General features: G+C 39.3%; 3 protein-coding genes and 1 pseudogene across 5 annotated transcripts in view; 1 reads left to right on the forward strand and 3 right to left on the reverse strand.

Annotated features, from left to right (window-relative positions):
• Nucleotides 1–5,034: 5,034 nt before the first annotated feature.
• On the reverse strand, nt 5,035–84,318 carry GTF2E2 (general transcription factor IIE subunit 2). 3 transcript variants are annotated; one of them, XM_043560873.1, is made up of 9 exons: nt 84,077–84,318; nt 75,213–75,382; nt 54,594–54,685; nt 40,815–40,922; nt 39,054–39,236; nt 30,946–31,039; nt 6,997–7,112; nt 5,618–5,749; nt 5,035–5,197 (listed from the first exon to the last, which is right to left on the reverse strand). In XM_043560873.1, the coding sequence occupies exons 2-8, from the start codon at nt 75,376–75,378 to the stop codon at nt 5,633–5,635; spliced, it is 876 nt and encodes a 291-aa protein (XP_043416808.1). In that variant the 5' UTR covers nt 75,379–75,382; nt 84,077–84,318; the 3' UTR covers nt 5,035–5,197; nt 5,618–5,632. The 3 variants fall into 3 exon arrangements, with proteins under 3 accessions (XP_043416808.1, XP_043416799.1, XP_043416817.1); XM_043560864.1 differs by having other exon boundaries at nt 5,035–5,749; nt 83,580–84,315; XM_043560882.1 differs by lacking the exons at nt 5,035–5,197; nt 5,618–5,749 and adding an exon at nt 24,461–24,542 and having other exon boundaries at nt 7,007–7,112; nt 84,077–84,317.
• On the reverse strand, nt 14,106–15,991 carry LOC122471808 (annotated as a pseudogene).
• On the forward strand, nt 58,928–67,469 carry SMIM18 (small integral membrane protein 18). The gene is made up of 2 exons (XM_043560906.1): nt 58,928–59,297; nt 66,937–67,469. Exon 2 carries the CDS (start codon nt 66,975–66,977, stop codon nt 67,269–67,271), a length of 297 nt encoding a protein of 98 aa, XP_043416841.1. The 5' UTR covers nt 58,928–59,297; nt 66,937–66,974; the 3' UTR covers nt 67,272–67,469.
• Nucleotides 84,319–98,764: 14,446 nt separating the features above from the next.
• The window catches only part of GSR (glutathione-disulfide reductase), a 45,426-nt gene continuing 11 nt past the window's right edge, over nt 98,765–144,179 (reverse strand). The window contains exons 1-13 of the mRNA XM_043560921.1: nt 143,703–144,179; nt 128,761–128,787; nt 125,730–125,818; nt 124,495–124,564; nt 122,014–122,161; nt 119,065–119,119; nt 115,182–115,281; nt 111,556–111,642; nt 110,113–110,271; nt 106,376–106,487; nt 103,507–103,638; nt 101,711–101,844; nt 98,765–99,863 (exon numbers count right to left, since the gene is read on the reverse strand). The exon at nt 143,703–144,179 is cut by the window's right edge and continues 11 nt beyond it. Coding sequence (XP_043416856.1) covers nt 99,714–99,863; nt 101,711–101,844; nt 103,507–103,638; nt 106,376–106,487; nt 110,113–110,271; nt 111,556–111,642; nt 115,182–115,281; nt 119,065–119,119; nt 122,014–122,161; nt 124,495–124,564; nt 125,730–125,818; nt 128,761–128,787; nt 143,703–144,002 — 1,563 coding nt within the window. The 5' untranslated portion in view covers nt 144,003–144,179 and the 3' untranslated portion in view covers nt 98,765–99,713. The remainder of the gene's footprint in view (nt 99,864–101,710; nt 101,845–103,506; nt 103,639–106,375; nt 106,488–110,112; nt 110,272–111,555; nt 111,643–115,181; nt 115,282–119,064; nt 119,120–122,013; nt 122,162–124,494; nt 124,565–125,729; nt 125,819–128,760; nt 128,788–143,702) is intronic.

Consider the following 144,179-nt stretch of genomic DNA (forward strand, 5'->3'; position numbering starts at 1 on the left):
TGATTGAGATTCTCTCTCTCTCAAAATAAATAAATAAAATTTTCTTAAATGATAAAAAGATACAAAGATCATCATATATTGATAAGAGGGTCAATTCTTCAAGAAGATCTGACAGTTATAAATACTTATGCACCAATATCAGAATATCTAAATATATAGAGCAAAAACTAACAGAGCTAAAAGGAAAAATAAACAGTGAAACATTAGTAGCTGGGGGCTTTAATACCCCACTCAACATGGATGGATCATCCAAAGAACCAGCAGGAAACAGCAGATCTGAACAATACTTACAGACCAAATTGGCCTAACAAACATATACAGAACATTCTCAGGCACGCATGAACATTTTCTAGGATAACCCATATGGTAAGCCAAAAATTAAGTCTCAGGACATTTCATTTAACAAGGTTAAAATCATGCCAAGTATGTTCTCTGACCACAATGGTATGAAACCAGAAATTAATAAAAGAAGGAAAACTGGAAAATTCACAAATATATAGAAATTAAACACTCTCCTGAACCACCAATGGATCAAAGAAGAAATTAAACAGGAAATTAAAAAGTATCTTGAGACAAAAATGCAAACACAATCTACCAAAACTTGAGATGAAGCAAAAGCAGTTCTTAAACAAAGTTCACAGCAATAAACACCTTTAGACAAAACGTAAGACTGCAAATAACTCCAAGCATTAAGGAACTAGAAGAAGAACTCAGCCAAAAGTGAACAGGAGGAAAGATATAATAAAGATTAGAGCAAAAAGAAATATGATACAGAACAGATAAACAATAAAAAAGAGGAGTCAAAGAGATGGTTCTTTGAAAAGATAAAATTGACATTTTGCTAGACTAACCAAGAAAAAGAGAGGATCCAAATCAACATAATTATAAATGAGAAAGGAAACATTACAACAAATACCACAGAAATACAGAGGATAAGAGGCTCTTATGAACTGTATACCAACAAACTAGACAACCTAGAAGAAATGGAAAATAAGTTTTTGTTTAAGTAAGCTCTATGCTCAACATGGGGCTTGAACTCACTACCTCAAGATCAAGAGTCACATGTTCCACTGAGCCAGCCAGGTACCCCAAAATGGAAAACTTAAAAAAAAATTTTTTTTATTAAAATGTTTTTATTATTTATTTTTGAGAGAGCACAAGTGGGAGAGGGGCAGAAAGAGAGGGAGACACAAAATCAGAAGCAGGCTCCAAGCTCAGAGCTGTCAGTACAGAGCCCAACGCAGGGCTTGAACTTGTGAACTGTGAGATCATGACCTGAGCCAAAGTCGGACGCTCAATAGACTGAGCCACCCAGGTGCCCCAGGAATACAACCTACCAACAGAATACAACCTACCAAGTCTAAATCTGGAATAAGCAGAAAATCTAAACAGACTAATTACTAGTAGGAAACTGAATAAGCAATCAAAAATCCCCCAACAAAGAAAACCCAGGACCCAGGATGGCTTCAAGTTGAATTTCACCAAACATTTAAAGAATTAATGCCAATGCTTCTCAAACTTCCAAAAACTCAAAGAGAACATCCCAAAATCATTTTACAAGGCTAGCATTTCAATGGTACCAAAGCCAAAAAGAACACTACTAGAAATAACTGCAGGCCAATATCCCTGATGAACACAAATGCAAAAAAATCTCAATAAAATACTGGCAAACCAAATTTGACAACACATTAAATAGACCTTTCATAACGATCAAGTGGGATTTATCCTTAGGATGCCACAACACTTTAATGTATGCAAATCAATCAATGTGATATACCATATCAACAGAATGATATAAAAAATACCGATACAGAAAAAGCATTTAACAAAATTCAACATCCATTTATGATAAAAACTCAACAAATCAGATACAGAAGGAACATACCAACATGATAAAGGCCATATACGACAAGCCTACAGCTAACATCATATTTAATAGTGAAAGGTTAAAAGCTTTTCCTTGAAGACCAGGAACAAGACAAGGGTGCCCAATCTCACCACTCCTACTCAACATAGTACTGGCAGTGCTAGCCAGAGCAATCAGGCAAGAAAAATAAAAGGCATCAGAACTGGAAAGGAAGTAAAACTGTCTCTATTTGCAGATGACATGATTTTAAATAGAGAAAATCCTAAAGACTCCACCAAAAAACTGCTGGATCTAATCAACAAATTCAGTAAAGTTGCAGGATACAAAATTAACATGCGAAAATCAGCAGCTTTCCTATACACTAACAGATTCGATGCAATCGTTATCAAGATTCCAATGGCATTTTCTACTAAGGCAGAAAAAACACTCCTAAAATTTATATGGAGCCACAAAAGACCCCAAATAGCTAGAGCAATCCTGAGAAAAAACAACAAAGTCAGAGGCATCACACTTCCTGATTTCAAGCTACACTATAATGCTATAGTAATTAAAACAGTATCAAATAGTATCAACTAGTATTTGACAAGGGAGCCAAGAACAGTCAATAAAGCGTCTCTTCAGAAAATGGTGCTGGAAAAATTGGACATTCATACATATAAGAATGAAACTAGACCTCAATATTATACCACTCCCAGAAATTAACTCAAAATGGATTAAAGACTTAAATATAAGAGTGGAAACCATAAAACTCCTAGAAGAAAAGATAGGAAAAAAGCTCCTTGACATGGGTAGATGATGATCTTTTGAATACTACACACAAGCAACAAAATTAGAAATAAACAAATGGGACTATATATATATATATATATATATATATATATATATATATAACCAAAAAGCCTTTACACAGCAAAGAAACAATCTACAAATTGAAAAAAAAACCTACAAATTGGGGAAAAAATATTTGTAAACCATGTATCTGATAAGAGGTTAATATTCAAAAATACAAAAAAACTCATACAAGAAAAAAAAATCAAACTAAAAAGTGGGCAACAGACCACATAGACATTCTTTTAAAGAAAATATACAAATGACCAACAGGCACATGAACAGGTGTTCAACATCACTAATAATTAGGGGAATGGAAATTAAAACCACAGTGAGGCATTTTAATGCTATTAAAATGGCTACCATCAAAAAGACAAGAAATAACAAATGCTGACATGTAGAGAACAGGGAACCCTTGTGCACTACTGGTGAGACTATAAACTGATACAGCCACTAGAGAAAATATTGAGGTTCCTCAAAAAAAGTAAAAAATAGAATTACCATGTAATCTAGCAATCCCACTTCTGGGAATACATCCAAAGTAAAACAAACAAACAAACAAAAAACTATATGGAAGAGCTGTCTGCATCTCCATGGAAACAACCTAAGTTTCTATCAACAGAGAAGTGAATAAAAATTGTGGATGGAATGAAATAATATTAATGGAATACTATTCAGCCGTAATAAGGATGAAATCTGCCATTTGAAACATCGATGAACCTTGACAGCATTATGCTAAGTGAAGTATGACAGATAAACAAAGGCAAATTCTATGTGATCTCACTTATATGTGAAACCAAACGAATAAAATCTCAAAGGCCAAGAGATCAGTCTTGTGGTTATCACAGGCAGGAGTCAGGCAGAGGAAATTGGATGGAGGTGGTGAAAAGGTACAAACTTCCAGTTTCAAGATAAGTAAGTATTGGGATGTAATATACTACAGTTAACACTGCTGTATGGTATATATGAAAGGTATATGATATATATTAAGAGTAAATCTAAGAGTTCTCACCACAAGGAAAAATAATTTGTTTCTATTTTTTTGTATCTATATGAGATGGTGGATATTATCTCTTGTGGTTATTTCATAATATATGTAAGTCAAATCATTATACTGTACACCTTAAACTCATGCTTTATGTCAGTTACATCTCAATAAGACTAGAAAATAAAACTGGCTGATGCATATAGACTACAAAAAAGTAGGTATACTTGGAGATAAGCTTGCACCAGAATTTTCACAAGAAAACTAGTTTTGTGTCATAAGACATTTAATGTTTGAAAAGTTTCTCCTTACTGGCAAAACCACCCATGCACCCCCCCGCCCCCAAAAAAAGAACTGAAACAAAGGCATGTTGAGTTTCCCATGTTCTAAATTACCGTGGGGAGGGGCACCTGGGTGGTTCAGTTGGGTAAGCGTCCAACTCTTGATTTCAGCTCAGGTCATGATCTCAGTGTCAGGCTCTGCGTTGACAGTGCAAAGCCTGCTGGGGGTCCCCTCTCTCTCTCTCTCTCTCTCTCTCACCTTCTCCTGCGTGCTCTTTCTCAAAAATAAAAAAATAAGCTTTTAAATAAACAAGTAAATTACCATGGGGAGCCTTAGTTTTACATCTCCTGGGGCCATGTTTTGGGGCTGGCACGTAAGAAAGACGTAAGCAGTAAGAGGACTATGTAAATGGATGAGAAATAAATAGAAAGGATAAAAACTAAAACAGAAAAAAAACCCTCATCATCTGCACAGAGTTCTTGCCACTCTGGGTTTGCCATCACACCTTTTTTGAGAGCACTGAACCTGATTTTTATAATCTACTGCAATTTCAATTTATGATATGCGGACTGTATGGATCAACCCTAAGGACTCCCACACCATATAACAAGCAGAGGGAAGGAAACAGGTAGTCCGCCACTGAAGGCTGGAACAACCACACAGACTTCCTATAAATTACCATAACTGTTACGAACCCACGGATTAGATAACGGCTTTCATGAGCTCGGCCAGTTGACAGGGAGAGGAGATAGAGGGAGCCTCCCCCGGAAAAACATCACGGTCAGATCCGATGAGGAGGAGCGGGACAGGGTAAAGGTGATGTTTAGGTTGGCCAGAAGACTCGATCCACCTTCGATGGAGATGGCATGAGCCCATGACTTGCAAAATCCAAGAAGCTAAATACTGACTTATGCCGGCTCTGCAATTACAGTGCGGGGCCTGCTTGCAATTCTCTGTCCTTCTCCCTCTGCCCCTCCCCCACTCTTACACACGCATGCGTGTTCTCTCTCAAAATAAACTTTAAAAAAAGCAAATAATACTGACTTATGCTTATAAAAGAAAACATTAAAAATCACATGCAGTGTATCTTTATTGTCACATTTGCTAACAAAGGGGACACGGTGTGTTCCAATTGTGAAATCCGTGTGTTCAGCACCACAGCACAGATGACAGCGTCCGACAAGGTCCCAAACAGGCATCCTGTGGGAGTGAAAGGCCGGAGCTGCCGTCTGCCACTGCCAAGAACAGAAAGAATACAAACTGAATCCACGAACATCTTCGAGTTCCTTCTACAGTGATTTTATTATAAATATGTCCTTTCGGAACAAACAAAATTGCATTCAAGACTATCTGCAAACTTGTTCGAAAGGAAGAAAGGAAGAAAAATGGAACCAGGAACCACTTAGAAAGAGAGATAAGTAGCAAAGACACTTGCATGCCATGCTAAGCGCCTTTCCCCGGAAGTAACAGAAGGTTAACAGGGAATATCACATTAGCCCATTCAATTAAAATACGCTTGGAGTTTGGTAATTTGCTCTTGTTCTGTAAACTGAACTGCTCCTCTCCTCAGTCCTAAGAAATAGAATGGGAAGACAGTCTTCAGAGCCCAGCATCAACAAGAAAGACCTTGACATGGTACTGAACTCTTTGCTCACAAATAAAACTGTTGGCTATTTGCTAGGAGCAATGTCCGAGTAGTCCTTCAGCACTCCAGCCAGATGTTCATTGTGGGTCTTAAACCGTCGCTTTTTCTGTGAAGCAGGTTTTTTCCTTCTCTGAATAGGGGCCTACAAGAAAAGTAAAAACAGATACAGATATTCAGAGTGGCAGAATGGTGAGGATTTACTAACGACACTCAAACCAGCAGCAAAGAAACCTTTTTCCTGCTCAGTTGGCCCAGCCTCCCATACCAATCCCCAGCACAACGGAGCACGTGTTATGGTGCCGTGCACACCCCCATTGAGACTACCTTACCACAACTATTCTCCACACTAAGTGGATTAAAAAAGAGACAGTAAAGCTCTTTGTTTTTCATCTCTATCATTAGGTTTAAGTATATCCAATAAAAAAAGGATCTGAAATATGGCAAAATTGGGGAGTGGACGGGCACACAAAGAATTGTTAAATATTATTCTCCTTTTCTGTACATTTGAAATTTAAAATCACACGATTAAAAAAAAACCCACAAAGCAATGATAGGAAAAAATACCTCATAAAGTGCTGCAACCACACTAATTCATGGAGATCACTGGGCAGTAAATCCTGCCTTTTAAGGAGTCTTAAAAACTCACTGCATAAAACATACACACAATCACAAAGAAGGCGAGCTACAAAGACTGACGGTACACCTGGGAAAGAGGCGGAGCAGAGCAGCTACAGTCTAGGGTGTTGGTAAATTATTCCCCCGACTGGGTTTGTCCTTGGACTACAGACAACTGGTTAGCTGGTACAAGGCAATTAGATCACAAGTCATCTTTCAATTACAAATCCCTCCTCTGATCAAGCTTTGAGACTAAGAGATAGTATCTGGTTCCTAAGGAATCTGAAAGTCAGCAAGGACAATTCAATGTGATCAGGGCTAAGGCAGAGCCAGGTGCCAAGACCACGGGGCTCATGGAGCAAGGGGAGGGGAGCACAATTAAGGTCTTAAAGGCCAAGATGACGAAGCAAGCTCCTTTTAGAAACTGAGAGGGCAACACGTGGGCACTAGAAAACATTCAGTATGACTTGACTTACGAGCAGTCACTGCTAGCACAAGGGCTGGAGGCGTAATGAGGAAAGCTCTCACATGGCTGGGTAGCAGCACCAGGGGGCAGATGTGGGGGCACCAGAGGGCAGAGAGCACCTGTGGCCCTCAATACACCAGACATAATCGGGCTTGCATCTAAGATCACTGATTAGGACGCTGAGAAAAAACTGGAAGGGAGAACTGATTACCAGTTCTTCAGAGAGAACAGAAAGCAGGCTCACAGTTCAAAGAACAGAGGATTATGTTTTCAGGTTTTTGTTTTTTTTTTCCCAGGAGACTACTTACCACTTTCTTTGGTCCAGATTCCTGCATGGAAGAAATACCCTGTCGCTTCAGATATTCTTCAATTTTCTCCTCATCCATTGAATCTACGGTGACACTCCTCCAAAGTTTCTGAAACTCTGCCAACAAGATAGTAGTTATTTTACAGCAGATATTTACAAGCTATAGCATCTGTGATAGAAAGCCAGGCCTAGATAGGATCTCCTCTGGTCTAAATTAGCACATCTAAGATTTCATTATAAAAACAAAGGAAGTGAGGGGGCCTGGGTGGCTCAGTCCAGTTAAGGACTTAATCTCAGGGTCCTGAGTTTGAGCCCCCAAGTCGGGCTCCACGCTGGGTGTGGAGCCTACTTAAAACAACAACAAAGGAAGTAAGACAAAAACACTCAAGTGCTGGACAGTGAGTAGCAGACTGGGAACACAGACTGGCCAGAATAGTAGTGTTCTATTCTTAGTCTAGTAAATGAACGGCCATGTCATTGAGAATTCCCTGCTTTCCTGAGGAAGAGCAGTTGACAGTCCAAAAATCAGTTTTCTCCAGTGAAATAATTCAAAATTCCGGATCATTCTCTGAGCTCCGTATACTCCATTTCCTTTCCCTCTCAGTAAAAACAAACAAGAAGGGAGATAGGGAACCAAAGTTTTATATGGGAATAAGGAGTTATAAAAGTGTATTAACAGAAGAAATTTTTGAAACTAAATACCTAGAGATGGGTGACTAAGAGGTCATAAAGACTTAACAGAGTTTGGGGCAGTTATTTTATAGAATGGCCCTCAATTGGGGGTTGTCTGATCTTTCTTCACGATTAAATTGAGGTAGTGCATTTTTGGCAAGAATATCACAGAAATGATGCTGTGCCCTTCTCAGTGCAAAGCGTCCATGATGTCAGTGTCTATTACTGAGGCTGAAACTGATCGCTGGTTAAGCTGGTATTGTCAGAGTTCTCCACCATGAAGCTATTATTTTTCCTTTTGTAATTAATAAGGACCTTATGGGGAAATCTACTGAGACTAAGCAAATATTCTGTTTCTCATCATAGTTTTTGCTAACTTTAGCATCCACGGACAGCTCCTGCCTACAATTATTACTTGTGGGTTTGCCTAATGGCAAATTATTTCCATCATTCCTTCCAGATGTGTAAATTAGGATTCTACTATAAGGAAGGACTATTTTTCCTCCATTTGTCCAGTTGTTTATTTGATGTAGTATGGACTCATGGATACTTATTTCATGGATTACAATTGATTACTATCATTTTGTTGTTCAAACATGCTGGCTTTGGTCATTGAGATCCCCTTCAAATTGTTCCTGTATCTTTTTTACTTCACTTTTTATTCTTTGGTATTTTTGTTTGTTTTGTTGAGCACTTATTTTCAGGTACCAAAAGATGTTCCAAGCTCATCTTGTATTTCCCCAAATTTGAAATCAAAAAATTCATCAAGGAGTCCTGACTGCCTTTATTGGAGAATGCTGTTTAGAAACCAAAATCTGGGGGCGGGCCTAGGTGGCTCAGTTGGTTAGGTATCTGACTCTTGATTTTGGTTCAGGTCATGCTCTCACGGTCCATGGGATCAAGCCCCATATCACGCTCTGTACTCAAAGTGCAGAGCCTACTTGGGATTCTCTGTCTCTTCCTCTCTCTCTGCCACTCCCCCACTCACGTGCACATATGCACTCTCTCTCAAAATAAACATTATTTTTAAATCCTTAATAATAAAAAAAAAAAAAAACCAAAATCTGGGCACTGTTTTCTTTTTCGGTCAGGATTTTCTTCTCTTTTTTCCCTCAATAATAGCAAATGATTAGGGGATTCTGAATTTAAAGGCAGATGATGGGTTTCAGCAGAGGACCTCCAAGTATCATGAAAGTCAGGCATGCTCTAACTATAAAGGTAAATAAAACAGGAACAGATTTAGAAATCTTGTAACAAGGAAAAAAACAGGCTAGAATTTATAAACTCAGATTGGAGCTTCTGAACTGAAGAAATCCCTGTCCCACTCGAACTAAGAATGAAAACTGTGTAACAGAAAGTACGCCAGGGAAGGAAAGGAAATAAGCAAACTCGTTAAAGAGGTTTTACCAAATAATGCATTCACATTTGGGCTATACCCAGACCTTCCCTGTGAAATGCAAACTCAGCATAACTGTACAGCACACAGCCTGGGAGCCAGACAGCCTGAATGTGAATCCAGTCATTCCATTTACTACGTAACACGGGGCAAGTCACTTAACCTCTCTGCCTCAGTTTCCTGATCTGCAAACAGGGATGATAATAATACCTGTCTCACAGAGTTGTGCATATTAAATGAGCTAATGTATGTATTACCTGCAAAGAAAAAAGCACTATCTATACCTGTTACAGTTATCATCATCCAACATCTATCATCTCTTATTTCTAGGTGCTAACACCACTAAATGAAAGTGGTATAAAATACCTAAGAAAAGGACGGGCTAACAGATATGGGATGATCTCATTTACATAAAATAGAAAAAACTAAAATTCTAAAAATTTATTTAAAGACAAAGTACACACATATGAAATGAATCATAAAGGTCTGGAAAAACACACACCAATGTATATCCCCAGGCAGGAACAAATAGTTTGCTTGGTGGATTTCCACTTTTGTGCTATACTACTGTTGAAAAAAAAATTTTAATATGCTGACGTACTTACATATTACTAGTAAATTTTCTTAAATACGTCACAACCTAAGAATAAGGAGGATTATGCTTACTATAATTAAAACACATTGCTTTTTCTTACATCCAAATTAGACCTCAGGCTCTAAGAGTACTTGAGTTAAGGTGTGCCGTTGCCATTAAAAAATGGAGCAGAGGGGTACCTGAGTAACTCGGTTGAGTGTCCGACTTCGGCTCAGGTCATGATCTCGTGGTCTGTGAGTTCAAGCCCCACATCAGGCTCTGTGCTGACAGCCTAGAGCCTCGATCCTGCTTCAGATTCTGTGTCTCCTCCTCTCTCTCTCTGCCCCTCCCCTGCTCGCACTGTGTCTCCCTCTCTCTCTCAAAAATAAATACACATTAAAAAAAATAAAAATTAAAAAAAATTTTAAAAGGAACAGATTCTCATATAGCAATGTACTACATCTTCCTGCATTTTCCTTGTATATTAAGGTGCTTCCTTTTTCCTCACAAGTATTATTATCCATTTTGCACCTCTAAATACAAGGACATTTCTCAATTCACCTCACCCTCTAAAGTACTAATCCTAAATTTTTGACATTATCAAATGATTTCTCTTGTGTGTGACAGAAAAATGCTTCCCCTCAAAATGTCTACATCTCAAACCCCAGAACCTGTGAATGTATTACCTTATATAGCAAAAGGGACTTTGAAGATAGGATTAAAAATCTGGACATGGGGAGATTACCCGGTATTATCTTGGTGGGCCCAATGTAATCAAAGGATCCGTATCAGGGAAAGAGAGAAGTAGGAGAGTCAGTGGAGATGTGACAGTAGGAGACACCAGAAGGACTAAGGGCCGTGAGCCAAGAAATCCAGGCTCCTCTACAAGTTGGAAAAGGGGATGAAACAAATTCTCCCTGAGACTCTCCAGAAGGAAGACAGCCTTTGCTGACCCAGTTTAGACATCAAACTTCCAGAACAGAAAGTAAATGAATAACTTTGTGTTGTTTTAAGCCACCAAATTCATGGTAATTTGTCACAGCAGCAATAGAAAACTAATATACACAGCTTTAGATTCTTCTTCTTTAAAAAGTATGATTTAAAGGGCGCATGGGTGGCTCAGTCAGTCAAAGAGTCCAACTCTTGATCTCGGCTCTGGTCATGATTTCAGGGTTCGTAAGATGGAGCCCCGAATCGGATGCTGCACTGACAGCGCACGGCCTGCTTGGGATCCTCTTTCTTTCTCTCTGCCCTTCCTCCTGCTCTCACGCGTGTGCATGCGTGCACGCTATCTCTCTCAAAATAAGCATTTTTTAAAGTATAATTTAAGCAGATGAGGTTATACAAACAATTAATATTTCCTTCTCAGCACTCCAACAAATACTTGTTGAGAACTGTCACTAACATGGTGTTACATGCTGGACATCTGTAAAGAATACACACGGTTTGTGTGGCAGTGCGACGGGGCAGAAAAGGCAGACTGTGGTTGGGAAGGATGAAAAAAACTTGGCAGTAGTTCATGTTCTTAGTGATCCTACACAAATACAACCCTGAACAATGGCACTTTTTACTCAGGGTAAAGTGACACCAGCGCAAACAGCAAAGAAAAGAAGCCCTGAGGTAACTCTGAAAACTGCTTTGCAATGGGAGAAACACCACCCTCAAAGGGAAACATACTTTTGAGTAACTACTTTTTAATCTTCCTTTTATTAAGGTATAATTTATACAGAACCAAATTTACACGTTTTGGTGTACAGTTCCTGAAGTTTTAGCAAACATACAAGGCATGTGAACACCATCACAGAAACAATATAGAACAATTCCATGAGTGCAAAAAACATCCCTGTGCTCCAAAGTCAACCCCTCTACCCACCCTAAGCTCCTGGCAACCACGATTATCTGTTCCTATAGTTTTATTTCCCAAGAATATCATAAACATGTCATATAACTACAATAAGACAATATGTAGCCTTTTGAATTCTGACTTCCTTCCCTAAGCATGACACTGAGATTTATCCACACTACTGGGCATGTCAATACCTTTGTTCCTTTTTGTTGCTGAGCTGTATTCCACTGCAAGCATGTACCACACTTGGAGGCAATTAAGGGACAGTTGAAGGCCATCTGAGTTATTTCCAGGTTTGGGCACTTAAGAATAGAGTTGATATTTATAAATGCATATGGATTTTGAGTGAATGTGGGTAAAAATCTAAGAGTAGGATGGCTGAGTCCCACCATAATATATATTACAATGTAGTAATAAACATTTAACTTTCCAAAGAATATATTTGGAACCACACTACACATTATGCAAAAATTAATTCAAATCATCCAAGACCTAAATGTAAGAGTTAAAACTGTAACCCTTAGAAATAAAAACAGGAGCATACATCTTTGTGATTAGGCAGTGTATTCTTAGGATGCCAAAAGCACAAGCAACAAAAGACAAACAGATAAACTATACTTCATCCAAATTAAAAACTTTTATACCTCAAAGGACACTATCAAGGAAGTGAAAAGACAACCCACAGAATGGAAGAAAATATTCAGAAAGCATGTATCTTATTAGAGACTTGTATCCAGAATAAAGAGCTCTATAAAGAAAAAAATTTTTAAAAACCATCTAACCTTTAAAATGGACAAAGAAATTTGAATAAACATTTCTCAAAAGGAAATAGGTAAATGACCACTAAGCACATGAAAAGATGCTCAACACCATTAGTCACTAGGGAAACGGAAATCAAAACCACAATAAGATACCACTCATTTCACACCAGAAAGATAGCTAAAATCAAAGTGTTGGCATGGATGTGGGGAAGCTGGAACCCCCAAACATTGGTGAATATAAAGCGATGTGGCCAACTCTGCAAAAGCAGCCTGGCAATTCTTCAAAAAGTTAAAGAATTACCACATCCCACTCCTAGGTATAGATTTAAGAGAAATGAAAACAAGTCCACACAAAAACTTGGACACAAATGTTCATAGTACCATTGTTCATAAAAGCCAAAAAGTAGAAACAATTCAACTGTCCATCAGCAGAGGAAAGGATAAATGAATGTGGTATATCCATACAAAGTAATTTTTTTTTTTTTTTTTAGTTTATTTACTTTTAAAGAAACAGAGTGCAAGTAGGGGAGGGACAGAGAGAGAATCCCAAGCAGCCTCTGCACTGCCAGTTGTGAAGACAGACATGGGGCTCAAACCCATGAAACACAAGATCATGACTTGAGCCAAAACCAAGAGTTGGATGCTCGACCGGCTGAGCTATCCAGGTGCCCCAAAGTAATATTCTTTTCTAGCATAAGCATTTAGTGCTTTATATTTCCCTTTAACCACTGCGGTAGCTGCAGCCCAGAATTTTGATATTCTTTCACTTATTTCAACATTTTTTTCCGCTTTCCTTGTGATTTCCTCCTTGAACCATGAACTATTTCAACGTGTTATTTAATGTCCAAATAGTTTGGAGAATTTCCAAATATATCCCAAATTTCCAGTATAATTCCATAATGGTCCAAGCACATCCTTTGTATGCTTTCAGTTCTTTTAAGTTCATTAAGGTTTTGTGGCTCAGAATACCATCTGTTTTGGTGACTATCTCAAGTGCACTGGAAAGTGTATGTATTCTACTGTTTATTGGATAGTCTGTTCATAAATGTCAATTAGGTCAAGTTGGTTGACAGTGTTAAGACTTTCATATCCATACTAATTTGCCATTTACTTGTTTAATTACTGAGAAGTGTTGTGGACTTCAATCTTAATTGTGAATTTGTCTTTCTCCTTTCAGTTTTATCTATTTGTAACTTTGGAAGCTCTGTTGTTAGGTATATATTTAGGACTTATTCTTGGAGAATTAAATCCTTAATCATTACATAATATTCCTCTTTATCCTTGGTAATTTGCTCTCAAGTCTACTTTGATTCTAGCTTTCCTTTGATTAGTATTTGTATGGCTATCATTTTATACCCTTTTAGTTTTTTCAAGGGAGAGAGAATTTTATGTGTACAAGTTTTTTGAGTTTTTTTAGTTTATTTTTGAGAGTGCGCACATTGCGCAATTGGGGGAGAGGCAGAGAGAGAATCCCAAGCAGGCTCCACGCAGCATGGAGCCCAATGGAAGGCTCAATCTCACAACTGCAAGATTATGACCTGCGCCAAAATCAAGAGATACTTAACAAGTGAGCCGCTCAGGTGCTCCACAAGTTTATTTTTAACATGAAGTGTTATATTAGTTTCAGGTGTACAATACAGTGATTCAACAATTCCATACATCACCTGGTAGTCATCATGACAAGTGCACCCCTTAAGCCCCATCACCTATTTAAGCCATCCCACCACCCTACCTCCCCTCTGGTAAACATCAGTTTGTTGTCAGTAACTGTGTTTCTTAACTTGTCTTCCCACCCCGCCCTTTGCTCATTTGTCTTGTTTCTTAAATTCCACAAGTGAAATCATACGGTACTTGTCTTCCTTTTACTTATTTAGCTTAGCATTATACTCTCCAGCTCCATCCATGTTGTTAAAAAGATTTCATTCTTTTTTATGGCTGAATAATATTGCATATTGCGTGTGTGACACACACATAAGTATATTACATCTTTGGGCGGGGGGGGGGGGAGGGGGACAGTTCAAGGTTTTGTTTATTTGAGTAGTCTGTAGCCATTGTAGCCATCATCATGTTTGATCCTGAAAGCAGGGAGAGAAAATTTTTGGACACATTTTGGAGTCTGAGACACTAAGGCCAAAGTGGGCTCCTGGCAGGGTCATGGTCACAGCCAGTAGAGAAGACAGCTCTGAAGCTGTGTGAGGCTGTGTCCCAGGCAACAGCAAGCCATAAGCCTGCCCTAGAGAGTCATATGCACAGAAATGTGTACCGGCCTGGGTGGGGACACGGCAGACCCCTCCCACCCCACCTGGCCTGCACCCTCTTAAGCTATGCCTTTCCCAGTCTCCTTGAGAGCCCACCACCCAACAGCAGTCGAGATGGTGGCTCCCTGTGCACATTCACACAAACACACCTACCCTCCATGCGTACAGCTCCAGGACAGGCAGCCCAGGCAGAGGCACACAGCTTCCTTCATGAGCACACAATACACCCACACTCAAGCTCCATATGAAGCTCAGGTCCAAGCAGAAGCACCTGCAGCCTTGCCCATCACAGGCACAGTGGCAGGGGGTGATCCCTGGGTAGGCAAGTAGGGTGGCCATACCCAGTGTCACAGCCTCTCCAGTTGGCCTTTGACTCCTTGATGTCATTCACAAGGTTCTGGGCCAGGAAGATACCAGAGATCTGGAGGAGGGCAATGCCCACAAAGACCCTAGCAACAATGATCAGGTTGTCCTGCAGCCACTTCTCAAACTGGCCCATGCAGCCCTTGGTGTGGATGGAGTCCTGCTGCTCCAGCCCTAGTTTGAGCCAGCAATCATAGTCACACTGGGTGTTGAGGACATCTACTGGGTCCCTGACAAAGCAGAAGGGTACCCCACAGTGCTCCTGGCACAGGTTCAAGTTGGGGCAGTTGAAATAGATACTGAGGTTCCAACCATTAGGCCCTCAGGCTTTGCAGCAAAACCAATATTCCTGAACAAAGACAATGAGGTTCTGGAGGTCAATGTCATCCTGGCAATCCTTGACATTATTGTTGATGGAAGAAATTGAACTGGTCTTAAATCCAGTCATTGAGTATGAAGGCTCGGATCCTTTTTGCAGCTCCAGGAAGAAGACAAGGCTGAGAAACAAGGAGAAAACCTTGAGGGGTTAAGTGTTCTCCCAGAGAGCCCCAATGCAGCCAGCAAAGTCCAGTGCCAACACGACACCTCCAACCACTACAAACAGCCACATGGGGTGGAGGACTCCCAGGTCTGTCAACATGGAGATTGTGGAAAGAACTCCCTTCTCACCCCAGGCCCATAAGCCAATGGCCAGGAACAGAGATCCCAGCGCCCAAAAGACAATGTTGAAGCCAAATAGGAAATATCTTCTGCAGTAATCAACTTTGGGTTCCTGGAAGTGCTGGTGTTTGCCCAGCATGGTCAGCTGGCCCAGAAACTGGAGCTGTGGCCAGGCTAGCCGTCCACAGGCCACCCTGGGCTAGAGCAGCCCGGGTTATACCACATCTTCTTTATCCATTCATCAGTCAACAGACACTTGGGATGCTTCCATATCTTGGCTGTTGTAAATAATGCTACTATAAACATAGGGGTGCAGGTTTCCCTTTGAGTTAGTGTTCTTGTACTCTGGGTAAACACCCACTAGTGCAAATGAATGGTAGAACAGTTCTTTCTTTCTTTTACTTTTATTTTTTAAAATTTACATCCACATTAGCATATAGTACAACAATGATTTCAGGAATAGATTCCTTAGTGCCCCTTACCCATTTAGCTCATTCCCCCTCCCACAACCCCTTCAGTAACCCTCAGTTTGTTCTCCATATTTATGCATCTCTTCTGTTTTGTCCCCCTCCCTATTTTTATATTATTTTTCCCTTCCCTTCTGTTCATCTGTTTTGTCTCTTAAAGTCCTATGAGTGAAGTCATATGATTTCTCTCTTTCTCTAATTTCACTGAGCAGAATACCCTCCAGTTCCATCCACATAGTTGCAAATGGCAAGATTTCATTCTGTTTGATTGCCAAGTAATACTCCATTGTATATATACACCACTTCTTCTTTATCCATTCATCCATCGATGGACATTTGGGCTCTTTCCATACTTTGGCTATTGTTGATGGTGCTGCTATAAACATGGGGGTGCTGGTGTCCCTTCAAAAGAGCACACCTGTATCCCTTGGATAAATACCTAGTAGTGCAATTGCTGGGTCGTAGGGTAGTTCTATTTTTAGCTTTTTGAGGAACCTCCACATTGTTTTCCAGAGTGGCTGCACCAGTTTGCATTCCCACCAGCAGTGAAAAGATACCCTCTTTCTCTGCATCCTTGCCAACATCTGTCCTTGCCTGAGTTGTTAATTTTAGCCATTCTGACAGGTGTGAGGTGGTATCTCATTGTGGTTTTGATTTGTATTTCCCTGATGATGAGTGCTGTTGAGCATTTTTTCATGTGTCTGTTTGCCATCTGGATGTCTTCTTTGGAGAAGTATCTATTCGTGTCTTTTGCCCACTTCTTCACTGGGTTATTTGTTATTTGGGTGTTGAGTTTGATAAGTTCTTTATAGATTTTGGATAGTAACCCTTTATCTAATATGTCATTTGCAAATCTTCTCCCATTCTGTTGGTTGCCTTTTAGCTTTGATGATTGTTTCCTTCACTGTGCAGCTTTTTATTTTGATGAGGTCCCAGTAGTTTATTTTTGCTTTTGCTTCCCTTGCCTCAGGAGACGTGTTGAGTAAGAAGTTGCTGCGGCCAAGATCAAAGAGGTTTTTGCCTGCTTTCTCCTCAAGGATTTTGATGGCTTCCTGTCTCACATTTAGGTCTTTCATCCGTTTTGAGTTTATTTTTGTGTATGGTGTAAGAAAGTGGCCCAGGTTCATTCTTCTGCATGTCGCTGTCCAGTTTTCCCAGCACCACTTACTGAAGAGACTGTCTTTATTCCATTGGATACTCTTTCCTGCTTTGTCAAAGATGAGTTGGCCATACGTTTGTGGGTCCATTTCTGGGTTCTCTATTCTGTTCCATTGATCTGAGTGTCTGTTCTTGTGCCAGTACCACTGTCTTGATGATTACAGCTTTGTAGTATAGCTTGAAGTCTGGGATTGTGATGCCTCCTGCTTTGGTTTTCTTTTTCAAGATTGCTTTGGCTATTTGGGGTCTTTTCTGATTTCTATTTTTAACTTTCTGAGGAACAACCATACTGTTTTCCACAGTGGCTGCACCAGTACATCTTTTTACTTTTAACCCATGTCTTCATATTTAAAGTGAGTTTCTTATAGACAGCATATACCAAGGTCTTGCTTTTGTATCTAATCTCAAAATCTGTCTTAATTATCATCTGTAGACAATTTACATCTGCCTTAATTATTATGTTTGAACAGTTTAACAGTGAAAAGTATGTTAGATGATTTTGGATGTTTAAACAGATGAAAATCTGTCTTAATTCGTATATTTACATGATTTACATTTAACATAATTATTAATATGGTTGGAATAAAATCTATCACCTTACTGTTTCTATTTGTTCCGTGTACTCCTTGTTTTTTCCTTCTGTTTCTGTGTTCATGTAGATTAACTGAATGTATTTTTTCTGATTACATTTTATATCTGCTATTAGCACCTTATTTATGCATTTTTTTTTTAATTTTTTTTTTTTTCAACGTTTATTTATTTTTGGGACAGAGAGAGACAGAGCATGAACAGGGGAGGGGCAGAGAGAGAGGGAGACACAGAATCGGAAACAGGCTCCAGGCTCCAAGCCATCAGCCCAGAGCCCGACGCGGGGCTCGAACTCACGGACCGTGAGATCGTGACCTGGCTGAAGTCGGCCGCTTAACCGACTGCGCCACCCAGGCGCCCCTATGCATTTTTTTATTGAGTACTTAACTGACACTTAAAACTGTATTAAGTTTAGGTATAGAACACAATGATTTGATATGTGCAAAATGACTGCCACAGTAATTAAACACCCATCACCACACAATTTTTTTCCCTTGTGATGACAACTTTTAAGATCTACTCTCTTAACTTTCAAATGTACAATACAGTATTTTTAACTGTGGTTACTTATTTTTTGAAAACAATGGTTTTAGTGGTTGTCCTAAGATTTATAATACATGTCTAATTAATCCCAGTGTAGCTGCAAGTAAATTATACCAGTTCACATGTAATGTAAAGATGTTATAATAGTCTTCCCTCTACTTTGAGCTGTCATAACCTTTACTTTTATATTTGCTGTAAACATAAAATGGATTTCTATTACTTTTGCTTTATAGTCAGCTATCTTTCAAAGCAATTACTAAAATATTTTTAATTTTTTTAAAATGTTTATTTTTGAGAGAAAGAGAGCACAAGCAGGGAAGAGGCACAGAGAGAGGGAGACACAGAATCCAAAGTAGGCTCCAGGCTCTGAGCTGTCCACACAGAGCCTAACGCAGGGCTTGAACTCATGAACTGTGAGATTGTGACCTGAGCTGCAGTTGAATGCTTAACTGACTGAGCCACCCAGGCACCCCAAGAATGAATTTTTATTAGACATTTTTAAATGTAATTTAAAAATAATTTCCTTACCAGAAATTATTATATGTTAATGCAGGTCTAATGACAATGACTTATCTCAGTTTCTGTGATACTGACAGAATATTACTCTGAAAGACCAGTTCTCCTTCATTTTTAAAAGACCGTTTTTGGGGTGCCTGGGGGGCTCAGTCGGTTAACTGTCAGACTTTGGGTCAGGTCATGATCTCACAGCTTGTGAGTTCAAGCCCTGTGTCAGGCTCTGTGCTGACAGCTCAGAGCCTGGAGCTAGCTTCAGACTCTGTGTCTCCTTCTCTCTCCGCCCCCCCACACCCCCGCTTGCACTCTTGACACTCTCTCTCTCAAAAATAAAACATTTTTAAACAAACAAACAAATAAATAAATACATGGGCAGACTTTCTGCTGGGTACAGAATTCTAGGTTGAAATTTTTTTCCCTTTTGATTTCTTTAGAGATGTGATTGCGTTGTTTTCGGGTTTCCATAGATTCAAATGACAATTCTTTCTTCTGTAAAGAGCTTCCTCCTCTAACTCCCATCAGTATTTTGTCATCATCTTCAACTTTCAGCAGTTTGAATATAAATGTCTGGCTGTTTTTCTGTCATTTGTTTTGGGGGATTATCTTGCCTTAAATTCTCTGCGCTTCTTCAATCTTTGGTGTCTATCATTAGTTTTTCAAAATCCTTGGCCATTATTTCTTTTGTCCTATTTTCCTTCTGAGATTTAAATTACATATTCAGGGGCGCCTGGGTGGCGCAGTCGGTTAAGCGTCCGACTTCAGCCAGGTCACGATCTCGCGGTCCGTGAGTTCGAGCCCCGCGTCAGGCTCTGGGCTGATGGCTCAGAGCCTGGAGCCTGTTTCCGATTCTGTGTCTCCCTCTCTCTCTGCCCCTCCCCCGTTCATGCTCTGTCTCTCTCTGTCCCAAAAATAAATAAATGTTGAAAAAAAAATTGTTTTAAATAAATTACATATTCAAACCACTTGATATTATCTCATAGCTAATGGGTGTTCTATTTTTTCAGTTTTCTGTTTGTATTTTAGTTTAGATAATTCATATGGGTCTATGTTCAAGTTTACAGATTCTTCCTTTGGTTATGCCAAATTTACTGATGAGTTCTTTGGTCTGTTACTGTGTTTTTCACTTCTAAACTTTTCATTTGATTTTCTTATCATGCCTCTGAAATATCCTACTTCATCTTTTTTTATTTTTTTTTAACATTTATTCATTTTTGAGAGATGGAGAGAGACAAAGCATGAGAGGGGAAGGGGCAGAGAAAGGGGGAGACACAGAATCCGAAGCAGGCTCCAGGCTCTCAGCTGTCAGCAGAGCCTGACACAGGGCTCAAACCCATGGACTGCGAGATCATGACCTGAGCCAAAGTCGGACACATAACCGACCCAGGCGCCCCAATATCCTACCGGACCGTACACATTGCCTGCCTTTTCAAAACCAGAGGCCTTAACATATAAATCATAGTTATCTTAAATTCCATGTCTAACAATTTCCAGTACTTGTGTCCTAAGAAGTTTAATTCCCTGTCTCAATACTGTATTCCTCTCCTTGTTTTTATTACATATATATATATATATATATATATATATATATATATATATACATACATATATATATGTAATGAAAACAGGGTATCTTCTGTAGGAAATCTGAGACTGAGACAACTAGTTTTTGTGTCTGGATAGGACCGTGACCTTGCTTCTGCTAGGCCTTTAATGCGTCAAGGTAGAGTCATTTTATTGTCAGAACATGAGCTTGGTTTGGAATCTGTTGCTGCTATAGATACCCATAACACACCACAGGCTTCAAATTGCTCTAGGCACACCTTGTGTTTAGGGTAGAGGCTTGTTTGCCAAAGTTTTTCTCAGCGTCTACTCAATCTGCAGTTCTAGGTCTTCTGTTTAGGCTGTATCTCATTATGGTCTGTCTGCCTCCAAGCTCTTGCAACTCTCACAGAATTCCACTGTTATCCATTACTCTACATCTCTTAGCCTGGTACGGGGTGGTAGCTCTCTGAAATTCTGATTAAGCCTTGGTCGTAGCCAAGTACTATGTTCTAGTAGCTGGCCAGAGGCCTTCTCAATGTTCCTGCCCATCCCTCTCTGCTAAAGTTCTGGGCCCAGGACATATTCCTGCCCCTTCCTTAGGGGTGGAAGGTTTTCTTTCTGCTCTATTCAAACCACAGTTAAGTCTTTGGTCACACAGTAGAGAGGCAGGAAGGACTAAGACAGGGCTTCATGTCTTTCCTGAAGCATCTACAGTTCCCCCCCACCCCCCAGACATGATCATTCCTGTTAGCATCCAGTGAAGTCTGTGGAAAAGAACCTGCAAGTAGCTGTGAATTCCCATGCGTTCACGGCCCCCAAGGATTCTACATCTTCCCACCAGTCCAATTTAAGCCAGCAGCAATTCATTAAAATGTTTAACTGAATTCTTCTGATTGGTGTTCATTCTGTATCTGTCTCAGGTAAACAAGTGTTTGCATCCCTTCTTTTCTTGGAGGTGCCCATTTTTCCTTAGATTTCAGGTTAAGTGGTTGCCCTGGAACCTCAGCTCTCTGATGGATTCAGGTATAAATCTGCAGTTGTCTAGGGCTTATTATTATTGCTATAGGGGTGGAACAGTACTTTGACCAGCTTTCTCCATTTTAAGTGGAAGCCAGAAGTCCCCAACTATCCACTTTTTCTGCAATGAACAATGTGATTAATGCAACTAGCTGTGCTCACTACAGGATTATGTGAGAGAAAACAGCTTCAGGTCAGACTTCCAAGTCAGCAATAAAAACATCACTCTAATTCCAAGAAAGCACACAATACTGTTTTAAAATCTATACCAAACCAGAATTTTATATGTCTAATTTACCACAACTGCTGAAGGAAGTATGCCACCCACAAAGTAGTTCAGGCGTTTTAACCCATAACTTGTTAAATTCTAGCTACCAATGTGTAAAAATTGTATTCATTTATTTAGAGTAAGTATTACAGAATATAAATGCATAACAATTAAACTGTATACTTTTCTCTTGTAGAAGAAAAAAAGATAAAGAGAATAAAAGTGTAGATGAGAAAAACCTCTTTTACTCAATGGTAAATTTCAGTCAATTCACTTTTTACCAAGCATCTATGTTACCAGCATTGTAAAGGTTCAGTTCTTTGAAAGACAAACTACTGTGATGTTCTACCTTGATTTGTACAGAGCCCATATACTTCAGGCCTCTTCAGACACAATTACACAGGTAATAATACCTATTAAAAGGAACAGCAATGGTCTAGAAAGCTAATATATATATATTAATGTACCACCAAAAAGAATATACAATATAAATTTTAATGGCACAATGGAATTGAAAGTACATTAAAACAAAATTTACTTTCTTTTGCTAGAAAAGTGATGCTTGAGCTATTTTCAGAGGAAAATCCCTGAATAAAAAAATTCTTCAATGTCTTTGTTATTTTTCAATAAAACATTTCTACATTAATCCCTGCCTTTCCTTAGCTTAGTGCTGTTGCAGTATTTAAGTATTACATGTACTATATAAATGTATCACAGCTGCACAAATACTTAAGATGAACACTGGAAAGCAGGGCCAAATTTTAGAGGCAGGATTCCACAGGATCCGAAATTTAATTACATTTTAATGTATGGGGGGGACAGAAAATGTATAGTTACAGAGGTACAAAGAGAAATAATCTTGTTTTTCTTAATTTTATAAAGTCATTGCAAGAAAAATACATTCAAGATAATCTTTATTTTCTATGAGCCTGGCAAAGACAACTAAAAACATCTGGTACTGGTGAGGGTAAAGAAATGGATACTTTTCCATATACTGCTGTGAAGGGGTAATTTGGTCCCAAAATATTGGTGCAAACTTTACAAAAGGCACTAGGCAAAGTATTGAAAATTTTTTAGGGGTGCCTGGGTGGCTCAGTCAGTTGAGTGTCTGACTTCGGCTCAGGTCATGATCTCACAGTTGGTGGGTTAGAGTTCTGCATCAGGCTCTGTGCTGTCAGCCTGGAGCCTAGCGCCTGCTTTGGATTCTGCATGTCTGTCTGTCTGTCTGTCTGTCTGTCTCTCTCTCTCTCTCTCTTAAAAATAAACATTAAAAAAATTTTTTTAAGGAAAAGAAATTTTTTTAAATATCCCTTACCTGCTGATCTCACAATTCTATTTCAAGAAAACTACAATATGGAAATAATGAGGCAAGTGCACATATATTTATGTGTAAGTATTAAACATTATTTATAATAGCATATAGGAAAACAAAAATTAAATTTCCATCTGTGGAGCATCGGAAAAACTGTTTTAAAGCACATCCATAAAATGGAATACCATATAGCCATTAAAAAATAATGAACTAAATAAAACAGCACCAGAGCTCTAAGAGTTTCTGAGAGAAGTCCTATATTGGAAGGATAAAGTTTAAATTGTTTAAGCTTCCAGGTAGGAAAGAAAATAGCAGCAATGAAAGAAAAATTAGCGTTGTCACTGGACTGGTCACCAAGAACACCAATTAACGTTATGTTTCCGCAAAAGATCAGCACAAATGTGGCTTCAGACTGCTAAACCGGCTCTGGCTCTCTGCTATGTAACAAAACACAAAACTACAGATCCACTTAGTCAATCAGCCAGAGAGCTAAGGAAATGTGAATAAATAATCAGGTAAGATTTAAACACCTAATATTTTGGTACTATTTAGTATTTCTAATTCTACTAATAATAGCTAATATTACTGTTACTACTATTCTTACTATGTGCCAGGCTCTGTTCCAAGCTCTAAGAACTTTCATATTAACTCATTTAATTCTCATAAGGACAAGACAGATACCGTTACTCCTACTTTATAGATAAGGAATCTCAGAAGTATCTTGTCTAAGCAAACAAGGAGCAAAGCTAAGATATAAACCAACAGTTAACTACTCAAACCATCCTCTTAACCACTGCATTTATACTGCCTCTAAATGAATACGATCCTGATATAAGGAAACACTTTTGTGAAATAAGACATATACCTAAGTTCAGCTACGCTGTGTTCACTTACCTATTTGACTTTTTTAAATTACTACAAACAAACTCTCTCCTTACTTGTTTGCTACATCTCATTTTAGGACATTTGCTTCTACTTACAGATAAAATGAAGGGTAATCTTAAGCATGACTGAAAGCGTCCTCACTCAAGATTTCATCTCTACCCATGACTGCCACCTACTGGGCTAAAACAAAAATCTTCATCAATACAATCAGGACAAACCATTTTGAGTAAAATATGAAAAAAGAGTAAGGAAGATAAATATTACGACATGCATCAACTTTCAGGGAGCATTCTCTTTTTATACCATTAGCAAAGACTCAGTTTTTTTTTTAATTAGTGATTTATGCCATACTGACAATTTCAACTAAAAGAACACTGTCCCACCTCTGAAGTTCCTGTGGATGACATTCCCCCAGGGTCTCTACACCACTGTATGAACATCACAATGACAGTATGCAAGAGCTACTATATGAGTTCCTATGTCAATCTTCCCTCTGTCTTAGGTGAGCTCACGAACAGAAACCTTATTCACTTGGACATCCGTTGTATCAGTGAATGTGCTGAATCAAAAAATTCATGAAAAGAAGCTTGAAGACAACGTATCTTAATTAACTGTTGTCTATTTTATAAACATAAATCATACCTTCAACAGAATTCTCAACCCAAGTAGTTTTGCCTCCTGGGGGAACATTTGGTAATATCTGGGTACATTTTTAGTCGTCGCGCTGTAAGGAAAGGTATGGCAGTGACATCTAAAGCAGCCAGGGATTCTACAAAACATCTACAATACAGAATAACAATTCTAACACCAAAAAAAAAAGATCACCCAGCTCCAAATATCAATACTGCCCTTGTTGAAAAACCTTTCTTCCTCCAGCCATCCTTCTTTGAAAGTATAAAGATTAATGAAAAACATCAGTTTATGATAACTTAGCCTACAACCAAATTCTATATACGTATATAAAGTACTTTTTATAGTGGTTTAATATACACATGATTTCCTAGCAACATACAAGATATATTATACAGAGAATACAGTATGATTAACCTTTGCAAGTCACAGAAAAACTTCACTTTGTATTTTGCAGACCTTTGCCAAGAGTTCTTTACCGCTTAAGGAAAACACTGATCATGGTATATAGGTTGCTACTGCATCATGACATTTGTACTGATCCATCTGTAGCCATCGCATCCCATAGTGACTCTACACATAAAGGTCAACAACTATATTATTTATATTCTTTTTATATTCCAATATGTGCTTGAACAGATTAAATATTAAAAATATTGAAATAAATTTTTTATAAAATATAAATCAATTCCTTTTATTTCTCCTTTATGTTACAGTTAGGGTATTATAGTTTTTTGTTTTGTTTTGTTTTTTAAAGAAGTTCTATGCCCAATGTGGGGCTCACAACCCCGAGGTTAAGAGTCACATGCTCTACCAACTGAGCCAGCCAGGCGTCCCAGTATTATACTGACTTCTAAGAAATTATGTCTAAAAGTAGGTTGTATCATCTTGAAATTCCATTTTGTAAGAGCAAAGAAGATGTTACAAAGTATTTGTTACTCAAGGCCCACTGAATCTGATGAATAAAGGATTAAAAATCACTAGTCTGTAGGGGCGCCTGGGTGGCGCAGTCGGTTAAGCGTCCGACTTCAGCCAGGTCACGATCTCGCGGTCCGTGAGTTCGAGCCCTGCGTCGGGCTCTGGGCTGATGGCTCCGAGCCTGGAGCCTGTTTCCGATTCTGTGTCTCCCTCTCTCTCTGCCCCTCCCCCGTTCATGCTCTGTCTCTCTCTGTCTCAAAAATAAATAAATGTTAAAAAAAAAAAAATCACTAGTCTGTGAAAAAAATCAAAGTCTTTACTAAACCTTTGCTTTCACTATTCTCTGCTTGAACCCCACTTCCCCCACAACAGCACACACATGGGCACCATTCCGGTACTTTGCAAGGCTGGCTCCACCTCATTCCATGGCTCCTCCATCCATGGCGGTCTTCTCTGAGCTCTATCATCCCCCATGCCTTTACTGGCTTGCACATACTACATTTGTCTCTTTCCTAGAATTTGATACAATCTGTAATCATTTTTATTTTTTGTATTGTCTACTTTATCCTTTAGAAAATAACTCCACAAAGGCAGAGAATGGTCTACCTTGTTCACTACTGTATCCCTATATTTAACAAAATGACTGGGGCATATAACAGGACATCAGTAAATATTTGTTGAGTAAATGAATTCATGAATACACTATAATAGACCATTACCAAAATTTCAAAAAGTGTCAATTAGAAAATAAAAACAAAAGAACGAAGTTGATAAAATGATACCAATAAGTTTAAGCAAATTACTTAGAGATATAAAGAGAATCACTTTATATACACAAAAGAGCCCCCCCCCAAATTATATAATTTCCAAACAAATAATGGGGCGAATATATCATGTATTAAAGATAATAAATATAAAATGACATTTCAAAAGGTTAAAACCGACTGTATGTCAACTACAAAGGAAATATATACACAAAAGACAGGGTACAAAAAAATGGGCAAAAATATATCAGTCAAAAAAAAAGGGCAAGGGATTAAAAGAATAATGAGATAAAGTCAGACTTTAAAAAAAATATGAACTACAACCAAGAGAGGATGCTTTATAATGTTTATGGATACAGTCCTTAAACTAGGATTGTCAAGAATGTTTATAAGCTAAAAACTCTGCAGGAAAACATACAGGAAGTACTGGCAAAATTAACAACCAAAAGGCAATGGCAGATTTTAATGTTTGCTCAGTCACTGCTCATATGAAGTAGTCAATCAAAATTTAGTATGTAAAAGGTGATCTGATTGTATTTTCCCTTAAAACAAAAACACAACAACAAAAGTAAAATAGATAAACCAATAGCATAATACAGAAATAAGGGAGAATGCCCAAATACAAAAAGTTAACAATAAAAAGGGAAAATTACACAAAAAAATTAAACACGTTCTAGGGCCACACTCTGCAAAAGCATATGCTATTAAATTTGAAAATTAAAAGTGATTTTAGGAAAGAACAGATTGCCAAAAATTCACAAGGTAGGAAACTTTATGAAGGACATAACCAAAGAAGATATGAAGAATGCTGTCAAAGCAGCCACAGCCAGACACATGCATCCATGAGTTTTCGTGTTCAAATCCTCAAGGAATTGAATATTCTCACAAGGAAAGAATGGGAAAGGGAAGGAAAAGGACAGGAATGATGGAAGGAAGGGAAAACAGTACTTCTGTTTGGATGTATCCAGCATCACACCCAAAACAAATCCTGAGAAAGTAAACAAAAAAGAGAACACTGAATACTGAAGCAAAAATCCTTAATATACAGGAAAAGAATCCAGAAATATAGAACATAAAAAAAGGGTTATTTTAGGAGTGTAAGGACAGTTCACTATTAGGAAATCTAGTCATATATTTCAACATATATTAAGTCAGAAACAACAAAGATCTTAATAGATGCATAATCTGTCAATTTACCTTCCCAATATCTCCAGATATATACAGCTATTTCATAACATAAAAAATATATACACAGGGGCGCCTGGGTGGCGCAGTCGGTAAAGCGTCCGACTTCAGCCAGGTCACGATCTCGCGGTCCGTGAGTTCGAGCCCCGCGTCAGGCTCTGGGCTGATGGCTCAGAGCCTGGAGCCTGTTTCCGATTCTGTGTCTCCCTCTCTCTCTGCCCCTCCCCCGTTCATGCTCTGTCTCTCTCTGTCCCAAAAATAAATAAACGTTGAAAAAAAAAATTTTTTAAAAAAAAATATATATATATACACATATCCAACATGTAAGGTGTGTAAGAATATTTGCTGCAGCATTATTAAATACTTAAAAATCCATTTATCAGGTACACTTATATAATGGAACACTAAATAGCCACATGGCATTATAGAATATCTCCAACAGAGAAAAAGCAAATTAGAAAATTAGAAAAATAAACATCAAACAATTTACACAACTTACTTCTAAATGTGTAGGGTTTTACGAACAAGCATATATGGTTACTTTTATAATCTGGGTAAAAAAAGTGAAAATCCTCATCTTGTCCTTATAAACCAAGTAATAAGGAGATGGGAAGAGTTTAAGCCAACAAAGGCCATATAAAACAGCAAATGAAAATAGGGATAATATTAAAGAATAGAACTTTAGAAAAAGATAACGCAAACAGGAAAAGGCTGAACAAAGTTAAAACAGTGATATCCACAGAAAAATCGCAACAGGGGACAGAAAATAATGGCTTGGTATAATGTTTAGTGTGAGGATTACAGCGGAAATTAAGTATACTCCTAAAATTTCTCCAATGAAATTTTACCAAGAAAACCTAGAGGTCCATACTATTCTTAGCGAGCTACTGCAACCTCAACATTTGCCTCAAATTACACATCTACATAACACAACAGATATGCTACACCATGCTGCCATCTGCAGAGCAGACTTAATACTAAAAATTCCCAGAGAATGTTCAATTATTTTGATTGATAAAGGTATCAAGAAAAATGGTAGGGGGAACTAAAACTAGTGCTATACTATATTAGAAAGTGAAGAAGAGAGACAGCAGGTGGAATCAGCAACATGGTAAGAAAAAGTCATTATAATACTTCAAGCTGAAAAATCAAGAAATAAAAATATAAGCATATTATAAGGGGAAAACCACTCAAAGAATTAAAATAAATCCAGTTAGGGGCGCCTGGGTGGCTCAGTTGGTAAGCGTCCGACTTCAGCTCAGGTCACAATCTCACGGTTTGTGAGTTCGAGCCCCTCACTGGGCTCTGTGCTGATAGCTCAGAGCCTGAAGCCTGCTTCAGATTCTGTATCTCCCTCTCTCTCTCTCTGCTCCTCCCCGACTCACACTCTGTCTCTCTCTCAAAAATAAACAAACACTAAAAACAAAAAAATTTTAAGTAAATCCAGTTAAGTATGGCCACAAATGAAAGGGCCTCCAATTAGTGAAAGGAAAAATGTATCTGCTTTTCATTGTAAGATCTTCCTATTGGAACACGTGATACTTATGATTTTTTTTTTAATTTTTTTTTTCAACGTTTATTTATTTTTGGGACAGAGAGAGACAGAGCATGAACAGGGGAGGGGCAGAGAGAGAGGGAGACACAGAATCGGAAACAGGCTCCAGGCTCTCAGCCATCAGCCCAGAGCCCGACGCGGGGCTCGAACTCACGGACCGCGAGATCGTGACCTGGCTGAAGTCGGACGCTCAACCGACTGCGCCACCCAGGCGCCCCTGATTTTTTTTTAATACTGCAAATTGCTTTCAAATGGATTAGCTATGCTAAAGAATAAAGGAATCAGATATTTTTTTTAAACTTGTAAATATCTTAAGGATCAAGTCCACCGCTATGTTTTTTCAAAGTGTCAAATCAGTATGACAAGTATAAAAGTTTTCAAAAAGCAACTCAAGCAATACGAAAACTGCTAAGCCAAACTTTCTTAAATGAGTATCACTACAGTGTATAGAAGGTCACTACTACCTTATTGACATACAGAAAGCTTACTTTATTTATTAGAAAGTGCAATACAGAATAACTGGAATGCTTTGAAATTTTTTATTTACAGTAAAAAACATTTATTGAGAACCAACTATATACAAGGTACTCTCAATCATGATTTTCCAACAAAACACAACATTCTACTTCCTAAAACAAATCATGGTCATCTGCGTAACTTCAGGTTGACTAAACTCTTATCTACAAGCACCACAAGCCTAATATCTGCAGCCAGATAACAAATAAAAGAAAAACTTAAGAGCTATTGCAAAAATTGCAAAATCATAAGACATGTATGGGCTACTAAAGGGACAAGAATTACATGTGCATTTTTATACAAAATTATTCCTTCAATAGAAACTCTTTTATTTAATACAATAAACGAAAGTCACTGGGACTACCAGGCATGAATAACAATAGTTTCACTATTTGGAATTTAATATTACTTTTTTATTTTATGTAATTCTATAATGTTAAGATATTCTGGTGTAAGTTTGTATTACTTTTCAAATTTTATAATTAAAATGGTGTTTAATTCTTTTCATGCCTTTTCAGTTCAAAATTAATACAAATTTACAGTACAGTCTCACACTTGTTTAAATGAGAATTTTTATTTATTTATTTATTTATTTTTGAGAGAGAAACAGAGCACAAGCAGGGGAGGGTCAAAGAGAGACAGGAGACACAGAATCCGAAGCAGGCTCCAGGTTCTGAGCTGTCAGCACAGAGCCCAACGTGGGGCTCCAAATCACAAACTGCGAGATTATGACCTGAGCTGAAATCAGTCGCTTAACCGACTGAGACACCCAGTGTCCCTAAGTGAGAATTTCTACTTATATAGGTATAGATTTCCCATGACTAAACCCTTGTTTAACTATTTTACCTGACAAGTATTAATGAAGTATTTTTAATTAAAATCCAAACACAGGCATCACACATTTAGTATAAGATTCACCATAAGCTTATTAGCATCTGACTCTACAAGAGTCAGAGAAAAAAGTCATTTTCCCTATCCAATCTGATAATCAACTCATAAATTACTTAATATTAGTCACCAATAGAATTTTGTTCTTTTTCCCATCCTGCATCAAGCTTTCATATCAAGATATGTAGTATTTGTAAAATAACAGAAATAAAGAAATAAACTGGTACCGCTGACATATAAGCATAAAATATCTAACCTACTATATGATTACAAGTACAAATAACCTAAAATCTTTCAAATTCCATATTTCAAATTGCATTCTCAGAAACAATATGTTAGAAGATTAGTTGTGTTCTAAAAGATAAGGCTAAAAAAGCACTACTACAAAATTTGTTAACATAGAATTATAATGTTACTTTTGAGAAAGAGAAAGAGCAAGGAGCAGGGGAAGGGCAGAGAGAGAAGGAGACACAGAATCACAGGCTCCAGGCTCTGAGCTCTCACCACAGAGACGGACATGGGGCTCGAACTCATGAACAATGAGATCATGACCTGAGCAGAAGTAGGACGCTTAACTGACTGAGCCACCCAGGCACACCTATAATAGGATTATAAATATAAATTTGTCACCCTGTATTTGTAATATTTGAAAACTAAACAGAAAGGCTCACCTTCATCCACAGAAAACTGACAGCTCTTATCATTGAAGAAAAGAATTTTCTTTTTATCAGGACGATTTACAAATAGTATCTGGTCCCCCAAAGCCTTAAAAGACAAAAAAACAATTTTTTTTCAGTTAACTTCCAAATTACCTCCCCCCAACAAAATACTCTTTTTAATAAAAAAAAAAAAAGTAGTAGTCCTTGTAAGTCTATTTGACAGAGAGAGAGAGAGAGAGAGAGAGAGAGAGAGAGAGAGAGAGAACACGAACGCGTGTGCACCAGGGAGGGGCAAAGAGAGAGGAGAGAGAACCCTAAGCAGGCTCAGCGCTGTCAGCATGCACCCCAATGCAATGCTTGAAACCATGACCGTGAGATCATGACCTGAGCCAAAACCAAGAGTTGGACACTTAACTGACTGAGCCACCCAGGTGTCCCAGGACTCCTATTTCTTTTAACCTTCAGTATACCATTAGGGTCTACTATACCCAATTTTAATTCTCAAATTTCTTTCAATGAGCAATTCTCACTACTTTTATGTATTGATATATCAAGAGTTTTATTCTTAGAGATTTCCAAAGTACAAAAAGAAACCTTACTTATTTTTGAAAAAATCCAACCTATGTTGCAATTTAATGTAGGTCCATTGGAGCCTTTTATTAATCTAAGAAAAACTGTGTGATCATAGTGTTCTTACTTTCCCTCTACTTTAAAATATTTTGCCACTTATTTACCATTAGCAATTATTTCCAATTATGCTTTAAAAAGCTAAAATTGTGGGGCACCTGGCTGGCTCAGTCAGTTTAAGTGTCTGACTCTTGATTTCAGCTCATCATCTCATGGTTCATGGTTTTGAGCCCCACATTGGGCTCTTTGCTGACAGCATGGAGCCTGCTTGGGTTTCTCTCTCCCCGCCACCCCCCACCCCCGCCCTCCCCAGCTTTCTCTCCCCCTCTCAATAAATAAATAAACATTATAAATAAATAGTAAAAAGTTTTTTTTTAAAAAGGAAAGAAAGGTTATATCACCTACAAGTGTAATATAATAGTGAAACAGTGAAATTCTATCACTTAGAAGTGTGATTCAATTTGTGTTATTGCACTGCCCAAACTATTGCATTATCTTTCAGAAGATATAAAAGACTACAGAGTGGTCTTTGTTGTCTTTTAGCTTTCATTAAATATTTGACAGTTCAGAATTTTTTATTTTCTGCTCCTTAGAGCAATGACAAGAAAACTGACGGAAGATACTTCACCATTATTAATGAATGAGAACAAGAATACAGAAAGCCTGATAGTAGCACTCACTCTAGACTCTGATGATGGTGAAATTCATTACAGAAATAAAATCTAAACCTGTAAGTCTTTGGACGACAATACCATAGATGAATCACCTCAAGCTTAAGAATCAATGATTGAATGACATATTGCTAAGGACTTAAATATATAAGGTATTTTCCTTCAGTTAGTTTTTCAACAAGAAGGAATTCACTGTACAATACTATGTGATATGAACCTTTGCCATTTCACTTTGCTAAAAAGACGTATAATAGTATTCTTTCATCTTTCTGATGTGTTTGCCAAAATACACTTGATACAGAAGTTTGCTATGTTAAAATCTTATAAAAATTTCCAGTAAAGTTGTTTTTCACCATCCTTTCATTCTTATTTATATAAATTATTCATGACATAAAATACTTTGAAAAATAGTTCAGATAAAAAGTTCAAAGTAATGGTCATAAAAATGCTCACCAAACTCAGGAGAAAAACAGGTGAACACGGTGAGAACTTCAACAAAGAGAAAATGTAAAAAGAGAGCTGAAAAATCAGAGCTGAAGAATACAATAACTGAAATGAAAAATACAGTACAGGGAATCAACTGCAGATCAAATGACACAGAAAAAATGGATCAGTGATTTGTAAGACAGGGTAGTGGAAATCACCCAATCAGAACAGCAAAAAAAAAAGACAATTTTTAAAAATGAGGATAGTTTAAGGGACTTCTGGGACAACATCAAGCATACTAATATTCAAATTATAGGGATCCCAGAAGGAGAAGAGAAAAAGGAAAGAAGCCTACTTAAAAAAATAACGGCTGGAAACTCCTCTGACTTGGCAAAGGAAACAGCCATCCAAGTCCAGGAAATACAGAAAGTCCCCAATAAGATGAACAAAAGAGACCTATACCAAAAAAGATCTATGCCAAGATACACTAGAATACAATTATCAACAATTTAAAAAGTTGATTTTTTTTTTTTAGGTTTATTTATTTTGAGAGAGAGAGAGAGAGCATAAGCAGGGGAGGGGCAGAGAGAGAGAATCCCAAGCAGGCTCTGCACTGTCAGCATAAAACCCAAAGCGGGGTTCGATCTCACAAACCATGAGATCATGACCTGAGCTGAAATCAAGAGTCAGATGCTTAACCAACTAAGCCACCCAGGCACCCCAAGAGGTAGAGTGATTCTTAAAATCAAAAACAACTATTTACAACCTACAGAACCCCTCTAAGACTAGAAGTTGATTTTTCAGACAAAAATTCAAAGGCCAGAAGAGAATGGTACGACATATTCAAAGCAATGACAGTAAAAAACCTAAAACCAAGAACTTACTCTACCCAGCAAGATTATCACTCAGACGTGAAGGAAAGAGAAGAGTTTCCCGTACAAGCAAAAGCTAAAGGAGTTCAACAACCAACCAACCTTATAAGAAATGTTAAAGGGACTTCTATAAATGAAAAGACTGTAACTAGAAGAAAATTATGAAAGAAGGCATTTTAGTGGTAAAGGTAAACATATAGTGAAGGTAGTAGATCAACCACCTATATAGTGTGATGGTTAAAAGACAAAAGTAATAAAATCATCTACACCTACAATAATTGGTCGAAGAACACAAAAAAATAAGATATAAAATATGACATGAAAAACAAAACGGGGTGGGGCAGTAAAAATGTAGGGCTTTTAGAACATATCTGAATTTACACGACCATCAACATCGATAGATCACTATATACATAGGATGCTATGTATGAACCTCATGATAAACACAAGCCAAATACCTATAAGAGATACACTAAAAAATAAAGAGAAAGGAAAACAAAACACTAAGGAAAAGTATAACAAGGGAACAAAGCCAAAAAATAAGAAAAAAACAGAACAAAAACAAAAAAGAAAACAACAAATTAAATGGCAATGAGTACATACCTACCAATTACTACTTCAAATATAAATGGACTGAATGCTCCAATCAAAAGACATAGGGTGGCTGAAAGGATAAAACAAAACAAGATGAAAACAAGACCCAGGTATATGCTGTCTACAAGAGACTCACTTAAGATCTAAAGACACACAGAGACTCAAAGTGAGATGAAAAAGACATTCTCTGCAAATGGAAACCAAAAGGAAGCTGACTTGGCAATACTTATATCAGACAAAACAGACTACAAAAGTCTGTAACAGAGTCAAAGACAGCATTACATCATGATAAAGGGATCAATCCAAAAACAGGATATCTTTGTACCCAACATAGGGCCACCAAAATACATAAAACAAATATTAACAAAGTAATAAGTTGACAGTGATAAAGTAACAGTAGAGTTTATGCCCCAGTTATATCAATGAATAGATCATCCAGACAGAAAATCAGTAAGGAAATACTGGCCTTAATACATCAGGACAGCAGAATTAACAGATACATACCAAACATATCATCCAAACACAGCAAAATACACTTTATTTTTTTAAAAAATTTTTTTAACATTTATTATTGAGAGACAGAGAGAGACAGAGTATGAGCATGGGAGGGGCAGAGAGAGGGGGAGGAGACACAGAATCTGAAGCAGGCTCCAGGCTCACAGAGCCCAACGCGGGGCTCGAACTCACAAACCACGAGATCATGACCTGGGCCAAAGTCGGACACTTAACCGACTGAGTCACCCAGGCACCCCCAAAATACACATTCTTTTCAAGTGCACATGGAACATTCTCCAGAATAGATAGCATGTTAGACAGAAAACAAATCTCAATAAATTTAAGAATACCTAAAGCATATCATCTTTTTTTTTTTTTAATGTTTACTTTTGAGAAAGACAGAGACAGAGTGCGAGCAGGGGAGGGGCAGAGAGAGAGGAAGACACAGAATCCGAAGCAGGCTCCAGGCTCTGTGCTGTCAGTACAGAGCCCAACATGGGGCTCAAACTCACAAACCACGAGATTATGACCTGAGCTGAAGCTGGACACTTAACCTACTGAAACACCCAGGTGCCCCTCAAGTATCTTTTCTGACCACAATAGTATGGAAACAGAAATCAGTTATAAGAAGAAAAATGCAAAAACACATTAAACATGTGGAGGCTAAACAATATACTACTATACAACTAATGGGTCAACAAAGAAATGAAAGGAGAAATTAAAAATACTTTGAGACAAAAGAAAATGGAAATACAGCACACCAAAACTTATGAGATAAAGCAAAAGCAGTTGTAAGATGGAAATTCAAAGCTATAAATGCCTACACCAAAAATAAGAAAAATCTCGGGGCCCCTGGGTGGCTCAGTCGGCTGAGCACCCGACTTCCGCTCAGGCTGTGATCTCACGGTTTGTGAATTCGAGCCCTGCATTGGGCTCTGTGCTGACAGCTCGGAGCCTGGAGCCTGCTTTGGATTCTGTGTCTCCCTCTCCTGCTCACACACTCTCTCTCTCTCAAAATAAACAAACATTGAAAAAAAAATCAGTGATCCAAAAAAAAAAAATCTCCCAACAAAAAAAGTCCAAGACCAGGCAACTTAATTGATGAATTCTACCAAACATTCAAAAAAGAATTAATACCGATCCTTCTTAAACTCTTCCAAAATAGGGGAAGGGAATACTTCCAAACACGTTTTATGAGGCTAGCATTAACCTGATATCAAAATCAGACACAGATGCCACAAGAAAAAAATTGATAGGCCAACATCTCTGATGAATACAGATACAAAACCCTAACACAGTATTAGCACATAGAATTCAACAATACACTAAAAGGATTATATACCATGACCAAATGGGATTTATTCCAGGGACGCAAGGTTCAAATGCACAAATCAAACAATGTGATATACCACATTAACAACATGAAACTTGGAAAAATCATATGACCTCTCAATAAATGCAGAAAAAGCATTTGACAAAATTCAACATCCACTCACAATAAAAAAAAAAAAAAAACCATCAACAAACTGGGTATACAGGGAATACACCTTACCATAATAAAGTCCACTTATGACAATTCCACAGTTAATATCACACTCACTGGTGAAAAACCAAAAACTTTTCCTCTAAAATCAGAAACAAGACAAGAATGCCTGTTCCTGTCACTTTTATTCAACACATTACTGGAGATGCTAGCCAGAGCAATTAAATAAGAAAAAGAAATTAAGGGCATTCAAATTGGAAAGAAGAACAAAAAGTGTCAGTAATTTCAGATAATACGACATATATAGAAAACCCTAAAGACTGGGGCGCCTGGGTGGCGCAGTTGGTTAAGCGTCCGACTTCAGCCAGGTCACGATCTCGTGGTCCGGGAGTTCGAGCCCCGCGTCAGGCTCTGGGCTGATGGCTCAGAGCCTGGAGCCTGTTTCCGATTCTGTGTTTCCCTCTCTCTCTGCCCCTACCCCGTTCATGCTCTGTCTCTCTCTGTCCCAAAAGTAAATAAAAACGTTGAAAAAAAATTAAAAAAAAAAAAAAAAGAAAGAAAACCCTAAAGACTCACCAAACTTTTAGAATAAATACAGTACAGTCGCAGGATACAAAACCTATATACAGAAACAAGTTACATTTCTCTACACTAATAACAAACTATCTGAAATTAAGAAAATAACCCCATTTGCAAGTGCATCAAAAAGAATAAAATATCTAGGAATAAAGTTAACCAAGGACGTAAGAAACCTCTACACTGCAAAGTGTGAGACATTCATGAGAGAAACTGAAGACAACACAAATAAATGGAAAGATACACCATGCTCATGGATTGGAAGAGGACCATTGTTAAAATGGCCATACTATCTAAAGCAAACTATGGATTCAATGCAATCCCTATCAAAATTCCAATGGCATTTTCCATACAAAAAGAATAAACTAATCCTAAAACTTACATGGAACCACAAAAGATCCTGAATAGCCAAAGTAATCTTGAGAAAGAACAAAGCTAGAGGTATCACACTTCTTGATTTCACACTATATTACAAAGCTACAAGAGTATAGTACTGACAAAAAAAAGTGTTACACAGATCAATGAAACAGAATAGAGAGCCCATATATGCATATATGGTCAACAGAGTTATGACAAATGAGCCAAGAATAACAATGCACAAAGGGCAGTCTCTTTTATAAGTGGTGCTGGAAAAACTGGGCAGCTACATGCAAAAGAATGAAATTGGACCACTATCTTACACCATTAACAAAAATTAACTTAAAATGAATTAACAACCTGAATATAAGACCTGAAACCATAAAAGACGAAGAAGAAAACACAGGTGGATAAGTTTCCTGATATCAGCTTTGGAGATGATTTGTCAGACTTGACATCAATCAAATCTGATTTGTCAGACTTGACATCAAAAGCAAAGACAACAAAAGCAAAAAAGTGGCACTGTATCAAACTAAAAAGCTTCTGCACAGCAAATGAAACCAATAAAATGGAAAGGCAACTTACTGAATGGGAGAAAATATTTGCAAATCATGTATCTGATTAGGGGTTAAGATCACAAAAATATGTAGGGGCACCTGGGTGGCTCAGTCGGTTGAGCAACTGACTTCTGTTCAGGTCATGATCTCATGGTCTGTAAGTTCGAGCCCCGTGTCAGGCTCTGTGCTGACAGCTGAGAGCCTAGAGCCTGGAGCCTGCTTCGGATTCTGTGTCTCCCTCTCTCTCTGCCCCTCCCCACTCATGCTCTGTCTCAGAAATAAATAAACATTTAAAAAAAAAAAAATCACAAATATGTAAAGAACTCATGGAACCTGACACCAAAAAAACAGTCTAATTTAAAAATTTGAAGAGGATCACAAATACATGTTTCCAAAGAAGATCTACATATGACCACCAACACAATCAACATCATCATCAGGGAAATGCTAAACCACAATGAGGTATCTCACACCTGTTAATAATAGCCATTATTATAAAGACAAGGTATCACTGTTGGAGAAGATGTGGAGAAAAGGGAACTCTCATGCACTGTTGGTGTGAATGTAAATTGGTGCAATTGAAAATAGAACCACCCTATACTTCAGTAATCCAGTTCTGGTACTTACCCAATGAAACCAAAAACGCTAACTGAAAAGGATACATGCACTCCCTTGCACACAGCACCATTGTTCACAATAGCCAAGATACAGAAACAACCTAAGTATCCATTGATGGATACGTGGATAAAGAAAATCTGATACACACACACACACACACACACACACACACACACCTGAAATATTATCTAGCCATAAAAGAGTGAAATCTTGCCATATGCAATAAAATAGATGGACCTTGAGGCCACTATGCTAAGTGAAATAAGTCAGAAAAAGACAAATGTATGATCTCACCTTTATGTGGAATCTAAAAAAAAAAAAAAAAAAAGGCTCATCAATAGAAAACAGATTGGTGGTTGTCAGACACAGCAGATGGGAGACGGATGTATGAAGGAGTCAAAAGTATACACTATCAGTTATAAAATAAATAAGTAAAGAAGTCATGGGGATGTAATATATAGCACACTAAGTACAGTTAATAAAACCATATTGTTTATTTAAAAGCTACTAAGAGAGTAAATCTTACAAGCTCTCATCACCAGGGCACCTGGGTGGCTCAGTCCATTAAACATCTGACTCAACCTTGGCTCAGGTCATGATCTCATGGTTCGTGAGTTCAAGCCCTGCATCGGACCCTACACTGACAGTGCAGACCCTGCTTGGGATTCTCTCTCCCTCTTCCTCTCTCTCTGCCCCTCCCCGGCTCATGCACACACGTGCACCCTCTCACCCTCTCTCAAAAATAAACATTTAAAAATAAAAATTGTAAAACACTTGCTGTTTTTTAAAACAAGATATTATTAATTCAAATTATACTAACGCACAAAAAGAAAAGAAACGTTACCTTGATAGCTTTCTGGGAATTGGGTAGTCCTTCCTCTATGTCTTCTAAAAGAATTCCTCCTAAGCCTCGCTGGTCATGCTTATCTAACAGCCTAAGTAGGGCTTTCTTATCTTTCAAGTTGTATTTGGGCTTGAAGGCATACTTCCCATCTATCACTTCAATTTTCGGATTATTGACTAATGCCTGTAATGATGACAGAATTTGGATATATTAATAAAAGGAAACCTCATATATACATTCTTAAATTCTATTATTTTAAAAACATCAAACCCAATATAGTTGTATGTTAAAAGTATCTTGTGAGTATCAACTAGCATATCTAAAATACTGGACATCCAGGATCCAAAAACAACAGGTAGAGATCAGCATGTTGCTCACTTTTTATAAAAGAAACTTATTATCTACATCAATTATTTAAATGAGAAAAACCATTTTATCACAACAGATTTGAAGAAACTATACCCAGATTCTCTTGGAAAATAAAAAAAAAAAAAGAATAAACACCAGTTAACATTAATAGACAAAGTGAACTGGGTATTGCCCATCCCAACCTCAAAGTACAGTTTATCGCATACTGGCACTATGTAAGAAACATAACCCTGGGAGGACTTTATCAATAGTCTGCCCCACCTGGTATCAAATGGTACTTATAGGTGTGGAAGGAACTGAAAAGTACCAGACTTGTGCATATAAGAAATCTACCGATAATGGCAGCTTGAGAATGAAACTGAGTAGGAATGCAGGAATTACTGAATATGAATTATATTCTTAGTCAGTTCTGCTATATAGCTACTATCAGAAGGAAAGCTCCTCAAAGAAGAGCTATCCTATTTATTTTCTTCTGCAGCTGCCAGCCTGACCCTGGAAAGGAGAAAGAGAAAAAACAAAGAAGAAAGGAGGGGGAACAGAAAAGTAGTAATAATTTTAAACTAATGTTGGTAGTCCATGAAATTTCAAGATTGGGTAAAGCAACAGAATTTGAATGTGGATTACAACTATTTGTGCATCAATGATACAATGAGCTATAATGTTACTGATTAACTGTTCATTTTATAAAAATCAAGTACAGTATCTTGCTTAGTAAAATAAATTATTAAGTTATATTTTAGAAACTTTACATTTGATTTTTAGAATACAGCACTGGTCACACAAAGTATTCTTCTTAATTGTCATTTCATACTTAAGTAGAAATGAGGGAAATGTGTGAATTTTAAAAAAGCTATTAATTTCTAAATTAGCATGGTCACTGATTATTGTGGGGTTTGTTTTCTTCCAATGATGTGTGTACATACACAATGTTAAGGATTAGTTTTTGAAGTAATCTGTTAGAGGCAATAATACCACCATCATGTCATAATAGTAGTAACAGCATAACAAATATCTCATTATCCCTATACTACCTCATGGTATAAATGTCTAAAACATACATAAAAACAATACAATTTGACAAAATACATTCTAAATTTAGCAATTAAAAAAAAGCAATTATTCTGGAAAAACTTAAATGAAGTGGTACAATGACAGACTTCTTTATAATTTTTATGCTAAAGTCTTCGACATTTTGAAATAGATACATAAGAACTTAAGAAAACCAATAAATCAAACCACCTTAAAATGTGTATGTTTAAAATACAAAAACAAAGACCCTATGCCAATTCTTTTAAGTAAAAATTATCAGATTTCAGTATATTAAAAATCTTAGTTACAGCAAATATTTCATGGTAACCAACTTTCTTAATGCTATTTTAAGCCTAGTCTTACCTCAGTCATTAGCCATTGTTTCTGCTTGAGTCCTATATCTAAATGTTGTGTTTCATCCAAAATTTCTTCTAAAGTGAGAGGATGTGTATCTCCTCGCTGATGCCGTGTCTATTGAGGGAAAAAATTGTTATTAGGAGACAGTTTTAAAATGCTACATGTATTAAGTAATAGATACAAGTAAGGGAATCTTTCAGGAATGTAGAACATGTATCATTTGAGGCAACACGATTATAGTGATGAACAGAATGGACTATAAAAATCAAACAGAACTGAGTTCAAATTTGCAGCTCTAAAAAATCAAATGATAAACTGAGAAAAAATATTTTCAGCTCATTATCACAAAGAGCTAATCTTCCTAATATTTTAACAGCTCCAAAAACCTAATAGGAAAATGACCCAAAGTAAGGAGCATATAAATCACAGAAAAGGAAATGTAAAAAACCTTAAATATATGAAAAGATACTCAACTTACACCAAAATATTTCATAACCATTACACTGGCAAAAATCCATATTTTTTATGGTTTTTTTTTAATGTTTGTTTATTTTTGAAAGAGAGACAGAGTGTGAGCAGGGAAGCAGCAGAAAGAGAGGGAGACAGAGAGTCTGAAGCAGGGTCCAGGCTCTGAGCTGTCAGCACAGAGCCTGATGTGAGGCTTGAACTCACAAACCACAACATCATGACCTGAGCCGAAGTCGGATGCTTAACCAACTGAGTCACCCAGGTGCCTCATCAAAAATCCGTATTTGATGACTCTATCAATGAGGGTGTAAAGAAACAGGCCTTCCCACACATTGCTGGTAAAAATGCACACTGACACAACTCCTAGGGAACACAATTTGGCAATATAAATGCATTTAAACGCTTTGACACAGCAATCCATTTCTAGGAATTTACCTTACAGCACAACTTAAAATAAGTGACACAGTCACTGCAGCTCTGGTTGCAAAAGGAAAATATTATAAACAATATGTGGCCAGCAATTGATTAAATCACCCAGACTGATTAAACTATAGAACATCTATGCTACTATACAGATGTTTAAAAAGAAAATGCAGATGTTCTCTATGTGCTAATTTGGAAAGCAGTCCAGAACAAATTATTGAATAAAAACATGCAGGATCACCTGGGTGGCTCAGTCAATTAAGCGTCCAACTTCAGCTCAGGCCATTATCTCACAGTTCATGAGTTTGAGCCCCGTTTCAGTTTGTGCTGACAGCTCACAGCCTGGAACCTGCTTCAGATTCTGTGTCTCCCTCTCTGCCCCTCCTCTGCTCACACATGCTCAAAAAAATATATCAACATTAAAAAATAAAAAAAAAACTTTTTTAAAGTCCTCCAAACAAAACCCTCCTGTGAATTTAAAATCAGTTCATTACAGGGGCGCCTGAGAGTCTCAGTTAAGCATCTGACTCTTGATTGTGGCTCAAGTCATGATCTTCGCAGTTGTGACATCCAGCCCCATTATCAAGCTCTGTGCTAAGTGTAGAGTCTGCTTAAGATTCTCTCTCTCCCCCGCCTCAGCCCCTCTCCCCCGCTCACACACTCTCTCCCCACCCAAAAAATCAATTCATTGCAAAAATTAAAAACCCTGATGGGGCGCCTGGGTGGCGCAGTCGGTTAAGCGTCTGACTTCAGCCAGGTCACGATCTCGCGGTCCGTGAGTTCGAGCCCCGCGTCAGGCTCTGGGCTGATGGCTCGGAGCCTGGAGCCTGCTTCCGATTCTGTGTCTCCCTCTCTCTCTGCCCCTCCCCCGTTCATGCTCTGTCTCTCTCTGTCCCAAAAAAAATAAATAAACTAAAAAAAAAAAATTTTTTTTTAATTTTTATTATTTTTTTTTTAATTTTTTTTTTCAACGTTTATTTATTTTTGGGACAGAGAGAGACAGAGCATGAACGGGGGAGGGGCAGAGAGAGAGGGAGACACAGAATCGGAAGCAGGCTCCAGGCTCCGAGCCATCAGCCCAGAGCCCGACGCGGGGCTCGAACTCACGGACCGCAAGATCGTGACCTGGCTGAAGTCGGACGCTTAACCGACTGCGCCACCCAGGAGCCCCAAAATTTTTTTTTTAAAGAAAAAACAGGAAGTTCCCTCAGAGAGCCCCCTGAAAGAACCAGCCCTGCCTACACCCAGACTTCAGCCCAGTGAGATAGATTTTGGACTTCTGACTTCTAAAACTGTAAAATAATAAATTTGTGCTTTTTTAAGCCACTAAGTTTGTGGTAATTTGTTACAGCAGCAATAGAAAATGAATATCTGTACTTTCTTCCCTTTAAATCTATAAATCTTGAAGTATTTATAGCTATACATCAATTAAAACCAAGTATTCAGGGGCGCCTGGATGGCTCAGTTGGTTGAGCATCCTGCTCTTAATTTCAGCTCAGGTCACGATGTCACAGTTTGCAGGACTGAGTCCAGCCATCAGGCTCTGTGCTGACAGCACAAAGGCTGCTTGGGAATCTCTCCCTCTTTCTCTGCCCCTCCCTGCTCACACAAGAAGATGCTCGCGCGTGTGAGAGAAGATGCTCTCTCTCTATATATACACACACACACGTGTATACATATAAATAAACTTTAGAGGGGAAAGTAAAAAATAAACAAAATAGTTATTCTGTATCCTCCATTAACACTGATTAAATCTAACATATTTGCCTTAGTTTTCTTCACATTAAACCTTTCCCCCCATTAAGTTAAATATAAAATTATCAAAGGCCAAGTTAATCTTAAAATCTAAGCAGAAAAGAATGAATACATCTCAAGAAAAATAAAAAAGCACTAGCCCTATGTTTATTATTATATTTAAATTTAAATATGGGATTTTTACAATCAGAACAAGCTCAAAAACGAAAGTAATATTCATTGTATGAAAGCCTAACCATTTTCACTGAACTATGTAAACAGAGAAGCCAAACACAGCTGTCAAATTATCAAGTGAAAACCTGTTATAACAAAATGAGGGGGGGTAAAAAAGAGCAAGAGAGATAAACCTGAGAAACTCAAAATTACTTCCTTATTTCTTGCTCTTCGATCAGGAGTTAAGAAAAATGAAAAAAAAAAATGAAGGATGCATAGAGAGACTACGTAACACTCTAAAGCTAGTTTTCAGTGAAGAACAATTACACACCTTTGTTAAATTCCTTCCTGATCACTAGATGATTTTTGGTGTATTGCATTTTGTATTTTATTTCGCTGTCTATTTTTTTTTCTTGCAACTTCGTAGAAATTGGCTTTTTTTTATAGTGGCCTTATTTTATCAACCTTAATTCTAATAGCTTGCATATTCTCTTGGTTTTCCTATGTATTTAATCATGTCATCTACAGTTCTACTTCTTCCTTTACAGCTTTTACATCTGTTACTTCTTTTTTCCTGCTTCACTGCACTAGGGGGGACTTCCAGTGTAATACCCAACAGATGTTGTGACAATCAGTACCTTTTATCTTTTTCTGACCTCAGGAGAAAACCATTCACTGTTTTACCCTAAGTATTTGGGTTTTCACAGATACCATCTCATCACAGGGTGCTTGACCAGTATTCCACAGAATCCTAGGGTTCCATAAGATGTCACTAGGGGGAGCATGAGAAACCGTGATTCTAAAAAATAAACATCAATTCTGCAACCACACATACCATGCAACCTGAGGGCTCACAGCAACAGGCAAACTACTGAGCAGCCATGCCAACGTTTTCATCAGGTCTTTTAGCACCACGTGGCAAGTAGGGCTATGTTCACTTGGACAAGCCCGTTACCAGTTTCCAATGAAATAGAGAGAAGCCACTGATAATTGGTAAGCTCTATATTGCACAAACGGGAGCACAGTAGGCTGACAGTGTCAGCAATTCCCTTCCAAATTACCTCCCCTAACCTCCCACTACACAGCGCCAACTCACTCACGGGAGTTCACAAGCTCTGCTGGCAAAAAGGAAATCTGAGGGAAATATTCATTCTGTACAAGGAATTTGTACATACCAGGACTCACCTGCCCCAGGCTGCTTTGCTGTTGTAAATGTTGTAAAACACAGATCACATAGTAAAAAGAAGTAAAATACATTGTGAAGTGTTTGTTTTTTGAAATATTCTCATTTAATAAATCCCTGTGGTTTGATAATTTGTTAGCATTTGTTTTATAAACATGTCTGACAGTCCAGTGCAATGATTTTTTAAGATGAGATTAAGTGACAGAGAGGATTCAAAGCCCAGGCCCACAAACAATTCTAATAAGGTTAGTAATCAAAAACTATAATCCCCTGTTGAATCACTTTATTGTACACCTGAAACAAATATAACATTGTATGTTAACTACACTAGGATCAAAATAAAAACTTAAAAATAACTAGGGTCACCCAGCTGACTCAGTCAGCATGCGACTGGATCTCAGGGTTGTTAGGACCCCATATTAGGTACAGAGTGCTTAAAAATAAAATCTAAAAAAAAAAAAAAAAAAAAGAGGCCTACCATTCTAATGAAAAGCTACTCGCCAATTTTAGATGGGCTGGTAACCCAAGGTGTCTTATTTCATTGTACACTGTTTGTAGCAAACAATATGTAATGGCTCCGGCAAAACTGAAAAGATTCTTAACTATAAGTCACAGACACTGGACACAGTCGATGTACTTAATATTTTAAATAGCTACTGGAATCTCAAAACGAAACAGAGTTAAGCTTTTGTTAAAAAAAAGAAAATAATAAGTCACATTCAGTGAAAAAGCTCAGGAAACAAGTTATTGGTAATAGAACTTACTGCCCAGAACAGAGGGGACTTAGAGGAGGGAAATCACAGTTGGTAGGAACCTAATAATGACAACATGTCAAATGATAGTAAAATGCACAGCATGAGAAATTGAAAAGTACCAAAAAGTATAAGGTAAGTCGACAAACTGAGGACACAGCACATAATGCTGCACAAATTTAACAAACTAACAACAGCTTGTCTATGCAAGTTGACAAATCAACAGGTTTCACTAATAAATGTAGTAATTTATTCACTATTCACTATTCATCATTTTTCACTAATAAATGTAGTTTGTGCAGAATCTTTAAATGACAAATTTCAAGAAAAACTCCTCTGCCACAAAGAACTGCCACGACAAAGCAAAGAGTAGGATATACTTGATGTAGTGCCTTCACATCTGGAAACAAAGGTCTCTCTTAGAGTAACTGCTCTGTTATCTTCACTGATGTGCCCCATCAATGGTTGGCTCAATAGAAGGTTTTAACTCTCGTGAAAAAACAAATATTCTGATGTCGTCACAAAACACTATTTCTTCAGAGAGGTACTGGAATCAAAAACCCTTGAAATGAAAAATGTCCCAAACGATGCTTTTAAAAATGATCTTCTTTATTAAGCAGAGACTAGTGCACTTCAACACATAAATCTATGTACAGAAATTCAGTGGCTCAGCAGAGGAGTCCTTGAAAGAATATTTAACCTAAAAGGTGAATTTCAGCTGAAAGGTCATACTTTACTGAATGCTTTGAAAATGAAGAATGACTGCAGAAGCCAGTTTTCATAGCAGACATTTTTTTAAACCTATGAACTGGCTGAACAAGTTTCTGCAAGCCTCAAAAACAATGCTTTAAGTGATAAGACTTCGAAGGAAAACAGAATCTCTGGAAAAGTCGTGTGACAAAAGAAAATTCTGTAATGCTGTTCGGTCTGGAGAATGAGGAAGGATATTAGCAAGTCTCAAGCATTACTGAAAACCACCCAGAAGAACTAAGAAAACAAAATTAAACAATGTTTTTCCTATCTTTCAACACAAATCTACACCTGGAAGAAGGACCCTTTCTCTGACTCTTCTGTTCATCTGAGAACAAGTAAGTTGCCTACTTAGATAAGGTTTAAAAAAAAAAAAAATCGTAGATGGGGCCCCTGGCTGGCTCAGTCTGTGGAGCATGCAAATCTTGATCTCAGGGTTGTGACTTCAAGCCCCTCATTGGGTGCAAAGATTACTAAAAACTAAAATCTTTAGAGGAACATGGGTGGTTCAGTTGGTTGACTGTCTGACTCTTCATTTCAGCTCAGGTCATGATCCCAGGGTCATGGGACTGAGCCCTACGTCAGGACTGGAGCCTGCTTAAGATTCTCTCTCCCCCACTCTGTGCCTCACCCTCTCTCCCTGCTTGCTCACTCTCTCTAAAAATAAAATAAAATAAAATCTTTAAAAAATATCACAGAAAAAACTGAATTTTACCTATACTACTGACTCACATTAAAGCTAATACCCTATCTGGGAAGGAGGAACCACACAAAGGAAAAGAGTAGGCTAAAAAAATAGGACAAAATACAAAGACAGAAAACTGACATTCTCTACTCAACAGAAAACTGACAATTATTATTGACTTATCATATCCACAATTTACTGATTAGATAATAAACATGAACTATAGATATAACAATTTTTACAAGATTCTCTAAGACCTAAAAATGATAAAATATTTCAAGGGTTCTTTCAGGGTACAATGACTGACAAAATGCTCTTCTACTGGTTTAAGGCAGTTTGCTTCTACTACTAATTTGTTATAAGTTTTCATCATGAATCAGTGTTAAATTTTGTCAGAGGCTTTGTTTTGTATGACATGACCTCTTAATATGACTTCAACTGTTTTTTAAATATTAACTACCATATTCCTAAAATAAACTTCATCATAACATATTATCTTTCTTATATATATGAGTAGATTCCATTTGTATCTTTTTAAGGATTTTTACATCTGTATTTATGAGATAATGGTGTATAATTTAAATACTTTATTTAAAACTGTGAATAAATTTGCGTTCTGGACCCAACCCTGCTATCAACCAGAACTGTCCCTATAATAAGCTAGCCATTTAATTTCCCTGGACTTCAGAGTTTCTAAATTCAAATATAACTGTTAGAATTAATTCAGACAGGAGCTGAGCCAGTGTTTCTCAAACTTCAGCCTGTGTCAATCACCTGAAGGGCTTATTAAACCACAGACTGCTGAACTGCTTTCCCAGAGTTTCAGACTAAACAGATTTAGGAAGTGGCCCCCAAATTTTCACTCCTGGTAAATTCCCAAGTTTAAAAAAAAAAAAAAAAAACTACCTAGGTGATGATGATGATGCCATTGTTTGGAGAATGACACTTTGAGAACCACTGGGCTAGTAAATCAAAATAATCAAATTTTTCAACATGATGGGTTTCTTTTCATGTTTATTTACTTTGAAAGAGAGAGAGCAAGAGCTGGGAAGGGGCAAAGAGACAGGGAGAAAGAATCCCAAGGAGGCTCCACACTGCCAGCACAGAGCCCAACACGGAGCTTGATCTCACAGAACCATGAGATCATGACCTGAGCCAAGACCTGAGCCAAAACCAAGAGTCAAACACTTAACCGAATGAGCCACTCAGGCACCCCTCAACATGATGTTTTAAATAACCAAGATATATCCACATAAAACCACAATAAAGGGTAATGGTGAGAACTGTGAGAACTGAGAGAAAATCATTCTAATAAAAACAAAGTGCACTACAGGGATATGTTGTCTCAGGACTAGTGTCACATTAGGAGAAAGTGGCATCCTTCATAAGGGAATTTTCAAAATAATTTGCTTTTTTTAGACAACACTTTCAAGCAATGATATTTGTTTTACATTAACTTTTTCTATTAAAACCCTTCTGGGGCGCCAGGGTGACTCAGTTGGGCATCTAACTCTTCATTTCAGCTCAGATCATGATCCCAGCGTCGTGGGATCAAGCCGTGTTGAGCTCTGCACTGAGCATGGAGCCCTATTGAGATTCTTCCTTTCTCTTTCTTTCTCTTTCTCTCTCTCCCCTGCCCACCCCCCCAACCCTGGCTCAATCTCTCTAAAGCAATTAATTAATTAAATCCTTCTAAAATGGACCATGAAATTCTTCTATCTTTTCAAACAAGTCCACTAAACATTTAAACATCTCAGGAGCTAGTGAGATGTGTTGGGCAGTTTTGTCCGTGTGCCAAATGTTCTCAGTATTATGATTTTGAAGTTCTTGTATCTGCCTTCAATTTTTTTTTCCTGTTTAGTACCCCTAAACCCAATTAGCAAATCCCACTGTGCCTATCTTAAACAGTTCTCTTACGGTGCCCCTTGAACTTTCTCCATATAATTTCTACGTAATTTTCACTAAGCAATTAAAAAGTTCCTCTTTAAATAAATGAATAAGTTGTAAGGAGTTTTCTGTTATTAACTTTTTTGCTTCCTAAGCTCTTGGTTTTATCAGATCTTCAAAAATGGGACAGCTGAAAACCTTCCACGAATCAATCTACAGACCACCTCCCATATGTATTCTTTTCCCTTTTCATAAATAGGCCCTCTCCTGTTTACAGCAACAAAAAAGGTAACACTCTCACTTCCACCTAGAATTTATGATACATTGCCTGGAGATGTAGTAAACTCTGGGGACCCCCAAAAAAAGACAAGTCAAAAAATATTGTTTGCAAGAACAACTTATAAACAATGAAGTGTCATAAACTATCCACTATAGGGCTTCTTATCTTTTCTAGTCTTATATATTTTTCTAAGAGTTAAAAATAGGATATTTTAGCTCCTGCTAGGATATTCTGATGTGATATTGTCTGTGAGCAATTCAGAGCAATTTCCTTTAAACAACTTTATCTCTTCCAACCCCACATACCCCACACTTCCATGCTGCACTGTCCAAAAATGCACTGTTCTTTTGGGAGAGGCTAATAACAGCAAAGTAAATAAAGGGAATATTGGTAAGAAATATCTAACAAGAAAACTAAATTTTTTGAGTACTTAAATATAAGTAATTCTCTTCAGCAATTCTCAAACCTCATTCCATGAATATCTATTAGCTTAAAGAAAAAGCACATTTAAAAAGCTTTAAATATCAATTAAGCAATATCAATTAAGAGGCTGACTTTATAACAAGTACTTTCCAGGAACACCAAATTATTCAAATTATGCTCCATAAAACCCACAAAAACTATATACAGACTATTTTAGATTAAGTGTGCATTATTCGACATAGTTAAAACATATTTTGTAAATCACATCATGAAACTTTTATTCTAAGTAAATTCTCGTATCTTTTGAACACTTTAATATTCTACCTCTAGTAAAAAAAAAAAATCAGTCATAGCTCACTGTAAGAATGAATCATTTTTAGCAATAGGTATTCTTCTACTTTATCACTAATTACCCCAAAATAAAATTTGTGGCATTATTTTTGAATCATTCCCTTTTATTTCTATCTAAAAGCTGAATGCCAGAGATCAGAAGATGTAAGTCCACACACTTAGAAAAGCAGTAACACACTTTTCATATCCCTTCATATTATTAATTTATAATGATACAAATAGGTAAACAGCCTATTTGTTTTTAAAATTATAAAAAGGATAAATTAATTCTATTGGACTCATCATATAATTTTAACCTCAACTACCTTAATAGTATCTTTCAGTATGCAATTCTGTAACTTCTCAGTGGTTTTTATATTACTTAAAATATGCTTAACCTATTTATTTTAACTTAAAAGGAAAAGATATTTTACGATTAAAAACAAGTTTGATATAGCTGGTTGGTCTGACAATGGAGACGAGCTTTGTTAACTGGAAGATACTTTCTATAAATATAACAAGCTAAACTTTCAACCTACAGGTTTTGACTAAAATATATTTATATACATAATAAGATAAAAGCATCTTATGAAAAAACTCCATTGGCAAACATGCACTGATATTAATAATGTTTTTGAGAGGGGTGTCTGGGTGGCTCAGTCGATTGAAGGTCCAACTCTCGGTTTCAGCTTGGGTCATGATCTTGTGGTTTCGGGAGTTCAAGCCCTGCATTGGGCTCCGTACTTATGGTGCGGAGCCTGCTTGTGATTCTGTGTCTCCCTCTCCACCCCTTCTCAACTTATGCTGTCTCTCCAGCTCTCAAAATAAATAAATAAACTTAAAAAAATAATATTTTTGGGGCGCCTGGGTGGCGCAGTCGGTTAAGCGTCCGACTTCAGCCAGGTCACGATCTCGCGGTCCGGGAGTTCGAGCCCCGCGTCAGGCTCTGGGCTGATGGCTCAGAGCCTGGAGCCTGTTTCCGATTCTGTGTCTCCCTCTCTCTCTGCCCCTCCCCCGTTCATGCTCTGTCTCTCTCTGTCCCAAAAATAAATAAACATTGAAAAAAAAAATTAAAAATTAAAAAAAATAATAATAATAATATTTTTATTTTCTCAATGACTTATGATTATATCAGATTAAAGAAAATGCCTATAAGGGGAAGAAGGAGGAACTGATATAATTAGACATTTGCTAAGTCTTGGTAAAGTCTTTATGATATACTTCATAAAAAATTAGGACCAGGTAATAACTCCTTTGACAAATTAGGTGATTCTCATTCTTTTGCTTTCAACAAAACTGAAGGAGTAGAACCTAATAAAACATTAAACTAATGGATGCTTGATGATAAATCTTTAAGTAATTTCTGATATAACTTGGAAGGTTTTACTATCACAAAACTTCCAGCAGAATGAGCTTATTTAAATGAACACTTATTGGGGCGCCTGGGTGGCGCAGTCGGTTAAGCGTCCGACTTCAGCCAGGTCACGATCTCGCAGTCCGGGAGTTCGAGCCCCGCGTCAGGCTCTGGGCTGATGGCTCAGAGCCTGGAGCCTGTTTCCGATTCTGTGTCTCCCTCTCTCTCTGCCCCTCCCACGTTCATGCTCTGTCTCTCTCTGTCCCCAAAATAAATAAAAACGTTGAAAAAAAAATTAAAAAAAAATAAATGAACACTTATTTTTTAATAAATAAACAACCTACAAAATCTAAAAAGAACAGAAATTGGTGCCAAATCTGATTTCATTCTATCAATACATATTACATATTGCCAGACAGAAAAACTTCTGGAAGAAGAGAGGAGACAATTCCATTCACTTCATTAAAAAATGAACCCCGAGGGCTGCCTGGGTGGCTCAGTCAGTTGGGTGTCCGACTTTGGCTCAAGTCAATGATCTCACAGTTGATGTCTCTCTCTCAAAAATAAATAAAAACGTTAAAAATAAATAAATAATGCCAAGTGCGCCTGGGTGACTCAGCTGGTTAAGCGTTCAACTTCAGCTCAAGTCATGAGTTCAAGCCCCACGTCAGGCTCTGGGCTGACAGCTCAGAGCCTGGAGCCTGCTTCAGATTCTGTGTGTGTGTGTGTCTCTCTCTCTCTACCCCTACCCTACTCATGCCTGCCTGCCTGCCTGCCTGTCTCTCTCTCTCTCTCTCTCTCTCTCTCTCTCTCTCTCAAAAGTAAATGAACATTAAGAAAATTTTTTTGAGAAAATGAACCCCTGCTGAATAACTATTACACACAAAGCAAATTTTATCAAAATTTTAATATATGTAAGTTATTCTAATCAACTGTGTGCTAATAATTTTGACAGTAGTTAGAACCTTATGGTCACAAGTTTTTTGTTGTTGTTTTGTTTTGTTTTTTTAATGTTTATTTTTGAGAGAGAGAGTGTGCGCACAAGCCGGGAAGGGGCAAAGAAAGAAGGAGACAGAGGGTCCGGAGTGGGCTCTGTGCTGACAGCAGAGAGCCTGATGTGGGGCCCAAGCTCATGAACCATGAGATCATGACCTGAGCTGAAGTTGGATGCTTAACTGACCAAGCCACCCAGGCACCTCAAGAAAAACATTTCCAATTCCAATTTATATATAGTATTGTAGCAAATAAGTTTGACAGATGATGATTAAAATATTTTCAAGAATAAAAATAGAGAACATTAGGATAAAATGCACTGGAAGTAACAGAACAGACATACAAGTTCAAAAGGAAAATAATTAAAATTTCCAAACATATGTTTGTGTTTACGTTTTTAATAAATAATGGGACTTAGAACCCCTTAGAGGTATTTTGTTGAAATGTGACAATATGTCAGAAATTCCATCCTCTTGCTGAAAAACTGTTATTGTCTATTTCAATATGTGCAAAGGGACACACAATCTCTGGAAACTGTTTCAGGAAATAATTGAGCACAAATTTGAAGATAACAGTCCTAAAGAAAGTGAGAAGTAAGGGTCATACAGATTAAGTGAAGACTGTTATCAACAGAGTAACAAAAATATGACATTTGAATGTCAATCTCCCTCAATAAACTAACAGCCATGAGAGCATATTTTTCTAGGTAGTCCCACCATTAATGCTATAAATAGCATATAGGTTTTAATAACTTGTTTACCACATAGGGGAATAAGTGCATGGAATGAATGAATAGTGAATATGTATCAAAGTGTATTATTTGATAATGGGAAATTACAAACTGATTTCTACTACAAGTCAAATATAAACTACAAATTTCAGTCAGAGTCAGACATTGACATTAAGTCTCTTAAATTACACAAGAAAAGGCCTAACAAAAAAAAATTTTGATTTCTATTTTAAGCAATACATAGCTGAAATTTGAAATAACAAAAACAGCATTTTGACTTTTTTGAAGAGATACAAATAGTAACTAAAAAGGAATGAGTTTGGCAGAAGGGGGCAAATTTGAAATCATTTAGCCATAAATGAAATTTCATTTTAATAAGTGAAGTTAGGACTCAAAGTCTTTGGTAAAGCCAAAATGTTATATCATCAGAAGTTCAAAACTTACCTCAAAAAAAAAAAAAAAAAAAAAAACCAGTATATCCTCCATCAAATCTTAAATTCTAAGTCTTTTGTGAGACAATGCTTTTCTAAGACCTTCAGTAATTTTCTAGTTTCCTCCTCCAAAGATTGCAGAAATGCCATCATCACCATATGCCTGAACTACGTAGTTTTTACTTTTCACATCGGTGGAAATAAGAGTATGCAAATCATTCACATCTTTCCACTGGTTTTGCCAGCAAGTATTGAGTAATTGGAAGGTGACTGTATCTACTGCCTGGGCTAATTTATAAGTGAAATGGTGGGCTTAAATTGTATAGTTGAATTAATGTAAATTAAATATGGGGCGCCTGGGTGGCCCAGTTGGTTAAGAATCCGACTTCAGCTCAGGTCATGATCTCATAGTTTCATGAGTTGTAGCCCAGCGTCAGGCTCTGTGCTGACAGCTCAGAGCCTGGAGCCTGCTTCTGACTCTGTGTCTCCCTCTCTCTCTGCCCCTCCCCTGCTCATGCTGTCTCTCAAAAATAAACGTTTAAAAAAATTTTTTTAAATATACTTAAGTAACTTGTAGCAGTACTAATCTGATATAATGTAAAAGGCTTAAAATATTTTTTAATTGGATTTTATTTTATTTTTTTATTTTATTTTATTTATTTATTTTTTAATTTACATCCAAATTAGTCATCATAGAGTGCAACAAGATTTCAGGAGTAGATTCCTTAGTGTCTCTTACCCATTTAGCCCATCCCCCCTCCCACAACCCCTCCAGTAACCCTCCATTTGTTCTCCATATTTATGAGTCTCTTATGTTTTGTCCCCCTCCCTGTTTTTATATTATTTTTGTTTCCCTTCCCTTCTGTTCATGTTTTGTCTCTTAAAGTCCTCATATGAATGAAGTCATGATTTCTGTCTTTCTCTAATTTCACTTAGCATAATACCCTCCAGTTCCATCCACGTAGTTGCAAATGGCAAGATTTCATTCTTTTTGATTGAAAAGGCTTACAATATTAAATATTTTTTAGCTTTACTGAGGTGTAGTAGGGATACAAAAGACTGCACATATTGAAACATGCAATTTGATAAATTTTGACATGTATATACAAATTTACTTCTGAAAATCCCAATCCTCTTCCCCTGCCAAAAAGTTAAATAGGATTTGTATCATTTGAGAAAAGTACTTACCTTCATGTAATTCACAATCTTAGCAAGAACGCCAAACTTATACCCAGAGCTTCCTGACAGAGCTTTCAAGTTAAATGATCCATTGCTATGATCTGGAAATGAAGTTCAAAAAACAATTATAACATGTTCCTACTAGATTTGATTATGACATTTAAGCAGCTAAGATTTTTAACTCTAGTAAAACATTTCTTGTTTCGAGTTTTTCCACCCAGTGTATTCTACCCTGTAAAATTTTGGCGAACAATTCAAATCCTTGACTGTATAATAAATTTATCAATTTTCGCACTAAGAATAGGAACAAAGTATAAATAATTCAAAAGCATTAAAATACATTTCTTCTGTAAGTACCTCTGCCTCACTCTTTCCTTAATTCTGATTAGATTTTCTCCCAAGATTAGAGGCATGGTGTTGTTTTTATTTTTGTTTCTTTTTTTGAAAGAGAGAGAGAGAGAGTACCACCCAGGCACTCTAGAGGCATGGCTTTTTTTTTTTTTTTTAAGTTTATTTAGTTTTAAATTTTTTTAATATTTATTTTTGAGAGAGAGCACGCGCACACGTGCGTGTGCATAAGCGGGGGAGGGGAAAAGAGAGGGAGACACAGAATCCGAAGCAGGCTCCAGGCCCCGAGCTATCAGCATAGGGCCCAATGTGGGGCTCAAACTCACAAACTGTGAGATCATGACCTGAGCCAAAGTCGGACGTTTAGCCAACTAAGCCACCCAGGCAACCCTATTTAATTATTTTGACAGCGAGAGAAGGTGCAAGTGGGAGAGGGTCAGAGAGAGAGGGAGAGAGAATCCCAAGCAGGCTACGCACTGTCAGTGCAGAGCCCGAAATGGGGCTTGAACCCACCAACTGTGAGATGATGACCTGAGCCAAAGCTGGACGCTTCAGCACCCCTAGAGGCATAGCTTTTTAAACAAGAGGATAATACAAATCTCAATCTGACACACAGAGCTTTTCTAATAAACTTAAAACCATGAGAAATGAGTAAATTACTTCTGAGGTATAAAAAGTTCCATTTATCACCTATTACATCAATTTCTATCAATGTAAAGCAAATGGGAATAAAAGAAATGATACAATAACTACACTTGAGAGAGAAACTAAGGAAAAATAAATTATAGGCACTGCCACTGCAAAAACATGGATGCTTAAAAAGGGATGGCAGCATGAGGGGCGCCTGGGTGGCTCAGTTGGTGAAGCACCAGATTTCAGCTATCTGCCCCTTCCCTCCTCATGCTCTCTCTCTCTCAAAAATAAACATTAAAAAAAGGGGGGGAGGATGACAGCAGGAAACAAGGAGCAAATCCTATAGAAGATAATTTGTTTCAGAACTTGTTATCATTTTGTTACATATTATAGGCAGAAAACCTAATCCTACCATGAATCACAAATGCATTCCATTAGTCATAAGGAGGAATAGTTCAAAAAGTAAACTCATCATAAATACTAGAAAAACATTTCAGGGACACCAGTCGGTTGAGCATCCAACTCTTGCTCAGATCATGATGCCAGGGTTGTGGGTTCAAGCCCCACAACAGGCTGCACACTGAGCATGGAGCCTACTTGAGACTCACTCCCTCTCTCTCTCCCCCTCCTCTCCTGGGCTGGCACTCAAAAGAAAGGAAAGAAAGAAAGGAAAGAAAGGAAAAAGAAAGAAAGAAAGAAAGAAAGAAAGAAAGAAAGAAAGAAAGAAAGAAAGAAAGAAAGAAAGAGAGAGAGAGAGAGAGAGAGAAAGAAAGAAAGAAAGAAAGAAAGAAAGAAAGAAAGAAAGAAGGAAAGAAAGAAAGAAAGAAAAGGAAGGAAGAAAGAAAACAAAAAAAGCAAAAAAAAAAAAACAAAAACAAAAACAAAAAAAACACCAGAAAAACATTTCAGAAGTACACATTCTATTAGCAAACCATAAACTCAGATATAAAGTTTTCATGTGGCTGATCCACAAAGGAAGAAGTTAAATAAAAAGCAGAGGTGGGGGGTGTAATCTCTGGCACCAGTTTTGTAACAATTTAAACAAATGAATGCATTAGAACAGTGCAAGTCAAATGTAATGAGTGTCAAAGATCCAAAAAGAATAGCTTTTTTTTTTTTTTTCCAGAGAATAGTTTTTAGGTGGCAACATAATACTTCTTTGAGATTAGTTCACGAGACTGCTTTACTGAACATGCTTTTTTTGAGACTAAAACAAGACGATATACAGTTTTCCTTTAAAAATCACTGTTATAATTTTAACAACTTAACAGGCACATTAAAGTCTACTATGTTTCCAAAAATAATATTATGAATGCCTTACAGGCATGCTTTCACATTATTTCAATTACGAAATACTACCTACGTGGTTCATTTTACCAAGGTGTTCGGGACACTTTAACAACAACAGCAATAACATTTACTGAACACTACTATTTGCCAAATGCATGCTAAATATTTATTTTCTCATTTAATCCCTCCCAAATAACCTGTCTCCCTTTAAACATAAGAAAACAGAGAAGCAGAAGAATACAGATTCAAATGCAGTTGTAAACACTGTGATACTGCCTTGTATAAGAATCATTAATGGGGCACCTGGGTGGCTCAGTTGGCTAAGCATCTGACTCAGGTTTTGGCTCAGGTCATGATCTCACAGTTTCATGAGTTTGAGCCCCGTGTTGGGCTTTGCAAGGATAGTGCAGAGTGCAGAGCCTGCTTGGGATTCTCTATCCTTCTCCTTCCCTCAATGCCCCTCCCCCGCTCACATGGTCTCTGTCTCTCTCAAAATAAATAAGTAAGCTTAAATTTAGAAAAAGGATCATTAACTAGCCCTTAACACAGACTATTTCATCCGAGATGGGCTATTATTCAATCAGAGTATAAAAATTCTTAAGTGCAGATTTAACGTTTTACCTTTAGTAAAATATTAAGTTTATCCTAGTGATGAATCATTACATTCTACTCCTGAAATCATTATTACAGTATATATTAACTTGGACTTAAATTTAAAAAAGAAAAAGAAAAGTTTATCCTATACTCCTCTGTAAACAACTAAGTGGGAAAGCTATGAAAAGCAGATGACACTATGTTAAGGATATGCATTACACAAATGTTCAATCATGAACTACATGCAGTTTTATCATGGAGTCTTAAACATTTAGCTAAGTGCCAGGCAGAGTAAACACTCAGTAAATATTAGCTGAATGAATGAAGGTAGTAAGAGTATTTCTATGTACTCCTTTATAGTCCAAGAAAATAATTCACTAATTTATCTATTATTTTATTTATTTTTAAATGTTTGTTTTTGAGATGGTGGAAGGAGGGGCAGAGAGAGAGAGGGAGACAGGATCTGAAGCAGGCTCTGTGCTGACAGCAATGAGCCCAATGCAGGGCTAGAACTCATGAACCGTGAGATTATGACCTGAGCCAAAGTCGGACGCTTAACCAACTGAGCCACCCAGGTGCTCCTATCTCTTATTTTTAAAAAATAATGTGACCTATAAAATAAAGCCTGCATAGCAAGCATTTGTCTGCTATTGCTATAATAGCCTCTCCATAATGTATAACCTTGATACTGTTATGTTTGGACCCCACACAACTCTAAATAATAGGTCACAAATACAAATATTCTAGCTTCAAAGCACTGAAGTTGTGGATTGTTTTGCCAGTTTTTAAAAAAGTTTTGAGTATAGTTGACACACAATGTCAGTTTCAGGTGTACAACACAGTGATTAAACTTCTCTACAGGTCATACTATGCTCACAAGTATAGCTACCATCTGTCAGCACATAACACTATTATAGTATCACTCACTATATGCTGTACCTTTTATTCCTTTCTTACCATTTAAATTTCACAGACTGATTCTTTTTAATGTTTTATGTCTTTATCCTGAAAGAGAGAGAGAGAGAGAGAGAGAGAGAGAGAGAGAGAGAGAGAGAGTGCACGTGAGCAGGGGAGGGCAGAAAGGAGAGGGAATCCCAAGCAGGCTCTCTGTTGTCAGTGCAGAGCCCAATGCAGGGCTCAAACTCGTGAACCGTGAGATCATTACCTGACCTGGGCCAAAATCAAGAGTCAGATGCTTAACTGACTTAGCCACCCAGGCGCCCCATTTCACAGACTGCTTTTTAATGTAGGTGGTGTACCTACCAAAACTAACCCTATCCCAACGAGCAGAGCTGAAAACCTTATTTCTTTTCCCTTAGAATTTCTCCTAAATCAAACCACCACATGGAAATAATCATTTCCAGAGGGCAAGATTTATAGAGAACACAAGTACTGAAAGAAAATATCATTTATGAGATTTTATGCCCACTTCCGGGAGGAAATATTAAGCTGGTAAACCTGGACTGTTTGTTTCCTAGGTTACTACCTCTCTCAATAGTACCTTCTAGCCCTAGCCATGAAATACTCACTGAAGGATCCGAAATTTTATGGTTAAACACTAAGGAATCACCAGTTCATTACTAACTCAAATTCCTTTGCAGAAATTTACCTTAAGGACAAAAAATGAGGCAAGAAAAAGAGGGGACAGTTGATATCCCAGACAGCTCTATTCAAGTTTATGAATGATTTACACTTAAGGGTGGCAGGACTTAATGCAAATGAACGAGGAGGAAACTGTCAGCTGCATCGTGGTTCAACCAATAGAAGCACAGCTCCATCTTGGATGTGCACTGGACTGCATTACAAACAGACGATACCATCGCTTCAACAGCAGCCTTCAGACAAGAGGTAGGTTTATGCGATCTTTTGCATTTAGTAATACATGTCCTTATGATGTAATTTAAAAAATCTTTTACCATAAAAACCAAGCAGAAAGCTTTGTTCCGACTAAAGACCAAAAAAGGCACTGTATTCATTTCGCTGCTTGGTAGGATTTTATTATGAAAATGTGAAGACTGCCTTGTGCTATTTGATAAGCACCCTCACCATCTGTGCCTTATGGAAAATTCATGAGATTTTCTATGAACCTGATCTATATCCAGACCTTAGAGTAAACCATAAGCATTTAATGTTAAGTGGTTACTTGCTAATTTATTTTCTCTGAGCTATTTCATTTCAGCAATTTGGTCTGCCTTAACAAAGGATTTTTCTTAAAGAAAAATCTAGACTAAAAGCAAATCCTGGACTAAAGCTTTCTGATTATATGTACAAATTATATTGCTGGTAAAAAGCAGTCACTTACAAGAAAGTTTGTTATATTTGTTATATTTTAACAAATATGAGAAAATAGTTCAAAACTGTTTATTTGACTTTGAGTGCAGATGCCGAAAATGCTGAGAAATTGTCATGATTGTGATTTTTACATAAAAATAAAAGGACCATAAAGGTTATCATCATATAGGCTGCATTATACTGTAACCAAAAAGATCAATTTGTGGAGCTTCAGACTTTCCTAACATTTTAATTAAAATTATTCCTTCCAGTTAAATTTTAAAATCTGTATTACTGTAATACACAAGTCATTCTATTATTAAACAACCTTCTTAAATAGCCTTTCATTTTTTACATGGCACAAAAATATCTATTTATAACCATATTTCAATATAATGTTAACATTATTCTTAAACTGATCCTCAAACACATAGCAAGTCTTTTTAATAAACTACATTTTAAAATAAAAATATGTTTTAAGAAGAACTGGCTAAGGGAGGAATATATGTACCTTTCGAGGTAGGTATTAAGATTATTTTCATGGCTGAGAGTAACTATTCATGTCTATTAAAAAATCAGTATCAACTACTAGCCAAATTTCTAATTTTATAATAGTCAAGCATGAAAATATTGTTACTTAGTAGGGCTGGAGTTCCAGGATATTACCTACACATACTGATCTAGAGATTCAACTTCTGCCCTTTGCTGATAAATTTATTTCAATTTTAAGACTATTTTCCTAATTTTTATTCATTCCATTTCTTACTCAGCATTCAGAAGCATGAGCAAAGCATCCCTTGCAAAGCCCAAAGGTTGCTGTAAGAAGATATTATATCTCCCTAGGTTCAGCACAATGGGGTTAATTACCTAGAAAATATTCCTGCTTGCTGTACAAAGTATGGGACCCAAAAAAAGTCTCAAATAAAAAACCTTGTCAAATAAAACAGTTTACAATTTACCTGGAATTTCAGTTACAAATACTCTCCCCTATTATTAGCACTATAATCAGCCTACATCTTCCTGGTGATCTAACTATAGTTAGCACAGATGTAGGTTCACTGCTCTTTCACCAAACTGACCAGACGTGTGGCCTGCCTCAGACAGGTCCAGAGCTGGGTGCATTGCTCTATATCTAAAGGCCAATATGATTAATTGATCATATCTCAAAGTGATATGCTTAAAGGCACTAGAGAATTCAACTCAAGGGTTTTAACATAATTAGAGCAAAAGCATAATTTTATTCTTATCTGACAATTCAAGGTTCCAGAACACTTCCAAGTCTTAGCCCCATAAATATTTCACTAGGGCCTTCTGAAATGGGAGGGAAAGAAAGGTGAAGAGATAGATCAAAAGTTAACTAAAACAAAAACAACAAAACACTACTTAATACTCCCCATTCCTGTAATGAAATTTTAAAGGGGAGGAAGATTCAAAAAAGTACACAATTTTTTTTTTACCATTTACTCTTCTTTTTCATAAAGCATGTTTATAGCAGGTACTTGATATAAACTTACATTTTAATTTCAAAAGTACAGTCTCAGAGTACAAGAAAATCCTAATAATAATACTTTTCTGCATGTCTAATTATGTCTCCTCCATCAAAGTAAGTTTCAGATTTTACCCTAAATTTAGCACAAAAAGTTGCTAGAGCTCTACTGTACATAAAAATAAACCACATTAAATTTAAGGTAGAAAATGACCCCATATTTCACAGTGTACTTTTCAGATATGCCCAAAAGCTAACTAAAGAGTGAATGTTTTGAGTTGCTCATCAGTTATCAATACACTCACGGGAGAGGCAAACTGTCATCATTTACAACATAAACTGTCATCATTTACAACATGTGTATACTCTTCCTTAAACTGCTTAGACACTTCTAATCAAAATACTGTTTACTGATTCCAGTTTTAATTTTTTAGAAGTAATCCAGAAAATTCAATAAATATATTAAACAGATAGATAACACAACAGACTTTTAAAACCAAAGGAAAGGAATACTTATAAAATATATTAGTTTGGGTTTGGATAAGTACTATATTCAAATGGTTCAAAAACTAAAATATAACAAGATATACCTTGAGAAATCTCACACACATCCCTGTTTCTCAGCTCTACCCTCCAACAAACCCACCAAGTAATCACTGTTATTGCTGGTCTATATCTTTCCAAATGTTTGCAGAGATTCAAGCAAATAAAAATATATACTATTTCCCCCTTTCCTACGCATACTGTCCTGCATCTTGCTCTTTTCACTTAACAGTGATTTCACCTAAAAATCTTTCCTTATCACTACAGTTACCTCATTCACACATAATATTGAATTGTATGGATATATTAATTTTAACCAGAATAGTTCATTGATGGGTACAAACTAACTTCAAATAATTGAATTTAGTTTGTGTCTGCCTGCCTGCCCCTGCCTTCTCCCTTCTCTTCCCTCCCTCCGTTTTTTTTGGGGGGGAGGGGTCAAGAGGGCTTGAAAAATTTTAAACTGTTCATTTGTACCTCAAAAACAAAATAGAATATAAAGTTCCTTAAACCAACTTTCAAATAATTCTTATTTTTTTTTTACATTTATTTATTTTTTGAGAGACATAGAGAGATAGAGCACAAGTTGGGGAGGGGCAGAGAAAGAAGGAGACACAGAATCTGAAGCAGGTTCCAGGCTCTGAGCTGTCAGCACAGAGCCTGACGCGGGGCTTGAATTCACAAACCGTGAGATCATGACCTGAGCCGAAGTTGGATGCTTAACCGACTGAGCCACCCAGGCACCCCAGAATTCTAACTTTTTTTTTTTTTAAGTTTATTTGAGAGAGAGCGAGCACAAGCAGGGTAGGGGCAGAGAGAGGAGAAAGAGAGGAGAGAGAGAGAGAGAGAGAGAATATCCCAAGCAGACTCCCCGCTGTCAGCACAGAGCCCAACATGGGGCTCGAACTCATGATCTATGAGATCAAGACCTGAGCTGATGGCAGCCGCTTAACCGATTGAGCCACCCAAGCACCCCTCCAATAATTCTAAAATTTCTATTTCATTTTGAAATAGAAACATACATTAGTCTTTACAACTTCTCCTCAGTTTTAAAGTCAATACAAATGAGAAACCCCTATTCATAAAAAGTTAAAATACAAAGTAATAATTTCAGTACAATTTCAACCAGGTAGGAGTTATAGATTTATATTGCCAATTTCTAGAAGGAACAAATTAAAAGTTTGATATGTTAGCAAGACAGGATTATTAGCTAAGTTTTTAATTTTTTAAAAAAATTAGTATAATGTAAAAATTAAAAAAATTACTATAACACTTCTGAAATCAATAATTAAATAGTATTTAAGTTAATTAATAAGGTACATTAGACTAATTTAAGGGACATAATGTGGGAAAAAATTCCCAGATTTTAAAAAGGTATCAATCTGGGGTACCTGGCTGGCTCAGTTGGTAGAGCATGCAGCTCTTGATCTTGGGATTGTTTGAGTCCCACAATGGATTTAGAGATTACTTAAAAATGTAAATCTTAAGAAATAAAAATAAAAAAGGAATCAACCTGAAAGGCCTTGACAGAAAATCTAAGGAATATTCTCATCAATGCAGGAGAGGTCCTAGGTTTACCCAGGTAAAATTATTAGACAGACCCTCCTGTGTTTCTTCCTGCTTTTTATCTATCCATATAATAAATGGCCCTGTTCTTTATTTCCTCAAGGTCCTATTCTTCTTCTCCTTCTCTTATATTTGCTCTACTTTTCAAAAAGGACCCGAAACTCATTCACAGTGAAGTAAATATAACAATGTGTACTATCCCTCCCAAAAGGATCTGCATTTTAGTAGTACTAAAATTTTAAAGGACTTCCAAAGCTGAACATCTTCTAGGCATTTGTGTGTCTGCACACACATGTCACTACTCTGTTAGGAAGGCTGGGTCAAAAAGGACTATTATTTGTCTCCAGTTGAGTCCGTTTCTATGGGTTACTTTACTTGGGTGCATGGTGATTAGAATCAGAGGCAGCACCAATGCAGAGGATGGAGGACTGGCCTATCAGGACATCCACATTAGACTCCCAGGGGCACCACTTACCATGTATTCTACATGAATGGCACTCACAACACAATATGAATGGTGCCCCCTGGAGGTCTGCAATGTAGCAGCCCCAGTTTCTGTAAGAATGTGCTAAGAAGTGGAGCATCTGAGTAGCTTAGTCAATTAAGCATCCAACTCTTGGTTTCGGCTCAGGTCATATTCTCACGGTTCATGACATTGAGCCTTGAGTCAGGCTCCATGCTGACAGCACAGACAGAATCTTGGGATTCTCTCCCTCCTTCTCTCTCTGCCCTGACCCTGCTCACATTCTCTGTCTCAAAATAAATAAACATTAAAAAAAAAAAAAAAAAAAAAAAAAGGAATATGCTAAGAAGAGAAAAATTTAAGGGATAAAAGAGGGTAACTCTAAAAGGCTGGGTCTCCAAAGTTTGAAAATATTGTAACGTACTGGGAAGTTCATCACATACCTGTGTTCCAGACAATGTATTTTTGTATGTCCCAGAACTAATAAAAGCAACTGATTCAGTTACTGTCCATTAGTCTGCTGTCCCTTGTTTCAAGATGAAGGATCACCACAAACCATGAAACTGAAGGATTCTTAAATCCACAAAAAAAAAAAAATGAATTTAAGCCTTGACTTCTGGCCTCAGGGTTTTTTGTTTTCTTTTGTTTTTTGAAAGAGAGAGCACAGAGAACAAGAGCGTATGCATGAGCAAGTGGGATAGAGACAGAGGGAGAGGAATGGAGAGAATCTTTAAAAAAACTTTTTCTATGTTTTTATTTTATTTTTGAGAGGGAGAGACAGAGTGCGAGTGGGAGAGAGGCAGAGAAAGAGGGAGACACAGAATCTGAAGCAGGCTCCAGGCTCTGAGCTGTCAGCACAGCCTGATGTAGGACTCGAACTCACAGACCGTGAGATCATGACCTAAGTTGAAGTCAGACGCTTAACTGACTGAGCCACCCAGGTGCCCCAGGAATGCAGAGAATCTTAAACAGGGTCCACACCCAGCACAGAGCCAGAGTCAGGGCTTCATCCAAGGACTGGTGAGATCATGACCTGAGATGAAATCAAGAGTCGGCCACTTAACCAACTGAACCACCAAGGTACCCCTCAGATCATCAATTTCACCTTCAAAATACACAAAGGAAGAACCAAGTCCATCCAGAGAGATGCAGTTACTTGCCAAGCAAATATGATTTAAAGGAAAAAACCTTTCGTGTCCCTGGCTGGCTCAGTCAGTAGAGCATGTGACTCATGACCTCAGGTTGTAAGTTCAAGCCCCATGTTGGGCACAGAGTTTACTTAAAAGTGATAAATTATAAAAAGAAAACAAAAACCTTGGAAAGTATTACTTTATTAAAGTTTTAAGATTACATGTATAAAGAAAACAAAAATTTAAGGAATTATACTGTTATGGATTTGGGCTTTAAGTCACTTTTTCATCTTTGTTGGTGTGACAATGCTATGGTGGCTATGTTTACAAACAGAACCCTCACCTTTTAAGAGATATATACTGAAGATGTCTAGGAGAAGTGATGATGTCTGGGATTTGCTTCAAAATAATCTACGGGCATGGGGGGCCTAGGTGGCATAGTCAGAAGAGCATGCAACTCTTGATCTCAGGGTTGTGAGTTCAAGCCCCACACTGGGTATAGAGATTACTTAAACAAACTTGAAAAATATAATCTATGAGGTAGAAACAAATGGGTAAAGACAAATTGGTAACTGAAGCTGTATTATGAGAATACAGGGGTTCATTATACTCTTACTCTTCAACTATCTTAAAGTTTTGTCTAATTGAAATATACTCTCACACACAAGTATCTTCAGCATTCAGAATACTATCTGGGACACAGTAGGTAAATATTTGTTTATAACAATGAATGAAAGTCTATTTACAACTATGTAGGAAAGAAAAATCACACAAAATAAGTCATTTCTTTAATAAAATAAAGCTTTCAAACTGACAGCAGTCATTGAATTAATAAAGTGGAACTATTTTTTCCCCTTATTTCCAAAATTTTCTCAGTATATAAGCATTTTATAATTTTTTAAAATTAAGTTTCAAGAAGAGCTGCCTGGTGACACAGTCGGCTAAGCATCTGGTTCTTGGTTTCGGTTCAGGTCATGATCTCACAGTTTGTACATCAGAGCCCCTTGCTGGGCTCCATACTGACAGTGCAGAGCCTGCTTGTCTTGCGCTCTCGCTCTCTCCCTCCCCCTCTCTGCCCCTCCCCCATGCACATGCATGCTCACTCTCTCAAAAATAAAAGTAAAATATTCATATCCATAGATCATTCAGGTATATGAACAGTTAATACTATCATATACTTAACAACAACAACAAAAAAAATCCTAAGATTAAGGTCTCTTCATAGGCAACATGAACCTAAAATTTTATCATCCTTATTCTGAAAACCGTCATTATTTAGCTTCCCTTTCTCTAGTATTTTCACTCAGCCACTATATCTTGATTCAGGTCACCTGTCTTCAAAGTTTAAAGGAGAGGAAATAGGAGACAGAAATACACTGAGCCCACAAGGTAAGAAGGATCCTCAAAGTTAATGAGAAAAGCTTTTCTGGGGGCAGTATGAAGAATACCACCTTAAAACACTAAGATTTTTTTGTATTTAACAGATCATTGACCACTGCTTTAGTTAAATTTTAAAACAATTCAGCTTCTTTTTCCCCCTTCTATTAGCAGTTAGTTTCTGTATATAAACCTTAAGCATATGTATTTGTCTAGCAAATGACACACATGAAAAAAATACATGGTATGGGGGCACCTGGGTGGCTCAGTTAAGTATCCAACTTAACTTGATTTTGCCTCAGCTCATGATTTCACAGTTCCTGAGTTCGAGCCCCACATCAGGCTCTGCACTGACAGCATGGAGCCTGCTTCAGATTCTGTGTCTCCCTCTCTCTTTGCCCCTCCCCACCCCTTTAAAAAATAAATAAATAAGCATTTAAAAAATATACATACATATATAGTATGGTTTACAGAGTACACTGCCATAGGATAAAGAAAAAATTCAAAAATACCATTTGGGTATTAATTCTGGCAGAAAATAAAAGAACTCACGTTACCTACATAGATTTACTAACAAGTCTTAGTACTGAGACTTCAATTGACAGATCCATAGAATTTGATTACATGTATTCATTTTCTACCTTTTTACAGATTCAAAAGAACCAATACAAGAAGTATAATCCCTAAGAATGGCCTCTCTGAGCTCCAGCCTCTGGAATGAAACCACTACATCTGTTTATCAGTACCTTGGTTTTCAAGTTCAAAAAATTTACCCTTTTCATGATAACTGGAACACTGCCTGCTTTGTCATTCTGCTTTTATTCATATTTACAGTGGTATCTTTAGTGGTGTTGGCTTTTCTTTATGAAGTGCTTGACTGTTGCTGCTGTGTAAAAAACAAGACTGTGAAAGACTTGAAAAGTGAACCAAACCCTCTTAGAAGTATGATGGACAACATCAGAAAACGTGAAATTGAAGTCGTCTAGCACTCTACCTAAGATGAACAAAATCTCTGCAAATAGCCTTCAACTACTGAAGAAAAAAGGAAAATTTTCTGAGGCCAACTGTTATTATAAAACTGACTCTTGAGGGGCACCTGATGGCTCAGTCAGCTAAGGGTCTGACTTCAGCTCAGGTCATGATCTCGTGATTCATGAGTTTGAGCCCTGCGTTGGGCTCTGTGCTGACAGCACAGCTTCGGATTCTGTGTCTCCTCTTCTCTCTGTCCCTCCCCCCCGCTCACACTCTTTCTCTCTCACACAAAAATAAATAAACATTAAAAAAAATTTTTTTAACTGACTCCGATTCTGAATAATTAAAAGATTTCTAATAGAAGGGAAAAACAAGTTAAATATGCACTTTTTGTTTGTGTATCCCTTTCATTAAATATACACAAAATCTTCACGAATGTGAATAAGTTACCAATGTACTTAAAATGACACTTCAAAAACTGGATAAAAGATTCCTAGATTTCAATATTAAGCAGCAAAATGTAAGCTAGAAAACACGAGAAAGATCAAATAACTTTGACCTACACAAACCATGTAGACCAAAACAATAACTACCCTCTGTGTGTTTTGGTAATAAAAATGCTATTTAAAATGCTTACCTAAATCCAAAGTAAAATGATTCCACTTACACATAAAGTCTCTACTTATTAAAAAGCAGTATTTGCTAGTTTACAGAAGACAACTAATACACTTTTTAAAGACCAGTTTTATGTAAAGATTAGAGAGGAAAAAAAGTCTGAAAATAGAAAGGTCACAAGTATACATGCATAAAATTTTCATAAAACTGACTGTTTAATAATAAATACATGGTATAAGAAGGATCAGGCTGTTTTCAAACTAAAACTTTCTAGTACACCCTTAAATTGTATTTCTTGAGCTTTTCCTTTTGTTGCTCATATTTATTATTCTCAAGGTCTAAAGATACCTGACATAGGAAAAGACTGCCAAAAAAAAAAAAAAAAAAGACAAAAGGTAGGACCATGTAACACCTATTAAGAAATACTTCAGTTTCTGGGTGTCTGGGTGCCTCACTCGGTTAAGTGTCCAACTTCAGCTCAGGTCACGATCTCACGGTTCGTGAGTTCGAGCCCCAACGTCGGGCTCTGTGCTGACAGCTCAGAGCCTGGAGCCTGCTTCCGATTCTGTGTCTCCCTCTCTCTCTGCCTCTCCCTCGCTCACACTCTGTCTCTCAATAAATATTAAAAAAAAAAAAAAAAAAAAAAAAAGGAAATACTTCAGTTTTATTTCTTGGAATTACAAGGGCTGTAAAGATATATTTTATAACCCTAATCCTTTGCTACCACCCATGAGCAAACCTAAGCATGCTCTTAACCATTACAACTGCCCTTAACCAGAAATATCACTCCTAGAAATCTACCCTGAGAAATTAGTTCAAAAGAAACAAGCTCAAGATACAAAGATATTTGTAATAGCATTACTCAACGTAACACCACCACCAACAAAATGGAAATAATAGCCTTTACATATGACACATCAACCTAGATTAAAAAGCTACTGAAAATTAAGGCAAAATAGAAAATATCTGATATATGAAGTGAAAAAATATATATCTTCTCATTTAGAGAGCCCTCTTGGATTGAAATCCCTTTTATACAAAATTTTTTTTTCTAACATTAGAAATACACACAAATAATGTAACCAACTTTCAAAGGACTTGTGAAACCTGGTATACTCAATACTTAGGTAAGTAGAAGCTATTCTGAGCACTGTTAAAATCACATTTTCATAAATAGTAAACTCTGGAGTCCTTAACATGGATGGAAAGCATAAAGATCCTTTAATTACTAAATTTCTTGATAACAGACCTTAACTTTTCCCTACCTTATGCTGTAATTTATTTAGCCATTCAACAAACATGTATTTGACAAACATGTATTGAGTGTTTCTCTGTGTGAAAGATTAGGTTACAATGGCAAACAATCATGCAATTGCAATGACACACAATAGCTTTGTCAGAAATAGTGAGTGCTATGGGAATCAAAGGCTAAGCACCAAATTCAAATAGGAAAGTAGAGATAATAGGACTTTTAACCTGCAACCTAAAAGAGGAATAGGATTTACTCAGAAGAGGGAAGGAGCTAAGAAAGAATATTCCACAAAGAGGATACAATATGGGTAAAGGTCAAGAGGCAAGAGAGTAAAGCATGTTAAAAGAGCTACATACAGGCCAATATCACTAAGAGAGAGTACAAGGAAAACAATGATTATGGGTATGAAAGGTAACGGGAGACTAGATCAGGTAAGGCATGGAGATGGCAGGAAAAGATAACCTTCACCTGAAAAGCAATGATGATCAGCCTTAAACAGAGACTGATGTTATCAGACGATTAGAAAAATCACTGACTTCTGTACAGAGAGTGGACAATAAAGAAGTTAAGCCAGGAAACCTTGTAAGCACCTAATCAAGCAATCCACTCATAGTGACCCCAACTAGGGTGGTATGACAGTCTTCGCTGTGTACACTCAGTACTTCCTGCTCTCCTCTGAGCACTTGGAACACCCTATGGCTGGTACAGCCCTGTGACTAGCTCTAGACAATGAGCTGTGAGAGAAAGTGATGTCTCACCTTCAGGCCAGAGGATTTTAACTGCCAAGCAAGATCTTCCAGAGTTCTTTCTCCCTCTGGCACTGAAATCAGTAACACTGGAAATATCAGCTACTCTACCAGCCTGGGTTTTTGAGTGACTGTAAGGAGGTAAGACCCCTGCCAACACATGTTAAACACGTGGTGTGAAAGAGAAACAAACCTTTGTTGTTTTTAAGCCACTGAGATTTTGGCTAAAAAAAAAGAAAAAGAAAACAACAACAAAAACCCAAAAGCCCAAAATTATGTCACTGTGACCAAGTTCCAAACCTTGTGCTTAATACATAATCTAACTGCAGTTTCAAACTCCCTCAGAAATGTAGTCTTAAATCATCAGTCAGGAATTTTTCCATTAACACCAATAAGTATGCCAACATGGACCCTCTCCACCAAAGGAATATGAGGTTATCTGCATAAGACTCCTAGCTTTTCCTCCCTAGAAAGCAGCCTGGCCTAAAACAATCCTTTTCTTTTGCTAATAACTTTCTTGCCTCCACCTTCCTTCTATAAGAACTGTCCATTTGCTACAACTCCTCGGAATGCCTTGCTCAACAGGATGCTACCTGAATCATAAATCATGTAATAAAGCCAATTAGATCTTCAAATTTACATGAATTTTTGTTATTTAGCAGGAGCAAAGTCATTCTTAAGCAGATCAAAGAGACTAGGTCTATGAGCGGGTCTGTGCTAATGTTTATTTTTAAGTTTATTTGACACAGAGCACATGAATGCAATCAGGGGAGGGGCAGAGAGGGAGAGAGGGAGAGAGAGAGAGAGGAGCTTTGGGCTCCTCGCTCAGTGTGGAGCTGCTGGGGACTGACTCTCACTCTCTCCCTCTCTCCCCCCGCTCCCCACCCCCCCCCGCCCCCCCCATCCTCCCTACCCCACTCTCACACTCTAAGAAAAAAAAAAAAACAATGAAAGAGAGGAGGGATATCACTAATGACCTTACAAAAGTCAAAGGCTTGCAAGGAAATACTTCTGAAAAATTTTAGACAATGTAGATAATGAAATGGACAAACTCCTAAAAAGATGCAAGGCACCAAAATTAACTCAAGAAAGGTAACAGATAATCTGAATAGATCTATAAGAAGAATTTCTATGAGAGCTTCTCACAAAGGAAAGCTCAGGCCCAAATGCCTTTGCTAGTGAATTCTATCCAACATTTAAAGGGAAAATTATATCAAACCTTCACAAACTCTTCCAGAAACAGTGGAAAAGACAACACTTCACCAATCATTTTATGAGGCCACAAATACCCTCACAGGCATCCAAGAAAACTACAGACTATACTCTCATGAATATAAACATAAAACTCCAGTACAAAATATTAGCTATCTGAATTCCACAACAAATAAAAATTATATACATCATGACCAATAGGATTTATATATATACATATATATACATATATATAGTCAAGTTAACTAACATACAGTGTATACAAGGTACTCTTGGCTTCAGGAGTAGATTCCCATGATTCACTGCTTGCATACAATACCCAGTGCTCATCCCAACAAGTGCCCTCCTCAATGCCCTCCACCCATTTTCCCCTCCCCCGTCCCCCATCAGCCTTCAACTTGTTCTCTGTATTTAAAAGACTCTTATGGTTTGCCTCCTTCTGTTTGTAACTATTTTCCCCCTTCCCTTCCCCCATGGTTTTAAGTTTCTCAAATTCCACATGAGTGAAAACATGATTATCTGTCTTCTCTGACTGACTTACTTCACTTAGCATAATACCCTCCAGTTCTATCCACATTGTTGCAAATGGCAAGATTTTATTCTTTTTCTTTGCCAAGTAGTATTCTGTTGTGTATATACGCCACATCTTCTTTATCCATTCATCAGTTGACAGACATTTGTGCTCTTTCCATAATTTGGCTATTGTTGGCAGCACTGCTATAATATTGGGGTACATGAGTCCCTATGAATCAGCACTCCTGTATCCTCTGGACAATTCCTAGTAGTACTATTGCTGGGTTGTAGGGTAACTCTATTTTTAATTTTTTGAGGAACTCCCACACTGCTTTCCAGAGTGGCTGTACCAGTTTGCATTCCTACCAACAGTAGGATTTTTTCTAAGAATGCCAGGTTGGTTTAACATCTGAAAATCAATTAATGTAATATTAATAAAGAAAAGCATGATCTTCTTAGCAGATGTAGAAAAAGCACTTGATAACATCCAAAACTCATTTAAGATCAAAAACTCTCAACAAACTGGGGCACCTGGGTGGCTCAGTCAGTTGAGCGTCCAACTCTTGGTTTCAGCTCAGGTCATGATCTCACGGTTCATGAGATCGAGCCCTGCATCAGGGTCTGGGCTGACAGTGTGCAGTCTGTCTGGGATTCTCTCTCTGCCCCTCCCCCATTCATGCTATCTCTGTCTCTCAAATAAACAAACTTAAAAAATAATAATAATAAAATTAAAAAAAAAACTCTCAACAAGCTAGAAGTAGAGGGAAACTTCAACCTGATAATGGGCATCTACAAAATCCAGGCAGCTAAGATCATACATAATGATGGAAGATTGAATGCATTTCCCCTAAGATCAGGAAAAAGGCAAAGCTGTTCACTCTCACTACCTGTATTCAACATCCTATTAGCCAGCTCAGAGGGGGTGAGAGGAAAGGAGGGAGGGGGAGAGAAACGACGGAGGGGCGGAGAGAGAAAAAGAGGAAAGAAGGAAGAAAAGGCATTCACATTGGAAAGGACAAATAAATCTGTCCTTATTTACAGATGACATAATCTTTCAAGTAAAAAAACCTATGGAATTCACACAAAAAAACTATAAATAATGAACAAGTTCAGCAAGGTTGCAGAAGATCAAAGTGCAAAAATCTACTGTACTTCTATTTACTAGGAATGAACAATCTAAAAAATCAAATTAACAATTTCACTCACAGTAATATCAAAAAGAATAAAATACTTAGGAATAAATTTAACAAAATACATGTAAGACTTATACATTAAAAGCTACAGGGGCGCCTGGGTGGCTCAGTCGGTTAAGTATCTGACTTCGGCTTAGGTCATGATCTCACGGTTCATGAGTTTGAGGCCCGCATTAGGATCTGTGCTGACAGTCCAGAGGCTGGAGCCTGCTTAGGATTCTGTGTCTCCCCCCCCCACCCCTCTCTCTCTCTGCCCCTCCCCCACTTGCACTGTCTCTCTCTCAAAAATAAACATGAAAAAAAAAAAAACCTACAAAACATAGCCAGAAGACATAAAAAACCTATATTGATGAAAAGATATCCATGTTCATTGACTGGAAGACTTAATATTGTTAAGATACCAATTCTCCCCAAATTGACTTACAGATTCAATACAATCCCTATAAAAATCACAACTGGCTCTTTTACACATAGGAATGGACAAGGTGTTGTTAAATTTTATTTGAATGCAAAGAATCCAGGAAAAAAACAAAACAATCTTGGAAAAAGAAGAACAAAAGTGAAGACTTCCACTTTCCCTATTCTGATGCTACAGCAATCAAGAGAGTATGGAATTAAGGATAGACATAGAATCAATGGAACCAAACTGAGATTCTAGAAATAAATTCATTCATAGTCAACTGATAATCAACAAGCAGGCCAATGCAAATCAGTGGGAAAAGACAGTCTTTTCAAGAAATGGCGTGGGGACAACTGAATAACCACACACAAAAAGATGAAGTTAGACCCTTATGTTAAACCATACACAAAAAAATCAACTCAAACATATCACAGACCTAAATATAAGAGCTAAAACTATAAAACTCTTGCAAGAAAACATAAGAGTAAATTTTCACGACCTTGAGTTAGGCAAAGATTTCCTACATATGACACCGAGAATGCAAGTGATACTGGATCAAGAAACTGTACTCAGAATCTATAAGGAACTCTTACAAATCAATAGGAAGAAAACAATGAAAAATGGGCAAAAAAATATGAATAGACATTTGTCCCAAGATGACCCATGAAGAGGCCAAAAAGCAAATGAAATGACGCTCAACATCATTAGTCATTAGGGAACTGCATATTAAAACCACAATGATACCATTTTACAACCACTAGAATGGCTATAATAAAAAAGACAAGAAATAAGTCTTAACAAGAATAAAAAAAATAGAACCCTCATGCATTGATGGTTAAGAATGGAAAATGGTACAGCCATTTTAGTAACTTCTTAAAAAGTTAAAGCATAAAATTACCACATGACTCAGAAGTTCTGTTCTTAGGTCCTCTATCCAAGAGAAAAAAACGAAACCAAAAACAAGTCCACACAAAAGCTTGTACATCAACGTTCATAGCAGAACTATTCATAATAGCCAATAAATGGAAATAATCCAGATGTCCATTAACTCATGAATGGATAAACAAACTGTAGTATACCCATACAGTGGATTACTCTTCAGCAATAAAACAGAATGAAGTACTGATACATGCTACAGATAGATGAATCCTGGACAAAATATCAGCAAATTGAATGCCACAACAAATAAAAAAGATTATACACCAACCAAGAAGGATTTATTCCAAGAATGCAAGGCTGATTTTATCTGAAAAATCAATAAATATAATATGCCATGTTAATAGCATAAACAAAAAGAACATGATCATCTCAATAAATGCTAAGTAGAAGAAGCCACCCACTACAGGCCACTTATTATACAATTCCATTTATGTGAAACATCCAGAAAAAGCAAATATATAGAGAAAGAAAGCTATTGGTTATCTGGGGCTAGGGTGGGAACAAGAAGAGAATGGGCACAAAGCATCTTTTCAGGGTGTTGGAAATGTTCTAAAATTGAATTATATCAATAGTTGCACAATTCTCTAAATGTACTAAAAATATTTGAATTGTACATTTAAAATGAGTGAACTATATGGTATATAAACTTCAACAAAGTTATTCTCTGAAAAGATAATAACCTAAATTCTAACTACAACACAAGATGATTAATATCTTAAAAGCAATATACTCTCTTATCACTGTATAATGTTGAACTAAAAAATGAACTTGTTGGGGTGCCTGAGTGACTCAGTCAGTTAAGTGTCCAACTCTTGATTTCGACCCAGGTCATGATCTCATGGTTCATGCTTTGGATCCATCCTTCCTTCCTTCCTTCCTTCCTTCCTTCCTCCCTCCCTCCCTCCCTCCCTTTCCTCTCTCTCTCTCTCTCTCTCCCCCCCCATTGTTCCCAGCAAGCAAGTGCATGCACACACTCCCTCAAAACAAAACAAAACAAAAACTTTATAAAAAATGAACTTCCCATGATTAAATAAATGGTTTCCTGAAAAATAAAAACAGTCCTAAACAGTCAATTTTTTACTGACCAGAATTTTGTTTAGAGCCTGATGATCCTCCATGTTCTAGCTTTGCTTTCTTCTTCTTTGATGATGATGATGATGACTCAGAAGATACTGCACGTTTTTCTACTACAGGAGTGGAAAGAGCTCGTTTTTTGAACAGCTCTCGTTCTCTCAACAGGCTTGGATCCATATTTCTGAAAAGATAAAAGTAAATATCTTCAATCCAGATTCTAATCACTCAAACCTATAGGCCAAATCCATAGGTCCCAAGAAGAATTACTTCCAAACAAAATTACGTTTTATTATAAGTTCTCCAGCACTTGTTTTAATTCACTTAGTGATTCACTTAACAATCTTCAGTTAGTGCCAGGCACTATGCTAGGCACTAATAAAGAGAAATAGAATTAGTCTCTAAAGCTCTAGGAACTGCACTGTCCCATATGATACCCACTGGTCACATGTGCCTATGGAACACATGAAATGGGGCTAGAGTTGAAACGTACACACTAGATCTAAAAGATTTAGCACAAAAGAACTTTTAAAACTACTGATGAGATTTTTTAAGTTCATTTTTTTGAGAGAGAGAGAGAGAGAGAGAGAGCGAGCACGCAGGGGAAGGGCACAGAGATAGGGAGAGAGAGAATCTGCGCTGACAGCACAGAGCCTGACACAGGGCTCCATCTCATGAACCGTGAGATCAGGACCTGAGCTGATATCAAGAGTTGGACACTTAGCCTACTAAGCCGAGACACCTCATGAGGAGATATTTTATCACATGTTGATGTGATAATATTTTGGATATCCTAGGTTAAAAAAAATATTAAAACTAATTTCCCCCAACTATATGATCATCTCAATAAATGCAGAAAAAGCATTTGACAAAATACAAAATCTGTTCAGGATAAAAACTCTCAACGAAGTGGGTTTAGGGGGAACATATCTCAACATAACATAATAAAGATCAAAATGAAAAACTCAAAGCTCACATCATACTCCATGGTAAAAAAACAGAGCTTTTTCTCCAAGATCGGGAATAAGACAAGGATGTCCACTCTCACCAGTTTTATTCAATATAGCAGTGGAAGTTCTAGATACAGCAAACAGACAAGAAAAATAAGAAGCATCCAAACTTGTAATGAAAATGTGAAACTGTCATTATTTCCAGAAGACATGATACTATATACAGAAAACTCTAAAGACTCCACCAAAAAATTAGTAAGTGAATTCAGTATAGTTGTAGGATACAAAATTAATGTACAGAAATCTGTTCTGTTCTGTTCCTATACACTAATAACAAAGTAGGAGAAAGAGAAATTAAGAAAACAATCCCATTTACAATTGCACCAAAAAGAATTAAATACTCAGGAATAAATTTAACCAAGGAGATCAAAGACCTACATACACTCTGAAAACTAAAGGACACTGATGAAAGAAACTAAAGGTGAAACAAATAGATATTCCATGCTCATGGCTTAGAAGAACATCATTAAAATGTCCTTACTACCCAAAGCCATTTTCAGATTCAATGCAATCCCAATCAAAATACCAATAGCATTTTTCACAAAACTAGAATAAGATAATCCTAAAATTTGTATGAAACCACAAAAAACCCTGAATAGCCAAAAGAATCTTGAAAAAGAAGCACAAAAAACTGGAGGTATCATGATCCCAGGTATCAGGATATACTACAAAGCTACAGTAATCAAACAGTATGGTGCTGACCCAAAAAGAGATACATAGATCAACAGAACAGGAGAGAGAGGCCAAAAATAAACCGACCCTTACTGGTCAATGAATTCATGACAAAGGAAGCAAGAACATACAATGGGAAAAAGAATCTTCAACAAATGGTGCTGGGAAAACTAGACACCTACAGGCAAAAAAGAAACTGAACCACTTTCTTACACCATACACAAAAATAAACTAAAATGGATTAAAGACCAAATGTGAGACCTGAAACCTTAAAACTCCTAAAAGAAAAATACAGACAGTAATCTGCTGGACACTGGCCTTAGCAACAGTTTTCTAGATGTGTCGCCTCAGGCAAGGGAAACAAAAGCCAAAATAAACTATTGGGACTTCATCAAAACAAAAAGCTTGTGCACAGCAAAGGAAACCATCAACAAAACAAAAAGATAACCTGCTGAATGGGAGAAGATAATTGCAGCTGAATGGGAGAAGATAATTGCAAATGATATATCTGATAAGGGGTTAATATCCAAAATAAAGAACTTATATCACACACACACACACACACACACACACACACCAAAAAAAACCCCACAAATAATTCAATTAAAAATGCGTAGAGGACCTGAATAGACATTTTTCAAAGATGACATACAAATGGCCAACAGACACATGAAGAGATACTTAATATTACTAATCATCAAGGAAATGCAAATCAAAACCACAATAAGATATCTCCTCACACCAGTCAGAATGGCTGTTATAAAAAAGAAATAACATGTGCAGACAAGGATGTGGAGAAAAAGCAACCCTCATGCACTACCAATGGGAATGCAAACTGGTACAGCCACTGTGGAAAACAGTATAGAGGTTCCAAAAAATTAAAAATAGATATACTATATGATCCAATAATTTCCCTGGTATTTACCCAAAGAAAACAAAAGCACTATCAAAGAGATAAATGCAGCCCTGTTTATGGCAGCATTCTTTACAATCGCCAAGATATGGAAGCAACCCAACTGTATTAACAGATAAATGGACAAAGAAAATAAATGTGGCGTGTGTAATGTGTAGACACGTATATATGTATACATACGTGTGTATGTATGTATACACACATATATGTATACACATACATATATGTATACACATATGTATACACACATATATGTATACATACACATATATGTGTGTACACACACATACTCACACAATGGACTAGGAGCCACAAAAAGAATGAGATCTTGCCCTCTGAGACAAGGGTGGACCTAGAGGGTATTATACTAAGCAAAATAAGCAGAGAGGTAAATACTATATGATTTCATTTACACATGTCATCTAAAAAACAAATGAACAGACTCTTAAATACAGAGAACAAGCTGGTGGTTGCCAGAGGAGAGGTTGGTGGGGGGATGGGCAAAATAGGTAAAGGGTATTAAAAAGTATAAACTTAAAAATAAATAAAAAGTATAAACTTCCAGTTATTTTTTTTTCAAACTTCCAGTTATAAAATAAATATGTTGCGGAAATGAAAAGTACAGCATTAGGGAATATACTCAATAATAATGCAATAATGTTGCATGGTGACAAACGGTGGCTGTACCTATCACAGAGAGCATTTAGTAATGTATGTAACTGTTGAATCAACATGTTGTACACCTAGGGGTGCCCAGGTGGTTCAGTCAATCGTCCGACTCTTGATTTTGCCTCAGGTCATGATCTCACGGTTTTCACGGGTTTGAGCCCCCCACATCAGGCTCTGTGCTGGCAACACGGAGCCTGCTTGGGACAGAGAATCTCTGTCTTCCCCTTTCCCACTTGTGTTCTCTCTCAAATAATAAAATAAAAACTTAAAAAAAAATGCTATATACCTAAAACTAATATAACATTGTATGTCAATTATACTTCAATAAAGACAAATTAAAACTGATTTTTTTTAATTAAAACATTTTACAGGCCACCTGGGTGGCTCAGTTGGTTAAGTGTCCAACACTTGGTTTCGGCTCAAGTTGTGATGTTGGTGAGTTCAAGCTTGCATCCAGCTTTGCACTGACCATGTGGAGTCTGCTTGGGATTCTCTCCCTCTCTCTCTGCCCCTCCCCTGCACACATAGGCACACTCTCTCCCTAACTAAATAAACATGTTTTAAAAAACAAATTTTTAAACTACATGTGTGGCTCATGTTTGCAGCTCTCATTGTATTTCTATTGGACAACACTGCTCTAGAAACATCAGACTACTCGGCAGAAGTTAGGAAGCAGATATAGGTTCATTGGGGGGAAAATCATAGGAATTACTTATAAGTGAAAAGATGTCTTTTAAAACTGGTGAATTCTTGGGGCGCCTGGGTGGCTCAATGGGTTGAACATTGGACTCTTGATTTTGGCTTAGGTCATGATCCCAGAGTTGTGGGATCAACCTGAGTCAGGCCCCGTGCTGACCGTGGAACCTGCTTAAAATTCTTTCTCTCTCTTTTTCTCTCCCCCGCTCCCCGCCCCCTCTGCCCCACTCCTCTGCTCCCTCTCACTCTCTCAAAAAACAAAACAAAACAAAAATTTGTTTTTTTAATTAAAAAAAGGGGCACTGAGTGGCTCAGTAGATTAAGCATCTGACTTGATTTCAGCTAAAATCATGATCTCACAGTTCATGAGTTCAATCCCCACATCAGGCTCTGTGGTGATAGCACAGAGCCTGCTTGGGATTCTCTGTCTCCCTCTCTCTTTTCCACACCCCACACTAGCTCTCATATAAACATTAAAAAAATAATACTAATAAAAAATAAATTTAAAAAATTAAATTAAAAAAGACCTGGTGAACTCTATGTCATTGTGTGATAAGAAGGCTTGATTACAATTTGTTAGAAATATCTACAGAAAATTCCTGATTTAGAGGGAGGTGGCACTAGATCTCTTCTTTTGTTTTTTTCCCCAGTTCTAAAACTTCAGAGTCCTAAGCAACTTTAGTACAGCCAGGGAAGCCACAGATCATTCAACAAGTTTTTGGGTTTTTTTGTTTTTGTTTAATGTTTATTTTAAGAGACAGCATGAGCAGGGGAGAGAGAGGGAGACACAGAACTGGAAGCAGGCTCCAGCTGTCAGCACAGAGCCCGACACAGGACTCAAACCCACAAACCTTGAGATCATGACTGAGCTGAAACGAAGAGTGGGCCGCTTAACTGAACCACCCAGGTGCCCCACAAGTATTTTAAAATGTTCCTTTCTTCAGGCACCTGGGTGGCTCAGTCAGCTAAGCAGCCCACTCTTGGGTTTCAGCTCAGGTCATGATCTCACCATTCATGGGTTTGAGCCTCAAGTCGGGCTCTGTGGAGCCCGTTTGGGAGTCCCTCTCTCCCTGCCCTTCCCCTACTCTTGATCTGTCTCTGAAAATAAATAAATAAACTTAAAAAAAAAATGTTTAGGGGCACCTGGGTGGCTCAGTCGGCTAAGTGGCCAACTCTGGCTCAGATCATGATCTCATGGCTCCTAAGTTCGAGCCCAGCATGGGGCTCTCTGCTATCACTGCAAAGCCCTCTTCAGATCCTCTGTCACCCACTCTCTCTGCCCCTCCCCGGCTCGTGCTCGCCCTCTCTCAAAAATAAATATTAAAAAAATAATAATAAAAAGAATTAAAAAATAAAAATCTCAATCTGTCAAAAAATTTTTTTCTAAATAAATAAAAAATAAAATGTTCTTCTCTTATTTTACAATCCAGTAACTGCACTACTCGGTATTTACCCAAAGAATAGGAAAACTCTAATTTGACAAGATATATCATCCCTATGTTTATTGCAGCATTATTTACAATAGTCAAATTATGGAACCAGCCCAAGTGTCCATTAGTAGATGAATAGATAAAGAAGATGAGGTACACATTATATATATATATACACACACACGTATGTACACAATGCAATATTATTCAGCCATAAAAAATAATGAAATCTTGCCATTTGCAACAACACAGATGGATCTAGAGAGTATAATGCTAAGTAAAACAAGCCAGCCAAAGAAAGACAAATACCATATGATTTCACTCATGTGTGGAATTTAAGAAACAAAACAAAGGGGAAAAAAAAAAAAAAAGACAACCCAAAAAAGAGTCTTAACTATAGAGAACAAATTGATGGTTACCAGAGGGGAGGTGGGCAGGGGATGGGGAAAATAGAGAAGGGAATTAACAGTATACTTATCTTTTGTTTGTTTGTTTGTTTCTTTATTTTGAGAGACCGTGCAAGCGAGAGCAGGGGAGGGGCAGAGAGGGAGAGAATCCCAAGCAGGCTTTGCGTGCTGTCAGCACGGAGCTCCATCAGAGGCTCAAAACCCCCAAACCGTGAGATCATGACCTGAGTCAAAATCAAGAGCCGTATGCTCAACCACCTGAGCCACCCAGGTGCCCCAAAGGTACACTTATGTTGATGAGCATGGAGTAATATATGGAACTGGTGAATCATTATATTGTACACCTGAAACTAATGTAACATTGTACGTTAACTACACTGGAATTGAAATTTTAAAAAGTTCCTCTCTTCAGACCCATAAGCACAGGATAAACTGATGGTTGCCAAAGGAGGGATTGATGAGGGATATGAAAATGGGCAAAATGGGTGAAAGGGAGTAGGCTATCGAGGCCTCCAGTTAAGGAAAGAATAAATCACCAGGATGAAAAGTTTAGCACACGGAATAGAGTCAATGGTACTATAACAGCACTGTATGGTGACAGATGGTGGCTACACTTCTGGCGAGCACAGCATAAGGCACAGAGTTGTACAAATCACTATTCATCACTATTCTGTATATTCGAAGCTAATGTAACATTGTGTGTCAATTATACCTCTACAAAGAAAAAAAGTTCCTCTCTTGTTTGAACTCTCCTAGAACACCATGGAGTCTAGGAAGCACACAAACTGACCACGTAAATGATTTCTGCATTCTTCACAAGTAGGGAAGGAAGGTCTGGGAGGAAAAAGATTGTATCTTAATTTTGAAAGCCTTCATGCACAGAGTAGCTCAATAAATATTTGTTAAATGAATAACGAACACAAAAACACCTTTAAATTGCTCTAGCCTCGTTACAGGTTTCACAGGCCTTTATTAAATGTCTTGTGTTTGTGGCCTCAATCTTTGTGTACTTGTCTTGTGTTTGCATAACTCCCAAGCTTTGAAGGGTTCTGGAAGATAAACCCTTGCCTTCACGTAGCTTAAGCTGAACAACATGAAAGGATTGAGCACCTCACTTAAAAAGCAATGGATAAAATGTGACTCAGAGTGGTAAAAGTTAAAAATGTAATAAGCACTGATAAGAAACAATCAGAGTAAACTTTATTTGAGTGAGAATCACAGGCACTGGAATCCAAGGACCTGACTTCTCTCAGTACTCCTCTCTAAACTGCAACATGACCCTAGGCAATCCACTAAACCTAAATCCAATTTTATCATAGGCAAAATGAAGACACTTACCAATACTGTCTACATCTAACCCAACTTTAAAATGAGACATGAAAAGCATTTTTTTAAAAATAAAGCAATACAGGGGCGCCTGGGTGGCGCAGTCGGTTAAGCGTCCGACTTCAGCCAGGTCACAATCTCGCGGTCCGTGAGTTCGAGCCCCGCGTCAGGCTCTGGGCTGATGGCTCAGAGCCTGGAGCCTGTTTCCGATTCTGTGTCTCCCTCTCTCTCTGCCCCCTCCCCCATTCATGCTCTGTCTCTCTCTGTCCCAAAAATAAATAAACGTTGAAAAAAAAAAAATTAAAAAAAAAAAAAAAGAAACATCCCCCCCCCCCAAAAAAAAAAAAGCAATACAAGTATGTGTTATTTCAGTGTTACTATTCTGGGTTGGATCTGAAAAAAAAATGATTATACCAGGGTGAAGAAGGTGGGAGACAGTCCTGGGGGGGGGGAGGGAAAGTGTGAGAGAAAAAAGGAGAAATCGCAAGTGATAAAGTGGGGGCAACAAGCCTAAAACAGAAAATATGTGTAGATGTTTATTTCACCTTGTAAAGACAGGTAATTAAACCAGGCTTTTAATCATGATTTCAACACACTTAAAAGCCTTGCAGTTCACAAAAACCCTAAATCTTTACAGCATTTGAGCCTCACAACTCTTTGAGACGAAACCTGTTAGTTTTACTCCTTATTTTAATCTGTGAAATCTGAAGTGAAGAGGTACAGTCAAGGTCACACACCTGTAAGTACCTAGGCCAGGACATGAATACCCTGCCTACTAAATCAAATGCGTCCTACTCCAGACCTGAAATGCTGGTAAAGACCTCTAAAACAAAGGCGACCTGTGTGACACGGGTACCATTCAATGGCACCTAGAGCAAAAGACTTAATGTCCTCTTTCTCACCATCGCATGCTCCACCTAACTTTTCCTTTTTTTCAGACTACTCAAACAATTTGTCCTGTTTTACATACAATGACTTGGGTAGTAGACAGGATACATGCCCATTTTCCGTAACAACAACAACAAAAATCATCAGCACAACTCGGGGATCAAGTGTTCCTCCATGGATGGTCACTGGGAAGCCAAAACTTAAATCAGAACCTTCTGGCTCGAAATCACACGTTCTTTCCACGGTATCGTTCGATTTTTCTTCAACCTTTCTACTTTTCCTTCTTTCCCTGCGTAAGCCCCAGAGCGGCCCCTGGCACCTAAGAATACTGCTAAGAACAGTCAGCAAGGTATGAAATGAGACTGCCTACCTCTTAAATGACAGGAATGTAGGGTCGGACGAAAAGGTACCGTAGCGTTTTGATTTGGAACAGGTCTTTAGACTTTGCAGACAACTGTAATAACTGAAGTCTAGGAATCATTACACAAGTCTCCAACAGGCAGCTTAAAAAAAAAATCGTGAAGATGCATCTAAATCACAGCCTTTAGCTGGACACCGTGGTTCCCCAAACTCCACACACGTTTCGCTCGGCTACTGTTAATGTAAAGTCGGAGGCTAAGAAGAGACACAATCAGCTCTTCGACTGCCAATATCCTCTCTTTCCAACCCAAAAGTTTGCTCAATGGACCTCCGGCCTAAAAGACAATGCCCCCAAGAAGTTGTTACTGTGTTTAGTGTTTCGCGCAGAGAACCGCGGCCCCCAGCCTCCGGAGAGATGGAAGACTAGCTCGCCGCTCGGGAGGAGGCGGTCCTGAGGAACAACAGGCCGGGGCTCCGCTCCCCTCACCCGGCGGCTGCAGCCCCTACCTGAGCGAGGAGGGCCACCCCACGCGACCGGCCGCCGCCTCCCAGCGCCTCCACCTCGACCAGCCGCCCACGCCCGCGTGGCCACAGCTTCCTGCTTCTCGTCAGCGCCCCCGCCTGCCCGTACGCACTCCCAGCGCAGCCCCGCCAGGCCGGGGTCTCGGCACTGGCGGCAGCGGCAGCGGCTGCTGCAGCTAAGGCGGCGCGACTCGGCCCCGGACTCCGCCCGCCACTTCCTGATCAGGCTACTAGGAGCTCAGTCCCGGCAGGCACCGCGGCGCCCCCGCCGCCGAGAACGCGCATGCGTCATCACGTGCGCCGACCGGGGTACCGCGGGCGGGCAATCAGCCGTCTGGGGCGTCCTGGATTTCTAAAACAACTAGGGGTTAGGGGGGCGGGGCGGAGAATGAGACAAGTGGCTTGAGAGTAGCCATTGCTAAAAGAAGAAAATCTTTCCTTTGCAGAAGTGTAAAGCTACCAGATCCTCCTCCAGCGTGCTCTGGAATCTGTTTAACCCAAGTGGCAATGCGATCTTTCAAGTTACTGAGTATCTGCCAGGTGTTTTGTACTTTTCATCGAATGCTAGTCACCAGCACCTAAGTCACCAGTTCCAGCTGTCTTACAAGTGAGGAAACTACAGGCCCAGTGAAGCTAAATGACTTGCTCAACACAGCACAGTTAGCTAGCAAAGGCAAATACGGACGTGGAGCCTGGCTTCTAAAATCCACGCCTATGAAAACCCCTAGAAAAGGATTTCGAATTCAGAAGCAAAGAGGTAGGAATAAAGCCACGAAAAAGATAATTGACGTTACCCACAGCCATCACTGTATTAGAGTGTGTCAAATTTCTGTGGCCTTTCACTCTTATTATGTATTAGAGTGTGTCGAAGTTCCTGTGGCTGTCATTCCACTCTTATAACCTAAAGCGGCATCAAAGCCAGTACTCAACTATTCTGTATTTAGTGTTTAATTACTTAGTACTGGTTAGTCAAATACTTAACCTGTGCCTCAGTTTTCTCACCTGAGAAATGGGAATAATAATTGTACTACCATAATGGGGTACTTGCATTGGACTGTTGTGTATATTAAATGAGATAATACATAAATTTTTATTCAAAATTCGGAAATAAAGCCAAAAGGTGATTTGTTTGTGGCTTTTTGAAATTAGTTTCATCCTAGAGGATTTTCTAATAAAGCCACTTGATGTTCATCTGAGGCCCTCAGGAAATGTAACTTTGCTGGAATAGTACAACCCAGTAAAGTCAGAGATTGGTTAAAAAAAAAAAAAAAAACACAACAACAACTAATGAGAAATAGGGAGAAGGAGCAGGCACCAAGTGAAAAATAGAGACATGGCTATTTGTAATATACTTGAAGCCTCCACCATTGATGTTTAAACTTTTTTTTTAATGTTTGTTTATTTTTGAGAGAGAGAGAGAGGGACAGAACACAAGTGGGGGAGGGGCAGAGAGAGAGGGAGACACAGAATCCAAAGCAGGCTCCAGGCTCTGAGCTATCAGCACAGAGCCCAACAGGGGGCTGGAACCCACAAACCCATGACCTCAGCCAAAGTGGGACGCTCAACCAACTGAGCCACCCAGGTGCCCCACCACCACTGGTGTTTAAATAAATCTTTATAATAATTCAGACCACCTACATATTGGCAGCCTCAGTACTTCCAGGTTAGTGTCAAATTTTATGAAGAATGATCCAAGCCACTAATATAATAGCAATTCATGTCTTACCTCATGAATGAATATAATACCCTGCATACTCTTTGGTGGGAAGTATGGTGACTTCTTTTTGTTTTGTTTTTTTTTTAATTTTTCAAATGTTTACTTTTGAGGGAGAGAGTGCAAGTGGGGTAGGGGCAGAGAAGAGGTAGAGAGAGAATCACAAGCAGACTCTGTGCTGTCAGCGCAAAGCCCAACATGGGGCCTGAACTCATGAACCCTGAGGTCATGACGTGAGCCAAAGTCAGACACTCAAACAACAGAGCCATCCAGGCACCCCATCAGAGAAATGTAATTTGCATATTTTATGAAACACTCTTCTGTCCTAACCTACTACCCCAACTCAGTATAATCACAGGATTCTAATATAGTGAATTAATGTTTTTACTATTTTATTTAATTGTGATATATAACAAAATTTGCCATTTCAACCATTTTATTTGCTTTTAATTATTATTTTGTTTTAGAGAGTGTGCAATTGGGGGAGGGGGCAGAGGGAGAGAAAGAGAGAATCTTAAACTGAGTGTGGAGCCCAATGCAGGGCTCAATCCCATGACCCTGGGATCATGACCTGAGCTGAAATCAAGAGTTGAGCACTCAACTGACTGAACCACCCAGGCGCTCCTCAACCATTTTAAAGTATATAATTTGGTGGCATTAACTACATTCATAATCTAGTACAACCATCATTACAGTTTCAAAAATTTTTCATCACCCCAAACAGAAACTTTGTACTCATGAAGCAATAACCTGCCATTCCTTCCTCCCTCCAGCTCCCAGTAATTCCTAATCTACATTCCATCTCTATGAATTTGCCCTAATTCTACATATTTTATACAAGTAGAATAATACAATATTTGTCTCTTACTGTCTGGCTTATTTCACTTAATATAATGTTTTCAAGGAACATCCATGTTGTAGCATGTATCAGAACTTTATTCTTTTTTATGTAGCAGTTTAATTTTACAACTTAATTTTTCACATTATGTAATTGCTTGGGAGAGGAAAACTGAAGACAAATAAGTTTCCTTCATTCTACCATCAAATAATAATTGCCTTTCAACTCCCCTCACCTGTTACTCTATCTCAACACATGAAATAGATACCTAAATTCTCAAAATAGCCAAATTAGCAAATTTAGCTTAGAAAAGCAAATTAGTTCACATCCACACAATCAAAAGCTAAAGTAAGTATTTTGCTTATCACCTGTCCTGGATTTCCCTAGCATTAACTGTTTCTGCTCCATTAGAGCCTTTTCCCCCAGCCTTCTTAGCCTACCCAACCCTGTAAATATCTTCCCAGGTCCCTGCTTCCTTCTCAAACATTCATCCCATAAAGGAGGAATAGTCTTTTTTCCCCTACCTCATTGTAAGTTTTCCAGCAGGGGCCCTGTAATTAGACTAATAAAAGATAAATTAACAAAAGAAAGACAAACAAGTTTATTAATGAGCATCACACATACACATGGGAGTACCTGGAGATGAGTAACTCAAAGGGGTGGATAGAACTTGAGCTTATTTAGCATTTTAACAAAAGAACAATAACAAAAGAACTGACTGGCTCAGTCAGTAGAGCATGTATCTCTTGATCGCAGGGTTGTAGCTTCAGGCCCCATACTGGGTATAGAGATTACTTAAAAATGAAATCCTTGGGGCACCTGGGTGGCTCAGTTGGTTAAGTGTTCCAAGTTCAGCTCAGGTTGCAGTCTCACGGTTCGTGAGTTCAAGCCCCACATCAGGCTCTGCTGGCAGCATAGAGCCCATTTCGGATTCTCTGGCCCCGCCCCCTGCCCTCCCCCCCCCCCCCCCCCGCCGTCTCTCTCAAAAATAAAGAGATATTTAAGAAATAAAGTCCTTAAAAAAATAAAGTTGTCTCCAGTGACTAAATTTGTCCTTCTTGGTAGAGAGAGTAGGGAGAATACTTTTTTTTTTTTTTCTGGAGAACACCTTTATAATTTATTTTCTACTTTTAGGCTAATAGAAGGGAGGGTATAAAGTTTTCTAATATCTGCTTCTCAATTATCTTAAGTTCAAAATAATCTTTATGCCTAAGGGGCATATTTTGTGGAGCATATTCTGCTACCCTACATTCCTCATGCTCACAAAATTTCTCCAAAAAGAAAACATATGCTATTGCCTCCATCTAGTAACTTTTACTCTGCAGGGGTTAAAATACTGGCCTTGGAGCCAGATAGAACTGGCCTGAATCTCTGCTCCATCATTTACTAGTCCTATGACCTTGAGCCAGCACTTGATCTCTCTAATCCTCATTTGTGATGGAAGGATTGTCTTAGTCAGTTTGGGTTGGCTATAACAAATTACCACAGACTGGGTGACTGGCTTAAACAACAAACTTTATTTCTCCAAGTTCTGGAGGAAAGTGCAAGCTCAAGGTACCAGCAGGTGTGGTATCTGGTGAGAACCTGCTTCCTGGTTTGCTGATGGCTGCCTTTTTGCTGTGTCCTCACAAGGTTGGGGGTGGAGGGTGGGTGTATGAGAGAGAGAAAGAAAGGAAGGACACAAACAAGCTCTCTCCTGTCTCTTGTTATAAAGCACTAATCCTATCATGAGCGCTCCACCTTCTCAACCTAATTATCTCCCAAAGGCCCCACCTGCTAATACCAGCCCATTGGGGATTAGGTTTCAACATACAAATTGAGGAGGAGCCCATAAGGAGAGTTAAAATGAGATAATAAATATAAAGCCCTCGCCACAGTATGTGAACTACAGCAAGTAATCAGTAAATTATAGCTATTATTATTATTATTATTATTATTATTATTATTATTATTACTTATTAGAACCCAATTCTCCAATTAAACTCTTTTCAAAGGTCACCGATCTGGCTTTCCCAATTGCCAAACCCAATGGCATCTGTGGTAGATTGTGTAATTGTTCATAATTATTCACCTCCCCTTCCTGAACACGAGTGGCATGTGACTTGCTTTGGCTAATGGAATGTGAACAGTGTAAGGGTTAAATTGTATTGTAGGGCTAACCTGTAGCCTTAAGAAATAACAGCTTTGTTTTAACACTGTAGATTAAGAGATAATAGCCTTGTCCTATCAATCAAGGGAACAAAAGTTCAAGGAAAATCAACTGGATTAGTGTTTGGATTGGGGCAAGGGCATGTCTGAACTGTTTCCACCCCCATCTGGGAACTATTTCTTTGTTCTGTTCCCAGGTGATGATAAGACGATGTGGTCAGCTATAAAAACTCTGTACCCCAGCTGTTCGAGACCGCACTCTGGTCAAGAGTGTCTGTCCCGATCGGTTGGTCTTGCCTCTTATTGCAATAAACTTTGTTGTGACTGTCACTGGTGCCCGTAGCATTCTGTTTCAGGAGTCGTGTGGAAGCAACAAACAGAATGACATATGTGACATCCAAGGAGATTTAATTAAGAGCTAGCTTTAAAAAAAACACTGTCTTGCTTTCCTTTTGCCACAAGACACTACCATATTCCAGATTGGGGCACTTTGTCAACCTGATCCTGGAATGAAGATGATATGAAGCATAAGTGTGGCCCATCCGTAATAAACACGTAGCATGAGTGAGGAATAAACTTGATGGTTGAAAGCCACTGAATTCCTCCCCAACCTGATACAGTGTGAGTTCACTGACACTTTTTAGCTTTTGCTCCTATAAAGCTATGAAGCTGAGTACCACCCTGTGTCCTATTGACTTCAAGACTCTTCGTAAGTGGTCAACTGGTATTCTGACACCACATCTATAGTTAGTCTCTACTTTGAACACCATCCTTTTCTGACATAGTTAGCTATCCCAATAACCCCTTGCCTGGCAGTGTCCTCACTGTCTTCCTGATAAGGGGGTATACAGATAGTATATCCATCAGATCTATCTAATGCCACCCTTTACCTTATGCTTTTGACAAGGTGGACTCCTGGACTCATTCTCATCCTTTGAATTCACTCCTTCGTTAGGAGCAATTTGTTGGATCTAATCCCTTTTGAGTACTTTAACCTGATCTCTGAGTCCTGACTAACCCCTTTCACCTCTGCCTGTGGAAGGAGCTTCTTACCTACCAGGGTGCTCAACTCTACCCAAAAGTCCCATCCCATCCACAGAAATCTATAGCCCCCTTTTCATCCAGTCCCTTCCTCTTCATCTGAGATTCAGGCTAGTCTCCTTTAAACACATCCACAAAGCTGGGTGTTGAACCACCACTCTCTCTAGGTAACTTTCTTAAAAATAATACTTTGCCCAGACATATATCTCTATTATAAAGTCCTATCACCTCTGAAGGACCTACATCCCAACCTCAACTGATTTCCATTATCATCTCCAGTCCCTTTGATGTAGTGCTCCAATCATCATGCCCATCACCTCATGCCATATTCTCCCCACTCAACAAATGCCATGATCTAGGTTCTACCCTAGTGCTATTTGCACACACAGATGAACAATACAAAGTTCCTACCCTAATGGAGCTATTTTAGTGGGGAAGGTGGACATACATACACACTCACAAATATATCTATATACCTGTATCTATATGTAGACATATAAAATGTGTATTTGTATATATAAATATATATATTATGTATTTGTATAAATATACATTTGTTAGTTTATATATTCATATAAATGAAAAATATGACATAATGTTGGATAACAATATGAAGAATATGAAAGGACCAGAGGATAGGGATTGATAGAATCAGAGAAAGCACCTCTGATAAAGTGAGAATTGAGCAGAGAACTGAAGAGGAAAGGTGAATCATGGGAGGAGAGGGGGTGAAGAGAGTTTTTTTAGGTAGAGCAAACTGATGCTTTTTTTGAGGAACTGAGAGAAAGCCAGTGTGGAACAGAGCAAATCTTATAAAGCCTTGCAAGCCATTATAAGGACTTTCACTTAAGGAGTGAAGTCAAGGATGACTGCAAATCTTGGCTTTGAGTAATTGAATGAATGGTGATCCATTCAATGAGATGGGCTGCGCTGGAAAAGAAGCAAGTTTGGAGGAGGAAATTGTTTTGTTTGGCCACATTAAGCTGACAATACCTATCAGACATCTAGGTAGAGTTGCGGGGTAAGAAGTTGGCTGTAGGAGTCAGCCTAGAGATAGTATTTAAAGCCATGGAACTGGATCAGGTCATCTACCAAGAAAATGCAGAGAGATAAGAAAAGGCCAAGCAATGAGCTTTAGGACACTCCAAGTAAGACCACCAAGGGAGCTGAGAAGAAGGTGTCAGTGAAGGAGATAGAGAACCAAGAGGGAGTGGGTATACCAGAAGGCAAGTGAAGAAATTTCGAGAAAAGAAAGGGTTGACCAAATGTCAAATACTGGTGAGAGGTCATACATGATGAAGCTTGAGAATTAACAGTTAGCAGAATTAACCATTTTATATCATCATTTCATATCATGTAGTCATTAATGACCTTCACTAGGGCAGTTTCCATAATATGGATGAATGCCTGAGAACTGAGGGAGGAGACAGAATGTCCAGACAATTCTTTTAAGGTTTTGCTAGAAATAGATGCAAAATAATAGAGCAAGAGAGGATACAAGGTCAAGGAAGGATTTGGGTTCAATGGGAGTTAAGGTACCCGAATTGTGTATGTTAATGGTTCTTATCCAATGAAGAAAGAGAAACTTATGATGCAGAGACAAAAGGAAAGTCCTCAAGTCCAAAGCCTCCTTGGACCCCTCAGTGTGGGTTGCTCATGCCCATGGTTTGCTCCATAGCTCCTAGTGCTTTCCCTATCACAGCTCTGACTACACTGTTCACTTGTCAGTTTTCCCTCCCCATAATAGGCAAACTTGGTGAATGGACAGGGCTACATTTAGGAAGAAAAGCCCATGTTTGTCTGAGGACAACAAAGAGGATGTGTACACATTTAATGTACTTCTAATGTGTACACATTAGATGAGCCTCTTTGGCAGCAGATGGCCATTCACAGAGCCAGAGACCAAAGGCCAAAGGCGCAGAACTTTTAGGCTTCAAAGCACTTTGTGCCTCCTCCCCTTCCTCCCTACTCCTCAACTGGAGCTTCTGGTTTTGAGCGGAAGGTGTCTGCTTCTTTTGTGACCCAAAGCTTCTATCTGCTCTGAGGCCTGGCTTATAGAAAGAGCATAACAAATATTTGTAGAATTTTAAACCTGTCTGTCCCATTGTTTCCTTAACTCTACTTCCCCTTTCTCTTCTCTATCATAATAGAGATCTATTGATCGATCTATCATACCTATGATGTCTGAAAAAAAATCTGATGCTCTCATCTAAATCTTTCCCCTGTTGAACATAAAATTTCATAGAACACTCACTTTAGTCAAGATCACTATGCAGCACGAAATATCACACACACCCCTTTTGCTGAATTAATTGTTGCTACTTCTTTACCAATTACTAGTAATGGGTATGTTTGTATGTGTGGAGCTGCCTCCCTAAAAACATGTATTGTAATATCAAATCAAAAGATTGCCCCCTGCTTTCTGACAATACCAACCTAGAATCAACCTCTGCTTTCTGATACTTTCCCCAAAGTTACCCAATGGAAGTCCATATCCTATAATGGGTTCTCTGTTAGAACCCTTGCTGAGAGGCATCTGGGTGGCTCAGTTGGTTAAACAACCGACTTCAGCTCAGGTCATGATCTCATGGTTCATGAGTTTGAGCCCCACATCAGGCTCTGTGCTTGACAGCTCGGAGCCTGGAGCTTGCTTCAGATTCTGTGTCTCCCTCTCTCTCTCTGTCTCTATCCTGCTCACGCTCTCTCAAAAAATAAACATTAAAAAAATCTCTTGCTAGGGTGCTTGGGTGGCTTAGTCGGTTAAGTGTCTGACTCTTGGTTTTAACTCACGTCATGATCTCACAGTTTCGTGGGTTCAAGCCCCATGTCCAGCTCTGCGCTGTCAGTGCAGACCCTGCTTGCGATTTTGTCTCTGCCTGTCCCCCAGTCACGCTCTCTCTCAAATAAAAAACAAAAACAAAAACAAAAAACCTCTTGCTGAGGCATCCTATGACCCCATGTCACCCCTTCCTGCAATAAGTAACAAACCCAACTTGTCCAACAACAGGGGTTCCTTTGGTCCTTAGCTAAAAAACATTGACTCTCCTGTGTATTCCTGTAGCTTTCCGAAGTCTTTAGGCCCAGTGGCCTCCTATGTACCATTCCTTTCTCCTTCAAGCTCTCTCCCCGTGGCTTTACTCCTGCTCCATCTCTTTCCTCTGAGGTGTTGGCCCCTTATCTCCCTCAGTGTGGGCAATATTGACACTCTGGCCTCCTCTCTCTCAACATGCCTTCTCGCCTTAAGGGTTATATGTGTGTGTGTGTGTGTGTGTGTGTGTGTGTACACATACAAATATGTATATACGTACTGGGCGCTTTAACTATGACCTCCAAGTGTGTAATTCACAAATTTGTCTCCCTAGTCCTGACTTTTCTCCTAAACTTCATCTTTTCCATATCCAGATAAATACTGGGACCACAAATCCAAAACTTAGCATCTGCCCTCTTAAACAACTTTCTCCACCTGTTGGGATTTTATGAATGATCCATTAATGGTGTCCTATTTCTCCCAGTCCCTTATGCAGTAAACTTCAGGGCTAGTTTTGACTCTTCCCTATTCCTCAAGCCCTAAATTCAACCAGTTCACAAATCCTGTTGATTCTTCTGTTGCAAATTTTCTTGTATACATCCCTTCCCATTCCCAATGCCACCGCCCCAATCCAAACCTTTTGTTACCTCACACAGTCTCAGCTTCATTTCTGATCTCCCACCCTACTCTCCACTTTTTTCCTGTTTTCACTTTTTTTTAATGTTTATTTTTGAAGGTGCGGGGGACAGGGGCAGAGAGAGGGAAACAGGACATGAAGTGGGCACTGCACTGATGGCAGAGAGCCTGATGTGGGGCTCAAACCATGAACCATGAGATCATGACCTGAGCTGAAGTCCGACGCTTAACCAACTGAGCCACCCAGGTGCCCTTCCCTATTTCTACTTTAATCTTCCAATCCCACTTTGATGGCATTTCCTTTCACCATTTTTAAATTATTATCACTTTTTGCAAGTAGGCTTCGTGCCTAGTGCAGAGCCCATCACGGGGCTTGAACTCACGACCCTGAAATCAAGACCTGAGCTTAACCGACTGAACCACCCAGGTACCCCATCACCATCTTTAATGATTCCTTATGGCTAATCTTTTCATCCATTTATCAAGGTCCTCTCCAAACATCATGTTCTAATTCTCTACTGTCATCTTCCACCACTCTCATTTATTCAAAACTATGGGGCATTTTAGTAAACAGTGAAAATACACAGTGGAGTGTGCTCCCTGTCTTTGAAAGGAGCAAAGGAAGAGATACATGGGCAAATAATGGCAATGCAACAAGTTCTAGAATAGATAAGCTTTCTTGCAATTCAAGATTGTTTTAGGAAATAAAGCTACTAGTCACAGTTCTTAAACATTGGAAATTCACATAGGGTAATTTAAGTAGAATGAAATGTATCCTATATAGGGTGGCTCACAGAAGGGCTGATGATCCAGGCTGAGGCTAAGCAGCTACAGCCATGGTGGCCAGAATGATTCAGAAATGGTCCAGTGAGTCCACCATTGTTGCCATGGGGTTCTAGCCACCATAGCTAGAAATTGACATGGGAAGGACTGGTACTGCTGCCAGGCTGCCCCTTGATATTGTTGCCACAGCTGCCATCACCTACTACTGGAACGGATTCTCCTATCCCTATTTCTTTGCATCACTGATTTGAGTAGTCAGGGGTAGGTGCATCTGATTGGTCAAGCCTATATCATGTGCCGTCTCCCCAGCTGCAAGGGAGCCTGGGAAAACATGCATCTGGCATTTTCAGGTTTATATGGGGGAAATGGGCTTTGTCTCCAAGGCTCATTAAAGTTGGGATTCCCCAAACTTAAGGAGTCTAGATGCTGAACAGCCAAAAGGGACAAATGTCTGCTACTACAACTTACAGATGAAGAATTTAAAAGGGTAATTGTTTCTGTAAAACTTTACAAAGTCTAGAGGCACCTGGGTGGCTCCGTCCGTTAAGCATTGGACTTCAGCTCAGGTCATGATCTCATGGTTTGTAAGTTTGAGCCCCAGGTTGAGCTTTGTACTAACAGCACGGAGTCAGCTTGGGATTCCCTCTCTGTCTCTCTCCCACCTGCATGCACACACACTCTCTCAAAATAAATATTACAAAACAAACAAAAACCTTTAAAGTCTAGGAACAAGCCAGCCCTAGCACCCAACACATTACCTTTTGACACTGCCCCAACAAATTAAATAGCATGTAAAATATATTACACAGAATACAGAAATGACTGTATATAATCATTCTTACTTTTTAAAATTTTTTAAATTTTTATTTTTTAAGTTTGGGAGAGAGAGAGAGAAAGGGAAGGAAGAAGGGAGAAGGAGCAGGGAGGGTTAAGACAGGGGGAGAGAGAGAATCCCCAGTAGGCTCTGCACTGTTAGCATGGAGCCCGATGCAGGGCTTGAATTCACCAACCATGAGATCACGACTTGAGCGGAAATCAAGAGTCGGATGCTTAACTGAGTCACCCAGGCGCTCCCTATTTTTTACTTTTAGAGAATACAGCACATGAGGAGGGAAAGGAGCAGAGGGAAAGAGAATCCCAAGCAGGCTCCATGCTCAGCTCAGAGCCCAACATAGGGCTTGATCATGACCTGAGATGAAATCAGGAGTAGGACACCCAACCAACTGAGCCACCCAAGTGCCCCAGTCATTCTTACCTTTAAAAAACATGGACTCTGATCTTCATTTCAGAATCAACATGCTAAAATATTGTACCAAAGGTAATGGCAAAAAGAGTATTTCGGAGTCAGGCACAATGGAAACCATCTTCCGTATGCACCTCTAATAGCTCTTCATCTATATCCAGGTCAGATTCATGGAAAGGGAAAAGTTTCTTGAACACCTGAACATCCTGCCTACTAATTTTTCAAAAAAATAAAGGATTAAAATGTTGGTCTTTTCTACTACTTTAGTGTCAAAAATCACACAGTAAGACACCTTTGCCTTCTTGCAACCAAAGTAGCTACATGATAGATCAGGAATGGTGCTGTGAAACTCGACACTGAGAATATAAAACTGCTTGATGTTAAGTGTAAAATGACACATACCAGGTGAATATGTAGTAGAAACCTACTATGTGACTATAAACCTATTATGAGACAAGGTGTTATGGGAACATGTAATACAAAACTATTAAAGAAGTCTTCACAAAGGTGGTTTAAGTCAAGCCTCGTAAACTGAGTAGGTTGACAAATTCTTTACCACTCCTCCCACTGAGAGGTGAAGTCCAATTCGCTTCCTCATAAATCTAGGCTGGCCTTAATGATTTGCTTAAAAAACAGCACATGGCAGGTGGTGTTCTAGAACCCCAATGATTAGATCATAAGGCTTGCAGCATCTGCCTGGGAATCTTGGAACAATCTCTGAGAGTCCTGAGCATCCATGTAAGTCCATTAACGCTTAGACTGCTAAGCTGGAAAGACTACATGTCGGCACTCAGGTTTACAGTCCCAGCTAAGGCCAGCATTCCAATTGGTCATCCTTGTCTAAGTGTCAGACATGAATGAATGATGGGTTTAGACTCTCTAGACCAGCGCATCTACCACTTGAGTACCAACAAATGATCTTTGTCAACACCAACAGCCATCCTTGCAAGCTCAGTCTTGCTCCAATTCTGGACCCACAAAATTGTGATACATTAGAAAAAAAGAAAAAAAAAAGAAAGTTGCTATTTTAACCCACTAAGCTTTCAGGAAGTTTGTCATGCAACAATACAGAACCAGGTCTTCAGGTATGTAAGATATAAGTCGGTAAGAATATTCTACAAAAATTATTCTACACAAAACCAACATCCACTCTTATGCTCCAAATTGAACTCTATCATTTCTCATATGTACTTTGCCCGTCTGCTTTGCTGTACCTTCCACATGTTCTGATCTCCTCCACAATCCCAAATTCCAAACCCAAATAACTGCTTTTTTATAGACTTCAGTTTTCCCAGAAAAAGGGCACTTTCTGTCTCTTATGAACTTGTATACTGCCACCTCTCCAAAGATGCTTACTTAGTGCCAATTGTCCCAATTAACTGTGCCCCCTTTCACTCACAAAAGTGCCCCATTCTAGTCAATAGGTTATATGGTTACCCTGTGATTAACCCACTGCTTTGAATTATTTTATAGAATTTTATCTCTTATTCCAAACTACATGATTACTTGAAAGCAAGTAGAGTTGATGCTTGAACAATGTGGAGTTAGGGGCACCAACGCCCCATGCAGTAAAAAAAAAAAAAAACCTGTATAACTTTTGACTCCCCCCAAATGTCACTAATAGCCTGTGGTTGGCCAGAAGCCTGATAACATAAATATTCAACTAACACAATATTCTGTATGTTATATGCATTATAAAAAAATAAGCTAGAGGGGCATCTGACTGGCTCCGTCGGTAGAGCATGTGACTCTGCAACTCTTGATCTTGGGGTCGTGAGTTCAAGCCCCACACTGGGCATAGAGCCCACTAAAAAAATAAGCTAGAGAAAAGGTTACTAAGAAAATCTGAAGGAAAATGCATTTACAGTACTGTAACTGTAAAAAACCCACATGTAAGTGGACCCACACAATTCAAACCTGTGTTGTTCCAAGGGTCAATTGTACCCTGTCATTGTAAGTATCTACTGACTGCCTACAACGTGCCAGATACTATACAACGTGCTCTTGTGTATCTTCCACATTCCCCTGTGCTGTGTGTAATGGACACTGTTGTGCCAGATCACTCACAGGCTGGACCCACTTGGGAACTGATGAGAATGAAGACTGCAACTTGGAAAAGGTTACCTCCAAACCTGCTATAGACCCAGGGAGTAAAAAACAGTGCGAAGAACCCCTAAGATAAAAAATACATGATAGGATTGGGATGCCTGGATGGCTCAGTTGGTTAAGTATCTGACTTGTGGTTTCAGCTCAGATCACGATCTCGTGGTTCATGAGTTCAAGCCCTGCATAGAGCTCCGTGTTGACAGCATGGAGCCTGCTTGGGACCCTCTTTCTCCCTCTCTCTCTGCCCGTCTCTAGCTTATGTGCACGTGCTCTCTCTTTGAAATAAATATTTATTAAAAAAAAAGAAAACAATTTTAAAAATACATGTATTTAGGGGCACCTGGGTGGCTCAGTCGATTCAGTGTCTGACTCTTGATTTCGGCTCAGGCTTAGGTCATGATCCCAGGGTCAAGGGATCAAGTCCCACATCAGTCTCCATGCTTAGCATGGAGCTTAAGATTCTCTCTCTTTCTAAAATTAAAAAAAAAAAAAAAATACATGGTGTCAGAGTGGATGTAACTACTAGGGTCTCTCCTGTTTCTTACAAAGAAACACCCAAAGTCTGGGTCCTATGCAGAATAAGAAACAAACCAGGTCAGGAGAGCCCAGAACCTTGGCCCACTACCCAAGGTTTTTTCTCTGTTGGAAAAGAGATGGGGAGTGGTTATGTCAGTCCATGTCCAGGGCTTTAGACCTCATTTTCTTACCTCAACAGTTACATAACCTAGTTACTAATGTAGTATTTTTCTTCTATTGACATTAGACCTACTTACTAATTCAAGGCAGCAACCTGGCCATGGCTAACTGGAAAGACGTTCAGTAAAAGCTTAATGAAAGAAGTCACTAGCACTATGTCACTAATGAAAGCCATGGAAAAATTTAACTAACTTACCTAGCTGGTAAAAGCTAATGGAAATAAAATGCTAAAAACCTAACTGATTTCTAGACTGTTCTTCCAACTCAACTATTACCTTTGCTAAATGTTTCTTTTATACCTCTGCTCTTAATCCATAAAAATCTTTTTCCCCCATAAGGCCTTAAACCTACTTAAGGTAACTCACTGTTAGCATGTAAGGCTCCAATGTGAAATATTCTCAGAAAATGAATGGTTACCTATAAAACTCTATAGTAACAGATTTCATAAGAAGAAAAGGCTGTGGTTTTATTTTCAGATTTTTGGAAATGGTTTTCAGAAAACAAATTACAAGGACACATAAAAAACTTGAAGTCATTCATTAACTATGAACTCTTAGCAGAAGAAGGGACTCTGAAGTATCTGAATTCCTCTCCTTCTGAAAGAAGAAATTACTTCTAAAATGTCCGTCCCTTATATAAATCTTTCCCAAGTTTGATGTACTTCACCTCATAAAAGGAACACAATTTTTAATCTTTTAAACAAAAGAAACAAAACAGAGGAGGCAGGTCTCTCGTGTTACATGCTTTGACAGAAAGGTCACAATTTTGAAGCAGCTTTGCGATATGCAGAGCACAGTACTGGCTTCAAAAAAAAAAAAAGTTCAAGGGGCGCCTGGCTGCTTCAGTCAGTTAAGGGTCCGCTGATCTCAGCTCAGATCTTGATCTCAGGGTCATGAGTTCAAGCCCCACTTTGGGCTCCATGCTGGGCGTGAAGCCTACTTACAAAAAAAAAGAAGTTAAAATGACCTGTGCACTTGCATTATCTAAATGTGAAGAGCTGCTGTCAGCTTCATCTATAAAAATTAGCAAGCTATGTTCATTCAAGTACCTTAATTAACTGTACTTCATATAATTTTATACCTGGGATGAGGCTGAGACAAAAACAAAACAAAACAAAAAACCCAGCTAGCACAGAGCTGTTAAAAAAAAAAAAAAAACTTTAAAATAATTGATTATTGTGAGATGCAAATCAAATGGAAAGCCAGGATAACAAAACGAATTTCTAATTACATAAATAAGTTCTTACTATTCACTGAAAATTTCCACTATTGGAATATTCTGATAACAATAAAGAAACACATAAAAGGGGAACAGTGAGTAAACATGATTATTTGGTTCATTTCAGAAGGTCTGCTGGTCCAGCTGCCAGCCATTGGAGTCCCTGGGTTCTCAACGAAGTGTCACCAGTTCTTCTGACGAGGTAGGGTGAATGGCAACCGTGTTGTCAAAGTCAGCTTTTGTTGCTCCCATTTTCACTGCAACAGCAAAACCCTGCAGCATTTCATCACACCCGATTCCTTGCATATGGATCCCAACCACCTGGGGAAAAAAATTTTTCTTTAAAAAAAAAAATGGAGGGAGGGGCGCCTGGGTGGCTCAGTTGGTTAAGCATCCAACTTTGGCTCAGATCATGATCTCACGGTTCATGGGTTTAAGCCCCACATTGGGCTCTGTGCTGACACCTCAGAGCCTGGAGCCTGCTTTGGTTTCTGTGTCTCCTTCTCTCCCTGACCCTCCCCCACTTGTGCTCTCTGTCTCTTGAAAAAATAAATAAATGTTAAAAAAAATTTTTTTTACTTTTTTAATGTTTATTTATCTTTGGGGGGCAGGTGGCCAGAGAGAGGAGACACAGAATCTGAAGCAGGCTCCAGGCTCTGCACTGTCAGCACGGAAACCTGACATGGGGCTTGAACCCACAAACCGCGGGATCATGACCTGAACCAAAGACAGACACTTAACTAACTGAGCTGCCCAGGCGCCCCCAAAAAAGAAAAATTCTTAACGTAAGTTTTTATTAGGTATACCAATCAACTTTTTACTAGTCATGAGAGATAAGTGACATTTTAAAACCTCTAAAAAACTTGTATCTCCTATCTGGGTATGGCATAAGAAAGCCTGCCTGGTGCTATGCAGTCCTGCCTCAACATCCCTCCCTTGCCCACCCCACACAGCCCTCCCTCAAGCTGTCCACGCTCTGGCCCCACCAGCTTTCCTTCTGTTCTGAGTATTCACCATGCCCTCTCCATTGCACAAGTTGTTCCTTCTGTCTGGACGATTTTTCCTCCCCTTCTTTAAGGGTGAAAGCCCATTCATTCTTCAGATACCTACACTTGCCTCCCCAACCAAGTAAAATTACTTTCACGTGATCTCTCCATATATGTCCATCATGACTCTATCACAACTACAATGCTCTATGTATTTGGGGACTAGAAAAATTACAGTCCATCTTCCCCGCAGATTTTAATCTCTAGACAGAGGGGACCTGCCTACATTTGCTTCCCACTCTTTCTATACGACCAAGCACGAAGGATGGCCCCCAGGAGGCACTCAATCCATACCTACTGGATGACTGCATGAAGGACCATTAAGAGACATTTGTTTCACATCACATTTCCCAGTTTGGTTTCTCAATAATTTTAAACCTAGGTTAATGTTCACCTCCAGCAAATATTCTTAGCAAAGTTAGAATGTATAAAATTTAGGCACAAAAATATTTTGTTTAAAAGTAAATCAAGAATAGGGGCACCTGGGAGGCGCAGTCAGTTCAGTGTCCGACACTTGATTTCAGCTCAGGTCATGATCTCATGGTTTGTGGGTTTGAGCCCAATATCTGGCTCTGTGCTGACAGCTGGAGCCTGCTTGGAATTCTGTGTCCTTCTCTCTCTGCCCCTCCCCTGGCTTGCTCTCTGTATCTTTCTCAAAATAAATAAACAATAAACTGTGAAAAAATAAATTTATCTTACACTTACCAGTATTTCTGAGGTACCTATCTATTCTAGCCTATGGGTCAATGGCAGTGGGCTATCTGTGGTGTTCAACCTTTCCCTCTTATGTTTTAAAAACAGTGGATCCTGGGGCACCTGGGTTGCTCAGTCAGTTGAGTGCCTGACTTCAGCTCAGGTCATGATCTCGCAGTTCATGGGTTTAAGCCCCATGTTGGGCTTTGCGCTGACAGTATAGAGCCTGCTTTGCATTCTCTGTCTCCCTCCCTCTCTCTCCCCTCCCCAGCCCCCACTCTCTCTCTCTCAGATAAAAGTGGGACTGCACCAGTTGAATCAGAGAAGGCTTAACTCTTTACTTGGTCTCCCCACTTCCCACCACAGCAGAATACCCCCATCCCTGCCAGGCCTGAAGACATTCTTAAACTTACTGCATTTTTCCCATACCTTCTCCTCTTTGGTGGCACAAACCATTTTCATCACACATTTTGTTTTCCTTTTGGTAACTGCATGATACATTGGGGTAAAGGTGGTTGAATAGGTCTTCACATTTTCTTTTCCGTATTTATGAATGGCCTCATCTATAATGCACAGGGGGAAAAAAGCATCTGTCAAAAACTTAAGCAATTCCACTGAGTTACTGAAGAGAGAGATGCCCAGAAATATATAACTTGAATCAAATCACGAGGAGATACTGAATAAAACTACAACAAGGGATACTCTACAATATAAATGTTGATGTCATGAAAGACAAAAGAAAGGCAAAGGAATTTTGTCTCTTGATTAAAGGAGGCCAAAGAGGTATGAAAACTGAATGCAATGCATCATCCTGGTCTGAATCCTGGCCTTGGGAGGGAAAAAAAACGTTAAAAATGACATTATTTGAGGGGCACCTGACTGGCTCAGTTGGTGAAGTATGGGACTTTTGACCTCAGGGTTGTGTGTTTGAGCCCCACCGTAGGTGTAGAGATTACTTAAAAAAAAAAAAAAAAATCTAAAAAAGAAAAAAAAATGACATTATTTGAGATAACTGGCAAAATGTGAGGAAGATCTAATATTGCATCAATTTATTTCTTTTTTAATACCTTTTTTTGTAAACTTAAGTATAGTTGAGGTATATAACATTATGTTAGTTTCAGGTGTGAGACATACTAATTCAACAATTACAAACATTAGGAAATGCTCACTGTGATTAAGTGTAGTCACCATCTGTCACCATACGAGGTTATTATAATATTAATAACTATATTCCCTATGCTGTGCTTTTCATTTCCATGACTTATTTATTTTATAACTGGAGGTCTGTACCTCTTAATCCTCTTTACCTATTTTGCCTATCCCTCTACCCAATATTGTCTCAATTTAAATGTTATTATTTGAAAACTGTACTGTGCTTATGTAAAGGAAAGACCTTGTTCTTCGGAAATAGATACTGAAGCGTGTGTGTGTGTGTGTGTGTGTGTGTGACCACGTGTGTCTGTGTGTATGTGTAGAGAGAGAAAATATGGTAAAGCAAAAATGTTATGGGTATACAGGAGTCCTTTGTACTACAGTGTGTCCTATTACAGAGAAAATGTTCCAAGATCCCCAGTGGATGCCTGAAACCATGGATAATACCAAAGCCTATGTACAGAATTTTTTCCTATTCATACATACCTATGATAAAGTTTAACTTATACATTATACACAGATTAATAACTGATAATAAAAATAGAACTACATTACACTGTAATAAAAGTTATATGAATGCACTCTCTCTCAAAATACCTTATCACACTGCACTCACCCCTCCTGTGAAGATGTGAGATGATAAAACGCCTCCATAAGGAGATGAGTGAAGTGAATGATGTAGGCGTTGAGACCTAGAGTTAGACGACTACTGACCTGACAAGAAGTCAGGAGGATCATCTCCTTCTAGACTGTAGTTGGCATGGGTAACTGAAACCACAGAAACTGAAGCCACGGATAAGGGGAACTACGATATTTTTGCAACTTTTCTTTAAATCTGAAGGTAGTTTGAAATAAAAAGGCTAAAAAAAGGCAAAGAGATCCACAGGGTGAGTTGTAGAAAAGGAATTATATTTTCCAAGTGTTAGTAGTTAAGGAGGATATTGGAATTGTGATAAGAGGCAACCAAAAAGGAATGTAACTTAGGGGGTGAAGACAGATTTAGCCAGAAACTTCCCCCTGAAGTTAGGGGGAAGGAAAGAAACTATAAATCACCTTCATTTTTAAATACCTACCTTCTGTGAGTCCCACTGTTCCAATAGGGGGGTGGCTGAAGACAACGGTGGGGATGTTGTCATAGTCTAGCTTGGAATCTTTTTTGCATTCAAAAAGTCTATGGGCAAGTTTTCGGCCAGCAGCTATGGCAACTGTAAAGATATTTTTAAAACCGTGTTTCAGTTTATTGTTCATTTTTAAACAGCAGAATTGTTCTAACCATTTATTCATCTGGCTTAACATACTACTTCTGACAAAGTTTTCTGCCAGTGTTCATGATAATATCTAGCTCAATATGAAGGCCTATCAATGCCTTAGTTAACAATTTAAAACTACCAGCTTATATGAATTCTGTACACTCTACTAAGGCAAAAAAAAAAGGGGGGGGGGACACACTAGTTCCCAATCTGGCAGTCACCTACTTTATTAGTATATTAGCTTTTTAATACAATATGAAGCAAACTACATCAGTTTTGAGCAACTGCAGTTTTACTTTATAATCATATTCATTTCACAGTAAGGTGTTTTTGTTTTCGTTTTTTTAATTCTCTAGAAGGCCCCGCAACCTCAGCCTCTCTATCAGGAACATTGTGGCTCCTCATCCCTGGCTGGTCCTGATGCATTAGGGGTGAGCTCTGGTTTGCAAGAATAAAGACCACATTTCTGGATGGTGAACGACCCCCCCTCTTTCCCACTCTCCCTTGCTGTCCAAGGGGAGTCCTAGGTCCATGTAAGTCTGATGTTCATGGTCTCAGACAATCACCCGTTACATGCTCAGTCGTACTATTACCGACTTGACACAGTAAGATGTTTTTTAATTAAAAAAAATTTTTGTTGGGGCGCCTGGGTGGCGCAGTCGGTTAAGCGTCCGACTTCAGCCAGGTCACGATCTCGCGGTCCATGAGTTCGAGCCCCGCGTCAGGCTCTGGGCTGATGGCTCAGAGCCTGGAGCCTGTTTCTGATTCTGTGTCTCCCTCTCTCTCTGCCCCTCCCCTGTTCATGCTCTGTCTCTCTCTGTCCCAAAAATAAATAAACGTTGAAAAAAAAATTTTTTTTTAAATAAAAAAAAAAATTTTTTTTTGTTAATATTTATTTAATTTTGAGAGAGGAGACAGAGTGTGAGCAGGCGAGGGGCAGAGAGAGAGGAAGACAGAATCTGAAGCAGGTTCCAGGCTCTGAGCTGTCAGCACAGAGCCCAACGTGGGGCTCGACCTCACAAACTGTTTGATCATGATTTGAGTCGAAGTCAGACGCTCAACCGACTGAGCCACCCAGGCACCCCTTAAGTTTATTTTAAAAATTATTTTTACTTCTAGGGTGCCTGGGTGGCTCGGTCGGTTGAGCGTCCCAACTCTCTGTTTTGGCTCAGATCATGATCCCAGGGTCATGGGATCAAGCCCCACACTGAGCGTGGAACCTGCTTAATAGTCTCTCTCTTTTTCCCTCTACCCCTCTCATGCTCTCTCTCTAAAAAAGACTTTTAAAAATTATTTTTGCTTCTGACTTAAGTTTATTCCCCTTAGCCTGTTTTTATCTCTATATTTAGAAAAGAAAATGCCTGCATTCAGTAAAAGCATCAGTTTTTAATATTGCTGATTTCAAATTGACAGTTTTTTTTCCAAAATAAGATATCCGTCAGATACATATGAAATTCTCTTCACTTTGATATAATTTTTGACTATTAGATTATGTTATCAAGTTTTTGAAACTTTGCTTGTTATTTTGCTTTTGTTAAGAGAACTTCCTAAAAGGGCGCAAAGGCTTTGGGTATTAGATTGGGATAAATCTCTATTCTGAGGAAAGAGCCCAGGCCATTTTGGAAAGGCTGGTAAGGTACCACAGGGGCACAAGGGGTACAGAGTGAAAGCAGGTGCTTATAAAGGTGGGACCAAGAGCTTGAAATGGTGCCAGTTAACTCAGAAAGTAAACTGAGGTATGGGATCGGGGGAGGTGAGTCAATCTTGGTCACATCAAGACTAAACAATTCGGGTGCCTGGCTGGCTCAGTCAGTAGAGCACATGACTCTCACTCAATCTCAGGGTCAAGAATTCAAGCCCCATGTTGGGCATGGAAGCTACTTAAAAAATAAATAAAAACCTTTAAAAAGAAAGACTAAGTAATCATATAAGAATGTCACTCTAAATTACTTATTCCCAAAGCCACTTTCTTCCACTGTCGCCACATGCAACTCAGATCCTAACTTAAGCACTCTTCAGAGGGTGGTCACATCATCTCTGTAACAATTTCAGTCTTCATTAAGCACTTTTAAAGTCTTTTAAGGAAAAATGAATATTATTCAGAAAACATAAGGTACCAAACTATTTCAGTACATTCTTATTATTTTGACAACATTAAGACACTCACCGTCCTGGGGTGCCTGGGTGGCTCAGTCGGTTAATCATCTGACTCTGGCTTTCAGCTCAGGTCACGATCTCACAGTTTGTGAGTTTGAGCCCCATGTCGGGCTTGTGCTGAGAGTGTGGAGCCTGCTTGGGCTTCTCTTTCTGCCCTTCCCCTGTTCACTCACTCTCTCTCAAAAATAAAAAACAAACTTAAAAAAAAAGACACTTTGGGGCGCCTAGGTGGCTCAGTTAGTTGAGCATCCGACTTCGGTTCAGGTCATGATCTCACTGTTCGTGAGTTCGAGTCCCGCATTGGGCTCTGTGCTCACAGCTTGGAGCCTGCAGCCTGCTTTGGATTCTGTGTCTCCCTCTCTCTCTGCTCCTCCCCTGCTTGCACTCTGTCTCTGTCTCTCTCAAAAATAAATAAAATGTTAAAAACAATTTTTTTTTAAAAAAGACACTTTGCTTAAGCTGATTTGACTGTTATATAAACAGTTTTATATTGACACACAGAGCCTCTCTTACCCAAGAAAAGAGGAAACAATACCTGGAGTGAGAAGAGCTTTTCCACACACATCTCCAACTGCATAGACACCTTTTACGCTGGTATTCTGGAATTCATCAACTATGATGTGACCTTTATCATCAGTTTGAATCCCCTAAAACATTGAAAGGATATCATGTAAATATTTGGCCTCTCCACAAAAAATGGAAGATCGAACCTCTGGATCTACTTCATCTCAAACACCTCTTCAGCCCGAATCTCTAAAACCCACAACACTCAACCACAAGATGAAAAACATCTCAACAGGTAGGCAAGGTCAGATCTTTTGCTTAATTTAAAAATGTAAATACTTTATCCAATTTGGGGGTGTTTAACAGAACCTGCCTTTGCAATACAATTCAACTAGCCAGGTAAGCGTGAAAAGGAAACACTCAGCTAACAGATGCGCTACCTCCTATAGCTGCCAAGTCCATCGAAGACTGCTTTTAAAACTCTTTCCACTGAAGTGCTCCTCTTGAAGCATACTAACTCATAACTTAGAGGGGACAGCCTGAAGCAGTCATCAAAAGCAGGTTTCTTGGAGGCTTACCATTTTAACTTAATTTAATTAACTTATTATTATTTTTTTTTTAATTTTTTTTTAAAGAACAGGGGAGGGTTCTTTTTTAATGAACAGGGGAGGGTCAGAGAGAGGGAGACACAGAATCTGAAACAGGCTCCAGGCTCTGAACTGTCAGCACAGAGCCCGACGCGGGGCTCAAACTCACGGACCGCGAGATCGTGACCTGAGCCAAAGTCGGCCGCCCAACCGACTGAGCCACCCAGGCGCCCCTAATTAACTTATTTTTTAAACAAATTCTTTTTTAAGCTTATTCATTTTGAGAGAGAGAGACACACACACACACACACACAGACAGACACAGCATGAGCAGGGGAGGAGCAGAGAAAGAGAGACAGAGACAGAAACAGAGAGCAGGCTCTGTCAGCATGGCTCCAACTCCTAAACCATGAGATCATGACTTGAGCTGAAATTAAGAGTCAGATGCTTACCCCAGGCACCCTGTGGCTTACCATTTTAATTTTAAAAATCCAAGTAAGTTTGGCATTCTCTCTAAAACATACTGACATTTTCTTTACCAAAAATTTTCCCCCGGATCTTGAGTTAAATTTTTGCTCCAAGAAGATGGCTTTGCAGATCCCAGGTTTATAAACTCCCAGGTGGGAAAAGAGACAGTGGACGTAGGTAGCACAGTAATTAAGAGTATAAACATTAGAAGGAGAGAGACCTGGATTCAAATCCCAGTTCTGCCACTTACTAGCTATGGGACCTTGTATAACCACCTATTTAGCAACAAATACTTGAGTTTCTGGTACAAATAAGGCATTAACCTAGTCACTGTGAATAGTAATAAGTAGTACAGATATGATCTCTACCCCGTGGAGTTTACAGCCTGGTGGACTGATTATTATCTCTGTTATTCCTGGTTGCCTCGTCCTTACCTCTCAAAGAGTTGGCAAGATTAAAGTAGGTTAGTAACATGTTGAAAAGACGTACACATAGTAATAATTCCATTTGCATTATACAACTGTGTGTTAACATTGAGTGAGGCTGAAAACTTTTATCTCATTTTTTAAAGATTCAGCAAATATAGTTGAAAACTGGACCTACCACTGCCTGTATCTGTACAATGACAAAATATCTCTTGAAAGGTAAAAACCTGGAAGACTAGTTGTCTGTTTTCATATTAATAAAACCAGTTTTACTAAATTTCATCAAATAGTAAGATTAAAAAGAAGGAAAACATCTTTCTGGATAGTTTACTTTTGAAAATGCTAAGGGGTGCCTGGGTGGCTCAGTCGGTTGGGTGGCCAACTTCAGCTCAGTCTCGCAGTCTGTGAGTTTGAGCCCCATGTCTGGCTCTGTGCTAACAGCTCAGAGCCTGGAGCCTGCTTCTGATTCTGTGTCTCCCTGTCTTCCCCTTCCCTGCTTGCACTCTGTCTCTCTCCCCCTCTCTTTCTTTCTCAAAAATAATAAACATTAAAAAAAAAAGAAAATGCTAAAAAATACCTCATAGGAAATGAAAAAGGAATCTACACAATACAGGATATTAATATTAGAACACAAATCAAAATGTTACACACCATTCAAGAGGTTCCATCAAATACATAAACCTCAAATATAAAGAAATCCTATTATTACTTGTAGACTGGCACAGCGTATCTGGAGAATCGTCATCAATAACAAAAGCAGCTGATTAACATGGACTGAGTTCATACTGTATACCAGCATCTAAACTATTTACTCTGCATGCACTCTCTCATCATATACCCTTCTCTATAAACCAGTAAGACAAGTACTATTTTTATTCCTATACTTATATGAAGCAATTGAAACTTAAGAGCAATTAAGCTGCTTGCTTAAGAACATGTAACTGGTGAGTAGCAGAACTAAGATTCAATGGGGTGCCTGGGTGGCTCAGTCGGTTAAGCGGCCGACTTCGGCTCAGGTCATGATCTCGCGGTCCATGAGTTCGAGCCCCGCGTCGGGCTCTGTGCTGACAGCTCAGAGCCTGGAGCCTGTTTCCGATTCTGTGTCTCCCTCTCTCTGACCCTCCCCCGTTCATGCTCTGTCTCTCTCTGTCTCAAAAATAAATAAACGTTAAAAAAAAAAAAAGAACTAAGATTCAAAATTGGGTCCAACTCTGGGACCTAGACCCCAAGCAACTACAGTAAGCTTCCCTTGAGAATTTAAAAGAACAGGGACGCCTGGGTGGCTCGGTTAGTTAAGCGTCTGACTCTTGATTTCCGCTCAGGTCATGGTCTCCCAGTTTGTGGGATCAAGCCCCACACTAGGTTCTGTGCTGACAGTGCTGTGCCTGCTTGGTATATTCTCTCTCTCTCTCTCTCTCTGTCTGCGCCTCCCTGGCTCTTTCTTTCTCAAAACAAACAAGCAAACATTAAAAAAAATTTAAAACAACAACTAAGAAAGGGGCACCTGGGTGGCTGAGTTGGTTAAGTGACCAACTCTTGGTTTCAGGTCAGGTCATGATCTCACGGTTTGCGATCTGAACCCCGAGTCAAGCTCTATGCTGGCAGTGCAGAGTCTGCTTGGTATTCTCTCTCTCCACCCCCTCCCCCATTCACTGTGTCTGTCTCTCTCAAACAAATAAATAAGCTTAAAAAAAAAAAAGTAAGAATGTTAAGTATAACCTTGTTAGATCGGCTTCACATCCACATCCATCCCCAAACGCCTACAATGTCCAGGATGACTGACATATTCAGCACTGAGATTAGAGCCGCAGATAATAAGGAATGATTACAGGGCTTTAAAGAGAAGTATTTGAGGTGGCAGAGACCTGATGTAGGGTGACAATACTAAAAAGGGAAAAAAATTTTTTTTTCAATTATGGGAAGCAATGGGATTTGATGACAAACTGGATGCATGAAACAAAGAGAAACAAACCTAATAGAACCCACCAAAGTTTAGGCGGCCATGTTTTGGAGAACACAGAACTGCTAACAGATTCAAGAATGCTTTGGTTAGAGGTGCCTGGGTGGCTCAGTCGGTTAAGCGTCCGGTTTTGGCTAGATGGTTCGTGGGTTCAAACCCCACATTGGGCTCTGTGCTGACAGCTCAGAGCCTGGGGCCTGCTTCAAATTCTGTGTCTCCCTCTCTCCTCTGCTCCTCTCCTGCTCCCATTCTCTCTCTCTCAAAAATAAATAAACATTAAAAAAAAAAAAAAAAAAGAATGCTTTTTGGCTAGACTAAGTCAACTTACCACTTTGTTCAAATTCAGGCCACTGGAATTTGGGTCCCGCCCAATGGCCCAAAGCAGGCAGTCAACATCTGGAATCGTGGTCAAGGTGGGATTCCTACCAGGAATTGAAGTAACCATGCAGAGTTCCAAGCCTGAGGAAGTCTTTTTAACTTCCTTGACCTATTGGCAAATAAAATTGTGTTAATTGAGGATAGGGAGAGAAGAAGGAAAGCAAAGAGGAAACTAGAATCCTTAACATTTAAAAGATCCCCACTGAATCCTACATGTGGATCCTCCATGCTGACACATTCACTTTTGCCCAAAGGCCACCAACATGGCAACTCCCAGGAGCCAAGACGGTTTCCTAAGTTGGCCCAAATCACCCAGCCAACGGCCAGAAATGTCAGCTGGAAGCTCGTGTCAACACCCTAATGCTTCAGCCTAAAAACAAGGTATTTTAGGAGTGCCTAGGTGGCTGAGTCGGTTAAGTATCCAACTTCAGCCCAGGTCATGATCTCATAGGTCATGAGTTCAAACCCCACATCCAGCTCTTACTGTCAGTACAGAGCTTGCTTGGAATCCTCTGTCCCCCGTGCTCTCTGCCCCTCCCCTGTTCACGTGCTCACTCTCTCTCTCTCTCTCAAAAATAAATCCTTAAAAAAATTTAAAAACAAGGTATTTTAAACTGTGCCTCTTAAAAATGGTGATAAAAATTTAAGACACAAATATAAGCACAGTGATTCGCAACTACAGCGTGGAGAGGAAATGGGCTGTAGTAGCATCACTAAGACACTTCCTCACACCCCACAAGTGATATTCTCCTAGATGTTCTTAATCAGAATGAGGAGAAGGTGATAGTCGAGTCAGAGAAGCTGGTGCATGTGGTTTAGTAAAGATCCTAAAGGGTGCTGACCCCACTACCAGTTTACTACTTGTACAAATTCATAAAGCAAGTTCACATTTATTATTTTACTTGATAGGACCATCACCGAGAGGGGGCAGCCATGGGGAAAAAATGCTTTTATAAGCCTAATGCTCCAGGAAAATTCTGAAATTTAGTGATTCCCTAAGAAGTAAAGTACTTTATAATTTGATCCATCTGCAAAATTCAAAAGGGTATGCTTTAAAAATAGATTCCATAATATTATTTCCTCAAAATATAAACTCAGAAATTAAGGATGTTCAATAAGGCATTTGAGCACACAAAAAAATGAAGTTTTAGTTCTAACTAAATTCAACTACCAGATTTTTAATCTTTTATACCTTGGCTTCACTAATATATTGAGAAATACAGCTGTGTAGGATAAATAAAAGAATTGGTAGTACTCTAGAAAGGGAACCACTGATGGGGGTAGACACAGAGTTTATGTTTATAAAACACTCAGGTGAAGCCGAAAGCAGAAAGTGTGATTCACAACATACAGATGACCAAGGGCTATCAGCATGACCTGGGCTTGGGCATACCTGTGAGTACTTCAGGACCTCTATGCCAGAATTCTCCAGCTCTTCAGTGCAGTTTGAACTGATAATTGAATCAAAATTTCTAAGTACCTGTATACAAACAGAGCCACCAGAGGGATGGGTGGTGGGAAAGGAATAAAATTTGATTAAAGATACGTTACATGATTCAAAGGGGCACCTGCACTCCAATGTTTATAGCAGCACTATAGATAATAGCCAAAGTATGGAAAGAGCCCAAATGTCCATCAACAGATGAATGGATAAAGAAGATGTGGTGTGTATACACACACACACACACACACACACACACACACACACACACACACACACGCAATGGAGTAGTGCTTGGCGATCAAAAAGAATGCAATCTTGCCATTTGCAGCAACATGGATGGAAGCAGAATATATTATGCTAAGCAAAATAAGTCAGGCAAAGAAAGACAAATATATGATCTCACTCCTATGTGGAATTTAAGAAAAAAAAAAACAGATGAACATAAGGGAAGGGAAGCAAAAATAATACAAAAACAGAGAAGGAGACAAACCATTAAGAGACTCTTAAATACAGAGAACAAACTGAGGGTTGCTGGAGTGGAGGTGGGTGGGAGGATGGGCTAAAGGAGTGATGGGCATTAAGGAGGACACTTGTTGGGATGAGCACTAGGGTCTTATATGTAAGTGATGAATCACTAAATTCTATTCCTGAAATCATTATTACACTGTATATTAACTAACTTGGCTTTAAATTTTAAAAAAAAGATATGTTACAAACTTGGGAGCCAAGTATCAGTATCCTCCCTATCTCTTTCTTCATTCACAGCCGTATTGTAAGTAGAGTTTTAATCTATTTTCCTACGTCACCACCAATGCCTGTATTATGTCTGACTTCACCAACTCCAGTTTTACAGTTACACAGGCAACCTTCAGGCTTCTACTATCTTTGCCATGTCCTTCTCCTCACAAACTTGCTCCTCTTTTCCATAATTATATCTCGGGGCCAAAAATTCTCCTTCCTGTTTCAGTATTCCAGGGCAGCTTTCACTCTGATATGATTTAAGGGAGGATCTCTCTAGCAAAATCTCCTATCTAAGCAAAAGAGTCAAGAACATGGCCTTGGAGATTTCTTTGTGATAATCAACATGCAACAAACCCCAGGCAGGGTAAAAATGGGAGGTTTTGGGGCACCTGGGTGGCTCAGTCGATTAAGCATCTGACTTTGGCTCAGGTCCTGATCTTACGGCTCTTGAGTTCGAGCCCCGTGTTGGGCTCTGTGCTGACAGTGCAGAGCCTGCTTAAGATTCTCTCTCTCCCTATCTTCCTCTCACTCGTGCACATGCACATGCACTGTCTGTCTCTCTCAAAATAAATAAACTTAAAAAAAAAAAAAGGTGGGAGGTCTTGAGTTATTCGTAGGATAGTTCTAAAACGGAGTTATACCAGGACAGGGAAAAGAGGGAGAATGAGCCTGATGCATTGAGGTTTAGGGAGGGCAGGAAGGCCAAGTACAGATGCAAATGAGCCTATTTTCCAAGTGCAGGAATTATGCACTCTATTGGCAAACTGCTGCAGCTTGTTTCCTTATTCTCCTGGGGGTTAATTATATGACAAGTCTCAAAGCCAAAGAGAAAGTTCCTTCGAGTATATGTTGACCAGGGTTATCAGTTTCCCTTGTCTCCTTCTATTTGCTCAAATAATCAAATTAGAACCATAGCATCTGAGTGGTTAGGGATCTGATAAATCCTGTCCTCGAAGCATTAAATGACTTACCCAAGTCACACGCTTGTTAAGGTCAGCTAGATTCTTAGGCCAACACTCTTGCTATTGCCTCAAACCAGGTCTCTGAAAGCTCTAGTACTGTACCAAAATCCAGTGGTACTTCCATGATTAATTTAAAAATATAAAGTAACACTTCACCAGGTAAGACACAGAGGCTGCATTTTAGCAGACAAAAACTGTTGACCCTTGAGCACATATTTGGACTACATAGGTTCACTTATATGCAGACTTTTTACAGTACAATTCTGTAAATGTATTTTCTCTTAGGATTTTCTTTTTCTTTTCAAGTAAGCTCTATGCTCAATGTGGGGCTTGAACTCATAACCCCAAGATCATGAGTCACATGTACTCTACCCACTGGGCCAGCCAGGTGACCTTCTCTTAGGATTTTGTTAGTAACACTTTCTTTTCTCCAGCATACTTTATTCTAAGGATTTGATATATAATACACATACAAGAAGCGCCCAGGTGATTCAGTCAGTTGAGCATCTGACTTTGGCTTAGGTCATGATCTCACAGTCCGTGAGTTCAAGTCCCACATTGGGTTTGCTGCTGTCAGCACAGAGCCTACTTTGGATCCTCTGTTCACCCCCCCTTCTCTGTCCCTCCCCTGCTTGCACTGTCTCTCAAAAATAAAACATTAAAAAATATATACATAACACATTTATGAAATATGGTAATTGACTATTTATGTTATTGGTAAGGCTTCATGTCAAGGTTAACAGGAGGCTATTAGTTTTTAGGGAGTCAAAAGTTACACTCAGATTTTCCACTGCACAAAGTGTCTGCACCCCTAACCCCCAAGTTGTCCAAGGGTCAACTGTATTGGCCTGGGCTTTCTAAGATCTTAGCTGACTCTCAGTTATGATGTTAATTAATAGTCACAAAACCTTGCTTGGTCTTAATTTCATCTATCAATGACATTTCAATAAGATGATCTATAAGCTGCCTCTATCATTATTATCTTTATATTGTGGTAAAAAATACATGACATTAAATTTACCAACCCAACCATTTCTACAGATACAGTTCCGTAGTTTTATGTATTCTCACTTTGTTGTACCACCCGTCTCCCAAACTTTTCTCCTGTCCTTAGACAACTCCCCATTTCTTTCTGCACCTAACCCCTGGCAACCACCATTCTACTTTTTGTTTTTCTGAGCTTGACTACTCTAGACACCTCATGTAAGTGGAAATCACATCAGGTACATCTTTTTGTGACTGGTTTATTTTACTTGGCATGATGTCCTCAAAATTCATCCATGCTATAACGTGTAAGAATGTCCTTTTAAGGCTGAAAAATATTTCATTGCACAGATATACACATTTTGTGTATTCATCTGTCTGTCAATGGACACTTGGGTTGCTTCTACCTCTGGGCTATTGTGAATAATGCTGCCATGAACACAATTGTGCATGTAGGTTTGGTAGGTTTTCTTTTAATACAAAGAATTTAGCAAATTTTTTTGACTGAGTGTTAATAATCTAACACTACCTCCTGACCATGTGAAACTGATTTCCAGGATAAGAAATTAACCCGACAGTCTGTTCAATTTAACTAATATTTACATTTAAGCCTGCATGTTTCCTTACTAAGGCACCTGATATTATCTAGCACTTCATGAAAAAAATACCAACCAGTTTGATGAAATGAAAATCATTATCATCTACTGGCAGCTGGTAAGGACATGAGGCCCAATTCAACAGCTCCTTTGTGGTTTCACACAGAACAAACCAACCAACCTCCACATGCTTTGGACCCTAATATTTAATGACAACATAAGAGAATATTTTAAGTGTGGACTTTTAAAAGATTAACATCAAGCAAAGGGAAGGGAAAAGGACAGAATTTACCTTATCATGGCGTATCATCAGCGATGTCTTTGAACCCAGAGCAGAAAGAATCCCAGCTATCTCTACGGCAATGTAACCCGCACCGACAATGACACTGCGACTAAAATGAGATAGAGGGTTAATATTTTTGTAAATAAACTTATTTTGGAATAGTTTTAGATTTACAGAAAACTTGAAAAGATAGCACAGAGACGTCCTGTATACACTCCGCCCAGTTTTTCTACAAGTTAACATCTTGCATAACCAGGTATCAATCACCCCAACTAAGAAATTGGCATTGGTACACTGCTATTGACTAAACTCCAGGCTTTATTCAGACTTCACCAGTGTTTCCATTCATTTCCTTTTGCTGCTCCAAGATTCAATCCTGGATACTACATGGCAATTTTACATGGAAAATATCCCTTTGTAGAAGGGAAATAGATTGTTAGTTGTTAAAAGTTCTTTAGCCTCATTTCTTCAGAGAGAAAACAAAACAAAAAAAAAACCTTTGACACTAGAGATGATACCTCATGAGGGACCTTTGCACCTAAAACTAAAACTGGCAACATGCTCACCACAATTCTTCCCTGCTCAGAACTTCTCCTTGATCATTATTCAATTCTACCAATCTTTGCAATAGGTTAAAGGCCAATTAAAGCAAGCCATTTAAGTTGTCAGGTCTGAATTAAAACTAGACTCCCTGCATAAATTTTGGTCTAAGAAGTCATCTTAAACACTAGATAAATGCTGACGGAGGTCAGAATCAGTGGTGGAGAAGGTGATCCTGGGCCTAGAGCAACGAAGGGTACATCCAAGCTGCAGCCTACAAGGTAAGTGCGGAGCCATCCCATTCAAGGCTGGAGTTCTTGAACACTTTAAGCACAGTCCTCAAACATCATTATAACGCTTGGATAAGAAGTAAACCATCTGGGGGCACCTGGGTGGCTCAGTCGGTTAAGCGTCCGACTTTGGCTCAAGTCATGATCTCATGGTTGGTGAGTTCAAGCCCAGGGTTGGGCTCTGGGCTGACAGCTCAGAGCCTGGAGCCTGCTTTGGATTCCATGTCTCCTTCTCTCTCTGCCTCTCTCCTGCTCACACACACACACACACACACACACACACACACACACACTCTCTCTGTCTCTCTCTCTCTGTCTCTGTGTCTCTCTCTCTCTCTCTCTAAAAAATAAACATTAAAAAAAATTTTTTAAAGACATGGGCCATCTGGGAAGAACAAAGGAAACTCTTCTTTACCACCTTCTAATGGTAAGGTATCCATGTGGTGAGTCTGTGCCATCAGAAGGCTCTGATCTAGATAGAGGATGAAGTGTGAACCCAAATGGTTGCAAGTCAGCTTATCTCAAAACCCAGGATTTGACAAGAGAAATGTTTACATAGCCTGGAAACCAACGAACAGTTCTTCTTCCAGTGCTACCTCCCTCTTTTCTACTCTACTTGATCTCTTCTCCTTTCTTTGGGTCTTCCTTCCCCTTCTTCTTTCCCTTACCCATTTTTCTTCCCCAAACACTTATTATTACTACTTTGGTTAAGCATTGCACTAGGCGGGGTGGGTAGCAGCTCCCACCCTGGAGGAATTCCTGAGGGGAGACACGTGCCGGCATGTGCCAAAGCGCAGAGTCACCAGTTAGTGTGTGCAGGGTCGAGGACTCAGAAAACACTCTGGATTCCTGAAAGATGAGCCGCTCCTACAGGAGTGAGGATATTTCTAAGCAGAGGGGACATATAAGAAACAGGTGTAAACAAGTTGGCTTCTTCAGAGAACTGTGACCTCAGTGTTTTGCTCTCAGCTCCCAGAGGCACCTCTCTTCTACCTCTTACCACTTTAGTATCCCCCAGAAATGATCTTATATCCTCCAAGTTCCCAGAGCATGTCTCATCATTTATGACCCTTGGAATGACTTGGACCACAACATACCACAGGTCGGTGCCCCGGCCTCCATCCAACCATAAGTGCAATGAGGGAGTGCCTGGGTGGTTCAGTTGGTTAAGCATCTGGCTCTTGATTTCAGCTCAGATTATGATCTCACAGTTCATGGGTTCAAGCCACACGTCGGGTTCTGTGCTGACAGCGCAGAGCCTGCTTGAGATTCTCCTTCTCTCCCTCTGTCAGAATAAATAAACTTAAAAAAAAAAAGCCCAATGAGGGCAAAAACTGAATCATACAGCCCATAGCACAGGGTACCTTACCTACAGAATCTGTTCTTTCTTCAATTAATTACTTACCAAATTAACAATGATAAAGGACTCTTACAAAAAGAAGAAAAAAAAATTGTTCATTCAGTTCCTATGTTCCCCGAGTCTTTTGTTTCTAAAATGCATAAATTCACTTATTAAATTTGTATGGTAGCATTAAAAAAATTTTTTTTAATGTTTATTTTTGAGAGAGAGACAGAGTGTGAGGAGGGGAGGGGCAGAGAGAGAGGGAGACACAGAATTTGAAACAGCCTCCAGGCCTGAGCTGTCAGTGCAGAGCCCAACACAGGGCTTGAACTCATGAACCACAAGATCGTGACCTGAGCCAAAGTCGTACGCTCAACTGACTGAGCCACCCAGGCACCCTGCTAGCATTTTTTTAAATGTTTATTTATTTTTGAGAGGGAGAACATGAGCAGAGGAGGGACAGAGAAAGAATCCCAAGCAGGCTCCACACTGTCAGGGCAGCACCCAGCATGGGGCTCGATCTCGTGTACCATGAGATTATGACCTGAGCTGAAATCAAGAGTCCAACGCTTAACCAACTGAGCCACCCAGGCACCCCTAAATCATTTATATAAAATTTTTAATGGACAAGTATCTATAAAGAAGCTTCTCTGAGGGTGAGTCTAGATTGACTTACATCATCCAAACATGACAAGTCATGACCACATTTATGGGAACATTCTCACATGTGTCATCATTCAATCCTAAAACCAAACAGTACAGGGTGGATCGTGAGGGAAGAAAAGCTGTTCTCTAACATAGTTGTATGCCCTGCAGACAGCAAATCTAAAAAGACTGTGCTTTTCTCAAAGCCAGAAGATGGCCTGATCCAAATATCTCAATGGGAGGTTTTCACTGCAGCTATGGAACTGCAGAGAAGCCCTCCTGCCCCTTATTAACTGTGGCTCCAGATCATTAAAGGTAAAGGCATAGACATGGATCATTAGTCACCCTCCACGAAGGCCTTTAGAAAAACACAGGATTAAGACCTCAACTGGACTGGCAGCACCACTGAGGGAGCAGCAGAATTGAGCAATACTGATTCCAGCGTGAGAGCTACTCAGAAGGGGACAAAGGCCAGTCCCTGGGCCAAAAGGGTCCCTCCTCCAGCCCCTACGTGTCCTTGCTTATCAGGAGTGAAAGGAAGCTCCCTCCGTCTAGAAAACCTGCAACTGGCAGCTTCTTCAAATTAGAGAAACAATCTTCCTCAGTATATTTTTTTCTCTATGTATCTAAATCCATGACAAATGTATACTAAGGTTTTGGACAAACACACATAAAGGACAAATTCAGAAAACCTATTTTTTTGTGACAGTGACAAAGCCTTCATTCATGGAGATTCCCTTTGCACTTGCTGCTTTGGAAACCAGAATCAGTCACTTGAGACGCATTATCACTTGATGCTGTATCCAGGTGAAGAAAGAAGATCATTTTAGGACTTTACTATTTATTCTCCAAAACCACCCTTTATTTGATTCTGGTCCAAAAAAGTGCAATGAAAGATCCAAGTCGTTCACTGGGGTATTAGTGGATGAGATACCCAAAGTTGTAAAAAGAGAAGTAGGAGAAGACAATTCAAGGAATGCCTGCATTTAATGGTTGGGAAGGGGAGGAAGAAGAAATGTTAGCTAGAGAGACTGAGGAAGAAGGAACACTGAGGTTGGGAAGGAAACCAACTTACCCAGGCAATTCTTCCAGTTGGAAAAATCCATCACTGGTAATTCCTAGGCTGGCACCTATATAGGAAAATGCAATACAGATCACATAGACTGAGCTTCCTCTTGTAAAACGACATCAACGTTTTGTACAGGACCCGGACATTTTCTCAGCCATCACATTCTGTTCAACAAGTTTTATCCAAGTTTCCACTTTGGGAACCTCCCAACCCAGTCTTCCCTGAGTGCACATTTTTGTTCTGTCTAGGAATAAAAAAAGAGCAGTAACAACCACCTTTAACATTTCTCTGAGGAACTAGGATCTTCTTGGCTGTCATGAATAGACTCTGTCAGCTCTGCTTTGCTCTCCTGCCCCTTGGCTCAGCCTCAACCCTCTTCTCCATTTTTCTTCAAAAGTTTCAACCAACTCTTCCCTCACTGCAGATGACTTCCAAATATCCTAGTTGTGACCTTCTCCCTAAGTTCCAGTCCCATATTTCTAACTGCCCTGCCATATAATTCTACTTTGCCTCAAACTCAGTACGTTTAGAACTAAACCTTATGTTCCAACCGTATCCCTCTCTCAAGTTCACCAGTTCGGTTAAATGGACCACCTTCCACCAATAATCCAAATGAAGTCCTAAGTTGTCAATCTGTGATTCCTTCTCTCAAGGGTCCGCCACAATATCTAATCAGCCTGGGTAGCTCAGTCGGGTAAGTGTCCAATTTTGGCTCAGGTAACGATCTCACGGTTCGTGGGTTTGAGCCCCACATCAGGCTTGCTGCTGTCAGCACAAGAGCCTGCTTCAGATCCTCTGTCTCTCTCTGTCTCTCTGCCCCTCCCCTGAGCTTTCTCTCTCTCAAAAATAAATATTTTAGAAAAAAAAAATTGCACTTTGCTAAATTCAAGGCACCATGATGAAAGAACACATCCTAATTTCAGGTGTGATGAATATGCTTTTTGTAATGTGTCCTGAAATACAGTACCTGACTCTCCCTTCTCAGAGTCTGTTATGCCCGTTCTCTTCTCTGATGCTGGCATGGAATAGTGGCTCAGTTAACTGTCTGCAGAACTGAGCTTTTCCCATATAGGTCAGATGTTAATGCTGGGCTTCGTAACCATGTCTTCACCCCCTGTACATTCTACTGTGACAGCTTCCTAAACTGATCTCCCTCCGCTGTAAGTCACTGTCAGATTAGTTTTCTAAAATTATCACTTAGATCTTGTCACTACCCTATTTATAAGCTAACCATTATTTGACCCAGTTGTCATGAATTATAGATTCCTTCACTTAACTCTGTAAGTCTCCACAATTTGGCCCTGACCCTCTTCCAGTCTCAGCTTAATGAATTTGCCCCCAGAACTTCAGTGCTGGAAAAACTGGTTCCTTCGAAGACATCTTTATTACCCACTGGTTCTTTTGGTCTTCCTCTTCCTCAGCCTATACCGCTCAGTGTGTGAGCCCCTTTCCTGGTAAGTTGTTTTGCTTTATGCCATCCCTTAGTAATCTGTCCCACCTGTGAACAACCCAAAGCTCACTGTCTAGAAAACACCATCTAGGGGAGTATCTGGGGGGCTCAGTCAGTTAAGTGTCCAACTTGAGCCACGTCATGATCTCATGGTTCATGAGTTCGAGCCCCCACATCAGGCTCTGTGCTAACAGCTTGGAATGTGGACCTTGCTTCAGATTCTGTGTCTCCCTCTCTTTCGGCCCCTCCCCTGCTCTCTCTCTCTCTCAAAAATAAAGCTTTGAAAGAAAGAAAGAAAGAAAGAAAGAAAGAAAGAAAGAAAGAGAACAAAACTTGGAACATTTACCTTTTATTTCTTTGCATTTGTTTTTATTACAGGTTTTAAATTAATAAATGTATGTATCTTAAAAATCCAAAAAGCACAACAGAGCATCTAGTGAAAAGCAGAAGTCCTTCCCACCCTCAACCTCTAGGACCCTCAGAGAGTCAGCATGACAGGGCTTAGAGTATCCTTCCACAGATATTCCAGTGTGTGTATAGTCTCCCTGCCTTTTCAGAAATTTCAGAAAGACACAAATTGGAGCATACTACACATGCTGTTCCACACCTTGCTTTTTTGACTTATCAATCCTGGAGACTGTTTCATATTAGGATGCTTATGTCCAATCTTCCCAACTAAATTTTAAGGTACTTGAGAACAGCATCTTACTATCTTTTATGGTAGTTGTTCTTGACCTTTTGGGAGTCATGAACCCCCTTTAAAAACCGGTGGCAAGTTTTGGATCCTCTCCCCAGAGAGAATAAAACACATAAATGCACATACGCTCAAAATTTCCCATATAAATTCAGATTGGTCACGAGTCTTCTGAAGCCAATCCAGGGAGAATACAGAATATGTATAAGCTGTGATCACCACCCAGAAAGACCTTATAATCTAGTTGGGGAGAAAGACATGAACAATGTTTCTTATGTCAGAATAAGGCAGTATGTTCATGGCTCATCCCTGTGTGCACAAAATGCAAGAGCAAATATGACTACCTGAAAATACTTACTACTTTAATTCTAGAATTCTCTATGTAAGAAAACTGCACACAGAGGCTTAATAGGTAATTAAGTTTCATCCTACAAGATTTCACTCCCTTGAACAAAAGAGTAACTCAAGACCTGTCTTGTAAATAACAATCCACGTGACAAATTCAGGCAGATGACAATCTCTGCCATGCTGAGAAGGAAAGGAAGAGACTCTTTGCTGATTTTTCTTCCTGTGTTACTTGTAGTATGTATGCGTTTGGAGCTGGAAGAAATATCTTTCTTCACCCCATCATGAGCTACCACTTACCCCAATTACATCTAGGTTCTGCAGAGACTTTCTCTCATGGCTGTGTGGCCTTGTCCAAGAGAAAGAACTGGTATAGGCATATCCCCTGGCATGGCTTGTAAGGTTGAAGACAACAGTAAACTCCTCTTGACTCTTACCAATAAGCATTTGCCTTCAGAAGACTCACCAGGGATCTCGCTCTCCTGAGGACGAGAGGGCACGCCACCAGTGGCAATCAGGATGTGAGGAGCAGTGTATTTGTTCCCACTGACTTCTACTGTGGGCTTGGGATCACTTGTGAATGCTGCATGGCCATGGATGATTTCTATATGGGACTGGAAAAGGAACCGTGACATCGACATTAGCCTGTTCTCAACATAAAAAGACCTGTGGCAACTTATCAGCTCTTTCCATTTCTCTACAGAGGATTTGGATTTTACATTTACCAATACCAAGACAGCTCTCTAACGTTTTAAGTTTCTGCAGAACTTCTGTTAATTGATACTTAGATAAGGGGGTTGCCAGTTGATTGTGGAAGTGTACCTTAAGAAGATGCTATCTTGGGCCAAAATCTAGAGACTGAAAAATAAAAACATGTGCAAATCACCTCCACAAGGAAAAACGCTACATCCTTGTCCCCGGGAATTGAGGGAGAAGGTCTTCCTCACTTGCAATGAAATCACACTGAAGAATGGCGTGTCTGGAGGAGGGACAGAAGGCCAAGAAAGACAAAGGATAAAGGTGAAGGAAGTAGAGGCAAAAGAGGGATATTTTGGCCAAGGGAGGAAAATGCAGTGCTTCTGTTTTCCTAAACAAAATGGAAGAATACCAGAAACATGACAATGAAGTTCGATGCTAGAGATGTTGAGAATGCAGACTCTGGCATCCTCTGAGCCAGGGCCTCCATCTAGGGACTGCTGGCAAGCTTCTGAAGCCATGATATGTGCATTGGCAAGCAAATGTGGGCAACTTACCAGGATAATGGAATCGTGGAAGCCTGATCACAAAATAGCATGTTTTAACATTTTGGAACATGCTTGGTTCTGAATTAAGTTATTTCCTCCTTTCCAAACAGCCCTTCAGGCCTGTTTTATAGATGCCCTGCTTTAGCCAAGCTGACTTGAGATCAATGCCAGAAGCCACAAGAGAAACCTTCCTTCAGAAGACAAAAAGGGTATGGGTCAACCCCCAATAACAATCATCTAGGGGAGGAACTGATACAATGTTTATTTTCATTTCCTAAGATATTTGACAGAAGGTTTCCTTTCCTCTTCAGAATTTCTGCATCAACTGTAAGTAATTCCTTTCCCATAAGGTCACACATAGTTAAGTTTTATGACACCAAGATTTGTTTTGTTTTGTTTTTTGCTGTTTTCTGCGTGATTTTCCTGTCTCTTCTGCAAAAGTATTTTAGCTTGCTCCATTTAAAAAAAAAATTGATGTGGATGTTTTAGTATAGTGAGTGGTACCTCTACGCTCATGTCTAACAGCCTTAAAATCTCTTGTCACCAGTGTAGAGGGCACTGAAGGCCCCAAATATTTCTCCCTTGAATTGGGGAGTAAGGTCAGAAAATATCACCCTCCAAAAAATAAACCTAATGAATAAGAATTGACATAAAAATATATGAGGCTAGCCATCTATAGAAGTAACTCATCCTAAAAATTGATTTATAAGCATGCTGCCATGGGACTATGGTAGCCCAAGTATCACTAAGAATCTACAGATTTAAATATAATCCAAGCTGTGCAGAAATCTTAGAAACTGCAAAGTGAAACCACAAAGGCAAACGAAGGGTGGTGGGAAATATGCTGTCAAGAAAAGGCACAGCTGGAAGGTGCACCATTTATCAATGCCACCAGCAGTCCTGAGTTGAAGAAGTACGACACCTAAGCACTAAAGCAGAAAAAGCCTCAGACTAACAAAGGACCATATAGATTTGCTAAAGGCAAACACACCCTTGCCCGGTGTTCTTAGGCAAAGTAATCAGACTTCATTCACAGAAGCAACTGTCTGAACCATAATTTGGTGTCTTGAGCAGATCTAGTCACCAAGGACGAGGTTGCTGTGAACAAATGAACGACAGCTTTCCAGCCAGACGGTACTTCTGATTTTAATGAATTAACTAGCATGTTGTTGTGTACATCAGTCTCTTGTGTTTTTGGTTTCTGGAACTAACTGGAGGGCCAGACCTACTCAAGGTACAGCCATGCTGTGACACCTGGTCCACCAATCATAGCATGCACTGCCCGCTCTGTAGAAAAAAGACTGGCCAGGGGTGCCTGGGTGGCTCAGTCAGTTAAGTGTCTGACTCTTGATTTCAGTTCAGGTCATGATTTCACAGTTTTGTGGGTTCAAGCCCCGCGTTGCTTGACATGTTGACTACACGGAGCCTGCCTAGGATTCTCTGTCTCTGTCTCTTTCTCTGCCCCTTCCCCACTTGCACTCAGTCTCTCTCAAAATAAATCAATTTTAAAAACAAGAAAAAAGAAAAAAGACTGGCTTACTGAGACATACACTTCTGTCCTGGCAGGTCAACCTAAAATCATTAATTGCAAAAGAAATAAAAGAAACAAGAGATATGTGCGAAGGTTGTGTTTTTGTCTGGTCAGATTAGTAGCATACTCCAACAAAGAATAACTCCTTCTTCAGAGTTCCCAGCACACTCACCTTGGTTAGGTTATTTTGATAGATGGTATTCAGGCGGCTCACATAGGCATCACGCTTTTCCTTTATAACACTGTAATGAAACTTAAGTCAGTACTGAGAAACAAAATTCTCTTCTTTCGGTTAGTGAGTAGGGCACCTGTCCCTGAACGCCCCTATCAGCAGAGAATGACACACACACAGAAGAGTCAATAAGAACCCCATGAGTGAGTATCTCTGAAGGCAGTCACCCCTTTCCCCTGCCAAACGCAGAGAACCCTCATTCTACTCCAAGGAGAATGTTCGGTAGGCACCCACAATATGTAAATGTTTTTCTGCAAAGAAGATAAGGACAGCTGCTTTGGCACAGTGCCTAAGTACTTGGTGGCCACTCAATAAATATTTGTTGAATAAATGAATGATTTTGCTAAAATTCTGAAAATTTGATGGCTTCTACATGTTTATGGCAGTTCCTTAAAGAGTTAAACACAGAATTGCCATTTGACCCAGCAATTTCATTTCTAGGTACAAACCTAAAAGAAATGAAACCAGGGATTTGTAGGTCAAGCATTATTCACAGTAGATAAAAGGTGAAAACAACCTAGAAGTCCCCTGAAGGATGAATGACTAGACAAAATGTGGTATGCACACAAGGGACTAGTATGCAGCCTTAAAAAGGAATGAAACTCTGAAACATGTCACAACATGCATGAATTCTGAAAACATTATGCTAAGTGAAATAAGCCGGGGGTAAAAGAACAAATATCATACAAAGTACCTAAAACAGGCAAATTCATAGAGACAGAAAGTACACGAGTGATCCCAGGGGCTGGGGGGAGGAGCTGAGGACATACTGTTCAATGAACACATTGTTTCTGTTATGGATGGTGGAAAAGTTCTCAAAATGGATGGTGGTGATAGCTGTACAACACTATGAATATAACTTAATGGCCCTGTACTGACAACTTAAAAATAGCTAAAATGGACTTTGTGTATTTGAAAACCATTTTATTGAGGTACGACTGACATACAAAAAACAGTACATATTTCCTATATATAACTTGGTGAGTTTAGAGATAAGTATGTATCTCTAAAACCATCATCACAATTAAGGCCACAAATATAGCCATGACCTCCAAAAGTTTATGTTTTATATACTTTACCAAAGGAACATCCTCCCAAAAAAGTTTATGGCTCATTTAATTATGAAAGAAAAATATTAATATTGGTAAACAGAACCTCTAAGCATTAACACTTACCGCCAATTGAATTTACTCTCACAACTTTGAAAGCCATAATCAACATGATCGTGCATGAATTCAGAATGGACAGCCGTGTTCCACATTACCTGTAAAAAAAAAAAAAAAAAAAAAATCCCACAACAACAGTAGTGCATGAGTCCTGAGGAAAAAAAGAAATCATGCACAAAAGGTAACCACATAAAAGCAGATAAAAATACTGAATTTTAAAATAAAAATAAAAGTAAACATTTTAAAAGAGAAAGTTCAGAAATATGACCAGACAGGTTTTATAGGGAAGCTACTGAAATGTTGGGGGATATTACTTCTATTAACTCCCTATTTTATAAACTCTATAAAAGCAGGATGTTATAAGACTCATAGTCCTTCCAGTAAAATTTATTACTGCTTACACCCTCTTTTTAACTTTCAGACTTCCTGAAGCCCTGTCTTTTGTGATTGGTGCTAGGAAACTGAATTGCATCTGTAGCTTTAAAGTAATTTAGAAGATGCTCTGAGATAAAGATGAGGACTGAAAACCTTAAGAATAAATCTCTATCACATACTCAGTACCTATGAACATGTCCTTGTAACGATGTGTGTAATTAGACATCTGGAACTCAAAGATTTGTTGCACATTTCTGTGGAATGCAGCCTGAAATCTGTAAAGACCTTTTATGCCAACTCATCATCAAGGTAACAGAATACAAGATAGCATCCAGAATTCTATATGACAAACTATCAGTTTTCTTTGTCAGACAAGCCTGAGACTCCATTTTTGACAAGTCTTTCATTCCTTCTTTGTACCGTTCTCTCTTTATGCCTAAAAATGAAGAACTGATGGCCCTGCTGGATTCTGTTTTTTTTTTTAAGTTTATTTTTATTTATCCTGAGAGATAAATAGCAAATGGGGGAGTGGCAGAGAGAGATGGAGACAGAATCCCAAGCAGGCTCCGGCTGTCAGCCCAGAGCCCAATGCAGAGCTCAAACTCACGAACTGTGAGATCATGGACTGAGCCGAAGAAAGAATTAGATGCTTAACCCACCAAACCACCCAGACACCCTGTTTATTTTTCAATTGAGGTGAAACTCATTTAATATAGCATTAACCATTTTATCTGCTAGATGGTCTATCTTAATGCACATGAAAGGTTTCTTTGTACTACAAAATAAAATAGGTTATTTTAAGAAACATTACTATAGGGCCGCCTGGGTGGCTCAGTCAGTTGGGCGTACAACTTCAGCTCATGTCATGATCTCACAGTTCGTGAGTTCAAGCTCTGCATCAGGCTCTCTGCTATAAGCTCGGAGCCTGCTTTGGATCCTTTGTCTCCTTCATTCTCTGCCCCTTCCCTGCTCTCGCTCTCTCTCTCAAAATAAATAAACAAACAAACATTAAACAAAAAATTTTTAAAAGAAAAGAAACATCACTATACCTCATCTCCTCATGAGGGGCAATATTTATTTACTTCCAACTTGTATTATGTATGATGCTATAGCCTCAAACACTCTCTGGAGAAGGTGTTGTATATGAACCACATTGGGCTTCTAGGCTCATCCTAATGAGGGTAGTAGCAGGACTACCCATCTGATTCCTTCTGTGCTGCTACCCCACTCTACCCTCCTGGAGGGAAGTTACTCTAGGCTTCAACCTGTTCTAGAAAACAAGAGGCAATTACCAACTGAGCTTTAAGAATGCAAAAGCACTTTGAAGTCAGTAGAGCCCTATTAAAATATAAGGTAAATGTCCTGCACATGTGATAATAGAAGGAATAAATGAAACATAATATATGGCAACAGGGGCGCCTGGGTGACTCCGTCAGTTATGCGTCCAACTTCAGCTCATGTCATGACCTCATGGTTTGTGAGTTCAAGCCCTGCATTGGGCTCTGTGCTGACAGCTTGGGAGCCTGGAGCCTGCTTCGGATTCTGTGTCTCCCTCTCTGCTTCTCCCCTGTCTCTCTCTCTCTTTCTCTCAAAAATAAACAAACAAACAAACAAATAAATAAATAAATAAATGTTTTTAATATACGGGAACAAAATATTACAAATTCAGGCCACTATGCCCAGGTAATATTTTTAAATAATGAGGTAGTGCCTATTAATGGATTAACTACCATAACTGGTTTAAACTACATCAGGGGCGCCTGGGTGGCGCAGTCGGTTAAGCGTCCGACTTCAGCCAGGTCACGATCTCGCGGTCCGTGAGTTCGAGCCCCGCGTCGGGCTCTGGGCTGATGGCTCAGAGCCTGGAGCCTGTTTCCGATTCTGTGTCTCCCTCTCTCTCTGCCCCCTCCCCCATTCATGCTCTGTCTCTCTCTGTCCCAAAAATAAATAAATGTTGGAAAAAAAAATTTTAACTACATAAAACCACCTTATAACTGATATACATAATTCATATATCATAACTGCATGACTTCAATTAGAACAGATTCCAAAATCTAAGACTAAGAAAAAAAATAACTGAGGAACTGTCCCACAGCAAAAAGGAAACTTTCCTATGATTAAAAAACACCTATCCACACTAGGGAACAGATTACAAAAAACCCTCCTGGAATTACTCTCTGTTATGTGTCACTGATGAGATTAGGAATATTTGCTTACCTGTTACCAAAAAAAACACCAATTTAGAATGTAATCTCAGTAACAAAAGGTTGTCATCTGGGATTATAACATGTTTTGAAAGTACATTCAAATATGGAGTAAAATTATTTGCAAATACAAGCAAGATGCAGCTTTGGAAATAAGAACTGCCATTTCTTCCTCTTCGTCACAGGTAAAGGACAAGTTCATTCAATGTAATCTGTACCACAGATACTAGGAGCAAATATCACCACAGTTAAGCGAATCCATGAGGCTACAGAATTGAATAAGAATACTTTAGAAGATTCCATTCAGTAATTTAGATTGAGAAAAAACAACTCTGTGCAGACGACCAGTCCTAACTACTAGACCTAGATATAATCTCATTCACTCACGCAAAAGAAATAAATCAACGCATTGCTTTATCAAATATGTGAAAGGAGTGTGGAAGAAGAAATAAAAATTCTACCTTTTTGGGTACACATCCAACATTCACCTAAAAAAAAAAAAAGGACAAATTTTAAGAATATTAAACTCAAACCATCAAACAAACCTGAAAGAAATGAACCCCAAGCATCAACCCAGGAGGCTTCCTTAAGTTCTAAGTCAAATTTACAGTACTTCCTTTTTTCTACTATGGAGTTAGAAAAGATATGAATATTCTTTTTCATATCTTGATGAGGCAGAGAATTTTAGTCATTAACATTTTTTCAAGAAAAGCAGTCACTGAGAAAGAGGGGGAAATAATTCCATGTCCAGGGGCTATGCAGTGCAGGGACCGTATCAGTAGGGAGGCGGGCAAAGCCTAAGCTTGTACAGAACCCAGAAGGAGAAAGCAGAAGAGAAATAGCAGAGGAGGTAAGAAAACCCACCAGCTGAATAAGGGCAACTGAAACATCTGAGCAGCTATTCTAGGGGATTTCTGGGAGACTTATCATGGCATATGCTGGGTAAAACATTCAGAATGCCCCTCTGAAAAAATCTCTAGCTGAAATCTACATAACTTTTCAGGACCAAAGGATAATGAAGAATCGAACAGTAAGGTTCATCCATGCTATTGTATGTATGTGTGTGTGTGTGTGTGTGTGTGTGTGTCCATGTTTATATGATTGCAGAGACAGACCACAAATTTGATTCTTTTTTTTTAAAGAAATTATTTTTTTAACATTTATTTATTTTTGAGAGAGCGAACAGGGAAGGGGCAGAAAGAAAGGGAGAGAGAGAGTCCTAAGCAGGCTCTGCGATCATAGCGTGGAGCCAGACACAGGGCTCCAATCTCATGAATTGAGAGATTATGACCTGCGCCGAAATCAAGAGTAGGATGCTTAACCAACTGAGCCATCCAGGCACCCCCACACATTTGATTCTTAGTCTTCTAACAGCCAACACACAAAGGAAAACACAAATAGTTCTAAGATTTCACATAAAAACTAAGCAGCTGTTTTCAGAAAACAACTATTCGTACCCTTTATAGAGAAATTCTTCCCAGCAGTCCATGTAAACAAGCTGTGATATATGTTTACATATAAATTTTTGTTTAGATCTGTTTATTTCCTTTGATCACATGCTAAAATTTATAATATGGGGGGAAAAGCTAGGTTAAGAGTAAGACTAATTAGAATAGAGACCGTAATTAGAGACCCCTCAGCTCTGGAAATCTGCCATGTAATGTATATTCTAGATACCCTTTAACCTTATAAATACTGACTGGGAAGTGTTGGTGGCGTGTTGGCCACTACAACAAAGTTAAGAGATTTAAGTGAGGTCTCAACTGCAGATCCTTTAAAAAAAAAATCAGCATGTTCACTCATGTCTATTGACAGAGTAAAGACTGAATATTTAAATACTGGTGCCTTCCAGACATAATTTACATCAGGTGCTTACAGCTCTGCTGATCATGACCATAAGGAACTAGACTCATTCCCTGTAAGCCCAAAGAATATAAGCCTACATCTTACAGAATATTTTCCGGGCACCCTGGGGTGAAATCTGAACTACATATGCACTTGCCAAGGGACTTTATTTGAAATGCTAGAGTAAAAGAAGCCCGTCCAAATCTCACTGAGACGTGGAATACTTGAAAAAGAAGGTCTTAAGAACAGTCACCTTCTATTCCTCTAGCTGTGCTACTTGCTAGCAGCATACCTCCTGCATTTTCATTTTAACATTCTTATTTCCTATTATTCTGCACTCAGGAATTATAAAAGAGTTGTATTTTGTTTCTATGCAGTTTCAAGTTATCAGTCATTTGGAGGGTTTTTTCCTAGAAAGAGACAAGTCATATACTATCTAGTGGTAGACTTGGATTTTTTTATGAGATTATACTACAATAAGGAGTCAGAAGGCAACAGAAGTAGGAACTCACAGGATTGAGAGAAGGGTGCAGAATTCAAGCCCAGCAAAATGAAGGACTCACACCTACAGCAGCGTTACAAGCAGGCTATTCAGGAAGCACTTTCTACTAGCAATCAGAATAACGTATGACTTTCTCCCTCACTGTTTCCTATGTGGTAGAGGAAAGGAAGATAGCTGAATCCCAGCTCCATGGTGGCAATGATTTTAGCATCAGACCTGCCTTTTCCAGCTCATTTGGCAGGCAAGGTGCTTCCCAGTCTTTTTTTTTTTTTTTTTTTTAAAGGCCTGTCTGGGGGCACCTGGGTGGCTCAGTCGGTTAAGCGTCCGACTTTGGCTCGGGTCATGATCTCACGGTCCATGAGTTCGAGCCCCACATCGGGCTCTGTGCTGACAGCTCAGAGCCTGGAGCCTGCTTCAGATTCTGTGTCTCCCTCTCTCTCTGCCCCTCCCCCGTTCATGTTCTGTCTCTCTCTGTCTCAAAAATAAATAAACATTAAAAAAAAATTTTAAAAAAAAAGGCCTGTCTACATATTTTTTTAATTGAAGTGTGTTTATTTTTGAGACAGAGAGAGAGAGTAGGGGAGGGGCAGAGAGAAAGGGAGAGTAAAGCCTGACTCGGGGCTCAAATTCACTAACTGTGAGATCATGCCCTGAGCTGAAATCAAGAGTTGAGTGCTTAACTTATTTATTTTTTTAATGTTTATTTATTTATGGGAGAGACAAAGCTCACGAGCAGGGGAGGGGCAGAGAGAGAGAGGGGGAGAAAGAGAGAATCCCAAGCAGGCTGTGTGCTAAATAGATCCTGATGTGGGGACTTGATCCCACGAACTGTAAGATCATGACCTGAGCCGAAATCAAGAGTCAGTTAACCAACTGAGCCACCCAGGCACCCCCTCCCAGTCCCTCTATCCACAACTCTATACCCTGCAGTTCACTAAGAGGCGTCAACAAGGACAGACTACAAAATCAATGTCTCTAAAAGTAGAGATGATCTCAATATACTAAATACACTCCATTTGTCCTATAGTCAACTCTCTCCAACTTCCCAGGAACCTTTAAAAGCAATTTAAATCATCATAAAGCATGAAATGTTCTGAACCACTCTCACACATCATCAATTTACTCATGTACATTTGACACTATTTAAAAAGTTTGGAACATGTTTCTTCTAAGGCCCAAGATGGCCCGACTCACTGGTTTCAAGTGTTATGAATTTGATTTACTTTTTAGAAGTTTCTGCCTTTTTGACTTCTAAAATGTTTTAACTTGCAACTATTCATTCATTTGAAGTATTGATTAAGCATTCACTCGTGTCAGGCATTATGCAAAAAAGAAAGTGCTAAATGGATATAGTTAGTCCCTGCTCTCATGGAGCCTACTACTCCAACCACAGTCTCTCAGCCTATCAGAGCTGCTGGCTCAAGGGGCAGCAGCAGAATCACAACATTCCCTAAAATTTTCAAAGCCTTGGGCTAGAAATCAGAGGAAGAAAAAGGTGGAAAATGGTGACCTTTTTGGGTCAAAGAGTTTATATTCTAGCACAGTACACTTTGGATCTGTGGTTGGGGCTATGATTTTTTTTTTTTTTTTTTTTTTAGAGAGAGAGCCCTCACACATGCAACCAGGAGAGAAGTAAAGAAAGAAAGAGGGAGAGCGAGAAACCCAAGCAGGTTCCACACTGTCAGCCTGAGGTGGGGCTGGATCTCATGAACCTAACTGTGAGATCATGACCTGAGCTGAAATCAAGGGTCGATGCTTAACCTACTGAACCACCCAGGCAGCCCAGGGCTATGATTGAAGAGCCCGTGCCCTTGAAATACCACTCGCCCTATTTTGGCAGCTCCTAGTAATATGCCTCCAGGACTTTCCAATGGTTTTGGAAACCTAGTTACACTTCAGCACAACACTACAACTAGATGCCTCTTTGACTTAGAAGAAAACAGCAATTAGTAACCAACAGAGCTGTGGAAGCCAGGGGTGGAGAGCTATATATAGTCATGCTTCTTATTCTCTAGCTGATGAGTACATGAGTACATTCGGTTGGCAGAAAGAACACAAGTCTAGAGGCAGACAGACATGAGTTTGAATCCCAACCTTCCCTCCCACTTACTGCTGCTGGTGGGTAGGTTTCTAAATCTCTTGAGCTCAGTTTCTTATTCAATAAAATGGGAATGGTAACACATGATAGAGGTTTTGAGAAGATTCGAGAGATAATGCATTAAAAAAAGCACCTCTTTTCTAATTTATGATAGATCTGATGATGACACTGATGCTTCTGAATTATTTCTGCAGACTGCTGGATCCCCAACTTCACAAAAGGCTTACTGGAAAGAGAGGAGATAAATTCCCCGGGTGGCTTGCTCCCTTTCAGGAACAAATAAACTGGTGGCAGAAAGCTTGCTTGCCTCCCAGACTGAGACACCAGGGTGATGGGTTCTCAGGGCTTTGACTGCCCAGGGGTACCCACAGCTGATAAGACCTGAAACATACAATACTTTTCACCTGGCAAATTCCCCTGCAGAGCCCTCATTCCCCAGGGGGGCATTAACCAATGATAAGCCTCAGAGAAGTCTCGTGCACTCCTGACTACACTCAACGCCAGAGACACTCCAGTAGCCTTGCCTCCTTCGCAGTCTTACAATCCATCTCTAAGAACTCCCTATCCCCACCTTGTGTTCAGAAGCCCATTCAGTTGGTCGGCCAGCACTGGCTCACAGTGAAGACAGGGGCCTCTCCTGACAGGGACAGAACATGTGAAGAATCTGATGATACATGTGGAAAAACTCAGGAGCTTCACCATTTTTCTAGGCCAGCCCCTCTCACCTTCAATTCTGCTTAGATAGGTAAAAAAATCACATTGCCATGTCGATGGATTCAATCCATTAACAGTTGCACCTGTCAAAAAATGTCACCTGCACTCGATAGTAAATTTCCTTCTTCTGGTTCCCCGCTTCTGTCTTTTACCCCAGAGTTGCCTAAAGTTTCCTGTTTTCCTTTTTTGCATCCCACAGTCTAGTTCAAGACTGGTCTGAGGAAGGAGCATGTAGAATATGACGGACAAATCATCATCCACTAAGCAAAACCCTACCACTTCATCAACTCATTCTTTCAGCAACTCCATACTGAATACCTACTTAGTGCATGACTGACTGACTGTTCTAGAGGTTGGAATATGTAGGCGACCAGAACAAAGATCTCTGTCTTTGTTGAGTTTCATCAGCTTTACACCTGCAGTGACTAAATAGACCATTGGCCCTGTGCCTATACAACTCTGACACCAATTCTGAAGTGTGTGCTTTTTCCACACCATCAGGCAATTAACTCAATTCTGACACTATCTACCTGGAGACAGCATCAGCTCCCACAGGTTGAGGGCTCAGTCTTCCTGCCTCCTGCCCCTACTTCAGAGGCCAATCTCAAGTCCAGCAGTCACCTGTGCTTTCGACCAGCTCTTGGAGGTTCTGACAACCCTCTTCTTGGGCTGGATTAATTGCGAGAATGGCTCATGGAAATCAGAGGAACATTTTATTTACTAGATTACCAGCTTATTATAAAAGGATATAACCTTGGAACAGGCAGGTGGAAGAGATGCATAGGGCAAGGTATGTGGGAAGGCATGGAGCTCCCACGGATATACCACCTCCCCTAGTTTCCATGTGTTTACCAACCCAGAAGCTTTCTGAACCCCATCCTTTCGGTTTTTACTGAAGCTCCTTTTTTTTTTTTTCAATGTTTAGAGAGAGAGAGAACACACATGAGCAGAGGAGGGGCAGAGTGAGGGCGAGAGAGAATCCTAACCAGGCTCCCCACAGAGCCCGAGGTGAGGCTCGAACTCATGAACCGGGAGATCATGGCCTGAGCCAAAACCGAGAGTTGGATGCTCAACTGAATGAGCCACCCCTGAGGAAGCTTCTCTTACACAGGAATGATTGATTAAGTCATTGACCACCAGTGATTGATTCAACCTCCAGGTCCTCTTCCTTCTCCCCTCCCAAGGGGCCAGGGGGATGGGCATGAAATCCAAGCCTCAAATCACAAGGTTGGTTCCCCAGACAACCAGCCCTCATCCTTAGTTCTTTCCAAAAGTCACCTCATTAACACCATTATCTCCTGCCCCCCCCCACCAAAAGAAATTGATCTATGATCCTACAGCCCAATTTAATATCAAATGTTGCAACACCCAGTGAATAATAAATGGTTATCAATTATGACTGACTGGAATCCACTTACAAATGCCCAAAGTCTTTATATAAAATTCCTTTAATCCCACTCTACAAGAAACACTCTCTGTTATAACTTGTTCAAAGTACCTTTTATGAAGGGTAAAACCCTGTGAGGGATTCAGAGCCAGGCTTTCTTTTCTGGCCTGGCAGACTCAGGCAGATTTAGGCAGACAGCTAAATAGTATTATACTAAACCTTGTACAAAAAAATTAAACAATCGACAGGGTAAATCAAAAGACCAATTTCAACATTAGGATTTGCCTACTTCAACTAACCCCACCCTTTCTGATCACTCCTTTATTTAGCACTTATGAACATAGGTGTGCCACACTTCATGAAACTCTAAACCCACAAAACAAACTAGGGTAATTTTCTGTTTTTGAGGACTGTCAGTACTGAAGGTATGATCTCCTTTTTGTAAATATCCATTTAAAAATGCATGCTCAGGGGCCCCTGAGTGGCTCAGTTAGTTAAGCATCCAACTCTTGATTTTGGCTTGTGGTTTATGAGAATGAATCCTGCATCGGGCTCTGTGCTAACAGCACACAGCTTGCTGGGGATTCTCTCTCTCTCTCTCTCTCTCTCTCTCTCTCTGCCCCTCCCCTGCTCATGCTTTTTCTCTCAAAATAAATAAACACTAAGAAAAATAAAAATGCATGCTCAACCTTGGGACATTATACTAAAATAAGGGAAATAAGCCAAATACTGCATGATTCCACTTATATGATATCTATTTTAAGTAATGTCTACATCCAACATGAGGCTTGAACTTACAACCCCAAGATCAAGAGTCACATGCTCCACCAACTAAGCTAGCCAGGTGCCCCTGAGATATCTAAAATAGTCACATTCATAGAACCAAAGAATGGAATGGTGGTTGCCAGGATCTAGGCAGGGGTGGGAGGGGAATGGGAAGTTACTAATCAACAGGCACAAATTTTCAGTCAAGCAGGATGAGTAAGTTCTAGAGATCCCGATGTACCACATTGTACCTATAGTCAATAATACCGTACTGTATGCTTAAAAATCTGTTAGGAGAGATTTCGCGTTAAGTGAAAGCTTTTAAAAAGCATGTTTTAGCCTTATGGAGATACAGACATCGTAATATCAAAGTGCACACTATCACCTTCAAGTTAGGTTGACTTACATGTTGCTAAGTAATGGTTTTCAGCCTAGATAAATACAGTCTTCTGAGCAGCCTGTTTCTCAGGCATCTTAAAACCTCCACTTCTGCTTGGCATCTCCAATTGGCACCATACAGCACAGTTCACAGTGACATTAATAATCAAGAACTTTACTAGGTACAATCTTCCAGTTATAAAATAAGTAAGTCATGGAGATGTAATGTATAGCATGGTACCTATAGTTGATATTAATATATTGCATTTTTGGAAGTTGCTAAGAGAGTAGATCTTAGAAGTTCTTATCACTGGGGCACCTAGGTGGCTCTCAGTTGGTTAAGCGTCTGACTCTTGATTTCAGCTCAGGTCATGATCTCACAGTTCATGACTTCAAGCCCCACATTGGGCTCTTCACAGACAGCACAGAGCCTGCTTGGGATTCTCTCTCTCCCCCTCTCTCTGCCCCTCTACCACTCATGTGCACGTGCTCTCTCTCTCCCTCTCTCTCAAAATAAACATTTTTTAAAAAGTTCTTATCACAAGAAAAAAAAGACTTGCTACTATGTATGGTGACAAGGTTAACTAGGCTTCTGGTGGTGATCATTTCAGTTACACAAATATGGAATCATTATGCTGTACACCTAAACTAATGCAATGTTCTATGTCAACTATACCTCAATTTAAATAAAAAAGAATAGAAGGGGTTTGTCCTGGTAATCAACCCTTACTACCTACCCAACTCTGATTGGTGAGAACCACATGCCTATACCACAAGAACCCAGTTACTTTATCACAGAATCCATACACTCAGCAAGAACACTGTAACATGTGCTCCCACAGGCCCTGGGGCAAAGGGAATAGTAAGCTAGAAAGAATTTTTCCTCAAGTGAACTCTTCCCACGTCTGCGTAGGCAGAGAACTGAACCGCAGATACAAAGCTCCCAGAAGGTTCTCTTTCACCTTGGCTTTCGTCAATCTTTGCATTTCTCCTTGGTCTACATTTGATCATGAGAGAAGTACTACATTTTAACTTTTCGGAGATGCCAAAAACTGAATTCAAAGATCATCTACTTTTCTGCCCTGAGAAATGACTTAATTGCAGTAGGCAACAAGAGATTACTATCTTTAATTGATTCTAGGAAAAAAATAGAGGATTTCTTTCAGTTTCCCACTTTTAGCATCTAATACCTTAGTACTACAGTTTTGTTTTTTGGTTTTTTTTGTCTGATGGAGAAAAATAAAGATGAACTTAAAGATGGAATCATATTATTAGAGCTACGCATGCCTCTTGACCTGGTTTAGCCATTAGAAGTTTAGTAGCAACCCTGGTCCCTCTTGCTTCTTTCACTTTGAACTAAAAGAGATCAGAACATGCCACCCCAAAATATGCTATTTTGGCATACAGATTTTGAGCTGAAGATAATTAAGAAAGAGCAAAGGAGGACCTCTCTGCCACCTCCCTTTCTGCTTAAAAGCAAGGCAGAAATCTCCCTTTGTGAAGGTGTCCCCGACCCCTCTCCTGTACCAGGAGGAGAACCCTTATCACTAAAAATGGAAAGACAGCAAAGCAGAATCTGCACCAAAAAAACCTTATTAAAGTAACCTTTATCTTCTATTAGTTTCCCTCACATATTTACCTTCCCACAATTTACTGTTCCTAGAAGCCCAAACCCCCTTTCCTTTGTCTAGTCACTTCTCCACAATTTATCACGCTTTCTTATATTGATATCAAGCTCCCAGGCCTAAGTACTCCTTTTCCCCCACTACTTCTCTGTGACAGTCCCACGTGCATGAGAAATAAACCCCTATTAATCTGCTTCTTGTTGGTCTGATTTGCAGATTCCAGCTATTGAACCTCAGAGGATAGAAGAAAAGTTTTTCCTCCCCTAGACAACACAATATGGGGCAAAGTCATCTCATACCTGAACTTAACAGCTTAAAAAATTCTGTCAAAGAAAAGATGAATTCTTAAGTACATGAACACACATCACTCATCTTGAAAACAGAAGTCTCCTTGGAAGGGGCCTACTCTATCAGATCACAGAATTAAAAAGGGGGAAAAAAAAGCCTCCTAGAAAAGAAAGAAAGACTGGGCACCTGGGTGGCTCAGTCGGTTGGCTGGCTGACTTTGGCTCAGGTCATGATCTCACGGTTCGTGGGATCGAGCCCCATGTCGGAATCTGCTCTGACAGCAGGGAGCCTGCTTGAGATTCTCTCTCTCTCCCTCTCTCTGCCCTCCCATGCTCTCTCTCTCTCTCAAAAATAAACATAAAAAAGATTTATAATAGAAAAGGAAGACTGAAGAAGAGTCAGAAAATCCAGATAAATAGTCATACTGTATAGACAACCTTGGAGGCATAAAATTATGAAACCAGGAAATGACTCCAGGACCAAATTAATTGTCATCTAACCCACACAATTAACACAATTCACCAGATTCATCCTAATGCTTCATACAGTCCCTTCTTTGTATGAAGGCCTTACCATTGTGTCTGGCTCATGTTACACCAAAATCACAAAATCAGAATGTAGCTCTTTAGGGGCACCTGGGTGGCTCAGTTGGTTAGTGTCTCACTCTTGATTTTAGCTCAGGTCATGATCCCAGGGTCATGGGATCCAGCCTGCATTGGGCTCCACTCTGAGCATGGAGCCTGCTTGAGAGTCTCTCTCTCCCTCTGCCCCTCTCCCTGCTTGTGTTCTCTCTCTCTCTCAAACAAACAAACAAAAAATAGAGATTTAAAAAAAAATTTTTTTTTTAACGTTTATTTGTTTTTGAGACAGAGAGAGAGACAGAGCATGAACGGGGGAGGAGCAGAGAGAGAGGGAGACACAGAATCGGAAGCAGGCTCCAGGCTCTGAGCCATCAGCCCAGAGCCCGACTCGGGGCTCGAACTCACGGACCGCGAGATCGCGAGATCGTGACCTGAGCTGAAGTCAGACGCCCAACCGACTGAGCCACCCAGGCGCCCCTAGAGTTCTTTAAAAATACATCTTTGAGGCTTCACCCTACATCTACTAAGTCAGGAGCTATGAAGTGAAGACCTATGTGGTAGACTCTATTTAACTAAGTGTTTTTGGAGTAAATGATGTTTGGTTCCTAAGCAGGAAGGGTCATAAGTTTCCTCCCCTGTAGTAAAGAACAATGCCTAAACAGGTTCAACAAGTCACAGTTTACTCCACATAAATACACCAAGCTATAGTTTCTGATGGCTAGGCCACCAATTCCAGAGGTTATACTATGCTTGGTTTGTTTTCAACCACATTTTAGCTGGCACTCAGCTTCTCAGTAAAGTGAGGTTGCTGAACCAGAACAATGCTTCCCAAATTCCTACAAGGATCTGTGTAAGTCTAATCCTTTTTTTGTTCTTTTTAGTTTATTTTTTATTTTGAGAGAGAGAGTGTGTGTGTGCAAGTTGGGAAGGGGCAGAGAGGGAGAGAGAGAGAATCCCAAGCAGGCGCCACACTCAGTGTGGAGCCCGACGTGGGGCTTGAACTCACAAACCATGATATCATGACCTGAGTCGAAGTTGGACGCTTACCCAGCTCAGCCACCAGGTACCCGTGTGAGTCTAATCCTTAAAAAAAAGAAAATTATAGGGTCCATGTAGGGTTTCATAAAGCTAAAAGTATTCAATTTAAAGCACTGTCCTTTACTTGAAATTATAAGCTTCCTACTTGTTTTGAAAACGTCATTCTTGATTAAAAAAAAAAAAGATAGTGATAAAATTTTTTTAAAGGCCATTACCCTAACAAAATTAAGTCAGCAAGCTTATGTTAGTGCTATTTTTTTTTAAACGATAGTCTGGGGAGCCTGGGTGGCTCAGTCGGTTAAGTGTCCTGACTTCAGCTCAGGTCACGACCTCACAGTTTGTGAGTTTGAGCCTCAACATCGACATCAGGCTCTCCACTGACAGTGCAGAGCCTGCTTTGGATCCTCCCTCTCATCCTCTCTCTGCCCCTCCCCCTTGGCTTGTGCTCTTTCTCAAAAACAAACATACATTTAAAAAACTAAACTAAACTACAGTCTGACTGGATTAGTGGATCTCCAAAATCACTTCTAGCTTTATCACACCAAGTCTAAACTTCAGTGCAGGAAGGTTTCAAACAGACCAAAACAAAACAAAACAACAAAAAAGCCCTAAAAACAAAAACTTGTTTTTTTTAAAAATTATTACAAAAATATTGCATGGAACTACAATGTAAGCTCCATGAGGACAGGGATTTTTAACTGCTTTGTTTGCTGCTGTGACCCCAGCATTTAAAAAGGTACCTGTATACCTGGAATATGAATTAATAAATAAACAAACAAAAATAAAACAATTAAAAACAAAACACAATCCCACTATCTACAGGAAGACTAATTTGAAACTTCAGTGTGAACTCATCTACCGCAACTTAAAAAATTCACCAAGCTCCAGAATCAAAATATTTTATTTAGGAAAAAAATGGTTAAGGAGTCAGTATTAAAGACACTTCTACTTGACTTCTCCAAGGGACATCTCTCAACAGTACCACTACCATAAACCCACTTTTATTGAGTCACTCTCATGCTCAAAAACCCCTCCACACAGTTCACTGTGCTTCCAGAAACTTCATTTTTTAGAAGTAAGCTCTATCAACGTGGGGATTGAACTCACCACCCCAATCAAAAGTTACATGCTCTAGAGGCACCCAGGTGGCTCAGTCAGTTGTGTCCAACTTCAGCTCGGGTCATGATCTCATAGTTTGTGAGTCTGAGCCCCAAACCGGGCTCTGTGCTGACAGTGCAGAGCCCACTTCAGATCCTCTCCCTCTCCCTCTCTCTCAAAAATAAACGTAAAAAAAAAAAAAAAAAAGTCACATGTTCTACCAACTGAGCCAGCCAAGCCATCCCAGAAACTTCTTTTTTCACTACAATGTACTCATCAGCTTCCTATGTCTTACTTCTATTAGATACCCTGTGTGCCAATCAAATTCAATTACACAATATATCCTGCCTCTCTGCCTTTGCCTCTGACCCTACCCTGTCAAACAATGGTATTTATCCGTTCAAGTTCAGAAAGACACTCTCTCCTTCACAAAATCACTCATCCCATGGTGCCCAGGCAGAAGTGATGATTCCAATTCTTCTCTCAACTACTGTAACTTTTACCATCAGGAGCAATTAACACTGACCACCTCACTTTGGAGTTGACTGTCTACATTTTGCTCCCCCACCATTTTGCAAATTTCCTGTGGGAGGGGACATTTATCATACAAATGTTTGTATCTAGGGGTGCCTGGGTGGCTCAGTCGGTTAAGTGTCCAACTTTGGCTCAGGTCATGATCTCATAGCTCATGAGCTCGAGCCCCACATCGGGCTCTGTGCTGACAGCTCAGAGCCTGGAGCCTGCTTCGGATTCTGAGTCTCCGTCTCTCCCTGCTCCTCCCCTGCTCACGCTCTCTCTCTCTTCCAAAAATAAATAAACATTAAAACAAACAAATGTTTGTATCTACCCTATTCTCTTGCCAGCCTCAATCCAAGTACTTAGAACTCAGAATACAGGAAATGAAGACATGAACAAATGAAATGATGTGCTTCAGAGGGCCTCCATTTCCCCTAGGACCACTTGGAAATCACTGGACATCAGAAGTTTATTATTGCAACTATGGATAGCCCAGATAACTAGAATTCTTAAATCTAAACTCACGTCTTGTCGTTATATCTTCTCTGATATTCATCACATACCTACACCCTTCCTTGTAATTCAAAACCGAAAGCCAGTTTGAGAAGAACCCAAATGGAATGTCATGAAAATGTGAAATGAGATTGCCCCCAAGATACCAATGCTTACAGGAAAATAAAACTTGCTGCAGCTGAATGACAGAAGCAAGGCCAGACACGCTATAAGGAAGAAGTAAATGGCCCACTGTCCAGAGCTGTCCTTCGCCTTGCTCTTGGAAATAGTTCACCTCTTACTGTATTCATATTCCTAACCAGAACCTAGAAATGGGGCGAGCCCCTTTTTGACTAATACCAGTGGAACCAGGCAATGATGATGGATGCCACAAGCTGATCATGACATAATACAGAAGAAAAACTTAGAAAAGTAAAGAGGTACGAAAACGAGAAGTTGTCAAGTGCTCGCACCACCTGTCCAGGGGGTCTCACAGTGGCACCCCTCAATCTTTCTGCAGAGACAGACTTCTAAGGGAGTCTGGACTAAGATGTCAAGGTCCAAGTTGACAATCCTTTCCTCCATTCCCACTTTCATTTTGAACATGAATGTTTATTTTTTTAGTTTGGGAGAGAATGAGAGAGGGAGCACACATATGTGCACACAAGTGAGGGAGGGGGAAACAGTGAGAGAATCTTTTTTTTTTTTTTAACATTTATTTATTTTTGAGAGACAGAGAGAGACAGTGTGAGCAGGGGAGGGGCAGAGAAAGAGGGAGACACAGAATTTGAAGCAGGTTCCAAGGCTCTGAGCTGTCAGCACAGACCCAGGGCTCCAACTCACAAACCGCGAGATCAGGACCTGAGCCAAAGTCGGAAGCTTAACGGACTAAGACACCCAGGTGCCCCAAGAGAGAGAGAATCTTAAGCTGGCTCCAAGCTCAGGGGAGAGCTGGATGCTGGGCTCCATCTCACAACCATGACATCATGACCTGAGCCAAAATCTAGAGTCGGATGCTTAACCTACTGAGCCACCCATGTGCCCCTTGAACTTGAAAACTGCTTACAGGACAATGGAGTCAGCCCTTTCACAAACTGTCAATTTTGAGTTTCATTTATTACACATATGATTATTGAGCAAGATATTTCGTTAAGGTGATATGAGGTACACAAACACGTGAACCCATCCCTGCCCTTAAGGAGTTCCCAGTCTGGTATAATTTAAACATCAGTCTCCAAAAGAATGTGGAGAACCCATCCCCAACCCCAGGTTACTCTTGGATGCAGAATTTTAAATATTAACAGCAAGTTCCTCCCCCAAGTTTTGTAATAGAAAAAGCCACACCAATAGCATGGGGGGAAAAACAACAACAACTGTTTTTAATGATAAAGCTTCTCAATCACAAGATTTACAACCTTCTTTTTGGGGAGCAGTTTTAAAATCCCTCCCTGGCCCAACAAGACAAAATTCTGAGAATTTTTGTAAATCCTACATTAAGGTAACCTGTAGGCAGTGGTTGTCAACCTTGGCTGCAACCAGAATCACCTGTGGAACTTCTAAAAATCCCAAAGCCCAGGCTGCACTTCAGACCAGTGAAATGAGAAGCCATGGGCGTGGAACCTAGGCAGAATTCTTCCAACTCCTTAAGTGATTCGAAAGTGCGGTAAATCATTTTGCCCCTGAAGCTGAAAGGAGAGGATCAGGATCTGCATTCCTCAAGGGTATATCCCCAGTCCCAGTCCCCAGCCAGCTGCAAGAACACAATACTCTTCCACCTTGAGGAGTAACCACCTACGGTTAACACTGCACCTGGGCAGGAACAGACCTAGGCTCAGCTGTGGGAGGTGCAAGGGAGCCCTATTACACTTTTCTCCTTTAAACCTGCTGGGACCCTGACCTCAGATGCGGGTGGGAAAGCGGAGAGCGCGGCGCTGGGGACCCATCTCCGGACGGACGGAGAGCACCAGGAAAGAGGACAGGCTGCCCCAGCACAGAGACGAGAAAGCCAGGCTGCGGGACGCAGCGCTGCGGACGCAGAGGCGTCAGGAGACGCGCGGGTAGGGACCCCGTACTCACGCAAGTGCCGCCCAGCTTGTGGCTCTCCACCACGGCGGCCCTGGCGCCCAGCTCGGCCGCCCTGCGCGCGCTGGCCAGCCCGCCCGAGCCGCCCCCGATCACCAGGTAGTCGTACGAGGCCACGATGTCTGCGGCGGGCGGCGGGTGCTGCGGCTGCGGCTCCTGCCTGCACGCCATGGCGCGGGAGAGGGCGCGGGCGGGCCGCGGCTGAGGCAGCGGAAAGCGGGGGAGAAAGGCGCGCGCCGCCCGCCGCCAGCTCGTCCCCGCGCTCGCGCTCAGGGACCGGGGCAGCAGGGCCATGCACGCGGAAGTGCACGACGGGGGTGCCCCGCGGACGGTCCCGGGTAAGGGGGATTGCCGCGCCCCGGGCAAGCGCAGCCTCACGGTGACTAAGCACCCGGTCCGAGCGCTGGGGGGAGGGGGTTCAGGGGAGGGGTGGGGCTCCCTGGCCACGGCCCGGCGGGCACCGAGGGGGAC

Source organism: Prionailurus bengalensis, chromosome B1 (assembly GCF_016509475.1).
Source record: "Prionailurus bengalensis isolate Pbe53 chromosome B1, Fcat_Pben_1.1_paternal_pri, whole genome shotgun sequence".
Lineage (NCBI taxonomy): Eukaryota > Metazoa > Chordata > Mammalia > Carnivora > Felidae > Prionailurus > Prionailurus bengalensis.

Excerpts from the sequence above, each read along its gene's own strand:
- SMIM18 (XM_043560906.1), top strand. The coding sequence starts at position 66,975 with ATGGCCTCTCTGAGCTCCAGCCTCTGGAATGAAACCACTACATCTGTT.
- GTF2E2 (XM_043560873.1), bottom strand. The coding sequence starts at position 75,378 with ATGGATCCAAGCCTGTTGAGAGAACGAGAGCTGTTCAAAAAACGAGCT. Across the intron at positions 31,040-39,053 it reads ATTCCCAGAAAGCTATCAAG|GCTTTGGGGGACCAGATACT; the intron begins GTAACGTTTCTT and ends TTGTCTTTTAAG. Across the intron at positions 5,750-6,996 it reads AATCTGGACCAAAGAAAGTG|GCCCCTATTCAGAGAAGGAA; the intron begins GTAAGTAGTCTC and ends CTTTTCTTGTAG.